The sequence below is a fragment of the Leopardus geoffroyi genome, chromosome A1, assembly GCF_018350155.1.
Source record: "Leopardus geoffroyi isolate Oge1 chromosome A1, O.geoffroyi_Oge1_pat1.0, whole genome shotgun sequence".
NCBI classification, from domain to species: domain Eukaryota; kingdom Metazoa; phylum Chordata; class Mammalia; order Carnivora; family Felidae; genus Leopardus; species Leopardus geoffroyi.
Genome location: NC_059326.1, coordinates 195,914,500 through 196,054,545, shown reverse-complemented (window position 1 = coordinate 196,054,545; position 140,046 = coordinate 195,914,500). Strand labels below are relative to the sequence as shown.

The 140,046-nt window shown below is 39.8% G+C and overlaps 3 protein-coding genes, 1 long non-coding RNA gene, 1 other non-coding gene and 1 pseudogene across 15 annotated transcripts; 2 read left to right on the top strand and 4 right to left on the bottom strand.

The window, feature by feature from the left end:
• Nucleotides 1-20,550: 20,550 nt before the first annotated feature.
• SMIM3 (small integral membrane protein 3) lies at nt 20,551-41,833 on the top strand. 5 transcript variants are annotated; one of them, XM_045437084.1, is made up of 3 exons: nt 21,498-21,597; nt 22,694-22,844; nt 40,489-41,833. In XM_045437084.1, exon 3 carries the CDS (start codon nt 40,500-40,502, stop codon nt 40,680-40,682), a length of 183 nt encoding a protein of 60 aa, XP_045293040.1. In that variant the 5' UTR covers nt 21,498-21,597; nt 22,694-22,844; nt 40,489-40,499; the 3' UTR covers nt 40,683-41,833. The 5 variants fall into 5 exon arrangements, with proteins under 5 accessions (XP_045293041.1, XP_045293036.1, XP_045293022.1 ...); XM_045437085.1 differs by lacking the exons at nt 21,498-21,597; nt 22,694-22,844 and adding an exon at nt 20,551-20,740; XM_045437080.1 differs by lacking the exons at nt 21,498-21,597; nt 22,694-22,844 and adding an exon at nt 21,048-21,153.
• LOC123576017 (translation initiation factor IF-2-like) lies at nt 21,034-22,380 on the bottom strand. The gene is made up of 2 exons (XM_045437055.1): nt 22,272-22,380; nt 21,034-21,948 (listed from the first exon to the last, which is right to left on the bottom strand). The coding sequence occupies exon 2, from the start codon at nt 21,715-21,717 to the stop codon at nt 21,034-21,036; it is 684 nt and encodes a 227-aa protein (XP_045293011.1). The 5' UTR covers nt 21,718-21,948; nt 22,272-22,380.
• Nucleotides 41,834-43,809: 1,976 nt separating the features above from the next.
• LOC123576072 lies at nt 43,810-78,920 on the bottom strand. 2 transcript variants are annotated; one of them, XR_006701155.1, is made up of 7 exons: nt 78,499-78,920; nt 69,745-70,019; nt 61,646-61,740; nt 50,135-50,302; nt 46,470-46,584; nt 45,422-45,659; nt 43,810-43,914 (listed from the first exon to the last, which is right to left on the bottom strand). It is a non-coding gene; the product is annotated as an uncharacterized LOC123576072 (long non-coding RNA). The 2 variants fall into 2 exon arrangements; XR_006701158.1 differs by lacking the exon at nt 45,422-45,659 and having other exon boundaries at nt 43,811-43,914; nt 78,499-78,910.
• LOC123581813 lies at nt 70,615-70,720 on the bottom strand. The gene has a single exon (XR_006704033.1). It is a non-coding gene; the product is annotated as a U6 spliceosomal RNA (small nuclear RNA).
• A 6,962-nt stretch (nt 78,921-85,882) lies between the features above and the next one.
• Nucleotides 85,883-139,776, bottom strand: ZNF300 (zinc finger protein 300). Of its 6 annotated transcripts, none has more exons than XM_045437030.1 (6): nt 96,553-97,665; nt 95,717-95,843; nt 95,013-95,056; nt 89,899-90,025; nt 89,531-89,653; nt 85,883-88,415 (listed from the first exon to the last, which is right to left on the bottom strand). In XM_045437030.1, the coding sequence occupies exons 3-6, from the start codon at nt 95,025-95,027 to the stop codon at nt 86,866-86,868; spliced, it is 1,815 nt and encodes a 604-aa protein (XP_045292986.1). In that variant the 5' UTR covers nt 95,028-95,056; nt 95,717-95,843; nt 96,553-97,665; the 3' UTR covers nt 85,883-86,865. The 6 variants fall into 6 exon arrangements, with proteins under 6 accessions (XP_045292986.1, XP_045292989.1, XP_045292994.1 ...); XM_045437033.1 differs by having other exon boundaries at nt 95,013-95,057; nt 95,718-95,843; nt 96,562-97,663; XM_045437027.1 differs by lacking the exons at nt 85,883-88,415; nt 89,531-89,653; nt 89,899-90,025; ... (1 more) ...; nt 95,717-95,843; nt 96,553-97,665 and adding exons at nt 118,674-120,744; nt 135,959-136,054; nt 136,313-136,439; ... (1 more) ...; nt 138,361-138,488; nt 139,209-139,776.
• Nucleotides 110,891-112,810, top strand: LOC123580159 (annotated as a pseudogene).
• Nucleotides 139,777-140,046: the final 270 nt, after the last annotated feature.

Here is a 140,046-nt window from a genome sequence, read left to right as displayed (position 1 = left end):
GCCATGGACAAGAAATTCTGACTATATTTTGAAGGTAGAGCCTACAGGATTTCCTGATGCCCAACCCAGGGACATCATGCACTCAGACTACCAAATGACTGGTGGGTTGGAGTCACACATCACGGAGGCCCTTGTTGGGCCAGGGGATAATCCATTTCATGGTTTAGCTCAATTCAGCTACTGAGAGTTTATTTCCTTATCAAGACTATCTGTTTCTTCTTTCTGAAGTCAAAATAAAAACATCACAGAAAGGATCGGACACTTTTATGTTCAAAACAAGGGGATGAAACTAACTTGTCCAGTCTCTACTTTGTTCCAAATCACAAAGCATGATGATTACCACAGGAAATTACCAGGAAAGCGTATTTCACAATAGGCCCGGAGAAAGAGCCAGTCTGCTGCTAAACATATTCATCAGATCTTCAGAGCTCCTGCTCGGACTGAGAAGGGGATGCTGGTGTGGGAGAGGGCAGGCCATTTGGAAGGGTGTCAAGGGCTCTTCCAAACAAGCTTTACCCTTTGCCGTGAAGGTAAAACAAATGAATAAAAGTTTAAGCGCGTAGAACATAGACCATGTTAGGTTGCTATGTAAGTATTTGCCATCAGACCACAGAGTTTAGTCTGATTCCTTCATTTACAAGTGGAAAAACAGGTTCAGACAGAGGAAGTGGTTTGTCTGAAGTTAAACTGGATTTCCAGCTTACTGAATGAGCACCAAGTTATTTCTTTTATTATGTTTGGATGACCGGGATTTCTAGTCTTGCCCACACCGCCATCTATCTGCGCCTCTTGGGTGCCTCTTAACAATTCATTTCTTGGGGACCCTTTTAGGTTTTGAGCCATCAGTGTTTCATCTAAGAATTTTCCTGCCCTCCCAGGAAAGTTTTTTTGTTTGGTTTTAGATTCCATCTGTAGGACATTCCAGGACGTATCCGTAAGTGAAGAGATCATATGATAATTGCCTTCCTCTGTCTGACTTATTTCACTTCACACATGCTCATGAGGTCCATCCGTGTTGTCACGAGTGGCAAGATTTCATTCGTTTTTATGGTCGAATAATATCTATCGCATTTATTGCACAATTTCGTCATCTGCTTATCCATCGATGGACACTTCGGTTGTTTCCATACCTTGGCTATTGTATACAATGAACATCATATATAATGAACATGGTGGTGCGTGTATCTTTTTGAGTTAGTGTTTTTGCTTACAAAAAGGGTGAGTGGAGCAGAGCATAATCGCAAGGAATACTGGAACACCCCCAGGGCTAGTAAACATGAGGTGCCATTTATGGCTGAGGCCTGAAGGGACCAGGGGATGGAGTACTTACTGGAACTTGGAATCGGAGGGAGCAATGTGAAGAGGGCCTCCTCACAGGAGCTGGCACCTTTGGGCCCAGGACAGAGCCAGGCTTTCGCATCCCCAGGGTGGAAGGTAGAATGTAAAAAGCCTCCGCTCCTGCTGCCTCTTTCCCCTTAGCTGAATGCAACGGGAAGCTAGACATCCAGGAAATTTCTCTTCATTCGGCTTCCCTCTGAGGCACACTATGCCATGAGGGTTTCAGTGCAATCATTTATGGAGAAGCTCAGGAAATGCTTGTAGAGGAGGGTGGGTGACTGGAGCTCGGTCCCACAGAGAAACTCTGGGGAACAATGGAAACACATGCCTCAAAACGTCTCCACCAAAGGGTCAAGGAGTCGGGGTGTTTATGACTCTAGCGTCTCTGACCAAAGGCTGCTCCTGGGGACGGGTGTGAATTCCTAAGTACTTTTGGATTGCCAGCCTGGCAGACAGAGCTTGTGTGGGAAAAGCCCTCAGCCACCAAGGAGCAGATGCTGGCAGCGGAGAGCCTGTGGAGGGCTGAAGTGGGGGGAGGTCCAAGGGACTCGGCCACGGCACTGACAGTGTCCTGCCGATGTGGGCTACGCTGATGGGGGTTACAGCTTGTACAGACGCACCTCCCATGCACATCGCAGGCTGGATGAGTGTGTGGAGGGTGACTCCAGATGGACAAATAAAACTTGCATGCATATTTAAAATGTGTAGAGGGGCGCCTGGATGGCTCAGTCGGTTGGGTGTCCGACTTTGGCTCAGGTCATGATCCCACAGTCTGTGAGTTCTAGCCCCACGCCGGGCTGTGTGCTGACAGCTCAGAGCCTGGAGCCTGCTTTGGATTCTGTCTCTCTCTCTCTCTCTGCCCCTCCCCTGCTCATGCTCTGTCTCTCTCTGTCTCAAAACAAACAAACAAACAAAAACATTAAAATGTGTAGAGGCGCCTGGCTAGCTCAGTAGGAAGAGCATGTGACTGTTGATCTCAGAGTGAGTTCAAGCCCCATGTTGGGTGTAGAGATTACTTAAATGAATAAATAAACAATTTAAAAAAAAATTTTTTTTTCAATGTTTATTTGTTTTTGGGACAGAGAGAGACAGAGCATGAACGGGGGAGGGTCAGAGAGAGAGAGGGAGACACAGAATCGGAAACAGGCTCCAGGCTCTGAGCCATCATGAGCCATCAGCCCAGAGCCTGACGCGGGGCTCGAACCCACAGACCGTGAGATCGTGACCTGGCTGAAGTCGGACGCTTAACTGACTGCGCCACCCAGGCGCCCCTAAACAATTTTTTTTTAAAAGAAGTAATTCGGGAGGCGGGAGGGCGGCACCTGGGTGGCTCAGACGGTTAAGCCACTGACTCTTGAGTTCGGCTCAGGTCATGATCTCAACGGTTTGTGAGTTTGAGTCCCTCATCGGGCTCTGCACAGATGGCATGGAGCTTGCTTGAGATTCTGTCTCTCCTTCTCTCTGCCCCTCCCCGTCTTGTGCTCTCTCTCTCTCTCTCTCTCTCTCTCTCTCTCAAAATAAATAAATAAACATTGCAAAAAATCAGGCTCTGTGCTGATGTTACAGAGCCGGCTTGAGATCTTCTCTCCTCCCTCTCTCTCAACCCCTCCCCTGATCGCTCTCTCTCACTCCAACTCTCTCAAAATAAATAAATAAACTTTAAAAAAAAAAAAAAAAAAAAGAAGTAGAGGCGCCTGGGTGGCTCAGTCGGTTAAGTGTCCGGCTTTGATTCAGGTCATGATCTTGCGATTCATGAGTTTGAGCCCCACATCAGGCTCTGTGCTGACAGCTGGGAGCCTGAAGCCTGCTTCAGATTCTGTCTCCCTCTCTCTGCCCCTCCCCTGCTCATGCTCATGCTCATGCTCTGTCTCTTGAAAATAATTAAATATTTTTAAAAAAGTAAAAAAAAACAAAAAATAATTCAGGGATAGAGACAAAAAGATGGGGGCTCCTGGGTGGCTCAGTTGGTTAAGTGTCTGACTCTTGATTTTGGCTCAGGTCATGATCTCACAGTTTGTGGGATTGAGCCCCACACTGGGTTCTGTCCAGATGGCTTGCAGCATGCTTGGGATTTTCTCTCTCTTCCTCTCTCTCTGCCCCTTCCCTGGTTGCACTCTCTCCCTTTCTCTCTGGCTCTCAAAAAAAGACAAAAAATAAAGTAAATGAGTAATACTTACCAATACTCTCTAAAATTTAATAGCACTGTGTTTTAGTTTCAAAACACTTTTTCCTTCAACTGTCCCAATTCTTGTCCTTTGCCCCCATCATAATCATACATCTAATAGTCTGTGCTTGTACGCTGTGCATCGCACATTAGTCAGGGCAGGGATTACTCCTTCTCATGGAGCAGAGAACAGGGGCCCAGCGCAGGGAGGACCACACTCAGTGAGTCAGCTGGAGGACATTTAGAAACGGTCCTGTCACTTCCTGGCTGAGTAATCTTAGGCAAGTCAGCTTGTCCTCTTTGGGGCTCTGTTCTCCCATGTGTAAAATGAGGGTTAATAACATCTGCATCACAGAATTTCTGCCAGGATTAAGTGGTTTGATGCATGTAAGATTCTTGCTACAGGGCAAATGCTAAAGAAGTTTTCTTTAAGTAATCTTTTTTGGAAAAAAAAATAAGGGCACGGTTTTATGTATATCATATATTTATATAATTTATAAATTTATATAATTTTATAAATTTATATAATTTATAAATATACATTATATAATATATAATTTATAAATATACATTATATAATATATAATATATTTTTATATATTATTATTTTTATATATTTATAATGTATATGTTATATATCATATATATGATATATATGATAATATATATTTTTATATATGATATATATATTATATATATATATTTTTTTTCCTTAAGGCCACTGTTTACTTCAAAAATTATACTGGCTGGACTGTGATATATGCCAGTAATAGGCACTCTCTTCCCTCTCAGCTACATGATTGTGATAATTGAACACTTTGGAATGAAGCCATGAGAATTAATGCATATAATTACAACCACACTCATGAGACCACGTGACTATCCACTTGAAAGCTATAATGTGGAACCCTTCTGTCTCCATTTCTTTCTTCCTGTCTGCACAGCAGCTTGTTTTTTTTATCTCAAATTCCACATGTTTAGAAAGTCTCATCATTTTACCTTCTTGCCTAATCGCTAATTCAATGAAGTCTTTTGGCTACAATAAAATAGGTTGTAATTAAATCGCGGAATTAAAATAAAAATTCTTGCATCAGGAATTCAAAAGAAATGAATTCAGAATTTCTTTTGAAAGTTAGCAAGCCAGTGGGGCTTCCCCTAAGAGTTAGATGGCATGTTGCCTAAGGATCTACACAGTAGAAATGCTCTTGGAAATTGTTCCAGGGAAATAAGGGAAGGGAGAGAACAGGCATCTCAGGAGTCCTGCTGCCCAGTGCCTGACTCTTTGGGAAGAACTGAGCTGTTGAGGAGTCAGTCTGTAAGGAGGAATTGATGTCTGAGCAGACATTTTGGTATGTGGAACAAGATGGGTTGTGCTGCATGGGTATGCATGTAACTCAAAACTATAGCGGTCTTCAGATCCTGAGTTCTTAGCTTTGAACAGATATTGGTATTGCAAGTGACTTCAAAGAATATCTAATTCACCTCCCTTCTTTCTACTTTGGGGGCCAAAAGACCTCGAGAGGGATGGGGACTCATTGAAGGTCAAGTGGCAAGCTAGTGATAGAGCTAGAACAAGGAGCCACAGTTTAGAACTGTTTAGTGCCATTTTAGTGCCATTTCCATCATGCCCGTGGGTGCAGTCAATCACCCCGGTCTCACCAGCCCTCCGCCAATGGAGTCCTCTGCAACATCACTCTGCTTGCATACCTCCAGTGTTAGGGAGCTCATGACATCCCAAGAAAGCCCATTCTGTTCTATTTTCAGACAGCTCTCAAAACATTCCTTCTTAGAGCAAACTAAGATCTGCCTATCTTCAACTGACCGTCTTTAGTTCTACGTCAGCCCTCTGGTTGGCTCCCAAAGCCCCAACATACCTCCGAGGTTTGCTCAGAGTCTCCATGACCTCCATGATTTCCCCGTCTCTAGACCAAACATTTTGGCCTATTTTAGAATCCAAGAGAGTTTTTATATCCTAGATTGATCAATTACGTAGTTAAGATTTTGTTCGGACACCCATAGCCAGAAGGGAACACAAATGTGATGTTTATGTTTCAAGTTGGCTGGGCCATGGTTTCCAGATACTTGGTCAAACACTTCTTGGTGTTGCTGTGAAGACTTTTTTGTTTTTGTTTTTGCTTTTTTTAGATGAGATTGACATTTTCATAAGTAGAATTTGAGTAAAGCAGATTACCTTGCATAATGGGGGCAGACCTCACCCAGTCAGTTGAAGGCCTTAAGAAAAAGACTGACCAGGGGCGCCTGGGTGGCGCAGTCGGTTAAGCGTCCGACTTCAGCCAGGTCACGATCTCGCGGTCAGTGGGTTCGAGCCCCGCGTCGGGCTCTGGGCTGATGGCTCAGAGCCTGGAGCCGGTTTCCGATTCTGTGTCTCCCTCTCTCTCTGCCCCTCCCCCGTTCATGCTCTGTCTCTCTCTGTCCCAAAAATAAATAAATGTTGAAAAAAAAATTTTTTTAAAAAGAAAAAGACTGACCAGGGGCACCTGGGTGGCTCAGTCAGTTGAGCATCCGACTTCAGCTCAAGTCATGATCTCGCAGTTCGTGGGTTTGATCCCCGAGTCAGGCTCTGTGCTGAGAGCTCAGAGCCTGGAGCCTGATTCAGATTCTGTGTCTCCACCTCTCTCTGCCCCTCCCTTGCTCACTCTCTGTCTTTCTCTCAAAACTAAATAAATATTTAAAAAAATAAAATAAATCAAGCTCTCTTTTTACACACACACACACACACACACACACACACACACACACACACACACACCATCAGATTGGTTCTGTTTCTTTGGAGAACCGTCACTAATACACCCAGTTTTCAAGCCTTTAGGCACAACCTCAGAACCAGAAAGAGAAGTCTTTGTTGATCCCTCGTCTTCCTCTCCATATCCTGTCATTTATTCACTCCACAAAAGAGCATTATTCTGCACGAGGTGCTGGTGATAGAAAAGAAAATGTGGCAACCAATATTGCAACCTCTGAACTGATCAGACCCTACCTCAGATCGCTAGTGCAATGACACAGAATTTAGACTCTGTAGTCAGACAGCTCTGGGCTCATATTCTGCCTTTGACAACGGCCAGCTTGTGACCTTGGAAAACTGCCCAGCCTTCCTGAGCCTCGGCTTAGTTTCCCCATATGTAAAAGGAAGAGTTTTCTGTAAGTGATCTTTAATTTTCCCTTTAATTCTGGAAGTGCAGTGTCTTTATTGAAAATTCAGGAAGATGGGGCGCCTGAGTGGCTCAGTCGGGTAAGTGGCCAACTTCGGCTCGGGTCATGACCTCGTAGTTTGTGAGTGCAAGTGCCGCATTGAGCTCTGTGCAGACAGCTCAGAGCCTGGAGCCTGCTTCGGATTCTGTGTCTTCCCCTCTCTCTGCCCCTTCCCTGCTCATGCTCAGTGTCTCTCTGTCTCTCAATAATAAATAAATGTTAAAAATTTTTTTTAAAAAACTATAAGCAAAAATTCAGGAAGAGAAGAATCGTAAATAGTAACAGTCAACCAGTAAAATGACAAAGAATACTGAAACAAGACTGATAAATAAGATGCAGAATTAGTTAATACTCTATAGGGCAATAGAACATCTACTTCAGGGCCCAGAAAAAAACCCATACATGAATATATGCTCCATACATATTATGGATACAAATAAGTGGTGCTTACCAGTCATAGGCTCTTCCACATTCGTGATTTTGCTCGATCCCACTTCCTCCTCACTAAAATCCCTTGAGGAAGGTATTGCCATTCACATTTGTAGAAGGGAAACCTGAGGCTCGTAGACATTAAATACTTTGCCCAAGGTCACACAGTAAGTGCCAGAGCCAGGATTTAAACTCAATTAAAAAAAATATTTTTTAATATTTATTTACTTTTGAGAGAGAGAGAGAGACAAAGCCCAAGCAGGGAAGGGACAAAGAGAGAGAGAGAGAGAGTGTCACAGAATCCGAAGCAGGCTCCAGGCTCTGAGCTGTCAGCACAGAGCCTGACGCGGGGCTTGAACTCATGAACCATGAGATCATGACCTGATCCGAAGTCAGGCACCTAACCGACCCAGCCACCCAGGCGCCCCCCAATATTTTTTAAAGATTTTACTTTTGTATAATCTCAATAGTCAACATGGGGCTTGAACTCACAAGCCCGAGATCAAGAATTGCATACTCCACTGACTAAGCCAGCCAGGTACCCCTCAAACTCAATTTTTAAAATCTCTAAACTACACGATCACGCATCCTTTTGCTTAGGGATTTGGGCCATTTGGGAAGAGTTTAAGAAGTCTGGGATCTGTTTCCGGCACAGCGTTCTCTCCAAATAGTTTGGCAAAGGGTAATTTTAAAAATATTTAAAATATAATTTTTATGCATGCATGTAATGAGCATGCATCCAAGTTCTCCTTAGGTGTTTAACAAAGGAACCGGCAGGATGCCAAAGAATGCTGCAATACGATTGATAGGTTAAATGCAAAGTTGTTAATGCCCTAGAGGACAATAAAACACAACTTTGGGGCTACCTTTTCTAACAGATAGAAGTCATTTGCATCTCTACTGGACAAACCAAACCAAACCAACAGATTTATACCTTATTTAACTTTCTACAAGTTAGGATCTAACTTTACAGAGTTGCAAAATGTAGACCCTTAAATTAACAGTAAATGGTAAATCAAACAAAGGTACACACCCCCGGAGAGTCAAATGATCTTTAGGCAGACTTGCGAAGCCGTGCCCTTGTATGATGTTAACAAGACATCTACATGAAGACCTCTAGTCCTCCTTTTGGTTCATTTCCCAGTTCTGGATAATTTTTATAACTCCACCTCTATGATCACAAACTTCAAAAAATTATTCATGATCATAAAAATGGCTGATTTCATTATATTTGGGGGCTACTTGACCTGTCCTATTTGCATAGAAGCCTCATCGTTTTGCGTGGTCAGTAAATGTGGAGCATATGGTATTGAACAACTACTACAGCCAGAGCATTGACTTCTGTTTGGACATTTCACAAAGAACTAGGATTGAATTTTCAATACCCACTATCCTTCCAAAGATATTCTTATCTTGATTGAGATATAAATCACATAGCATCCAATTCATTCATTTAAAGTACACGATACGTTGGCTTTTAGTATGTTCACAGAGTGGTGCAACTATCATCACAATCAGTTATAGAAGATTTTCATTACCCCAGATTGCTGAGTAATATTCCACTGTTTGCTCATGAAGTTTTAGTCCTGAAGTTTTCTTCTAAGAGTTTTACAACTTTAACTCTTTCATTTATGCCTTTGATCCATTTTTAGTTTATTTTTGTATATGGTATACTGGATTTCTTTATTCTGTTGCCCTTGGATATCTAATTGTCCCAGCACCAATTCTTGGAGAGACGGTTCTTTCCCCCCACTTAATTGTCTTGGCACTCTTCTCGAAAATCAGTTGACCATAAATGTGAGGGTTTATTTCTGGACTCTCAATTATTTCACAATCAATCTATGTACCTATCACTATTCCAGTACTACACTGTTGATCATTACAGTTCTGTAAGTTTTGAAATTGGAAAGTAGGAATCCTTCAACTTTCTTTTTGTTGGAGTTCTTCTTGTTTAGGAGTGTTTGGGCTACTTGTGATCCTTTGCATTTTCATCATATGAATTTAATTTATAAGCTTGTCCATTTCTGCAAGAAAAAGCAATTGGGATTTTGGTAGAAATTGCATTGAATTTGTGTCTATTGAGATGATTATGTCATTTTTCCTTTATTCTCTTGATATGGTATATTACATTAATTGATTTTTGCATATTAAACCAAACTTGCATTCCTGGGGTAAATCCCACCTGGTCATGGTATACAAATTTTGTTATTTATTTCTGAATTCCATTTGTTGGTATTTTGTTGAGGATTTTTGTGACTATAAGAAACATCGGTCTATAGTTTTCTTGTGGTATCTTTGTCTTGTTTTGGTATCGAGGTAATATCGGCCTCATAGAATGAGTTGGGAAGTATACATTCCTTTTATATTCTTTGGAAGAGTTTGTGAAGAAGTGGTACTTATTCTTTTTTAAATATTTGGTAGAATTCACCAGTGAAACCATCTGGTCCTGGGCTTTTCTTTTTATAGGATTTTGTTTTTGTTTTTGTTTTATTTTTTGATATATATGTATATATTTTGGATTACCAATTCAGTCTCTTTACTTGTCATGGATCTATTCAGATTTTCTCAGATTTTCTGTTTCTCCTCGAGTCAGTTTGAGTAGCATACGTTTTTCTGGGCATTTGTCCATTTTATCTAAGCCGTTTAGTTCATTGGCAAAGAGTTGCTTGTAGTATTTCCTTGTAATTCTTTTTATTTCTGAAAGGTCAGTACTAACGACCCCTCTTTTATTCCTGACTTGAGTCATTTGAAGTTTTGTTTTTCTTTAGTTCAATTAGAAGTCTGTCAATCTTGCTTTTTTCAAAGAAGCAACTTTTGGTTTCCTTGATTTTCTTAATTGTTTTTCTGTCCTCTATGTCATTAATATCCATTCTAATTCTTATCGTTTCCTTCCTTGTCTTGCTTTTGTTTTAGTTTGGTCTTCTTTTTCTGGTGTTGATGAGGTTGTTGATATGAGAACTTTTTTTTTTAATGTAGGCACTTATACCTATACAGTTTCCTCTGTGTGCTGTTTTGTTGCATCCCATAGACTTTTTATGTTGTGTCCTCATTTTCATGCATCTTATTTTCTTTTTTCTTTTTCTTTTATTTTTTTTTTTAATTTTAGAGAGAGAGAGAGCATGAGTAGGGGAAGGACAGAGGGAAAGGGAGAGAGAGAATCCCAAGCAGGCTCCAGGCTCATCCCTCAGTCCAATGTGGGGCTGGATCCCACCCCCCTGGGATCATGACCTGAGCCGAAACCAAGAGTCAGGCACTCAACCGACTGAGCCACCCCGGTGCCCCCGTGATTTCTTCTTTGATACACTGGTTATTTAGTAGTATGATGCTTAATTTCCACATATTTGTTAATATCCCCAATTTCTTTTTGCTATTAATTTCCAACCTCACACCATCCTGATTAGAGAATGTGGTTGGAAAGATTTCAGCCAATTTAAATGTATTGAGACTTATGTTGCAGCCTGAAATCTGGTCTAATATTCTATGTAAGGAGAATGTGTATTCTTCTGTCATTGGGTAGATCTGTCTTTTAAATCTAGCTTGTGTACAATACTGTTCAATTCTTCCATTTCCTTGTTAATCTTCTGTCCAGTTGTTCTATCCAACATTGAAAGTGAGGTATGAGAGTCCCTGAAAATTATTATTACACTGTCTACTTCTCCCCTCAATTCTATCAACCTTCATGGTGTATGTGTGTGTGTTGCTAGGTGCATATATGTTTATAATTTCCTCATGGCTTTATGCTTTTATCATTAGAAAATGTGCCTCCTTATTTCTATGACATTTTGCTTAAGAGTCTATTTTTTCCTGTATCAGTATAGCCACTCCAGCCTTCTTATGGTTGCTGTTTGCTTTGCGTCATACATCTTTTCTATCCTTTGACTTTCAATCTATTCATGTGATGGCATCTAAAGTGTGCCTCTTGTAGATAGCATGTAGTTGGAGCTTGTTTTTGTTTTATCTAGTCTGAAAAATCTCTCCTTTTTGATTGGACTGTTTGATTCATTTACACTTAATATTATCATTAATATAGTTGAATTTACACCTGCCATTTCATTTTTTTATATCATACATTTTTTTTATCTTTGTTCCTCCTTTGCTGCTATCTTTTATATCGAGTGGATATTTTCTAGTGTTAATATTTTAATTATTCAATGATGGATGTCTTTGCTCATCTATTCCAATATCATCCAAAACTAAAAAACCAAAGCTAAAACCAAAGCTAAAAAATCAATCTCTATCAGGCTCTACTTGCAGTCCCTAAAAATAAGAGACTTCATCTTTTTCTCAAGGTCTCGAACATTTCCTAGGGTTGGTGACCTGACAGCAAATGAACTTCCTTACCAGTATAATGTTGGGACACTGTGAACCACAGAATAGGCTCACCAGACCAGTCTCCTGGAAGGTCATTATACGCACAGGAGGTATAACTCTTGTTCCTTATAGCCAATTAGATGAATTTTTTTTTCTCAAATATGAAACCTTTTAGATGGATTTGTTTGTGTAATAGATTTGTCCAATTACATTCTGGTAAAGAGGAGGGCAGTTTCTTTTGATCTTTACAAATAAATTAATTTTTAGGGACTCAGTAAAAGTGCTCACTCTTGAATTCTGAGGGGTCAATGGGAATAAGATATCACTAAAAAAATATTTTCTTTTAGTTTGCATAAGCATAGCTTGCTAAATTGAGCCTTAGAGATAGGTCTAGAAGAAAGTAGAAAAGAAAAAAAAAAAGGGAAAAAGGACTTCCTTATAAGCACATCAAATACAAAGCATTAAAAACAATCCAATACCATTCTAAAACAAACAACCACAATTATATTCCCCTGATGAACTTATTTGGCTCATGTGATTTATTCTTTTCATTTTTTTAAATAATTTATTGTCAAGTTAGCCAACATACAGTATATACGGTGTGCTCTTAGATTCCCATGATTCATCGCTTACATACAACACCTAGTGCTCACCCTACAAGTGCCCTCCTCAGTTCTCATGGCCCATTCCCCCCCACCCACCCATCAACCCTCAGTTTGTTCTCTGTGTTTGAGTCTCTTATGCTTTGTTTCCCTCTCTGTTTGAAACTATTTTTCCCCCTTCCCCTCCCCGATGGTCTTCTGTTAAGTTTCTTAAGTTCCACATGAGTGAAAACATATGGTATCTGCCTTTCTCTGACTGACTTATTTCACTTAGCATAATACCCTCCAGTTCCACCCACGTTGCTGCAAATAGCAGGATTTCATTCATTCTCATTGCCAAGTAGTATTCCATTGTATATATAAACCACATCTTCTTTATCCATTCATCAGTTGATAGACATTTGGGCTTTTTCCATGACTTGGCTATCGTTTAAAGTGCTGCTATAAACATTGGGGTACGTGTGCCCCTATGAATCATCACTCCTATATCCTTTGGATAAATTCCTAGTAGTGCTATCTCTGGGTCGTAGGGTAGTTCTATTTTTAATTTTTTGAGGAACCTCCACACTGTTTTCCAGAGTGGCTGCACCAGTTTGCATTCCCACCACCAGTGCAAGAGAATTCCCATTTCTCCATATCCTCGCCATCATCTGTTGTTTCCGGAGTTGTTAATTTTGGCCACTCTGACTGGTGTGAGGTGGTATCTCAATGTGGTTTTGATTTGTAGTTCCCTGATGATGACTGATATCGAGCATCTTTTCATGTGTCTGTTGGCCATCTGGATGTCTTCTTTGGAAAAGCATCTATTCATGTCTTCTGCCCATTTCTTCACTGGATTATTTGTTTTTTGGGTGTTGAGTTTGGTAAGTTCTTTATAGATTTTGGATACTAACCCTTTACCCATTATGTCATTTGCAAATATCTCCTCCCATTCCATTGGTTGCCTTTTAGTTTTGTTTATTGTTTCCTTTGCAGTGCAGAAGCTTTTTATCTTGATGAGGTCCCAGTAGTTCATTTTTGTTTGTATTTCCCTTGCCTTTGGAGATGTGTAGAGCAAGAAGTTGCTGTGGCTGAGGTCAAAGAGGTTATTGCCTGTTTTCTCCTCCGGGGTTTTGATGGTTTCCTGTCTCACATTCAGGTCTTTCATCCATTTTGAGTTTATTTTTTTGTATGGTGTAAGAAAGTGGCCCAGTTTCATTCTTCCTCATGTTGCTGTCCAGTTCTCCCAGCACCATTTGCTAAAGGGACTGTCTTTTTTCCATTGGATACTCTTTTCTGCTTTGTCAAAGATTAGTTGGCCATACATTTGTGGGTCTAATTCTGGGTTCTCTATTCCATTCGTCTATGTGTCTGTTCTTGTGCCAACACCATACTGTCTTGATGATTACAGCTTTGTAGTAGAGGCTAAAGTCTGGGATTGTGTGCCTCCTGCTTTGGTTTTCTTTTTCAACATTACTTTGGCTATTCAGGGTCTTTTGTGGTTCCAAACAAATTTTAGGATTGTTTGTTCTAGCTTTGAGAAGAATGTCAGTGCAATTTTGATAGGGACTGTATTGAATGTGTAGACTGCTTTGGGTAGTATTGACATTTTAACAATATTTGTTCTTCCAATCCATGAGCATGGAATATTTTTCCATTTCCTTGTGTCTTCTTCAATTTCCTTCATGAGTCTTCTATAGTTTTCAGTATACAGATCTTTTACATCTTTGCTTAGGTTTATTCCTAGGTATTTTGTAGTTCTTGGTGCAATTGTAAATGGGATTAATTTCTTGATTTCTCTTTATGTTGCTTCATTATTGGTGTATAGAAATACAACTGATTTCTGTACATTGATTTTGTATCCTGTGACTTTGATGAATCCATGTATCAGTTCTAGCAGCTTTTTGGTGGAGTCTTTGGATTTTCCATGTAAAGTATCATGTCATCTGCGAAAAGTGAACTTTTGACTTCTTTGCCAATTTGGATGCTTTTTATTTCATTTTGTTGTCTGATTGCTGAGGCTAGGACTTCCAACAGTATGTTAAACAACAGTGGTGAGAGTGGACATCCCTGCATGTTTCTGATCTCAGGGGAAAAGCTCTCATTTTTTCCCCATTGAGGATGATATTAGCTGTGGGCTTTTCATATATGGCCTTTATGATGTTAAGGTATGTTCCTTCTATCCCAACTTGCTTGAGAGTTTTTTTTAAGAAAGGGTGCTATATTTTGTCAAATGCTTTTCCTACATCTATTGACAGGATCATATGGTTCTTATCCTTTCTTCTATTAATGTGATGTATTACATTGATTGGTTTGTAAATATTGAACAAGCCCTGCAGCCCAGGAATGAATCCCACCTGATAGTGGTGAATACTTCTTTTAATATACTGTTGAATTCGATTTGCTAGTATCTTGTTGAGAATTTTGGCATCATGTGATTTTCTTGACTCATAAACTTTGGATCAACAGCGTATTTGCGTGAAGTTGTTTGTTTCTGTACTAAAACGAGTCCTAGCAATCCTGATTCGGTCCTATGGTTCAGTCTATAGATATCTGCTTATGGTTACAATGTCAGTTTATGGTGAGAAGTCTGGCCCTATAAGCCTATTCCAGTTAAGAGTACCTGGTGCAATCTTTCTCGCCACGTCCCTGGGACTGTCCTTTGTTTGAGACACTTTAATGTGTAGCAGAGGACTTCAGGTAAGCATGTAGAGAAAGCAAAAACCACTTGTTGATTAGACTGAAGCCTCTGTTGATTTATTAGGCGAGGCAACTATATCAGAGAAGAGGAGAGTAAAATCCCACCGGGTTATGGTTTTTGCCAGTGTTTCCTCAAAAGTAAGAATGTATGGTGGAAATGGGGACACAGACAAATCTACTTTTAAAAATAAACATGGGGAAGATAGAATGTACTTTTTTCGATTGGATAGTTTATCGCATTTTGTGGGCTTAATACATAATGCAAATCCTATAACAGTAGTAAGACGACTAAGAAATATGCATCATTTTTTTTCAATATATGAAATTTATTGTCAAATTGGTTTCCATACAACACCCAGTTCTCATCCCAAAAGGTGCCCTCCTCAATACCCATCACCCACCTTCCCCTCCCTCCCACCCCCCATCAACCCTCAGTTTGTTCTCAGTTTTTAAGAGTCTCTTATGCTTTGGCTCTCTCCCACTCTAACCTCTTTTTTTTTTTTTTTTTTCTTCCCCTCCCCCTTGGGTTTCTGTTAAGTTTCTCAGGATCCACATAAGAGTGAAAACATATGGTATCTGTCTTTCCCTGTATGGCTTATTTCACTTAACATCACACTCTCCAGTTCCATCCACGTTGCTACAAAGGGCCATAAGAAATATGGAGCATTTTAAACATACATAATTAATTCTACCTACTCTCCCTCCTGATTGTGAGTGAGAGACACATCATGGGTTATAACGTGAGAGATGAAGCCTCTGGCATTTTAGCTATCCAGGAAGCACCAAAGATGGTTTGACATGTGAAAACCCATTGCATTTTTATAAACTACCGAACTGATCTTGGGAAGGTAATGTCAAAAAGAATTTTCAAAAAAGAATCATCCCTAGCTTAAGACGGAAGTATACATGCCTGGAAACAATGAATGATTGTAGCGTGGCTACCTAATTTAAAAAAATTTTTCTTTAATGTCTATTTTTTTTAAGTTTATTTATTTATTTTGAGAGGGAGAGACAGAGCACAAGCAGGGGAGGGGCAGAGAGAGGGAGAGACAGAATGCCAATCACTGATGGTACAGAGCCTGATACGGGGGCTCAAACTCACCAACTGTGAGATCATGACCTGGGCCGAGATCAAGAGTTGGATGCTTAACCAACTGTGCCACTCAGGCACCCCAATGTCTGTTTATTTTTGAGAAAGAGCAGAGCACCAGCAGGAGGCCAGAGAGAGAGAGGGAGACACAGAATCAGAAGCAGGCTCCCAGCTCTGAGCTGTCAGCACAGAGCCCAACGCGGGGCTCAAACCCATGAACTGCGAGATCATGACCGGAGCTGAAATCGAATGCTTAACCCAGGCACCGCTGCTGCCTATTAATCAGAGAAGCAATATGCTAGTACTAAATAAACATAACTGTAGATGGGCGCCTGTGTGGCTCAGTCAGTTAAGCGTTGGGCTCAGGTCATGATCTTGTGGTTTGTGAGTTCAAGCCTTGCGTCAGGCTCCGTGCTGTCAGTGCAGAGCCTGCTTGGGATTCTCTTTCTCTCTCTCTCTTCCCCTCCCCTGCTCATGCTCTCTCTTTCTCTCTCAAAATAAATAAACTTAAAAAAATAAACATAACTGTAGGTATGATTATAAGAAACTTTATTTAAGAAATGAGGAACTTCTGCTATTGTTTTGTTTTTAATATATATGCTGCTGATGTGAGCACTGTTTTGTTTTTAAATAATCAAGGGCATGAGAAAGCTCAAAACACAGCTACAGCAAGTTATTCTGATCAGATATATACTATCTGCTATTTGGGCAGATTATACAGAAATTAAAAATAACTTTCACTACCTCTTGTTAAGAACAAACTGAGGATGTGAGGGTGATCTGGCTGTGACATCCATCACCTCATTGATTGCCAGGGTTGATTTGGTTGATCTGGCTCACTAGGCAGGTGTCCCCTTTCTACCTCACTGCTCCCTGTACGTCCCTTCCCCTCCCAAAGCTGCACGCAGTGGAAGAGGATGACCTTCCCCCATAGAGAAGGACTGTTCCTCTGTCAAGTGCATACAGGTCACTGTGCTTTCCTGCTAGAACCTCCAAACAAGCTCTCAAGGGCCATTTGTAGGAGAACGTAGGGTAGTTGAGCCTGCAAGACTCCAGACACATCCAAATGAGCCACTGCATGTGGCAGTCTGCCTTTCAGAAGAAAAAGAAGAAGAAGAAGAAGAAGAAGAAGAAGAAGAAGAAGAAGAAGAAGAATATTCTAAGACTAGTGCGTCATTTTAACATAGAGAAAAACAAAACCAAATTCTACCCGTGTGTTAATATAACAACTGCCAGAAAGACCTTTTTAAAGTCTTATGACTAAGCCCATTAAAACAGAGCCAATTTTATCAAAATTTTAACATACTTAATTGTTTCCTTTTAGACTCATAATTTGCAGGTATTATAAACCAAGGAGACAAAGTTTCCTGGGGTGTCTGGGTGGCTCAGTCGGTAACCGGACTTTGGCTCAGGTCATGATCTCACGGTTTGTGACATCGAGCCCCATGTCGGGCTCTGTGCTGGTAGTTAAGAGCCTGGAGCCTGCTTTGGATTCTTTGTCTCCCTCTCTCTCTGCCCTTCCCCTGTTCGTGCTCTCGCTCTCTCTCTCTCTCTCTCTCTCACAAAATTTAGTAAACATTTAAAAAAATTTTTTTAAAGGAAACAAAGTTTCCTTTTCATCAAACTTCTACAACTTACACATTCAAAATTTGTCTTTGCTAATCTTTCACATTCTGGCACAGTTTTTTACTTCAAGAGGAAATTGCTCTCTTTTTCCTTTGATAACAAAATTACACTCATAATCTTATTCTATATTCATATTTCTTTACTATTCCAGTTCTTAAGATAGTCTCAATGCCCCATATAAATTACAGTGTTTTCTAGGTTTATACATTTATTTGAATAGAATTGTCATTGTTACAGAGTAGATTTTTCTTCTTGAAAGATGACATGTTCATACATTTGATCATATCTTATTTTGTGTATCTTAAAAAAAGATTTTTCTAGTTTTCATCATATTGAATAAAATGAGATCCTAGCCATTTCTCTTTTTTCCTGCTTTATTGAGATACAATTGACACTGAACATTGTGTAAGTCTAAGGTGCCCAACATGTTGATATGATACATTTAAAAACTGCAAAATGATTACTGCCATCGTATCAGCTACCACTTCCATCTGGTCACATAGTTACCATTTCTTTTCTGTGGTGACAACATTGAGATCTTAGCACATAAATTACATCTTTTAAGTAATGTAAATACCTTCTATTTCCTCAAGTAAATAACTGCAGGCAGGTAACTGAGTATGGTTTGAAATATACGAACATTAAGTAGATCAGCAAAACAAATATTTAAAAACCTATGACCACACACATCCCATTTGCATTTCTTAAAATGGCAAAATTGAACGTATACATTCATGAACCCCAAAGGTTTATCTACTCTCAAACATATAAAAATACAAGGCAAAGGTGAGTGTGTGTGTGTGTGTGTGTGTGTATACCATACTTAGTGATGAATGTTTTTGTGTTCTATCTTCCTTAGAAATTATCCAGACAGTAATTTAATATCACTCTAAATTCTTAAAGTGTAATGAAAACCTTGGAAATTATATTTAAGCTGATATATTATAGAGTAACCTAATCATTGATAATACAAATGTTTCAGGAAATTCAGATTAACTACAGTCTCCATAATAAAACATAAAATGTGCTCCATCACTCTATTACATCAGCTCATTTTATATTCTTCATGGTTTCACGAATTAATATCATTCTGATTATTTATTTGTTTGCTTATTTATGGTGAACATTTCCCCTCTAGATGCCAACAACTATAAAGAGACTTTGTCTTATGGTGCCTGGTACACATATGAGACTTTCCATGAAGAGTTTTGAATAAACACATGAATGAAATCTTTCCTCACAATCATTGTGACAGAAGGAATCGGTCTCATTTCACTGTTTTACAAGTGAGGAAACTGAGGCATTGATGATCATTTAGCTACTAAGTGACAGACTGAGAATTTTGGTTTCCTGATTTCCAAACCAATATACCACATTATTTCCCAAAACTAAATAAATAAATGTACTTGTACAAGTGAAAAACATATGAAAGAAGAAAAGTCTTGTTTAAGTGTGATTCACAGAGGGGGTTTCTGAGAGGCATTGCATCCCAGAGGGAGCCCCCTTCAGGCAGTGTTTTGGTAGAATGTCATTAGGCTACAACCTCTTTTATTCAAATTTCCCCCACTATCAGGAGGATCTCCCAGTAAGTATTGCTTTTTTTTTTTTTTTTGTAAGTTTATTTATTTATTTTGAGAGAGAGCCCACACCAGCAGGGGAGGAGCAGAGAAAGAGGGAGAACCTCAAGCAGGCTCCGCGTGTGAGCGCAGAGCCAGATGCAGGGATCAAACTCATAAAACTGTGAGATCATGACCTGAGCCAAAATCCAGAGTCTGACACTTAATGCACTGAACCACCCAGGCGCTCCCCCCACCCCCCAACCCCCCCCCCCCCCCCGGCCTGCTTTTTGAATTCTTGGTGGTTTTCCCTTTGGAGTACTTATAACTGAGGACCAAAGAAGTGAAATGTGAGTTTTCCCCTGATTTTTGCTGTAACAAAGCCTGCTACTGAAATTGGCTATCTTTTCCCTCCTACTACCCCAACACAGCAGCCCTTATTCTTCTCTTCCAAAGCCCCCTTGGCAAAATCAGCCCAGCTGAGACATCGGAGCTAATGCAGTATGTTTTCCATAGGGCATTCAATTTTCTCTTTCTGCTTGCTTTTTGGGGGCCAGGGAAGACCATTATGAAAGATAATGATAGAGATATTGATAGGGGTGCCTGGATGGCTCAGTCGGCTGAGCATCTGACACTTAAAAAAAATTTTTTTTTTCATGTTTGTTTATTTTTGAGAGAGACAGAGTGTGAGCCAGGGAGGGGCAGAGAGAGGGAGACACAGAATCTGACACAGGGTCCAGGCTCCGAGCTATCAGCACAGAGCCCGATGTGGGGCTCCAATTGACAAACGGTGAGACCATGATCTGAGCTGAAGTTGGACACTTAATGACTGAGCCACCCCGGTGCCCCCAGCAGCCTACTCTTGATTTCAGCTCAGGTCATGCTCCCAGGGTCGTGGGATCAAGCCCTGGGTTGGGCTCCACACCAAGAGCGGAGCCTGCTCAAGATTCTCTCTCTGTGTCTCTCTGTCCGCCTTTCTCCCCTGCTTGTGCACACGCTCTCCCCTCTCTAAAATAAAAAATGAAAAAATAAAAAATAAAAAGAGATACGGATAGAGTACTAACGGGAAAGTCAGACTGAGCCCGGCTAGTGCTCGCTTCAGTCCTGGGCTTCTGCACCCTCCAGACGCCAGTGTTCACACAGGGCACATGAAGTTACCAGTTGTCCACCCAAAAGAGTATTCCCCTACCCCTTCCACTAACCAGAGAACACTTTGTATTAAATTGAGATTGTCCTCCTTTAGCATTTTTGTTTGTTTTCTTTCCACTGAGAATTTTGTATTAAACTATTCAGAATTGTGTGGTACTTGTTTTGTGTTTGTTTGTGTTTGTTTTAAAGATTCCACACTTCTCTTTTGGTTAAAACATGTTGTTGGCTGACAATTCCTGGGGTTTTTGGCACACCATTTCTCATGTCGACCCCCTTCATCCTCATTGTCTCCCCTCTAGACAACTGGCATCTGGTAGTGAGGATTTCCGTGTCATTTCTGCTGACCTCATCCCCGACCTACAGAAGACAGTCGGGCTAAGTTCGGCACCCCCGCACCGTATCAGGTTCAGGCCTGAGGAAGGCAGAAGGGTTCTTACCATACCTATTGGGCAAAGGAAGAGACTGACCCACAACTGAGCTCCAAGACTCCTCGAGGTCACACTGATGGTCAAGGCCTGCGCTCCCGTGTTTCAGAGAGAGACGGAAGAGTGCTCGACTGCTGAATTTAAAGCCGGGTGCCAAGGTGGGACCGGAGTCCCTGTCCCTGGGTGCAGCACAAAGGCGGCGGGAGGTCGGAGAGCTGGCACTGTCCTGTGTGGAAGCTGGGCGGGGAGCTGGCAGGGCGTGGAGTCCTCTCAGAGGCCATGAGCACCTTGGATGGGGCCGTTTCACTGTTGTCACAAAAACGAGCAGGATGCTCAGAGGCGTGTCACAGCAACCAACCAGCTCCACACCGGCGTCTAAGTCCGTCCTCACAGCAGGGCTGGGACGCAGGTGTTATTACCCCTCACTTGGCGAAGCCGCTTGGTACGGATCTTAAACTCCGCGCACCGCAGAGCAGGAGCTCTGAGTCCCCGCTCCTCCGTCCAAACCCATCGGCCAGACTTTCGCGTGTGTAGACTGCGGCGGGAAAGCATTCCGGAGGACGCGTTTCAGGTCGGCGCGACCCTCTCGGTTCACAGCAGGGAGAGCCGGGGCCCCGACGGGCGAGGCGATCGCGCCGGGCTGCGCGCCAGCGAGCGGCGGGGCTGGCGGGGAAGCAGCCTCCCCCGCGCCCCGTTTCTCCTCGGGCTCCGCGGGGGCGGGGCGGCGGCCGGGGGCCAGGGCTTTCCGGGGGCGGTCCCTGGCGGCCGGGCATTCCAGAGCCGCCGCGCGCAGCCCCGGGGCCCAGCCGCGCGTCCCGGCCGCTCCCGCGCGCTCCCGCCGCCGCGGGCTCCGAGGGCCGGGCACGTGCCGCGCCGAGACCCCGGGGCCGGGCCGCCGCCCCTGCGAGCCCGTCCCGGCCGCCCACCCTTCCGCAGACCCGGCGCGATCCGGCTGCGGCGGGGGCGGGAGGGGGGGGCGCGGGCGTGCTCTCCAAGCAGCTCCGCGGATCCCGGGGTGAGTAGGGCCATCGGGTGTCGCGCGTGGGGCTCCCTTGTCGTGTGCTCCCTGCCCCAGCGCCCTCCCAACCGGCCTCCTTTCTTTGTGCCCTCTTTCCCCGCACTCCTCCCCCGTCATCACTTGTGCGTTCCCCTCTACTGCTTCTCTCGGCCCCTGAGTTCCAGCCACCGTGTCAGCGGATCGGGGGCCTCCGGGGGAGCCGCAGCTCGGGTGGGTGAGTCCGGCGGCGCGCCAGGCGGCTTCTCTCAAAGCCCCGCCTAGGAGGCGCCGGGAGATTGGAGTTGGGGGTGCTCCCCTGGTCCGTCACCAGCAATTTCACCATCCTGCCTCGAAGCCTTGCTTCTCCATCTGTGAAATGGAGAAAACATCCTTTGCGTACTGAAATCAAAGGAGAAAGGGGGGTGGGTGGGCAAAGTGTCTGGGAGCGAAGCCTGCCTTCTAAGCTCCCTGCTCCTTCTCCTCCTGCCTCCGTCTTGGGACTTGGTTGTCCGGTTGTCCGCTCTCTTGCACCCCTTCTGTCCCCCCCCCCCCCCCACAAATTCCTTGAGGGTAGAGACTGTCTCTCCATGCCTCATCTCTGAGGCATCCTCAGTACTTGGCCCAGGGCCTGGCAAATAGGCGCTTAATCCTGTTTACTGAGTGGGAGAATGGGAGGTGTAAACCATAGAAACTTGTACAACTGTGGAAGATTGTGATTCTGAGTGACCAGGCTGGACTCCCGTTCCCGCAGCTCCACCGTTTCTTGGCTCCTGGGGCCTCAGGAGTCTCCCATTTCTCTATAGATTCCTCAGAGCTCTAGGCTGTAGTAGGGAAAGCTGCTCAGTCATTCAGGTGTCAGAGATTCCTTGAACATCCGTTATGGTCTGCGGTACCACCGCAGTGGGTAAATGGGAAGGCTTGCAAATGCCCGAATGGGGCGGGAGGGTGGGGGTGGGGGTAGGAAGGACAGTTCTCTGAAGTCAGAAGACGCTCTGCCTTACTTGATGATGCATTCTCCCCATCTGGACCTCACCCTTCCCATCTGTAAAATGAAGAAGTGGGGCATGGAACAGATGGGCGCCTACGGTTGAGCGTGATACGCTCTTGGGGTTAGTTATGCAGGTCACCCGGCAGTCCCGTGAGCACGCGCAGGACGGCCCAGCTGAGATTCGGGACATCACGTACTTCTGCAGTAACAACCGAAAAAGTTGAGGAGAAGCACTTTTCCATGCCAGCAGGGACCTCCTGTTTTCAGCTGCCCTGGGGTATGAGTCGTGCGGCTCTATCAAAGCTTCCCAAGAGTGACTTCTCAGGGCGTCAGAACCGTGGGCTCCAGGGCACGAAAGGTCTGGGGATTCCCCGTCTCTTGCTAGCCTAAGAGTCACTGAGCTGCGGTGACGTGTTTGAGACATAAGCCAAATTAGAGACTTTGGGAGCCTAGTGTGGTTGGGTCACATATCAGGCCCAGGGGTGACAGACCAGGGGGATAGAGAGGCAGTCACAGTCGCAGTTGCTTTCCTAGCTGTATTCTGATCCTTCTATGAAAAAGTGTGCTTCTGTTTCCTCTTTGTGGTTTAAATTTTTTTTTTTTAACGTTTATTTATTTTTGAGACAGAGACAGAGCATGAACGGGGGAGGGGCAGAGAGAGGGAGACACAGAATCGGAAGCAGGCTCCAGGCTCCAAGCCATCAGCCCAGAGCCCGAGGTGGGGCTGGAACTCACTGACCGCGAGGTCGTGACCTGAGTGGAAGTCGGATGCTTAACCGACTGAGCCACCCAGGCGCCCCTCCTCTTTGTGGTTTAAAATGTCCAGGGGCGCCTGGGTGGATCAGCCGGTTAAGTGTCCCACTCGATTTCGGCTCGAGTCATGATCTTCAGGTTTGTGGGACTGACCCCTGCTCTGTCAGTGCAGAGTCTGCTTGGGGTTCTCTCTCTCCTCTGTGTCTCTGCCCCTCCCCCGCTCACTCACACGCTCTCCCCCCCCTCAAAAATAAATAAGCGTTTAAAAAATAGGTACAAATAGGGGCGCCTGGGTGGCACAGTCGGTTAAGCGTCCGACTTCAGCCAGGTCACGATCTCGCGGTCCGTGAGTTCCAGCCCCGCGTCGGGCTCTGGGCTGATGGCTCAGAGCCTGGAGCCTGCTTCCGATCCTGTGTCTCCCTCTCTCTCTGCCCCTCCCCCATTCATGCTCTGTCTCTCTCTGTCCCAAAAATAAATAAACGTTGAAAAAAAAAATTAAAAAAAAAAATAGGTACAAATAAAGGAAATGTCTCCAAGGAGAGAGGATCTTTATCTTGATTGGTTTATCAAAGATAGACACACGTACTTGTGCTCACAGTTTATAGGAGTAAATGTTGGTATTACCACATCCTGCAGACATCCGCCCTGATGGGCCAGGCAAGCCGAAGGATGTAATAATAATCATACTTGACATTTATTGAGTGCTGACTGTGAGCCAGGCGTTATTGTAAGCATTTTATTTGTGTTAATGCATTTAGTCTTTGACCATGATCCTATGAGGTAGGGACCACAATTATATTTACTTTGTAGTTGAGACTGAGGTCCAGAGAGAATAAGCAACTCACCCAGGATCACAGAAGTAAGTGGTGCAGCTGTGGTTTGGACCCAGGCAGTTCGGTTCTGCGGTCTAAGCTTTGAACCTCATTGCAGTGGGGGTGGGGGGTGGGGATTTGCATTCAGATCTTGCTTCTGTCATTTACTTGCAGGGTGACCTCAGGGATGTTAAGGAAGAAGCTGATAGCCACTGCACCAGTCAGTCACCAGGGCCCCTAGTATCCTTCCAACTCATTTGGGAAACACGATGGTGTACGTCTAGGAGAAAAGGCTAAGAGATAGCCAGGAGGCGGAACAGACCAGAACTATAACCGGCTAGCATACTGGACACCAGCAAACCAGATTCAGCAGCTACACTGTGTACTTTACATGGCTTCGTTGTAAATAGATCTAGTTTCCTTATTTTGTTGATTTGGCCTCCGACTGGCAGATTGGGCATGTGAATTGCTGGTGACCGACTACATAGGATTGGAGAACATAAGATGGAAGAGGAAAAAGGAAAGACAGGGAACATGAAACTGGGATCCCCAAATTGGTTTCAAGCAGTGGTGGCACATATCTGGCATACCTGTCACTCCTCCGAATCCCCTGTCCCAGGCAGACATTGATAATCAAGACTTTGCACCAAATCCCTGTAGGGCTAGAGAATCCCCAGCTCAGTGCTCTGGACAGCTTCTACCAATTGATCGTGAAGCTTTCTTCTTGCTCTCCCAGATTTTCCGCTTCATTCCTCTGGGGGAACGGCCAAGGAAGTAACCAATGGCAAAACAAGATACTTTTTTTCTTGGAGATACTTTTTTTTTCTTTTAACTTTTTTAAAGATTCATCTTCCCCACCCTTTGCTCCTTTCTATTTTTCCTATTATGGTCTTCAACCCAAGAGCATCCTGGCTCTGTGGCAGAGCTCTGGAGGAGGTAGGATGTCAGGAGAGCGGAGTGAGACTTTGAGAGCTGGCCAGACCCTTGGCGATTACCTTGACCACCCTTTCCGGTTGACTGACAGGAAAAGGAGGCCCAGCTTGAAGGAGGAACTTAGGACCACACAATGAGTCCGTTTTCTAACACTGTAACAAATAACCACAAATTTAGTGGCTTTAAAAAATCGAATGTATTGTATTACAGTTCTACAGGTCAGAAGCTGGTATGGGTCTTTCTAGAAGAAAATCAAGGCATCATTAGGCTGCGTCTCTTTGTAGAGTATTTAGGGGAGGATCGGTTCCCTGCTTATTTGAGTTGTTGGCAGAATTCAGTTCCTGTGGGTGTAGGACCAAGGTCACTGTTGCCTTGCTGGCTGTCAGCTAGGGGCCATTCCTGCTTCCACAGGCCCCTGCACTCCTTGGCTCATAGCCTGTTTCCACGATCTTCAGAGTAAGCAATGGTGAGTCAAGTGCTTCTCATGCCATATTTCTCTGACCTTTCTACTTTCTTCTTCTCTTTTAAGGACTCAAGTGATTAGACTGGGCCCACCTGGGTGGTCCATGATACTCTGTCCACCTCAAAGCCTTTTAACCATGTCTGCAAAGTCCCTTAGCTTCTGTTTTCGTGACTGCCCTCTGAGTCATGTTTCCTTTTTCATATTCACGGTTCCAGGGACCAGGACATGGGCATCTTCGAGGGGCCATCATTCTGCCTGCTGTACACAGGGAAGCCCATTTTAGGAGAGTGCCTTGTTCCCAGCCACATAGCTTGGCAGGGGATTCAGACCACTCTGGTGCCCTTGCTGCTCTGTCACTACTCCCCCCGCCCCGCCAGCCCACTCCATGGAGAGTTTCCTTTGTCAGCCCGGCACAGAGCAGGCACTTAGTCACTGGCAAATAACCATGATGGATGGTGGAGGCTTAAGCAGGATGCTGTGGATTTGGCCTGGGCTTCTCTGCTGGCTCCCTCTTGGTTTCTAAGACTGTGATTGGCTGGGTCAGTTGGGTACGTGCAGTCTTGAATAGCCCTGGCTGCTTTCTGATCTCTTTGAAATATCCTGGTGTTTTTCCATTTTTCCAGCCCCAGAAGAGCAGATAAAAACTAAGGCAGGGAACAAGTCTTTACACTGTTAAGAATTTTGATGGAGAAAGAAGCCAGCTGGGTTAGAATGAGAACAGAGCACTCCTCAGGGGACCTCGGATCATTGGAGAACGTCTCTGATTTGATTCATTTCACATTTGTGATAGTTATGTGTTCTGCCTGTTCCTTCTTCTGGCCCCTCTCTTTGGAACAAAAGATGGATTGGGTTGGTAAATGCTTGAGGCTATTACAGAAAGGGAGGAGAGCTGTCTCTAAGGGTGAATGTGAGTGAGGCTGGGATGGGCTCACTGGAGTAGGCATGGGAAATGCTTTCCCCTTATCAGCTCTCTGTCCTCTTCTGGGAACAGAGAAAGAAAGGTTCATACTGTGTACAGCCACTCCCCTACCCCCCACACTCACCTCAATGCCCAGCTTTGGAGCGCAGGGAACCTGATCTTGAGTTTGAGCTCCCCAGCGCAAGCAAGTCTGCAGGCGGGAATCCTAGAGAACGTTATTCTGAAAGGTCAGTCCTCCTCTCTCCTCTGTCCGGTATGAACAGGGAAGGCTGGGAAAGAAAGAGGCCTCCATTATCCTAAGTGTACAGAGAGCCCAGAAAATGATCAAGTCGGAGGATGCATTTTATTTTGCATTCCAGAGATGGGATTCTGACTTTTAAGGTCATTGGGGGTGAGAATCCTTTGTGGACAGCTGAGTTCTAACTAAGCTCAAATCTGGAGTTCTCCAGTCTGTCCGTATTCAGTCCTTCACCGATCTTAGATTTACTGGGCACTTACTGTGTGCCAGGGCCGGTGACAGGTACTGACGGTACAGCCATGCACAAGAGACGAGGCTTCTGCTCTCCTTGTGCCCTTATCTGAGTGAGCAAGGATGGCCCATAAAAGCAAACAAGCAGACAAACAAGCTAATTTTCAATTGTGAAAAGTGTACGAAGACAGTAACACAAGGTGTGAGAGAATGACTGCTGGGCAAGGGTGGATCCGGAATGGCTTTTCCAGAGAGGGGACATTTAAGTTGAGATCATGGACACTGCTTTCTCTGTCTGGCCTAAGTGCTCCATTCTTCTTGGACATCACACCAGCTCCTCCTGAGGGGAGGGCCTTAGGAAGGAGTCTCCTAAGCCGAGTGATGCTGGTAAGCCCCACGTCTACTCTCTGGGAACTGTCAGCCTCAGTGTTCACGTACGGCGTGATGCCTGAAGAGATGGCCCCAGAGTCAGTGACTCAGAGCTGGGTCTCGCTGCCGGCTCTCTGGCCTCCGTGCTCAGAGCTCTGACCGTGCTGGCCTAACGCCACACCTGCAGGAAGCCACCTGCCTCTATCTGCTTTCTCTCCCACTTTGGGATAATTAAGCTTGCCTGCCAGCAGGAAGTCATTTCTTTTATTGCCTCCTTCCTCAGTGAACTCCTTGGTGGTAAAACCGGTTGGATAACCGCTGGCAATCCCTCAAAAGTGACCTGCCAGCTGCAGCTCAGATGTGCAGGGCACGCTTTTCCTGTGGAAGATCAAAGCCACGAGAGACAATCAAAAGCCATCTGCATACAAAACTATCACCGTGGTTTCTTAGATCAGCCTCAGAGCAGTCATGGTGCCCAAAGTAATGGTGGGGCCTCCGAACTCTCTTTTTAATTTAGGAGCTAATGCGGTGGCCCTTGCTCGGTTTAACACGTATGAACCCCCTTACTGTTTACCAGGCTTTGTCCGAAATACGTGCGTTATGTGCATTAGCTCATTCAGATCCCATGGCATCCCAGTGAAGTAGCGGCTACCATTATTTACGACTATTTCCATTTTACAAATGAAACGGAAGCTTGTAAAGGTTAAGCCTCTTGCCAAAACCACTAGGACTATGTATGCACTCAACACACCATGGATCTTATCGCTTCCAGGCTTCGTTGATGTATGTGTTCATTTCTCTTTATTTCTTCCTTTTGAACACTACTTCTCTTCAAAGCCCACGTCAAAGTCCCCGTTCTTTGTAAAGTTTTCTCTTTTACTCAGACAAAAACAAAGGAATAAGATGGACATTTTTTTCAGCATCATTCGTTTCAGGACTATATACACATTGTCTCGCTTTATCCTTGTGGAAGCAGGCTGCAATATAGTGCTTCCAATGTCCCTATTTAAGAGAGGAGAAGACCGAAGCTTAGAGGTTTGAAATAACTTGTCCAAAGTCACCCTCTAATAAGTATGGAAAGCAGGATTCAAATCAAGATAGTCTCAACTCTCTACTTGTCTTTCCACTTCCTTCTTCTTCTCCATGAGCATGTGGTTTGTACTTTCAATGTAGCAAGCCCTGCTCTGCCTTGTATGACAATTAGTAATGATAAGTAATGTCTTTTTCCTGCAGAAGACAGTAAACTTCTTATGGGCAAACATCTCCGTCTCTGCACCCACTCCTCGATGCCCAGTGTTAATCACAGAGTCAGCAATGTTTATTGAATTGCTACACCACCAGTTTCAAGGTTGGACTGGAGGAATCCATCAGGTTAATCAACCATGTGACAGGTTAATCAATAATGTGACAGGGCTCCTGGGTGGCTCAGTCAGTTTGGCGTCGGACTTCGGCTCAGGTCATGAACTCGCCGTCTGTGGGTTCGAGCTCTGCGTCGGGCTCTGTGCTGACAGCTCGGAGACTGGAGCCTCCTTTGGATTCTGTGTCTCCCTCTCTCTCTGCCCCTCCCCCACTCATGCTCTGTCTCTATCTCTCTCAAAAATAAACATTAAAAAAAATCAGTGTGTGGGGCGCCTGGGTGGCGCAGTCGGTTAAGCGTCCGACTTCAGCCAGGTCACGATCTCGCGGTCCGGGAGTTCGAGCCCCGCGTCAGGCTCTGGGCTGATGGCTCGGAGCCTGGAGCCTGTTTCCGATTCTGTCTCTCCCTCTCTCTCTGCCCCTCCCCTGTTCATGCTCTGTCTCTCTCTGTCCCAAAAATAAATAAACGTTGAAAAAAAAAAAAAATTAAAAAAAAAAAAAAATCAGTGTGGATTAAGCATCTACCATCTTTGTTGATAAAGTGAAGACACATGCCAAGTCACAGATGCTAACAAATCCTAATTGAAGAGGGGGAGGCTCTTTGCTTAGGTCAGTGAGTCCCTACAGCCAGGAATAATCAGTCACGGAATGAACATTCGTGGAGTGCTTGTTGTGTGTCAGAACACTGCCAAGTACTATGTGTGGTTCTCTCATGGAATTCTAACCCTACAAGGCTGATACTGTTATTTGCCCATTTTTGTTTTGTTTTCAGCTGAGTAAATGGAAGCATTAGGAAGTTCAACTGATCCAGCGTAGGTCAGCTAGAAAGTGGTAGAGCCAACCCAAGCCAACTGGCTCAGAGAGAGCCTGGGCTCTTAACACGACAGCGTGAGTGTAAAGGAAAGAACTCCTGCTGTTTCCAAGTATTCCCTCCATTCTGATGCGCTCCCATTGCCCTACCAGAATCCGGAAGCTTGAGGCCCTGTTGACTTAAGAAATGTGTATTCAGTACCCATACCGCAGGGTAGAGAAGGGAATGGAGGAGAATGAGCTGTGATGGGTGAAATCAGTGCAGGGGCAGAGCTGGGTCCAGACACGTTGTGCAGTCCTTCATCCTGTATGCACGGAGCATTTTCCCACTTTGGTGGGATCTCCCACGACAAGATTCCAGTGCCTCTCCCTCTCTTCCCTGATGCTCTCATGGTGAGGAACACATACGTTACAGTCTTAGCCATTACCTTCTTCACTGGCTTTATTTGCCTCTGGGTCTTGAATCAAAGGGATGGAATGCAAAGGGTGGAACTGCATTCACTGATGATTCTGACCGGACTTGTTTTTGGTTGGGGCGTGTGTGTGTGTGTGTGTGTGTGTGTGTGTGTGTGCGTGCGCATGTGTTTGGCCCTTGAAAACCATCTCACCTGCCTCACCTACTGTGATGTTGCCTAGGGCTCTGGGCCTCAAGGCCCCCAATGGCTTTAACACAGTGAAAAGTTAGAATCAAGAAGCCTGGCTGGCTGTCATTCTTCCTATCAGTTTGTTTCCTACCACCCCTTCTCCAGCCTGACTCCCCACTGTCTCCCAGCCCCCATCTCAAACAGGATAGTGATGGCATTGAAAAGAGCATGCGGGGGCACCTGGCTGGCTCAGTCCGTTGAGCGTCTGGCTCTTAATACGGGATCGAGTCTGGCATTAGACTCCAAACTGAGTGTGGAGCCTGAGATTCTCTCTCTCTCTGTCCCCTCCCCTTCCCCCCAGATTCCACTTTCTCTCTCTCTCAAAAAAAAAAAAAAAAAAAAAAAAAAAAGAGCAGGCAGATCAGGAGGCCTGAGTTCTCCCTTCAGTCCTGCCCTTAACTTGGTAGATGACCTTGGGCAAGTCATTTCCTCCATCTGTAAAATGGAAGGTACACTATGTGGTTCAAGCTGGTTACTGTCTAAATTTTGTGTAGATATCTAGAATACCATTACTTTGTAGAGGTTTTTCCTCCACAGAACAAACCCAGTAGGATATAGAACTGCAGTATTAGATTTCTATTGCTGCCTTAACCAATCACCACAACTTTAGTGGCTTGAAAATACATTCACGATCTCATAGTTTTCATGGGTCAGGAGTCCAAACACAATTTTGCTGGGTCCTTGTAAAACTTCAATCAAGATGTCAGCCAAGTTGCATTTGCTTCTGAAGGATCTATTATGAAAGATTCACCTTGCAAGCTCATTCAGGTTGTTGGCAGATTTGTGTCTTGTAACTCAAGGTTGCACTCAGAGCAGTGAGTGTCTTTGACCTCAGGGAAGCTTCAGCCCTTTTTTAAAAGGACGTTCACCTGATTAAGTCAGGCCCACTCAGGATGATCTTTTTGATTACTTTTAAGTCAGGGGATCTGGAACCTTAACTACATCTGCAAAATCCCTTCACCTTGTTATGTGACCTAACCTGTTCCCAGGGGTAGCACCAGGGACTAGAGATTATGGGGGCCATCTTAGAATTCTTCTTACCACATTTGCTTTATGGAAATATCCTCTTTATGGTTATGACTGAAACATACTAGAGCCAGCTTTCTGTTTTCTAAGTCAGGTCAAGTGACCTAATATATGAAATCAGTTCTAAAAGTTACCTATTCTTACACTAAAACTATGCTACTATGAACTTGTTTTTTAAACACAGTATATTGTGCTTCCCTTTATTCTCATGTAATTATCCTTAAAGTTATTTTCTTCCAATACCACTAAATGAATATATAGTATTACATAATTTGGAATTATATATAAAATATAGTATAATGTATTCCTCTTTTGTATGTATTCAATATTTATTATTATATTATATTAAATATATTAATATATGAAAATTATTCCCAGAGGAAATAATTTAAATGTTAACTTTTTATATTAAAAAAAAATTTTTTTTTAACGTTTATTTATTTTTGAGACAGAGAGAGACAGAGCATGAACAGGGGAGGGGCAGAGAGAGAGGGAGACACAGAATCTGAAACAGGCTCCAGGCTCTGAGCGGTCAGCACAGAGCCCGACGCGGGGCTCGAACTCACGGACCGTGAGATCATGACCTGAGCCGAAGTCAGACGCTTAACCGACCAAGCCACCCAGGCGCCCCTAACTTTTTATATTTAATTAGTTTTGGTACTCTTTATTTGAAACCACATATTATAGAAAACTATTAGTTTAAGAAATCTTCTATATCCTCAGCTGATTTTAAAAAACTCTTTGTTCTGGGGCGCCTGGGTGGCGCAGTCGGTTAAGCGTCCGACTTCAGCCAGGTCACGATCTTGCGGTCCGTGAGTTCGAGCCCCGCGTCAGGCTCTGGGCTGATGGCTCAGAGCCTGGAGCCTGTTTCCGATTCTGTGTCTCCCTCTCTCTCTGCCCCTCCCCCGTTCATACTCTGTCTCTCTCTGTCCCAAAAATAAATAAACGTTGAAAAAAAAAAAACAAAAACAAAACAAAACAAAACAAAAACTCTTTGTTCTACCAGTATTTGAGAGAATTGTGTTGAACTCCCCCTTATAATTGTGGCTTCATCTGTTTGACCTTATAATTCTGAAATTAGGTACATAAAACTTAAAAATCTTTTTAACTTCTGGTGTCTCTAGTTCTACTTTTCGTCTAAAAGTCTACTTCCTCTGACAGTAAGATAGCTCTACTAGCTCACACAATTCATGAGTAGATAGTATTTCTTTTGTACCCTTTAACCTTTCTATATCCCATGTGTCTCTTATGAAGAATATATATTTATATTCATTTTTAATTTTTATGTATACTCCAGTAGTTTTTGTTGGTTTAAGTTTATTTTTTTTTTAAGTTTTTTTTTTTTTTTTAACGTTTATTTATTTTTGGGACAGAGAGAGACAGAGCATGAACGGGCGAGGGGCAGAGAGAGAGGGAGACACAGAATTGGAAACAGCCTCCAGGCTCTGAGCCATCAGCCCAGAGCCTGACGCGGGGCTCGAACTCATGGACCGCGAGATCGTGACCCGGGCTGAAGTCGGACGCTTAACCGAATGAGCCACCCAGGCGCCCCTGTTGGTTTAAGTTTAAATCTACTATCTTTCTGTGTACTTTCTATATGTCCCACGTATTCTGTTTTTTTCCTCCTTCCCTCATTTTCTCTGGAAGTTATACACTCTTGCTGCTTTTAAACATTTATTTATTTTGGAACAGAGAGAGACAGAGCATGAACGGGGGAGGGGCAGAGAGAGAGGGAGACACAGAATCGGAAACAGGCTCCAGGCTCTGAGCCATCAGCCCAGAGCCCGACGCGGGGCTCGAACTCACGGATCGCGAGATCGTGACCTGGCTGAAGTCGGACGCTTAACCGACTGCGCCACCCCGGCGCCCCAACTCTTGCTACTTTTAAATGTCTCTCCAAGGGGCACCTGGGTGGCTCATTCGGTTAAGCTTCTGACTTTGGCTCAGGTCATGATCTCACGGTTTGTGAGTTCAAGCCCCACGTCGGGCTCTGTGCTGACAGCTCAGAGCCTGAAGCCTGTTTTGGATTCTGTGTCTCATTCTCTCTCTGCCTTCCCCCACTTGTGCTCTGTCTCTGTCTCTCAAAAATAAATAAATGTAAATGGCTGTGCTAGGGATTACAATATACATCCTTGACTTAACAAAGTCTAATGTTATCTGGTTCTTTTACCCTTTCCCAGGCTATGCAAGGAAGTCACAATACTTTTATTGTTATATATTTGCTATTGTTATTTTTTAATTAAAAAAATTTTTTTAATGTTTATTTATTTTTGAGAGAGAGGGAGACAGAGTGCAAGCTGGGGGAGGGCAGAAAGCAGGATCCAGGCAGTGAGCTGTCAGCACAGAGCCAGATGCGGGGCTCGAACCCACGAGCTGTGAGATCATGACGTGAGCTGAAGTTGGATGCTTAACTGACTGAGCCACCCAGGAACCCTTACATATTTGCTATTGTTATTGCACATTTCAATTCTGTCTTTTTATTGGGTGAAAATATCTTCTTTCATCTTAATTCTTGTCAGTTATTTTTGCTCGGTGTTTTAAAGATATCGCCCTGCTGTTTTCTAGATTCCATGGTTTCTGTTGAAAAGGTAGATGTCAGTCTGATTGGTTTTCATATGAAGATAATCTGTCTTTTTTCTCTTTACCTGTGGTTTTCAGCAGATTTACTGTAATGTGCTTAACTATGAGTTTCTCTATTTATCCTGCTAGGATTTTGTAAGGCTTCCACAGTTTGTGAATTGCTGTCGTTCATCAGCTTTGGGAAATTCTGTTATTACAGAAGCATTTTGGGTTTTTTTCTTTCTGATCTATTCTCTAGTTCACTAATATTTTTTTCACCTGTGTCTCATCTGCTGTTAAGCCTATTTGTTGAATTTTTATTTCTATTATTGTATTTTTCACTTCTAGTATTTCTGCTCGGCTCTTTAAAAAAAAAAAAATCTGTTCTGGGGCGCCTGGGTGGCGCAGTCGGTTAAGCGTCCGACTTCAGCCAGGTCACGATCTCATGGTCCGTGAGTTCGAGCCCCGCGTCGGGCTCTGGGCTGATGGCTCAGAGCCTGGAGCCTGTTTCCGATTCTGTGTCTCCCTCTCTCTCTGCCCCTACCCCGTTCATGCTCTGTCTCTCTCTGTCCCAAAAATAAATAAACGTTGAAAAAAAAAAAAATTAAAAAAAAAAAAAAATCTGTTGTGTTTTTTCTTATAATTTCCAGATCTCTGTCAAAATTCTCAGTCTCCTTGAACATAGTAAGCAAGGTTATTTAAAGGTGTATCTGACAGACAACTCCACTATCTGTAGCCCTTGTAGATCTTTTTCTATTGTCTGTTGTTTCTGATTGCTCTGTTCTTGTCATCTTGTCTTTTTTCATTCCTGCTTACATTTGGTTATGCATTAGGCATTATATTTAATTAAAAAAAATTTTGAAGCCTATTGTGATGTTATCTCCTCTAGAGAGGATGTAGGTTTGCTTCTGCCCAGCACCTGGAGGTACTTGCAATGTGAAATAACCTTAATTCAATTTCAGGGACTGTGATGATTCAAACCTGGGTTGCAGTCTCTAGAATTGGCATACTTCTGGTTCACTCTTAGCACCAAGAATGCTTTTTGAGGTCCAACCTTTGTTCTCCCTATCTGGGCAATCTTGGATCCCTGAGTCTGTCAGAAACACTGCTTAGTCTCCATCCTCCACTAGGGGAAATGCTGTTTCAAATGCCAGGCTCGCCTCCCTGGATTTCTATCTGTTCCCAAATCTTAGGCTGGTTAATTCCCCATTATTTGTTACTTCTTAGTGCCTTGAGACAGATTTTCTTGGGGGGGGGGGGGTCCAATTTTTCCAGTTGTCCTCAGTTAGAGGTCAAAATGATCTAGTTTGCCATTACTGGAAGTGGAAATCCTGATCTTTTATAGTTTGCATATCTCTAAGTCCAGAATGCCTTTAGCTGAAAGTAATGAGTGTAGACTTAGGAGAGAGCTGTAGATCTGCCATATTCCATGTTCTTATTCCTGGGTCTCTGTGGAGGCTTTGAAAGTGAATACAGGGTCAGGAGGCCTGCGTTTGAATGCCATTTACTTTTCTTTATGAGTCACTAGCCGGTTAACCTCTCTTGGCTTTCATTTCCTCATCTGTAAAATAATACATCCTGCACAGGATTGTTGTGACGGTGAAATAAGTTAATGTGTGGGACAAGTCCCAACACAGTACCTCCTTAGCAGTTCGTATTTGTTAAACAAATGCTGGCTTGTGTGAGCGTGTATTTGAGGAAATAAGAGGAAAGGTACTTAACTTCTCTGTGCTTCTTGGAATTAAATTTGGTCTTCTGAGTAAATAACAGTAATTCCTAAGAGAATATCTTTAAAAAAAAATTTTTTTTTAATGTTTATTTTTGAGAGAGAGACAGAGTATGAGTGGGGGAGGAACAGAGAGAGAGGGAGACACAGAATCCAAAGCAGGCTCTAGGCTCTGAGATGTCAGCACAGAGCCCAATGCGGGGCTTGAACCCACGAACCGTGAGATCATGACCTGAGCCAAAGTCGGATGCTTAACCAACTGAGCCACCCAGGCACCGCTAAGAGAATATCTTGTATATAGCAAGTATGTGATGAATGAATGAGTGAGTGAGTGAATGAATGAATGAACAAACGAACATCCTGGACACAGTTACTTGTCTCGATGGTGCTCAGCCAAAACCAACATTGCCTCGTCAGAGAGGAGAGAGCCGTTTTCTGGGGAGTGAGTCTCATGACTGAAAGGATAGATACGGCGTAGATTAGTCACCTTGAATTTAGTTGTTCTAAAACTATGGACTTGCAGGAAATTTTGATCTATGAAACTCATATACATTTTGTTGGAACTAGAAAATCTGCCCTGTGATGGAATTGGCTGCAACAATGATTCTTTTTTTTTTCTTTTTCCCAAAAGACTTTCAGTTGCCTGTGCAAACTGGCCTCTCACAGGGCTGGTGGGGTAGGGCCCACATGGCATCAGTGGCTGGTGATACCAGTGACTTCCTTGCTTGTCAGCTCAGGGTGGTGTTAACGCAGTTTCTTAGACAAACTATACTGAACATATGTCAAAGTTTATTTATTCCTTTAATGAGATAGATAGCAGATAAGGTATGCCAGTTGGAAATGACAGGAGTGTAGGCTTGACTGCTGTTTTACCTCCCGTGGCCATAAAAACATCACATTTTTATCTGTGATAAGGTTAAATTGGTGACGTGAATGGTTTGGGCCATAGTCTGATATAATCCATTGATAAGAAACAGCAAGTAATATATCTGCAAAGTAAATGATAAGCAGATTGATCTACGGTTATTAATTAGACATACCAAGAAACAGGGTTTTAGGCACTCACAAGAAGCCATGCACCCGGATGCCAGATAGAGGTCAAACAGAAGTCAGCCAGCAGAAGCTTGGAGTCCTGCTTTTTCTCAAGCAAATTCTTCCAGCATGCCATTAAAGATGCTGAACATATGGTTTGTGTAGTTCTTATTTGGGGGACAAAGTTTTTCTTTCGCAGTGGGGAGAGGTAGAAGCAACCCAAACCCCTGTTCTATGGGAAGAAATAGCCCATCGGGGACATGTGTTTGAAGACTGAGAAGGTTGAAACAGGGAAAGAGAGCTCCCTGTGTCCTCTGATGCCTGGCCAAGTTCATGGCCAGACTTAGAGGCCTGGAACAGCAGCTCTGGGAAGGCCCTTGGAGAATATCACAACCTGTGGTTTCCAGATTGTGTTTTGTGGAGCCCAAAGGGTCAAGGGGAAGCTGAACAGCTGTGCTGTAGCAAGTGAACATGCTGTGCTACTTTTTTGGGATACCAAAAAAGTACCTGGGAAAATTAGTTTTATGTGTTATGGTTTAATGTTGCTTTTAGTTTGAGTTGTATGTGTGAAGGGGATGGGCACCCTAATCTCCAGTGCTTAGGGCCTCTAAGGATATTTATCCAGCCTCGCTATCTGGGTGGGACCCCAAAACCCTTGTCTCGTCCCTCCTTGGCATTCTGGAGCAGCTCTGCTTTTGTCTGTTTTTGTGATCAGGGTTTTAAATCATGTCACGTGTGGAAGAGTAATGTGGGTACAGTCTTGAGTACAGGTTACAGAAAACGTTTCCTTTGTTTATCTACTTGTTCTATCCTGTTTTTTTGTGTGTTGTGTCTTGATCAGATTTATATCTTTGAATGATTATTCTGGAAGAGGGTGGGGTTGAAGGTGGGGAAAGACCCGTGGACCTCAGTTTGCCATCTGTGAAATACTGCTGGCTGTAGCTTCCATGATTCGTGGTTGTGAATGAGCCCTGAAGCTTAGATTCCTGTAAACGACAGGTTTTCCTTATGAGAAACAGCCAGGGAGATTATTCCTGGCATTTGGAGTCACAGAAACTGTTTGATGTTAATGGGTTTACCAGAAAGGGCTTTCGTGGGGTTCCTTTGGCTCAGGGCAAGCTAGCTGTTGATGTAATCAGGAGACCACAAAGAATGATTTCTGCCGCCTCCGTCCTTCTTTAACAGTGTGCGTCTCCTGTGATTCATGCTTCTGTGCCTTGGACTTGGGAGAAAGTAACCACGTTTCCAAGGCTGAGGCAGGGCCAGGCTGTGCCTCTTCCTCCTTGGCAAGCCCCAGCCTGATAATCCTGGTGTCCTGGGGAGCCTTGCCAGAGCCTTCTCCTTCATCCTGGACCTTACCCAGGTCTGGTAAGACTGGCTACAGAGCACCTAGGAATCAGTTCCCACATCACAGTGCTGGAGAGCATCATAGCAGCCTTAGAGATCGGTGGGTTCAGGGTTCCCAAACCTGGGTGCATATTGGGGAAAAAAAGCCCCCTCCTGTCCCCTCGAGTCTAATTCAGTAAGTCTATAATGGGACCCAGAAATTATAGTGTTTTTTTATACTGTCCTATGGTGGTTCTCACTTAGCTTGGTATAGGGCATTTGGTAACCACTGATCTAGGCTCATCCTTGAATTTTGTTGGACTTGAAAAATTTTAATACAGAGAACTATAAAGAAAAAAGTCCATTTCCCCCTCAATCCAGCGGACTTCAGAAAATCAAATGTAAGACATGCTCATGTTTACAATATTCAAACAGCATGAAAACATGAAGAATGAAAAGCAAAAGCTTCTCCTACTCCTAGTCCAGCCCCTCTGGTAGTTACTATTAGCACTTTCTTTGGATTCTGCTCATAAATGATTTTGCTTTTATGTATCACCACCTATATATCTACTTAATTCTACAAAATCTGATCCAGGGGAATAATCCTATACACATTATTCTGTACTTTACTTTTTTTTTTTCTACGTAAACTATTCAGAACTCACCATAGATCATCATTCTTTGTAATAATAACTATTAAATAAGTTAATATTTGTAGCACACTTGGAACAATGCTTGGTGAGTAGCAAGGACTACGTATTTGTTAGATGAATGAAAACCACTGCATGGTATTCTAGTATATGGATATATTCTATTTTACTGTTTATGGACACTTGTTGCATTAGTTGCTGTAACAAACAATGCGGAAATGAACATCCTTGTGTGTACATCTTGGGGACTCTGCCTCGGATATGGCAATCAGTACCTTTCCTAGAGGGGCAACAGTGGGCATGAATCCAAAGGCGTTGGAAAGGAAAAGTTACTGATTAGAAGAAAGCAGGAAATTGGACTGGAATTGGAAATTTTGCCTGGGACCTAGAATCATAGAAATAATAGATCTCAGATCTAGAAGGAACCATAGGAGAGTGTTTGTTCCAGCCTGTGCCCTCTGGGCAGGGAATGTGTGATATATGTGGTTCCCAAGTTATACAGTGAGCCCTGGGGAGCCACGGTGAACTCATTGGAAAAGTGTGTGTGGGGAGGGGGGCGACTATGGGATCTTTTAATTAATTTCAGATAGGAATATCGATATTTGACATCTGTCAGACTCTGTGAAAATGACTAGCTCAAGATAGTTTACAGTTTCACGTTAACCTGACTGCATTCCTTTTGGCGATGTTGTATTTCGTGAAGCTGAGTTTTTGGCTGTTGCCACGATACAGCAAGTACTGCACACACATGAATGTGGAATGGGACTGGTCATGGCATTGTCGACTCTGGCTCCAGAGTCTGAAAAGTTGTGCGTCTAACCATTGCCCACCTCCCATGAGTAAGCAGCTGGCTAAGGATGAAATAAAACTATTTTTTCCTTTCCATTTGTGTGTACAATGTGTTTCAAACAGCTACTAATTTGTTAGGATATAAGTGCTTACTGAAGTGTTTGGACCTGACTACTAAACGTACTAAATGCAACTGCTAGGTATTTCTTTTGGCCTGGAGAGCTGTGAAATAATTACGTAAGGGTGCTGTGAATTGAAAAAGTTTGGGAAGAACTGATTTACATCTTATCCATCAGAACTCTTTTAGCTGTGAGAGAAGCCAAACTGACTCCGGCTTAAAGCAGGGAATTATTCGCTTCTGTGTAGGGGTGGGGCTGGGAACAGGGAGAGGGGGGCGTGTCCAGGGTTGCACATGGAGTCAAAGTGTGCTGGGTTCAGGTCCTGAAGGTTCCATTTCTCCTTCCATCTCTAAGACAGGCTCTCTACACGTGGGTGACACAGCCCACCCCATCCTTTCCAGACTCACAACCTTTTGGTTTAGCAATCCCCAGCAGAAAGAATCATCTTTCCCAATAGCTTGCACATGAAAGCCCTGGGAGCTGGGCTGGGCCACTTGTCCACTTGAGGCTATGATTTGTGATGGCCAAACCTAGATCACCTATCTGCCCCTGTGCTCACGTGAGCACCCTAACTAAACCACACTGCATAGGTAGGTTCTCCACAGAAAAGACCAGGTTTTGGTAAGAGGAGAACAGGAGAAGGCATTTTAACAGATGGGACAGACCAGCGGTGTGACAGTTTATTAGTTAAACATGACTCTGGAGGGCACCTTTTGGGATGAGCACTGGGTGTTGTATGGAAACCAATTTGACAATAAATTTCCTATATAAAAAAAAGAAAATCCAAAGAAATAAAATAAAATAAACATGACTCTGGAGTCCCACCCATCTAGCTTCACTTCCTTGGGCAAATTAACCACATTTACATCTGTAAAGGTTTTAGAGTCATCATCTGTAAAGCAGAAATAACTGGTGATCAAGTCCAAGAAATAAAGGATGACTGTAATAGTCCCCATCTCATGGAGCTGGTGGTTGAAGGGAGGACTCAGTGGGTTAATACACATAAAGTGCCCAGTGCTGGGCCTGGCACATAGGAAGCACTTGGTAAATGAGGCCATTATTATTGATCAGATTACCTTAACGAGGACACAGCTGGTAAGTGACCCAAGCTTCTGACTCCTGGAGAGGGTACAAAATAGTGATTTCCTCTTTCCTGTCTGTTGCAGAGTGAAGCAGCATGGATGCCGTCAGCCAGGTCCCCATGGAGGCTGTGCTCCCCAAGCACATCCTGGATATCTGGGTCATTGTCCTCATCATCCTGGCCACCATTGTCATCATGACCTCTTTGTTACTGTGCCCGGCCACTGCGGTCATTATCTATCGCATGCGGACTCATCCTGTCCTCAATGGGGCTGTGTGAGAACCTCCCAAGAGGGGCAGTGAGGGATGTGGATGGTGTCCCCTCCCCCAGCCTCTTCCTTCTCAGAAAAGCGACGGGACGGGCTTTGCTGTGTGGACTCAGGAGCTCGATATGTGAGAGGAGATCCGAGTTCTTGTTTGGATTTTGCCACTGGCCAGCTGTGTGAGTTCAGTCAAGGGACCTAATTCTGTGGGTTCCCGGTTCCTTTTAAATGGGGGTCATGATCCCTGCCCTTCCTACCTCATGGGGTTGTAAGAACCGATGACTTGGTGGAGGTTACAGCTGTTTGCAATAGTGAGCAGCAAAGCCACCGTGGATGTACAGGTGTCACTGCTGAATGCTGAGAAGCTTTGAAGAACCAAACAACCTAATTACTGATGGTGGCCTTCAAGGTGGTGAGGGAGACACTGGGGGCAGAGCAGCCTTTGCCAGTGCCCCTCAGGTCAAACCAAGCAAAGGCACCCTATCCGCATTCCAAGGGGCCAGCAGCGGCACTTTGGTTCACAGCATTTTCTTTGCTGTGCCCCTCTCTCACGTTATGTAATTTGGAGGGAACTGAGCACGGCAGGGGAAGGGAGATGGGTTGAACTTCCCAGGACGTCTGTGCCAGAATGTCGACAGTCAGGAGGACGGCTCTGCCATTTCTTGGCAATGCCAAGGGACCTGGGGTGACAGGCTTCTTTCTGCATTGGAGTCTCAGCGCTGTGATAGTCAAGCACTGCGGGAAAACACAGGGTGGTCGAGTTCCCTGGCCAGCTTTCATGATCTCCAGCCACCACCCCCTTGTGTGCCCACACTTGAGAAATGTCCCCCCACCCCAGCACCTGCTATCATCAGCTCCGTGGTATAAAGTGCATGCCCTTCCCTCCCTCCCACCAGCACTGCAACCAATCTAAGCTACAGATTTTAAGAGATGTTCCCGGGACTTTTGGAACTAACTTAAAACAACGGTGGTTATTTTAGATGCTATGATCTATATTTATATAGATTTCTGGACTGCTCAAGCTCTTTGACCAAAATCAACGATATCTTGGGATTTATTAAATTATGTAATAGCACAGACATCAGAATATTGTGTGGAAGTAATGCCTTTACTTTGGTCTGATTTCGTTGATGTACACAACCAATTTCCAATAAAGTGCTAGAATGAGCATGTCTGCGGTCTTTCTTTAGAGAACGCTTATTAAGCCCAGGAACTCAGGTAAAAGGGCTCCACTGAATTTATGGGCCTTAGAGACAATTTGAATGTAGGAACCGAAAAGGGAAAGAGAAGAATCCATTCGAATCCCAGGATTCTAGCTTCAGCAAGTGGGTAGTTGTACAGTTGACATAGACATCTGGGACGCAGGGGGAAGAACACATTTTTTAAGTGATGGATTTCATATTAGACATGTTGAGTTTGAGTTGCTTGTGCTTCAGTTGGCCACGTTCAGGATGCACCTGGAAACCTGGGTCTGTCCTTTGGGAAAGATTGTATGGCTGGAGTTATCCTTTGGGGGATTATCTGCACGTGGTGGTAGATATACACACAAGTGGACAGGACCACCGAGGCAGAGAACACAGACTGAGGGCAGTGAGGTGCTAAATGCAGAATTTGGCAACCACCACATAGGAGTGGAAGGGGGCTGGGAGGTGAGGGGGAGACAAAGCAAGGGGATTGGAAAGGTCATGTGCCGAGAGGCGATATGAGAGGGATGCAGTTGTGAGGTAAGGAATGAGTGGGAGGTAAGGAAGTGGAAACAGAATAGACAACTCTTTCCAGGAATTCGACTGCAACATAGAGGTAAGAGAGGAGGTTTCGGGGGGGGGGGGGGCGGGGGGATGGTCAAGGGGGATAGATACATAAGATTCTGATTGGTTTGCTCAGCATCTCTCCCAACTTTTGCTTTTCTTTTCTTTTCCCCTAAGATGCCTTCCGGGGTGGCAGAAGCTGGAAAGTGAGAAACGACATTGAACGTGAACACTACATCTCCCTCGTTAAACTGTGGCCAGAGATTCAGAAGTGATTTTGGTTTTGCTAATCAGATGCACACATGTGAGGTTTCTGTTTGGGACCTGGTTAGGTTGGAGAGATCCCGCAGGCTGTGAAGCATCCACCGTCCAACTGTCAGTTGTGCACCTATAGGTGTGCACATGAGATAGAGCCAAGAATTCTGCATTTTTAATGCAGTGCCCCATCCTTTGAGAGATATAGTACTAAAGTATCTGGGAACTTTGTTGCATTGTGACAGCTGTCTAAAACTTAAACCTTCTCCTAACTGCTTGCTGGAGGAAAAACTTGGAACATTTTGTGATTGATAAGCCTAGGATCAGTCTTGTGCAATTCAAACCTACAGGAAGCAGTACACTGGGGATTGCTGGCTGGATGTGGGGCGTAGGCTCTAGCCTTTCTGAGTCTGATTCCTGGTTTGTAAAGTGAAGGGCATCAGAATTAAATTAAAAAAAAAAAAAATCATGCTATGGTTTTAGGATAAAGGAGTGCAAATAAAGACTTTTTAGGCAGTCCACCAGATGGCGATAACAGCTATTTTTATCAAGTGGAGCCCTTAGCTCACAGAAGTTTCCAGCCAATCCTAGTTCCTAGCAGCTCAGCATTATATTTTTACGGTTCTGGTTTCAGTGACTCTGAAGGTAACTTAGGGATCATCCAGTCCAACCTCCCCTATAATGAAGGAATCCCCTCTGTAATAGTAGGGTTGCCACGTGTTGCATCTTCAGTATCCTAGTGTTGACCTCCTGGGACAGGTTCACCCAGGGTCCTGCTCCACACTTACTGAGAATCCCTGGAAAAAGGTCTTGAGTATGTGTTTTGTAAAAACAAGCTCCCTGGGTGATCAGTGAGCAGGTTAAAAGTGGAGAACCACATGTCAGTGGAAAGGAGTCCACTTCTTGCTGAAACCACTCCTTGTCAGCTGTTGAATTAAAATTCTTCCTCCAGTAAGAGGGAAGTCAGGCTTTGGGATGACAGCTCTGCCCTCTTGGGGCCACCCTGAAGAGATCAACTTCCTTTTCCTCAGGACAACTTCTGAGCATTGCAAAGATGGCTGTCATGACTTACCTCAGCCCACCATCTTTCCTGGGTGGGGAAATTCACACTTTGCATTACATGGTGGCCACTGTCCTCCCTCCCTCCTTTTCCAGGAGCAAGGGCCTGAAGAATCTTGGCTTCGCTATGCATTCGTTTTCCGACTGTGGCCAAGTTAACAAACTCTTTGAGTCTCGATTTCCTCATCTGTAAAATACAGGATTGTTGAGTATTAAATGAGGTCACAATTGCAAGGCGACATGGTCAAATACACGAATGCTCAATACGTATGATCTATTACTAGTGAGTCCCAGTTTCTTCATCTGAAAAATGGTGATGACAGCTACTTCTGAGTGTGGGAAGGATTCCATGAGATTAAAAAGTAATGAATTTGGCCAGTGCCTGATTCATGGGAGTCTCTCAATAATGGTAACTATAAGACGGCCAATAATGCAAAAATACCAAAGGCCTAATGGGGCTGGATTCTTAAATTGCCAGCTACCATAGTGAGATGAGAAGACTTCCCCGCTGGCATCCTGTAGGATTGGCACTAAATTCATGGAGGGCCTCAAACAAGTATAAAAGTCCTACCTCTTCTATATTAACCTCCTTCAAAAATGATTTCATAAGTAATTCACCATTTTTTTAATGTTTATTTATATTTGAGAGAGAGAGAGAGAGGACAGAGCAGGAGTGGGGAGGGGCAGAAAGAGAGGGAAACACGGAATCCAAAGCAGGCTCCAGGCTCTGAGCTGTCAGCACAGAGCCCAATGTGGGGCTCAAACTCAGAGTGTGAGATCATGACCTGAGCTGAAGTTGGATACTTAACTGAGCCACCCCGGCACCCCTAATTCACATTTAATGAAACACAAAATTTTCTACTTTTAAGTTTTAATTCTTCACAGAAATCGCTTTCTATACTTTTAAGTAAAAAAAAAAAAAAAAAAAATTGGGGCGCCTGGGTGGCTCAGTCGGTTAAGCGTCTGACTTCAGCTCAGGTCACGATCTCGCGGTCCATGAGTTCGAGCCCCGCGTCGGGCTCTGGGCTGATGGCTCGGAGCCTGGAGCCTGTTTCCGATTCTGTGTCTCCCTCTCTCTCTGCCCCTCCCCCGTTCATGCTCTGTCTCTCTGTTTCAAAAATAAATAAACGTTAAAAAAAATTTTTTTTTTAATTAAAAATCTTTCAATAAGATAAAACTTTCATCAGGTTTTTACATGATTCTTGCTAAAGAGAGAATGGAAAGAGGGTTATGAAATGAAATGATGATGATAAAATTTTGAAACCCTTAATTCCCAAAGTTGAAGTAACTTTTAAACTGTCCAAATCACACAAAGAATTTAATTGAGGTGTACGAGAGGCTCATCAGTTCCCATAGAGATTTACATGCTAGAAAACAGTTTCTGGGGGTGCCCTGAGTGGCTCAGCCGGTTGAGCATCTGACTCTTGATCTTGGCTCGGGTCATGATGTCACAGTTTGTGGCATCAAGCCCTGTGTTGGGCTCTGTGCTGAAGCCCAACGGAGTCTGCTTTAGGATTCTCTCTCTCTCTCCCCCTCTCTCTCTGCCCCTCCCCTGCTCACACTTGCACTCTCTCTCTCTCAAAATAAATAAACTTTAAAGAAAAAGAAAAAAGTTTCTGTGTTAGCAGGTTTCTAATAACATTACTTGTCAAAATCCAGAAAGTTAGCATATATATTTAAATTTGGACAGCTACCATTATACAGTGAATTGTTTGTATGTACAAACTTCCAGTCAAGCAGACTGAATTCCATCTGGCTCCACCAGCATGTTCTGTTTGTTGAAAAGAGCTGTCTCAGTGTCTTGCCACCCTTGTTTGTAAAAGGGGAGATCATACTTATCTCTGTGGTGCCGCTGGGATTAAGCAAGACTCCACGTCTAAAATATTTACAGAGAGCCTGGCTTGCAGGAAGTACTCGATGCTGATATGTTACCTAAAAATGGAGGAGGGTCGTTAGCTTTGTTAAAGAATACAGATACGGGTGGGGCAAGTCTGCTGCATTGGTCTTGCTAGAATGGTTTCACCCAAACACCTCAGAAATGTTCCCAGGGCCCCTGCAGGAGAGCAGAAAGAGTGAAAGAGTGCCTGACAGTTCAGTTCTGGCAGTGTTCACCCAGAGGTAGCGACAGATCCCACAAGTAAAAGGCTCAGTTACCTGTGCTTCTGACCTACAGCTACAAATTGGGAGATTCCAGCAACCCCTCTCCAACTTAGGATGCCATTGTCAAGTCCAGGTTCTTACGGGTACTTCTAACTGGCCATAAATCAGAGGTTCCCACGACCTCCTCCTTGGGTTCCATTAATTTGCTAGAGCAGCTCATGGAACTCAGAAAAACCTGTTTGCTCACTAGATTACTGACTTATTACAATGGATATCAAAGGATAGGAATCAATAGCCAGACAGAGAGAAACATAGAGTAAGGCCCTGAACAAAGGAGCTCCTATCCTTGCAGAGTTTGGGGCCTGGCATCGTGGCACATGGAAACCCTATGGACCCCTTCTTTTTAGGTTTTTATGCAGGCTTCATTACATAGGCATAATTGAATAAATCATTGATCATTGGTGATTGGTTCAACCTCCAACCCTTCTTCCCTCCCTGGCAATCAGGAGGCTGGGGTGGGATTGATGGTTGGTTTCCCTGGCAACCAGCCCCATCCTTACATGTCCTCCAAGTCACCTCACTGACACAAATCCAGCTGTGGCGGAAAAGGGTTTGTTATGAATAATAAGACACCCATTTCACCTCTACGGCTCTGAAGCAATTTCAGGAACTGAGGCCAAGAGACCAAATATGATGACAAAAGATGCTCCCAGTGCTCTTATCACTCAGGAAATTCCAAGGAACCGTGAGCCAGGAACTGTGGACAATGAACACATATATATGAGGAAGGGATTTTGGTCATCTGAATGACCAATTATATTTTTATAAATTTCAATATCACAACAGCTAAACAGTCTAAGGAGGAATTAGAAAATAACACAAAAATCTAATTCAAATAACTATTATCCTCATATTCTTTTTATACATTTTTTTAAAAATTATTTTACTGCAATGATCAAGCCTTTCTTCTCAGATTTGTGTCTTTAGTGATGTTAACAACAACAACAACAATACCCGGGCGCCTGGGTGGCTCAGTTGGTAGAGCGCCTGACTTCAGCTCAGGTCATGATCTTGCAGTCTGTGAGTTCGAGCCCCACGTTGGGCTCTGTGCTGACAGCTCAGAGCCTGGAGCCTATTTCGGATTCTGTGCCTCCCTCTCTCTCTGCCCCTCCCCTGCTCACACTCTGTCTGTCTGTCTGTCTCTCTCTCTCTCTCAAAAATAAACATTAATTGGGGCGCCTGGGTGGCGCAGTCGGTTAAGCGTCCGACTTCAGCCAGGTCACGATCTCGCGGTCCGTGAGTTCGAGCCCCGCGTCGGGCTCTGGGCTGATGGCTCAGAGCCTGGAGCCTGTTTCCGATTCTGTGTCTCCCTCTCTCTCTGCCCCTCCCCCGTTCATGCTCTGTCTCTCTCTGTCCCAAAAATAAATAAACGTTGAAAAAAAAAAAAATTTTATAAAAAAAAAAAAAATAAACATTAATTTTTTTTTAATCCAAATTATAATATGACTACAATAAAAGTTTAGTAATGGTTGGAACTCAGTGTTAATGACATAAAGACACATGACAAATGCAGAGAGAATAAAACATAGTTTTTACCAAAAGATAGTTTTCATAATTTTTCATTTCAACAAAAGATTTCATAACGAGGGATATATTCCTTATGAACTTTTTTTTAATGTTTGTTTATTTTTGAGAGAGAGAGAGAGACAGACAGACAGACAGAGGGTGAGCAGGGGAGGGGCAGAGAGAGAGAAGGAGACACAGAATCTGAAGCAGGCTCCAGGCTCTGAGCTGTCAGCATAGCTGAGATCATGACCTGAGCTGAAGTCAGATGTTTAACTGACCGAGCCACCCAGGTGTCCCAATTCCTTATGAACGTCTGAATTGTTATTAGTGCCTCTACTGGGGTTTTATATACTTCTATTTGCCTTTCCTCAAGATTTGAACCTCAGAAGATATATTGTTGCTATTGTTAAAAAAGTCCAATATGAATGCTCTTGTCTCATTGTACCTGGCAAATGTTTGCATCATGTATAACAAAGAATTGACATTTACTTTTAAAATGAAGATATTTTGTGTTCTAGAAATTGAACAGCAATTGGCCAAAGAATCATTTATGGACTGACTCTCTGGACATGAGGGCAGTAGATCACTCTTTTTTTTTTTTTTTTTTTTTTTCATACTTAGTACTAAATTATTTTAAATGTATGGGAAGCTAAGCTAAATGAACCATAACTTTTCATTTTGTTGCAAGGAGCCTGACACTTACAAGGGACTAATATTCACACTGTAATGAGTTGAACAGTGGTCCCCAAAAGATATGCCCACTTCCTAATTCCCATAACCTGTGAATGTGCCCTTATTTGAGGAAAAGGTGTTTATCGATATCATTAAGTTAAGGATTTTGAGATGAAAAGATCATCTTGGATTATCTGGATGGGCTCTAAATCCAGTGACAAGTGTCCTTATAAAACACACACATAGGAGAGACATACAGGGAGAAAAGGAAGAGGCAAAGTACCGTGGAGACAGAGATTGAAGTGGCCTTCAGCTAAGGAATTCTCAGAGCCACCAGAAGATGGAAAGAGCCATGCAGTGCACTGTCCCCCAGAGCCTTTGGAGGGAACAGGGCTCTGCCAACACCTGGATTTCAGACTTCTGATCTCCCAAACTGTGAGGGAATCATTCTTGTTTTAAGCCATTGAATTTGTGGTTATTTGCTATGGCAGCCTGGGAAACGAATACACTTGGTAAGCTGATGTGGGATGACAGTTTTCCCACAACTGCGTGAATGGACTAAGAATTCTAGAGTTAATATTATCAAATGAGGGGAGATAGCATCATCCACATTAGAAAGGGAGAGAAAAAGGGAAAGGGGGTGGGGGAGAGAAGATGAAGGTTGGTAGCCAGAATGTGAGCTGTGGGGGAGGGACTGAGGCTTTGCCAGGCGGCCAAGAGGAGTATGAACTAAAGAGAAAGAAAAACAATCACATCCTTTTTCTTTTTTTTTTTTCAATTTTAAGGAGTTACTTTGTCTTCTCATGTTCCACTGATATACCTTTGTGTTTGTGTAATTAAATAAATATTTTATCTCAGAAACAGCTTTTCAGAGAAAGTTCTCAGATGAGATACAATCTTTTGATAATATTCCCATTGGAAATAGTTATGTTAGAAAGATGTGAAGAGGAACAGAATATGTGACCCCAAAATATATCACTTTGGCATAAGGATTATTTTGACCTGAAGGCAATCAAAACCCAGCAGATTGGAGAAAAACTTTTTACCTCTCCCTTAACTACCTAAAGGAATTTAGCTAGGGGGCCTGGTCTAGAAACAGAGCTATTACCACAGATTATGTTTATCTGAATGACCTTCCCCTGTGGCAGGGCAAACATCTAATTACCAAACATCTACTATAGTCCTGTGAATTACCCTCCTCCCCTTTGAAGCCCCAGGCCCCTAGCCCAGTCCTTGGCTCAGGATGGCATAGAAGCCTCAACTGCCCGACTTGCCCTTGGATCTGTATTTTCATGGGGCTCCTGTACGTATGAAACTAAAGTTTTGTTTGTTAATCTGTTTTATGCCAGTTTAATTCTCAGACCAGCCAAAAAAACCTAGAAGTGTACAGGGAAAATGTTCCTCCCATGCAGATGGAAAAGTCTAAATGAAAACTAGTATCTTAAGTATGGAGACATGCAGATGTCAGTGAGCACATTGGGAAGATCATGAGATGATAGCAAAGAACAAGGAGTCGCCTAGGAAAAAAGCCTTAGACAAGTTCTAGGAGTCGGGGTTGTGGAATTGTATAAAACTCCTGGACACGGAAGACTCCATTTTGAGATAAAGTTCCATTTTCCTTTCTAAAACAAACGCTAATGAACTCCTTGAACCGGGCAAAAAGACCCTTGAATGGTCTAGAAGCGTCACTTGTTTCACAAGCAATTGTTTGTAAAGTCAGTGGGGCATCCTGATGATCCCACTGCTGGCTGTGGGCTTTCTGAAGACAGAACAGTTAAGAAATGCCTACCAGGCACGGTTTTGTTTGTTAACACCAGTAGAATAATCGATCGTAGCCAAAAGCAACTTAGCTTGTTAGTACCAGCCCACATTTTTTTCTCTTCTTTTACGCAAGTCATGTAATTGCCCCCCTTCCTCTTTTTCAGAAAAACTCTTTGCTTTCACCCCAAAAGTGGGGTACTGTGGCTGCTGGAACCTCTGCTCCCGGAATTGCAAGCCTGAGACCTCAAATAAAGGCCTTTGTTCTTTTTGAGTTTTGAAAATTCTGAAAATGGAAGACGTTTACTTACAGTTCCGCAGCACAGATACCAAACTCGTAGAGGAAATAGGCGATCCATTGTGAAAAAAGGCAGGTTTTTTGGCAAAGGCTATGAATTCCTGTAAATCCAAAGCGATCTCTACACTTTGTGGGAAAGGGTAGAAGGTGGCTCTGCCCTTTGAGATGGTCTGGTTTTATTCTGTTGCAGGATGAATGTGACAAAAACAGATGTTAATAATCAGAGAGAGCTGAGGTATCCAAAGTTACATGTAAAATAGAAGCTTAGAACACCTAAGAAAAGAGACAAGAATTAGGTTAAGTGTTCTTACCACAATAATAATAATAATATTAAAAAAATAAAACTTGAAATGCTGTACTTATTTCGAAAGGGTTTTAATTTCTGATAGTAATTTGCAGAGTACTTGCAAAAATTTTTAATAAAAACTTAACTATAATTCAAATAATAGTTATAATGCATTAGATAGAACATAACTGATATACTAAAGAGAGAGAGAAAGATGAGAATTAAGAAAGTGGCAAACATTGTACAGTCTCCCTGGTCCTCATGCAATTGTTAGAATTTTAAACTTATTTGATTTGAATATTCTATTAAAAAATTCTTCAAGAAGGGGTGCCCGGGTGGCTCAGTCAGTTAAGCATCCGACTTCGGCTCAGGTCATGATCTCACAGTTTGTGGGACCCGCCCCTGCATTAGGCTCTGCCCTGGTGGGGAGCCTGCTTGGGATTCTCTCTCCCTCTCTCTCTCTCTCTCTCTGCCCCTCCCCCATGTGCGAGCATGTTCTCTCTCTCTCTGTCTCTCAAAATAAAATAAAATAAAATAAATTAAAACACAAAACAAAAAACAAAAACAAAACAAAATTTCTTTTAAGGATATCTATTATTCTTCATAATTAGTTGGAAGGCTCAGTTTAAGGTACTGGTCCTCACTGAAATACCTCAAATATAGTTGTTAAAAGTCTCTGCATACAAAGTTTCAGTAAACTTAAAAATAAGTTTTGTAAAATGGTTATTTTACACCTAAGATCTGAGGATGAAATTAAGTCCTTATTTAAAGGAAAGAGAAATATGTTCCAGAAATATTTTGAAACTTCCATTTCAAAATTAATTCAAAAAATAGTATTTCAGGTTGGGAGAAGAATAAAATGATAGGTAGAGGTAACATTCCTGAAATCTGTTGTGGTCTTTGAGCATTCTTTTTACAAGAACTTCAACAAAGAAAACTGGAGAGATTGGGAATTCCTGCCAGGAAAAACAACCATAGGAAAAAATAGAATCTCTAATTTAAAATTCTTCTGGTCCCAATTAATCACATTATAATTGTAGATATCAGTTCTAAGAGTTGGTTATATTTTCTGCCATGCTTTTTTTTCAAGAAAAGAAGTGGAATATAGATTTAACGATTTTGTGTTAAATTCTGTCAAATCACTCCATTCTCTAATTAATAGCTTTGGGGAAGAAGTGATGATTTTTCCAGGACTCTCTTAAGAAAAACAGTGGAGGTGAGTCCTTAGCTTGGTCAGGATGGGGGCGGGAAGGTGGGGCTGGGAGTGAGGCTCAGCCCCGCCCCTTTGGTCTCATCTAATCAGCTCGGAAAGCATTGTGTGGCCCCACCCCTGTTTGAGAAACATTTGGCAGATTTAAGAGAATTATACAGTAAGCTTACTAAAGTAACATTACTTTTAATGAGCTCATTTACATGGATCCTGATATGAAGTATGGTGAGGGGCATAGATTTCTGTCCAGTAAGGGATCTCCTGAACCATAGCCATTATAATGAGTGAGATAATTAGCTCTGTCTTCAATTTAGGCTAATTCTGAAAAGACTCAGAATGTACGAAACAGTTCCATCCATGTTGCTGCAAAACTCCGTATTTCATAGTGTTATGCTAAGTGAAATAAGTCATACAGAGAAAGACAGATACCATATGTTTTCACACTTATGTGGATCCTGAGAAACTTAACAGAAAACCATGGGGGAGGAGAAGGAAAAAAAGAAGTTAGAGAGGGAGGGAGCCAAACCATAAGAGACTTAAAAACTGAGAACAAACTGAGGGTTGATGGGGGGTGGGAGGGAGGGGACAGTGGGTTATGGGCATTGAGGAGGGCACTTGTTGGGATGAGCACTGGGTGTTGTATGGAAACCAATTTGATAAATTTCATATTTAAAAAAAGTAAAAAAAAAGAAAAAAAAAAAAGAATGTACAAAACAGCCAATTTAATGACCAGAGGTCTCCAGCTACTCAGCTACAGGTAACAGAATTTAAAATTCTCTCCCTAATAAAAGAAAAATAAATATTAAATTCTATATTTGAATGAATGAATGAATGAATGAATGAATGAAATACTCCCATGTCTTTTATTCAGAGTTTAGAAGTTTAAGAGGTTTCACATAAATATTTTACTGAAAAAATTTTTTCCTGTTCAGTAAAATCTGCTGTTGTTAGAAAATTATTTTGATCGATTTTTCCCTCATCAAAATATTCTCTAAACATCTACTGCAAGTTTCTTCTTAAATATTTCTGGTAACTCAATGTTTAGGCACCAAAGCAGTTTTCTACCTGACATTGGGGAGTAAAAATTAGGTTGATAAAGTTGAAGTTTAAAAAATAGGGGCGCCTGGGAGGCTCAGTCAGTCAAGCACCCAACTTCTGCTCAGGTCATGATCTTGAGGTTCGAGGGTTCAAGCCCCACGTTGGGCTCTCTGCTGTCAAGCACACAGCCTGCTTCAGAGCCTCCACCCCCGTCACTATCTGCCCCTCCACCCCTCTCTCGAAAATAAAAATACATTAAAAAATAAAATATTAAAATAAGAAGAAAAAAATGAAAACACCTCAAAATATATTTTAAAACTTCTACTTCAAACATACTCAAGAACACAACTTCTTGGTCATCAAATCATGGAAGAAAGTCTCATTTTTTTAAATATGTGAAGGTATTTGAAAAGTCTCTTCACTGCTTCTCAGGGTCCTCAGTACCCGCAAAACCCAATAATTTTGTTTATGTATTTTTACAAAAATAGTCTCTAACTATTAGAGCCATGTGAAAAAAAAATTTTTTTTTCTTCTGATAGAAAACCAGAAAGGTCAGTAATTTCTGTCCCGAGAAATGACTGGAGCAATGTTTCTCCTCACAGGAATCCTCAGAAACCCAACTGAAAACATTCCAGAAATGTGTCAGTCCCAGGAGGGTGGGCCACTGAGGCTGGGAGCACAAGGTGTGGAGCCAAGGCTTTGTGCAAAGGCCTTGAAAGGCACCTAAGAAAATCACAGGAATGCAGCCTTTAACACGACTTCCTTGTAAAGACAAATTTCACCGTCTATGTCAGAAAACAGCGTTTCTTGGGATATTTCCTCTCATGTGTTGAATGAAGAAGTTTCTCTGCCTTCGCTCTCCTGGGTAAGCCACCGGGTGTCTCCTGACAAAATTAACTGTGTACTTAATCTGTCAAGAGAAGGTTGAGGAAAGTGATAAAAACGATTTTTGTAATGTTCCTTACCAAAATTCTTTCAAGAAAAAAATGGTTGTGATCAAGATGTTTTTGTGGAATGTCACCGGTCCACTGGGACCGGCAAGAGCAGGAGGCTATAGGATACCAGAGTGCTGCCTTATTTTCTGACTTTCCTCCCCCGACCCTGCAGGCGCTCCCCATGTTCTACTCTGTCCATTGCAGTGAAAAAAAAAGTGGGAGATCCTTTAGCGCCTCTGTTAGTAACAATTCCAATTTATTGATGGACACTGTGACTTTGATATAATTCTTCTCTTTGATTTACCTCCAAAATCGTTGCATGTCTTTAGGTGTCTGCAGGGACACGTATACATTTGTTGGGCAAATGGGTCACATTAGTATAAAATAAACATAGGAGGCCTTTAATATATTACCTCAGGCCAGATCATTTTTAGTTTAATTTTCTAATTATCCTGAAATGTTTCTCCTTTTACTCCTTTAAGCCTTACTTGGGGGCGGTGGGGGGGGGGGGTGGGCACCTGGGTGGCTCGGTTAAGCGTCGGACTTCAGCTCAGGGCTTTATCTTGCAGCCTACGAGTTCGAGCCCCACGTTAGGCTCTGTGCTGACAGGTCGGAGCCTGGAGCCCGCTTTGGATTCTGTGTGTCCCTCTCTCTCTGCCCCTCCCCTGCTCTCTCTCTCTTTCAAAAATAAAATTAAACAAATTTTTAACTTACTTGGTTCTTAGAGTTCTTTTCTTCTTTTGTCTCCCTCTGTTTCTTTTTTTTTTTTTTTTTTTAATTGATGATAACAATGTCTCTCCTCTTCAAGAGAAGATGTTTATTTTAAACTTTTGGAAAGTTTTTTTTTTTTTTTTTTAATTTTTTTTTTTCTTCTCAACGTTTATTTATTTTTGGGACAGAGAGAGCATGAACGGGGGAGGGGCAGAGAGAGAGGGAGACACAGAATCAGAAACAGGCTCCAGGCTCTGAGCCATCAGCCCAGAGCCTGACGCGGGGCTCGAACTCACGGACCGCGAGATCGTGACCTGGCTGAAGTCGGACGCTTAACCGACTGCGCCACCCAGGCGCCCCTAAACTTTTGGAAAGTTTTAATGTAATTCTTGTAAAACGTTTTAATTTATCAAAGGCCGTTGCCACTAAATGATGAGCAGAACTGGCTTAGTTTGAAAGTGTCAGGCATACTTTTGAGGGTTGACTGCCCAGGAGTTCCGACCCTTCACTCAAGCATTAAAAGGAAATCATTGTTCTGGATCCTGCTAATGATTAGAGCCTGTTAACCAAGCCACCCCTATGTTTCATGGCACAAATGGTCCACACCCCCGGCCTCACAAAGAGCAGTTTCTAATTCTTTAGTCATCATGAGCAAAGCAGGCTGGCCAGAGACACACTAAACTATTTTTCTAAAATAACCTCTCATGTTCTTCACTGAGGGGAGAGAAATTTTGCCTGGTGATGGGAAGAGATTTAAAGCACTCCTGCGTTATGATTCATCGTAACAGTAAACCCAGTCATTCGAAACCTAGAAGGTATACATTTTTAAAACGATCCCTGTTATGATCTTCTAAGAAAATTTTGAGCTTTTAAAATGTATTGTGTCTGTTTCGTTTGATATCATCCCTTTACTATGTGACCGGTCTGACATACCTTTTCCTTCCTTCAGAGTGGATTCAGTGTTTTCCTCCTTCATTTGTTAACTTTCCATTTGCTTATTTATTTAGAGACAATGTCAAACATGCAGAAAGTTGCAAGAATAGTAAAAGAGCATATTTTTTCCTGAAATTTTTTGAGTTAAATTGCCGATATGACTCCCTCACTACCTGAGTACTTAGTGTGTACTTTCTACAAACCAGAACATTCTCCTCCGTAACCATGATGTCACTATCCAGGTAAGTAAATTGACACTGCTGCGTGACTGTCATCTAACTCTCCAACTCTTCCAAGTGTCACCCATTTTCCTAATATTGTCCTTCACAGCAAAATGACCCGGCTTAGTGTCCCATGCTTCATTTCATTGTCTTATCTCTTTAGTTTTTTTCACTGTGGAGCACTTCCTGAGTCTTGACTTTCATGACCTTAGCGTTTTGAAGATTGTAGGCCAGTTATTTGGTAGACTAGCCCTCATTGTGAGTTGTTAGTCTGATGTTTTCTTATGCTTAGGTTTAGGTTTGCACCTTTGACACGAATATCACAGAAGTGATGCTGTATTCTCATGGCATTCTATCAGATGGTTCACAATTTCAATGTGTCCCATTAGTTGGCAGTGTTAGTTTTGGTCACTTATTCCTGTCTGTCAGGCTTCTCCACTGTAAAGTTACACTTTGTAATTTTGTATTCCCACTGTAATTAGTAAGTATTTTTGTAAGGAAGTATTTTGAGACTATGTAAATATCCTGTTTCTCATCAAGCTTTTAATATCTCCATTCATTTATTTATTTCAGTCTGGACTCATGGATTCCTACTTTTATTCAGTGGTCACAACCTGTTACTATCACCTTTTGTTTTGATGCTCAAATGGTTCCAGATTTGGCCAGTCAAAAGAGTCCTTTTGACATGTCTGCATACTTCATTGTGCATTTCTTTACTTCCTGGCACAAGATGTCCCAGGCTCATCTTATACTTTCCTTGCCTTAGACTTGGTGTCAGCCATTTCTCCAAGGAACCTTGGTTCCTTTTAGGGGAGTATGATCTTTTCTTTAGAAAAGATCTTGGAGCTACATGTGCTGAATGTTATTGGAGTTTTGCTGCTTCCTGTCTTCAGTGGACAGAGCTAGTGAATATATTATAATTGTATTATAATATATGTATTACATATACACATGTATTTACATCTATATTTCTGTATCTATTTATGTTGAAAACTATGGGTTCATGCTAATATCCCCAATTCCAGTCTAATACCATAGGGTTCCTTCAAGTTTTCTCCTTTTCCATATTTGAAACTGTCTTCTCAAGAATGAGAAACTTTATGGGGCGCCTGGGTGGCTCAGTCGGTTAAGCGTCCGACTTCGGCTCAGGTCACGATCTCACAGTCCGTGAGTTCGAGCCCCGCATAAGGCTCTGGGCTGATGGCTCAGAGCCTGGAGCCTGCTTCCAGTTCTGTGTCTCCCTCTCTCTGACCCTCCCCCGTTCGTGCTGTCTCTCTCTGTCTCAAAAATAAATAAACTTTAAAAAAAAAAAATTAAAAAAAAAAAGAATGAGAAACTTTAATGTATTTATTTGATCAACTCTTCTGGATGTCACCTATGTCTTGTTCCAATTGAATCCCACATTCCCTATGTGATGCCCTCCTCGCTGGCTTGGGCTCCAACACTCCTAACTATTCCATTGTGCTTAGCTTGGTTGGGCCTTCACACCCTGCTCTGGGCCACCACAGGAGTCCGCTTAACCCCACTGTGGTCATCCATCTTGCTTTAGCTTCACCTAATGGTTTTTGTATTGATCTGATCAAGGAAACAAGAAAAGAAGAGTACCACTTTATTTTGAAGCATTTGCTAAATACTATTTACCAAGCTCTATATTATTTCATTTTAGTGACATTATGACCCTGAGAAGTAGATATAATTACTTTCTACACATCGGCACTGTGAAGATGAAAGAAATTATGTCATTTGCCAGCATCCATAGCCAATAAGTGGCAGATATGAGGCTGGTCCTATCTCTCTGACTATAACCAATATTCAAATTGGAAGCTGTGGTATATGTTATATATTTCATATCTTTTCAAATGTGTAGAAAAAAATGGTTCATTTTTAAGGTCAATAATCATTATAGAATTTCTAGTATATAAATCTTTTGGGGATATGAATTCTCAAATGTCTCAATTATAAGCTGAGAAGAGCTCTCTCCATGTAGTATTAATTTGCTAATTAGGCACTTTGAAAAGATTGTACATAAAGAAAATGTTCCCTCATTAATGATGGCATTAAGGATTTCAAAAGGTATTTTATAATTTATACTATTTCATTTCACAATCTTACTTCTCTGCTCTGCTTTGTGGCATATTTTAGTGGTTAAGCTTTTATGTACTGAATCATTCAAAATGCCTCTCCATAATTTAGGAAAAAAAAAGATATGAGAGAATATTTCTCAGGCTGTTTGTCTCCTGTTAAATAATGGTGAACAATTGTAGGAACTTTTCTGAAATAAAAACATGGATTATTTGGAAGAGGCTGGATTTTCAAGCTCCGTTAAAAATCCATTATGAGGGGCGCCTGGGTGGCGCAGTCGGTTAAGCGTCCGACTTCAGCCAGGTCACGATCTCGCCGTCCGTGAGTTCGAGCCCCGCGTCGGGCTCTGGGCTGATGGCTCAGAGCCTGGAGCCTGTTTCCGATTCTGTGTCTCCCTCTCTCTCTGCCCCTCCCCCGTTCATGCTCTGTCTCTCTCTGTTCCAAAAATAAATAAACGTTGAAAAAAAAATTAAAAAAAAAAATCCATTATGAGTTCATGGTCAATTTTACAGAAATTTGGCAAGTTTCCTGCCTAATCTAAATATTCTAAATTTCAAGGGAAAAACCTACTCTTTCCCTCTACCCCTGGGTTTTCACACATTTTCTCAAAGACGCATGGAGGCCTTTGACATTCCTGTGCTATTGTCTAGCTTATGTAATGCCTACTGTATGCTGGGCACTGTGTTAGGTAATTTACTCACATTATATCATTTAATCCTCTGCATCTGTTAGATGAATATCTTCTACAGATGAGAAAGTTCAAGTGTAATAATAAGCGTGTATCAAGAGGCACCTGGCTGGCTCAGTCAGTAGAGCATAAGACTCTTGATCTCAGGATCCCGAGTTGAAGCCCCATGTTGGTTAAATAAAAAAAAAAAAAAAAGGATAGCAGCACTCTCAACAATAGCCAAATTATGGAAAGAGCCTAAATGTCCATCAACTGATGAATGGATAAAGAAATTGTGGTTTATATACACAATGGAGTACTACGTGGCAATAAGAAAGAATGAAATATGGCTCTCTGTAGCAATGTGGATGGAACTGGAGAGTGTTACGCTAAGTGAAATAAGCCATACAGAGAAAGACAGATACCATATGTTTTCACTCTTATGTGGATCCTGAGAAATTTAACAGAAACCCATGGGGGAGGGGAAGGGGAAAAAAAAAAAAAAGAGGTTAGAGAGGGAAAGAGCCAAAGCATAAAAGACTGATAAAGCATAAAAACTGAGAACAGGGGTGCCTGGGTGGCTCAGTCGGTTGAGCGTCCGACTTCAGCTCAGGTCACGATCTCGCGGTCTGTGGGTTTGAGCCCTGCGTCAAGCTCTGTGCTGACAGCTCAGAGCCTGGAGCCTGCTTCCGATTCTGTGTCTCCCTTTCTCTCTGCCCCTCCCCCGTTCATGCTCTGTCTCTCTCTGTCTCAAAAATAAATAAACGTTAAAAAAAATTTTTTTTAAATAAAAAAAAACAAAACTGAGAACAAACTGAGGGTTGATGGGGGCTGGGAGGGAGGGGAGGGTGGGTGATGGGTATTGAGAAGGGCACCTTTTGGGATGAGCACTGGGTGTTGTATGGAAACCAATTTGACAATAAATTTCATATATTGAAAAAATAAATTAAAAAAAAAAAAGGATGTATCGAGCATTTCTTATACGTGAAGTGTCGTACTATTGCTTTGTGCAAACTATCTCATTGAATTCTCACAACTATTTGTATATGAATCTCTATAATTATTCCAACCCATGCTTCTGGACATCACCAATCCCTCCTTACCGTGGCATCCCACACTGTCTATGCAAATGCCCCCCTCACTGGCTTGGGGTACAGTATATCTAGACAAGCCACGAGACAAGGCTGACCAGAGTGGAAAGGAGGAGGAGTCTGATTAATTTCTCAGAATGGGAATGGTGACAGTGATTCCTAAGTACTGACAAAACCTCATCAATACCCTGTTGTCTCTCTGTCATTACCTTTATCCTGGCACAGGGCCTGACCCATGTCATTTGTGTTTCTCCAGTTGTGATCAACAGATCAGTTTCTGGGCAGTGGCAGACCAGTGCCGGGAGACATTCTCCTCTGAAGAATTGTCCATAGGAAGGTGACTACCTATTTAACTCACTCCTCTCCCTCCTGCTCTGGCTGCAAAGGGCAGGACAGAATTGGAAACTTCCCTGATGCTCCCTCCACTCTTCTCCCCAGTTCCTCTCAGAGAGAGTGGGATGGGTAAGCCCCTCTGTTTCTAGCAACCAAACGCTGGATTCGACAGAGATGGAGACCTGGTGATTGGGAGCTTTTCTTGTATGTGTCATTGAGAGAAGTTTCACTGAATGAAAATTGTTTAGGCAACATCCCTACCAGGCCTGTAATGTTTATAAGTAAGTAAATGTCTCTGGCATTTTGTTTGAATGGGCTGGTTGTCTTCATCGTGCTCATAGAAAACCCAGAATAAACATGCTGCTCCCTACCTTGTTATCTTGAAGTGTCCTTAAACTTCCGTGCATCAAATTGAACCCCCAAACTGAAGATGCAAACCATCCCATTCCCCTTGCTCCTTTCCCAGGGCCTTCCCCTTGCAGCTTGGTACCCTCCCAGGAGGCCTGGAGCAGGGCGATATCATGAGAGCATTTGTGAGTACCTGAGCCCAGCACTGGAACGGCCCTGAAGTGTCTGGGCCTCAGTTTGGAATAGAAGCTGCTGGAGGTTGTCTGTTCTATGCACCTAAGTCCAAGCCACTCCTCATTCTTCCTGGGATGTGGAGGTGGGATGACTCACTTCCCTTTTTGAATTTCTTGCTGGGTGTGTTCAGCCACTTCGGTCCAGACAGGTTGCCAGGAGTGGCTGGTTGTTGAGTTATCTGAGTCTGTGAGCCAAGTTCAGCAACCTGAATGCCTCATTTTTCAGAGCCTAGGAACATCTCTCAGCAGAGGATCAATGTTATCCTTGTTTGGGGGCAGAATAAGCTCAGTGATTTCTGTATGATGACCTGGGAAAAGTGGTCTTCTTCACAAATTCCCCGAATGTACGGAGATACTGTTACTGAAATTTCTGAATATATTGTAAATTTGTCAGTTTCTTCTTGCAGATCCATCAGGTTTTTTTTTGTTTTTTTGGTTTTTTTGCTTCCAGTATTTTTTTTTTAATTTTTTTTTTTTCAAACGTTTATTTATTTTTGGGACAGAGAGAGACAGAGCATGAACGGGGGAGGGGCAGAGAGAGAGGGAGACACAGAATCGGAAACAGGCTCCAGGCTCAGAGCCATCAGCCCAGAGCCTGACGTGGGGCTCGAACTCACGGACCGCGAGATTGTGACCTGGCTGAAGTCGGACGCTTAACCGACTGCGCCACCCAGGCGCCCCAACTTCCAGTATTTTTAAGCTCTGTTATTTGGTGCACAAATAATTAGGATTGCTTTATCTTCTTGATATCTTCTTGACCCTTTATCATTATTAAGTGGCCCTCTTTCCCTGATAATATTCTACACTCTGGTGTCTAATTTGGTTGATATTATTATAACCACTTCCACTTTCTTTCGGTTAGTATTAGCATGGTATATTATTTGCCATCTTTTTACTTTTCAGCAATGTTTATTTATATTTATTGGGTGTCTTATAGACAGCATATAGTTGTGTCTTGTTTGTTTGTTTTTTATCCAATCTGGCAATCTCTGACATTTAATTGGGTCTTTTGGGCCATTTATGTTTGTTGCTGTTACTGATGTTTGTGTTTAACACCTTTCTTCCTCTTTTCTATTTGCTTATCTGTTGTTTGCATTCTTTTTCCTCTGATTATACTTTATGTTTAATTAACTATGCTTGTAATTTTGTTTTAGATCCTGATGGATTCTTAGCCAAACATTTACAATACACATCTTTAACATACTACAGTTATTATTATATTACAGTCATGGCAGTTTAAGAACTATATACAAATACACTTCCATGTATAAAAATACTCCATCCATGCCTTGGTGCTGGTCTTGTCACCCGTTTTACTTTGACATAGGTTATAAAACCCACAAATATGTCCTTATTTTCACTTTAAGTTGTCAATTATCTCCTGCAGATATTTAAATATTAAGGGATAAAAGTCTTACATTTGTCTCTGTATTTACCATTTTCCAGATGTCCATCTGCTATAGTTTCCTCATGGTTATGGGACCTCTTTTAACATTTGCAGTGCAGCTCCATGGGTAATGAACTCCTTCCCCTTTTGTAGGCGAAAGTAATTAGAGAGTAAGGTGAATATGTATTTCACTTTTGCTTTTGAAATTTCTTTCTGATGAGTAAATTGTAGATTGGCACTTAAAAAAATTGTTTTAATGCTTTAAAGAAGTTGTCTTCTGTTGTGTTTTTTCCCTCTGACAAGTCTGTTGTAATTCTTATGACAGAATAAGAATAATGTATCCTTTTTCTTTCTGCTTATGATATTTTCCCTTTATCACTGGATTTAAGCAATTTGATAATGGTGGGACTTTGTATAGTTTTCTTCACGATTCTTATGCCTTGGGTTCACTGAGCTGCTTTAGATCTGTGAGTGTTACACCATTCACTAAATTGTGAAATTATCAGCTAGAATTTTTTCACAAAAAAATTTAGCACTATCTCAAAACCACGCACAGTAGTTAATCTACAATAAAGTCAAAGATGGATAGGCAATACTCGTGAGTACAATGCATTTAATTTGTGTACTTAAGACATATCACTCAGACTGATGCAACAATGGGTGATTTGTTACTATGAACTGTAAATTGTGATTACGAACATCAGGGCTCAGGGGTGAAACAGTGGCAGTGGCTAAAGAAGGAAGGTAATCTATACTGTATTCATTTTACATTAAAAATAATGGTTTTTTTCATACCTATTTTTGAGGGCTGCTATATCAGTTTAGAGTTTTCCTCCAACTTTCTGAAACCATTACAGAAAACAGAGTTTTTGTGTCATGAAAGGGGTGTCTAGGAAACATAACTTTCATTTCTTAAACCAGCTTAGTTCAAGACAAAGTCAGATGGTTTATGACCCTAGTGCCAACATGGTAGAAACTCATGGTACTGAAATGTCTGTAATTTTCCTTTAGTTAAAAAAAAAAAACAAAAAACAACACATTACACAGATTGATGAAGAATAAGATAACGGAATTACTGATTTTCAAACCAGGTCAACTGTGATGAAAACAGTGTTAGTAAAGACCAGGGAACTTCAGAAGATATACAGAAGGAAGATATAGGAAAAATTTTGGCACACAAGTATGAATAATCACTATATATGTGTCACTATAATTAGCAAAGAAAATGAAGCATATTCTGTGAATTCCAGGAAGGGGTCCCAGTAAGTTCCATGGGGAAATTTATTTTGACCACATCTTCAGTTATGAGACTGTGAATACAGGTCAAAATGGTGACACTGTTCATGAGGAACAGATGATTTTGTCATAAACTGTATGTGATGAGTATCTAACTGAGTATGAAGTTGGCTTTTTCATATTGACCCAGGCTGTGATACCAGAGCTGGCTATAGATGAGAGCAGGTGAGAGGAGGAAAGACAAGGAAGGCTCTAGGGAGGGACAATTGTTTACTTGTTTAAAAACTGTTCAGTATTATTTACATGAGATAGACTATGAAAAATAATCTAAAATATGGAGAAGTGTAGAGAAAAAAATGGAAGCCAAGACAGTTTCTAAGTATTGATTCTGAAATCACTGATAGCAAAAAAGTTTGGAAAATTTTGCAGATGTGTTGGACAAAAGGAGAGAATTAGAGAGGGTGGGGAAAATGATGCTCTAACCCAACTGGAGCTATCTGAACACAGCTTTGGGGTCAGGCAAACCCACTCCATGGAAGATGTTCATGTCCTCCAAAATTGAAAAAAAAGGAACATGAGAAACTTCCCAGAAATTGAACTTTAGAAAGATGCAACAGAAACTATGCCTTGAGTAAAAGGATCAATCCTAGAACAAATATTACATCATTTAAAGAGTTTTGAGCCTTGGGTGCCTGGGTGGTTCAGTTAAGTGTCCGACTCTTGGTTTCAGCTCAGGTCATGAACTCGCTCTTTGTGGGATTGAGCCCTGCATCAGGCTCATGCTGACAGCACGGAGCCTGCTTGGGATTCTCTCTCTCCCTCTCTTTCTCTGCTCCCCCCAACTCATGTTCTCTCTCTCTCTCTCTCAAGATAAATAAATAAACTTACAAAAAAAGTTTTGAGCCTTTCACTTTGTGATAGAACTTTTTCTCCCTGTAAAAATAGATGTGATCAAGAAACTGGGGCGCCTGGGTGGCTCAGTTGGTTGAGCATCTGACTCCGGCTCAGATCATGATCTCGCAGTCTGTGAGCTCAAGCCCCGCATTGGGCTCTGGGCTGACAGCTCAGAGCCTGGAGCCTGTTTCATATTCTGGGTCTCCCTCTCTCTCTGCCCTCTCCCGCTCATGCTGTCTCTCTCTGTCTCTCAAAAATAAATAAACACTAAAAAAAAATTAAAGAAAAAAGAAACTGTATCACCATTTACCCCTTCACTATAATAAAACATGCAATAAGTTTTGCTTAATATGAGTTATTTAGCTACATTTGATAAATTAAGTATAGGCATACTTCATTTTATTGTGCCTCACAGATACTGAGTTTCTTACAAATTGAAAGTTCGTGGCAACCCTGTTTACCAGCACCATTTATCACAGCATCTGCTCACTTCATATCTCTGTGTCACGTCTTGGTAATTCCTGCAATATTTTAAAACTTTTCATTATTTTTACACTTGTTATAGTAATCTGTGATCAGTGATCTTTGATGCTACTATTGCCCTTGTTTGGGGGAGCCACAAACCACGCCCATGTAAGAGCATAAAGTTAATCAATAAATGCTATGTATGTTCTGATTGCTCCAGCCACTGGCTGTTCCCCTGTCTCTCTCCCTCTCCTGGGGCCTCCCTATTCCCTGAGACACAACAATATTGAAATTAAGCCAATTAATAAGCCTAAAATGGCTTCTAAGCATTCAAGTGAAAGGAAGAGTCCCATCCCACATCTCTCCCTTTAAATCAAAAGCTAGCAATGGTTAAGCTTGGGAAGACTTGTTGAAAGCTGAGATAGGCCAAAAGGTAAGCCTCTTGCATCAAACAGTCAAGTTGTGAATGCAAAGGGAAGGTTCTTAAAGGAAACTAAAATTGTTCCTCCCGTGAACACATGAATGATAAGAAAGTGAAAGAGCTTTATTGCTGAGATGGAGAAAGTTTGAGTGGTCTGAACAAAAGGTCAAACCAGCCATTCCCTTAAGCCAAAGCCTAATCCAGAGTCACCGAGGCCCTAACTCTCTTCAATTCCATGAAGGCTGAAAGAGATGAGGATGCTGCAGAAGAAAAGTTTAAAGCTAGCAGAGGTTAACTCATGAGGTTTCGGGAAAGAAGACGTTTCCGTAACATCAAAGTGCAAGGTGAAGCAGCAAGAGCTGATGTAGAAGCTACAGCAAGCCATCCAGAAAGTCTAGCTAAGGTAGTTAGTGAAGGTGGCTACACTAAACAACAGATTTTCAATGTGGATGAAACCACCTTTTCTTGGAAAAAGATGCTAAGACTTTCATAGCTAGAGAGAAGTCAATGCCTGGCCTCAAAGCTTCAAAGGACAGACTGACTTTCTTGTTAGAGGTAATGCAACTAGTGACTTTAAGTTGAAGCCAATGCTCATTTACCATTTTGAAAATCCTACGGCCCTTAAAAATTATGCCAATATACTCCTGCCTCTGCTCTATAAATAGAACAACAAATCCTGAATGAAAGTACGTCTGTTTGCAACATGGTTTACTGAATATTTTAAGCCCACTGTTGAGGCCTCCTGTTCAGAAAAAAGACTCCTTTCAAAATGTTACTGTTCAGTGATGATACGCCCATCACCTGAGAACTCGGATGGAGTACAACAAATTTAATGTTTTCATCAATGAGTGTCATCCATTCTGTATCTCATGGATTAAGAAGTCATTTCAACTTGGGGCGCCTGGGTGGCTCAGTCAGTTAAGTGTCTGACTTCAGCTTAGGTCATGATCTCATGGCTTGTGTGTTGGAGCCCCGCCTCAGGCTCTGTGCTGACAGCTCAGAGCCTGGAGCCTGCTTCAGATTCTGTGTCCCTCTCTGGCTCTGCCCCTCCCCCACTCATGCGCTTGCGTTCTCTCTCTCTCTCTCTCTCTCTCTCAAGAATAAATAAAACATTTGAAAAATTAAAAAAAAGAAGTCATTTCAACTTTCAAGTCTTATTATTTAAGAAATACATTCCATAAGGCTATAGCTGCAATAGAGAGTGATTCCTCTAATGGGTCTGGGCAAAGTCAATGGAAAACCTTCTGGAAAAGATTCACCATTCTACAAAAATGAACTACTGGGACCTCATCAAAATAAAAACTTCCACACAGCAAAGGAAACAATCAGCAAAACTAAAAGGCAACAGACAGAATGGGAGAAGACATTTGCAAATGACATATCAGATAAAGGGTTAGCATCCAAAATCTATAAAGAACTTCTCAAACTCAACACCCAAAAAACAAATAATCCAGTGAAGAAATGGGCAAAAGACATGAATAGACACTTCTCCAAGGAAGACATCCAGATGGTCAACCGACATATGAAAAAATGCTCAACATCACTCATCATCAGGAAAATACAAATCAAAACCACAATGAGATACCACCTCACACCTCTCAGAATGGCTAACATTAACAACTGAGGCAACAACAGATGTTGGCAAGGATGTGGAGAAAGAGGATCTGTTTTGCATTGTTGGTGGGAATGCAAGCTGGTGCAGCCACTCTGGAAAACAGTATGGAGGTTCCTCAAAAAACTAAAAAGAGAACTACCCTACGACCCAGCAATTGCACTACTAGGCATTTATTCATGGGATACAGGTGTGCTGTTTCGAAGGGACACGTGCACCCCCATGTTTATAGCAACACTATCAATAATAGTCAAAGTATGGAAAGAGCCCAAATGTCCATCGATGGATGAATGGATAAAGAAGATGTGGTATACACACACACACACACACACACACACACACACACACACACACACAATGCAGTATTACTCGGCAATCAAAAAGAATGAAATCTTGCCATTTGCAACTACATGGCTGGACCTGGAGGGTATGATGCTAAGTGAAATTAGTCAGTCAGAGAGAGACCAAAATCATATGACTTCACTCATATGAGGACTTTAAGAGACAAAACAGATGAACATAAGGGAAGGGAAACAAAAATAATATAAAAACAGGGAGGGGGACAAAACAGAAGAGACTCATAAATATGGAGAACAAACAGAGGATTACTGGACGGATTGTGGGAGAGAGGATGGGCTAAGTAGGTATTAAGGAATCTACTCCTGAAATCATTGTTTCACTATATGCTAACTAATTTGGATGTAAATTTTAAAAAATAAAAAATAAAATTAAAAAAAAAAAGATTCACCATTCTAGATCCCATTAAGAACGTTGTGATTCATGGGAAGAGGTCAAAATATCAATGTGAAAAGGACTTTAGAAGTTGATTCTAGCCCTTGTGGATGACTTTGAGGGGTTCAAGCCTTCAGTGGAGGAAGTCACTGCAGGTGTGGTGGAGATAGCAAGAGAACTAGAATTAGAACTGGAGCCTGAAGATGTGACTGAATTGCTGCAGTTGAATGGATGAGAAGAAGAAGCAGCTTAAGGATGAGCAAAGAAAGTGGTTTCTTGGAATGTAATGTACTCCTGGTGAAATGCTGTGAAGATTGTTGAAATGACAACAAAAGATTTAGAATATTACATAAACTTAAGTTGATAAGGCAGCAGCAGGGTTTGAAACAGTTGATTCCAATTTTTAAAAAAAACTTGTGGGTAAAATGATATTAAGCAACATTGCATACTACAAAGAAACTGTTCATGAAAGAATCAATCAATGTGACAAACTTCATTTTTGTCTTATTTTAAGAAATTGCCACCACCACTCCAACCTTCAGTAACCACCACCCTGATCAGTCAGCAGCTATCAACAGTGAGGCAAGACCCTACACCAGCAAGATTATAACTCACTGAATGCTCAGATGATGGTTAGCATTTTTTAGCAATAAAGTATTTTAAAATTAAGGTATATACATTTTTTAGACATAATGTTATGATTTAGTTACACTACAGTATAAACTAAGTTTTACATGCACTGGAAAACCAAAAAACTCATTTGACTTGCTTTATTGCAATATTTTCTTTATTGTTGTGGTTTGGAACTGAACCTGCAATACCTCTAAGGTATGCTTGTAACTCCACTTTTTATTTTCTATAGGATTTAAGAGACAAATGGATAAAACATAATAAATCTATGTTAATAGGTTCACAATATATAAAGTTTAATTTATAGCATCGATAACAAAGGAGAGGTAGAGCTGTAAGGAAATAGAGTTTTTGTATATGACTGAAAGTAAATTGGTATCAATTCAAAATAGATTGTTATAACTTTAGGATGTTATATGTAATCCCCAGGGTAACCACAAAAAAGTACCTATAAAATATACACCAAAGGAAATGAGAAGGGAATAAAAACATGTAAATATAAAAAAATTAACTAAACATAAAGAAAAATAGTAATGAAACAAGGAACAAAAAACTGTAAGACATAGAAAAAACAAATGACAAGATGGCAGAAGTATGTGCTATCTTACCAGCAATTACTTTAAATGTAAATGAATTAAACTCCCCAATCAAAAGGTAGAGATTGACAAAATGGATTAAAAAATGATACAAGTATATGCAGTCCACAAGACACAAGAATGTGTAAGTGAAAGGATGGGAAAAAGATACCTATGCAAATAGTAACTAAAAGAGAGTGGGGTGGCTATCCTAATATCAGATAAAATAGACTTTAAGTCAAAAACTGTCATTAGAGACAAAGAAAGGGGCACCTGGGTGGCTCAGTCAGTTGAGCATCCGACTGGCTCATGCCATTATCTCACAGTTCATGAGTTCTGTGCTGTCAGCACAGAGCCCGCTTCAGATCCTCTGTCCCCCTCTCTCTCTGCCCCTCCTCTGCTTGCTCCCATATGCTCTCTCTCAAAAGTAAGTAAACATATTTTTAAAAAAAGAGTGTCAAAGGACATTATATATTGATAAAAGGATCAATTTACCAAGAAGATATGATAATTACACACATATATGCACCAAACATACCTCCAAATTATATGAAGCAAACATTGTTAGAATCAGAGACAGAAATAGATCTGCAACAATAGTAGGGAACTTCAATACCTCAATAATGTATAAAACAACCGGACAGAATATCAATGGGAAATAGAGGACTTGAACACCACCAAAGCATCAAATACATCTAACAGACACATCAAACATTCCAACAACAGAAAATACTTTTCTTTTTTTTTTTTTTTAATTTTTTTTTTCAACGTTTATTTATTTTTGGGACAGAGAGAGACAGAGCATGAACGGGGGAGGGGCAGAGAGAGAGGGAGACATAGAATCGGAAGCAGGCTCCAGGCTCTGAGCCATCAGCCCAGAGCCTGACGCGGGGCTCGAACTCACGGACCGCGAGATCGTGACCTGGCTGAAGTCGGACGCTTAACCGACTGCGCCACCCAGGTGCCCCCAAGAAAATACTCTTCTTAAGTGCACATGGGTTGTTTTTCAGGACAGACCATATGTTTGACCACAAAACAATAGTTAAGAAGTATTAAAAAACTAAAATTGCACAAAGTGTCTTTCTAATTACAATGAAACGAAACAAAAAACTAATAGCAGAAGGCAAACCAAAACTGCACAAGTATGTAGAAATTAAACACCCCACTTTAAGCAACTAATGGGTCAAAGAAGAAATTGCAAAGGATATTAGGAAATATTTTGAGACAAATGAAAACAAAACACACGTTAAAACTTATAGAATACAATAAAAGACAATACTAAAAAGACAATTTATAGCTGTAAATGCTTATGTTAAAAAAGAAAGATTTCAATTCAGCAACCTAAATTTACACTTTAAAGGGCTAGAAAAAGAACAATGTAAACTCAAAGCTAGCAGAAAGAATAAAATGATAAAGATCAAAGAAGAGAATGATGTAGTTATTTTGGTAAGGGTTCATTTGGTTCTAAAAAGTACAGTATAGGAACTCAGTTATCATTTTCCTTTCTGTTAGAAACTCAACAATATGCATTCAATTTTAAAGCACTTCTCCAGGCAATGAGATATAATTATAGACAAACTAACCTGAAACAGAAATAGTTGTCCACTTTTTCTGGTTGAACCTGGAGTTGAGAATGGAACAGAGCACAATTTTTGAGTTCAATTACCAGGACTGAAGTTTCACTAGAGAATAGGCCTTTCCCATTTGCTCCATCATTTTCAGAGGGTGGCTTTAAATTATGTCGTTGGAGGTTTCCAGCTTGCCTCAGGCTCTGGGTACCACTCTGCAGCTTTACACACCAGATGGACCGAATTGGCATCGCTGTTCTTGGTGAGAACATGTGAGGAACTTTCCATTCCTGTGAAATGAGAAGGGAACAAGCAGTTCAATTAAGAAATCAAATGTTTTGATTCTAGTTTGAGTATTTTGAATATGATGCACCAAACAGAAGGACTGCCTAACTCCTAACTCCTATATAACTTAGGAAGAAAACAATGATTTTATGAATAATTTTATCAAAATTAATGATTACCCCAAGGAATCAAAATTAGTAGAGGGGCACCTGGATGGTTCAGTTGGTTGAGTGTCTGACTTCAGCTCAGGTCATGGTCTCACAGTTCCTGAGTTCAAGCCCCACATTGGGCTCGCTGCTATCAGCATAGAGCCCACCTTGGATCCTCTGTTCCCCTCTCTCTCTGTCCCTCCCCCTGCTCATTCTCTCTCTCTCAAAAATGAATAAACGTTTATTTTTTTAAAGTAGTAGAAAAAGACAAGAACAAGAAAATTTAAAGACCCGAGATAATTGAAATTTTGGAGAAAATAAGACAATAATGAGAAACTGAGCATAAGAATTCATAGCAATTTCAGAAGCACACCAAAAGCCAGTTGAATGGCACAGCTCTGATCAAAAGTCCTTACACTACCCACAGAAGTCAAATTGTCAAAGTAGATCCCTAGAAATTATACACTTTACTTAATAGCGTGTCAGCCTTGCCCGGGGTCATGCTAATCTTCTCTGCATTATTCCAGTTTTAGTACATATGCTGCCGAAGTGAGCACTGCTGTGTACTTAATAGCAAATTTTACTAATAATTAGTGAAGGATACAAGCAAAAAGCAGGCACAAAGATAGCGATATCTATCTCTGGAGGAGTCCAAACTATCATCTGTGCCTCCAAAAAATAGATTTTTGCACTGGGATATATTTTGTTTTCAGAATAAGAGATGAATATTCACTGTGTGTGTTGTACAGTTTGCCTGAGGAAGCTGTTTAAGTTCAGAGCCTCTTAGTTTTTACATTCCATCAGTTACACAGGGAACCTATGTGACTAACTTCTGTTCTCTGAGTTATGACCCCTAATCCATAAATTCCAGGTTAGTTTATAATAAGCAATGCAAAAAGGCTGCTAAAAACATTCTTAGATGAGAACTTCTTTGGTTATCTTCTTACTTGTAAATTCCATCAGAGTGTTTACATGGAGGAGAGAGTTACAGAGCTATTTTTAATTCTTTATTTTTTATTTACTTATTTATTTTTTTGCAGGGACCTGCATGAATTGCAGTAATGACAGTGGCAGGGAGAGTGAATTCACTGAGAGTGAATTAGAATATGTCAGAACATCCAGAGCTCCCCAGACACCATACTGTGGAATGTGGCTTCTCTTAAGGTACTTGGGGAAAGACAATGACACATTTCTGAGCATGCATGAAAGGAACACTGGGCTCCAGTGAGAATGTTTCTGACCCTCACCTCTCTTAATCATCCTCTGGGCTCATAGTTCTTCATAATCTAGAACTTCTTTTAATATATCTTCCAGCTGTCATCTCTGTCTACACTGAGGATCAGTGGGGCATGCAATGCAAAGCAGGGAGCAAAGAAAGCTAAAGGCAGCAGGCATGACAGATGGGATGAATATACTTAGAGTAAATTATAAATACAAATGATATATTGATCAGTTTGCATCTGATAAAATTGAAGCATGTTTCAATATATGCAGTACATTGGACTTGAGTGAGGCAGAAAATTATAAACAATGGGGGTAAATTAGAGGAAGCATTCAGAGACACACAGATGTTCCAATGGCTCTTGATATTCACATTTCCAAACTTGGATTTTATATACTATCTTCTCAAAAGAACAAAACAATAAGCTCAATCACATACAAAAATATCATATATCATAAAGTTGATGCTTCATATCAGCCTAGGAAAGATGAAATGTTCAATAATTAGACTTGAGACTTGAGACTACTGGATAGCCCTAGGGAGGAACATTTCACTCATATTGCATAGTTTACTGTAGAATAACTTCAAATAGATAAACGATTTAAGAGTTAAGGTTAGGGGCGCCTGGGTGGTGCAGTCGGTTAAGCGTCCGACTTCAGCCAGGTCACGATCTCGCGGTCCGGGAGTTCGAGCCCTGCGTCAGGCTCTGGGCTGATGGCTCAGAGCCTGGAGCCTGTTTCCGATTCTGTGTCTCCCTCTCTCTCTGCCCCTCCCCCGTTCATGCTCTGTCTCTCTCTGTCCCAAAAATAAATAAACGTTGAAAAAAAAAAGAGTTAAGGTTAAAATGTACTAAAGAAAACTAAAAGTTAAAAATAAAAGTTTTTTTTGAGAGAGAGAGAACATGCAAGCGGGGGAGAGGCAGAGGGAGAGAGAGAGAGAATCACAGAGCCCCCACATGGGGCTCGATCTCACGAACCATGAGATCATGACCTGAGCCTCAGACACTTAGCCAACTGAGCCACCCAAGTGCCCCAAGAGTTATTTAAAAATCTTTGTGTGAGAAATGTATTTAAAAGTCTGATTAAAAATGCACCCACAAAGAATACAACCAGTTATCAAAAATTTACAATTATCAATGTTAAAAAAACATAAAAAATAAAAATTGTAACTTATAGCTCTTACATATTGATGAAAAGATCAACATTATATATGGAACTATTACTTTCCCTCCAAAACTTGTTTCACCAATAGTTATCCCAGAATCTATGAATGGCAATACCATAACTCCAGTTAGATTGGGCCGAAAATCATCAAGTAATTATGAGCCTTCTATTTCTCTTCTGTTCATTTAAGGAAATTCTATTTACTCAACACTCAAGTCTGAATAGCATATGTACATACTATTCTCAGTGTCTGCATGGTGTTCTAACTGAGCCTGGGAAAGAGAGAGTCAAAACTCTTGATACTTGTTGAATCCAGTATAATAGGAAAGAGTATCAACTTGATATTTCTAGAAAATGTTTCCACATTACCATATGTCAAGCTTCTTTTCCAGTAGCTAGAACTTAGGAAACATTTTCTGGTTTTGAATCCATGTTTACACAGCTCTAAACATTTAACTGGACTGGAATGAACCTAGTAATTATAACGAACACTAAACCTTGAGAATTATATGTCTAAATGATACTCTCAACTTCACAATAACTAGAAAACAAAAATTACCCCATATTATGACTAATTTGGTTCTTGTCTATGAACTAGATATTTTATTATGGAGCCCATGATAGTAGGCTAAATTTTCCATGGAGATCTAACTTAGGCATCAAATATCCTGTGATATTGTTCGGGTTTTGAATTTAAAAATCTAAGGGGATTCAGTTAACTAACTTGAATCCAAAAATAAAAAATTCTGGGGTGCCTGGGTGGTTCAGTGGGTTGAACATCCAACTTCGGCTCAGGTCATGATCTCATGGTTCATGAGCTTAAACCCCACATCTGGTTCTCTGCTGTCAGCATGGAGCCTGCTTAGGATCCTCTGTCCCCCTCTCTCTCTGCTCCTCTTCCACTCCCACTCTCTCTCTCTCTCAAAAATAAACAAACATTAAAAAAATAAAAAATAAATCTAAGGGTATTCAGCATTAGAAAGAAAAATATTTGGGATAAGGAGAATAATACAATTAGAATAAATCATTCATATCTATATATGCTACATATAATTACAGTGGGTTTGTAAACACTTTAGAGAAATGCATTAAAATTTTTATCCTATATAAATATTTTAAAAATAATATGAAGCAACACATTCAGAAAATTAATTCAAATGTACAGGAGTTGTCAAATAGGTCATTTATATGGTTAAATTTTTTCTGCCAGTCTTTAATCTTAAATCACATGATTTAAGTGGATTTTGAGAGCTGTGATGTTTGTGATGTTTTTCAAAACATTCAGCACAGTTTCTTAATTATGGCAATAGCAACTTGAGAACTTATCTGGACTTTTCTCTACAGACTCTGTCACTTAAATCAGATGCCAAATAAATATGGCTTCTAATGTCACGAGAGCCACCATGCTAAGGCTAGAGACAGCAGGTCTGATTCATGGACCTTTCTGGTCAATAAGGGGTTTGGGTGCCATGAACACAAAGAAGTCATCATACATGAAGTATGAAGTAACCTGTCATACTTATTGGGTGATTTAGTTATCACCCAGTTGCTGCTAGCTTATCATAGAATCTACCTCATTTCTCTTGATTTCAACTAATGCTCACTAACTCTTACATTACCGCTCTAAGCTTCCAGGCCAACTTTTCCTCCAACAACCAGCTTTTTAGCTATAGACAAGCCTAAGGCATATGTTCTCTGCCCCTACAAAATATATATTAAATAACACCTACTAAACTGAAAGGCTGCAGCTACCTAAGTCTCTATTTTCCCATGAACAGAATCAAGAAATTTTTATTTATTTGGCAAATATTTATGGGATACCTACTCTGTGACAGGCATTGTTCTTTTTTTTTAATTTTTTTAAAGTTTTATTTATTTTTAAGACAGAGAGAGACAGAGCATGAGTGGGGATGGGGCAGAGAGAGAGGGAGACACAGAATCCGAAGCAGGCTCCAGGCTCTGAGCTGTCAACACAGAGCCCGACGCGGGGCTCGAACTCACAAACTGTGAGATCATGACATGGGCCAAAGTCGGACGCTCAACCGACTGAGCCACCCGGGCGCCCCTGACAGGCATTGTTCTAAGCTTTTGGGACATTTCCAGGAACAGCAATGAGGCCAGAGCACCTTTATCAAACGGCATCGTCTCTGGCCTCCAAACTACTGCGGCTGGAGCCCCGCCCATGACTTCTCTTCCGGTGGCAGTATTTGTGAATTGTCCCGAGAGAAGCCACCTTCATTTTCAATCTGCTCAGCTTGGGAGGTAGATTCTCATCTGTGTCAGACCCATTGTCAGATTCCCTTTCCTCAAAGGCCTGGCTGAAGACAGAGCACTCTTCCTCCATGTTAGGTGGTAGTAGTCACCTGTGGCTTCCAGCATAAAACCACTTGTGTTGAGGACAAGGGTTTCTTGTCCTCCTCCTCCTCATCTTCCTCTTCTTCCACCCTGAACAGACACTTCTGCCCACGGGTCGTGGGTTTCAAGCTTATCGGTCTCAGCATGGAGACAGCACTTGTCCAGTCCAGACAACTCGGGGAGGTCTGAAATTCTGAAGACAGGATAGAACCATAGACCCCGCCCCTTTTGTTTTGGGTATGTTTTGTAATCCTATGTGATCCCAGAAACCCTTGATACAAGCCAATGGAAAGGGGAGCCTAAGATTATATACCTAAGTGGAAATGCTAAAAAGGAGGAAATATGGAAGTAGCCAACAAATACAGATATTAAAGCAGGTTATTCCAAATCATCTCATTGCTTTATAACCATAATAATATGAAGATCCTTTTCCAAAAGACCTGAACCTCAGAACACTACCAACTACTGTTAAAAAATACAAAGTAGATGGGGTGCTTGGGTGGCGCAGTCGGTTAAGCATCTGGCTCTTGATCTCAGCTCAGGTCATGATGTCACAGTTTGTGAGTTTGAACCCCTCATTGGGTTCTGCGCTGATGGTATGGAGCCTGCTTGGGATTCTCTCTCTCTTTCTCGCTGCACTTCTCCCTCTTGTGCTCTTTCTCTCTTAAAATAAATACATAAATAAACATTAAAAAATATATAAAGTAGGTTGCACCTTCATATTCTGTTCTCTCACTGAAATACTTTTCATTTATAATGCTACAAATTTTGTGTTTTTTTCATCTACAATGTGATTTTTTGGTGTCTTGTTTCATTGTATATAAGTAACACACAGTGAAGTGCAAACAATTTAAGTGAATTGTTTGATGAGTTTTAAGAAATGCATACCCAAATACAGAAAATTTTCATCAATTCCTTTATGTCTCTTCCAGTTAACCCACTCACTGAGACAACTACTGCTCTGACTTTTTTAAAACTTTAATTCCAGTATAGGTAACATACAGTGTTATGTTAGTTTTGGGTGTACAAATCTGATTTCTTATACCAGAGATTAATTTAGCCTATTTCAGGACATCATATAAATGGAGTCATATATATCTTACTTTAAGCTGGTATCACACTCTCTTGATACTGTAGCTTTAACAGAAAGTATTGAAATTGAGTAGGAAGCTCTCCAAATTTATGTTTCCTTTTCAAGAATGTTTTGACTTGTTTACATTTTTTATATTTCCATATGAATTTTAGAATCAGCTTGCCAAATTCTAGAAAAATGAACAAACAAAAATTGCCTGCTGAGATTTAGATAGGGATTATGTCAAATGTATAGACCAGTTTGGGGAAACTTGGGATCTTGAGTCTTCTGCCCAACCAACCAGATACAGTTTTCCATTTATTTGGGTTCTTTTTACTTCTCTCAGCAATGTTCTATAGTGTTCAGTGTATAGGTTTTGCATATATTTTATTAGGTATATTTATATTGCATATTTTAATGCTATTACTGGTGCTGGTTTTGTTTTGTTTTGTTTTGTTTTGTTTTTTAAGTAAGCTTCATGCCCAATACAGAGCTCAACGCAGAGGTTGAACTCACGACCCTGAGATCAAGACCTGAGCTGAGATCAAGAGTTGGACGCTTAGCCAACTGAGCCACCCAGATGACCCTAGCACTGTTTTTAAATTTGGTTTCTGTTTGTTGTTACTATGTAGATATACATTGATTTTTGTATTTTGATCTTTCAAGGGAATTGTCCCTTTCATCCAAGCTATCAGGTTTACTGGCATTAAGATGTTCATAATATTTTCTTATTATTTGGATGTCTGCAGAATCTGTAGTTATGTCACTTCTCTCACTTCTGATTCCAATCGTTTTCTCTCTTTTATCCTGATGAGACTGTGACTCACATCAATCTTCTCAAAAAGCCAACTTTTGCTTTCTTTTACAGTTGATCCTCCAACAACACAGGTTTGAATTGCATGGGTCTCCTTATACACATATTTTTTCCAATAAATGCAGTACAGCACTAAGATGTTATTTTCTCTTCTTTAGGATATTCTTAATATTATCTTTTCCCTAGCTTATTTTATTGTAAGAATACAGTATATAACACATACAACACACAAAATATGTGTTAATCAACTGTTTATATGTTATCAGTAAATCTTTCAGAGAACAGTAGGTATACTAGTAAAGTTTTGGGGGAATCAAAAGTTATATGCAGATTTTCAAATTGCATGGGGGACTGGCACCCCTAACCCCCACATCGTTCAAGGGTCAACTATATTTGCTCTATTTTTTTCCCATTTGATTTGTTCTCTGAACTTCATTATTTCCTTTCTTCTCTTTACCATGAGTTTCATTCTTTCCTTTTACTAGCTTCTTAAGGTGGAAAGTGAGAGGCCATAGCCTTTCATCTTTTCCAATAAAGGTATTTAGTGCTTTACATTTCCCTTCAAGTACTGCTTTAAGAGGCATCCCACAACTTTAGATATGTTATGTTTTCATTTTCATTCAGTTCACAATACTTTATTTCCCTTTTAATTTTTTCTTTGACCAGTGGATTATTCAGAAAGATGTATTTAGTTTCCAAATATTGGGAGATACTTTTGTTACTGATTCCTAACTTAATGCTGTTGTGCTCAGAAAATACACTTTACCTTTTAAATTTATTGAGACTTGTTTTATGACCCCTTAATATGATCTACCTTAGTAAGTGTTCTGCATGCACTTAAAAGCAATGTGTATTCTGTTGTTGTTAGATGGAATGTTCTTACAAATGCTAATTAGGTCAAGTTGGTTGGTAGTGAGGATGTTCAAATCTATCTCTATCCTTGCTGATTGCTTATCTCCATGTTCAATTAATTATTAAGAGGGGGGACTGAAATTTCCAACTACAGTTATGAACTTGTCTAGTTTTCCATATAGTTCTATCAGTTTTTGCTTCATGTATTTTGAAATTCAGCTATTTGGTGTGTAAACTTTTAGGATTACATCCTCTTAATAAACTGACCCCTTTATCATTATGAAATGTTTTTCTTTATCCCTTGTAATTATTCTTAGTTCTGAAATATATTTTGTCTAATATTAATATAGTTCCTTCTATAATTTTAATTTGAGTTAGCCTGGTGTATCTTTTTTCATTCTTTTAACCTATTTGTGTCTTTATATTTAAAGTGTGCTTCTTACAGGCAGCATAAATTTGGGCTGTGCCTTTTTATCCAATATGACAACCTACTCTTTTAATTGGTGTTTAGATCATTTATATTTAATGTGAAAATATATATTTGTTAGATCAAGTGTATCATCTCAATTTTGATTTCTATTTGTCCTATCTTTTGCTATCTTTTCCCTTTTTCTGCCTTCTGTTGGATTAATTGTATATTTGTTATTCTTTTTTATCCTTTTTTTGGATTATTAGCTATAAATGTTTAGTTATTTTAGTTTATTTAGCATTTCTACCATATACTTCCAGCTTGTCCCAATCTACCTGCAAGGAATGTACCACTTCATGTATATAGTATGAGACTCTTACAATATGTTCATGATCATGTTTTGCCATTACGTGACCATAATGCCCCTCTAATGGCTGGTTTGGCCTACCTTTCATAGGTATACTTATGGATGCTGTGACCTTCTTCAGACAGCCATATCCAGAAGCTCACCAAGGGTTTCCTTAGATAAGGAATCCTAAAGCAATATGAGACATCTGATCAGGCTTTCTCTTGATCATCTCAACAAAATCCAGAGCCAGTGTCTGCTGGTAATTTTTTGGCACCACCTGCAACAAAAAGAGAGTATCATTAATCATGACATACCTCCCAAGGTACTATATTTCTAGATGGTCCAATCTTAGAAGGACAAAGCTTAGGGGGGTTCACTGAATATGTAGCATCAGTGGTCTCTCCAATGTTCTTTATGCACCGGTTTTCTTAGCTTATTTAAAAATCCAGCCTGATTTTCATGTTTATGTGTTTCCAGAACAATTTTTTAAATGTGTGTTTGTTTCTTTATTTTGAGGGAGCATGAGTGGGGGAGAGGCAGAGAGAGAGGGAGAGAGAGAATCCTAAGCAGGCTTCACACTGTCAGCACAGAGCCAGATGCAGGACTCAATCCCACAAACCATGAGATCATGACCTGAGAGGAAACCAAGAGTCGGATGCTTAACTGACTAAGCCACCCAGGTGCCCCCATGTTTATGTGTTTCCAACCAATTCTCACTGCCAGGATGTAGGATTGGTCCTTTTTGAACACCAAAGCTTTAGGATTAAGATAAAATTTTGAATAGAGATGTAAAAAGTTTTTTTAAGTACAGATCTTTTTTGGTGAAAATGAAGGTTGCTGAATAGAAAGCAACTATATGCTGCCTTTGTGCAGGCATCACAAAGCATGAACTAGCTCAAAGCACAGTTTAGAAGGGAGAGCAAAGCCGGAGGGGCAGCACAACACAGTGGTTATAAGTGTGGACTCTGAAATCAGAATACCTGGGTTTGAATTATGACTTCTGAAAAATGAAAACTAAGTAGCTCTTTTGTTTGTCAGATATTTTGATTTTTCTGTTAGGTATAAAGGAAAGGCGTTAAAAACAGTTTTCTGTTTTGTTTTGATGATACAAAACTGTGTGCTCTCAAAACAGCTTTCCTGCTTTAAAATATTGCTACAGCCTTTGTGTGAAGATGCTATCTTGTTTAATCTGGTGAAAAGATTCCAAGGGGTTGTGGTCACATGGCATGCATTGTATGGTAAAGAGGTAAGTCAGGATGGGTGTGTAGTCTATTACCATCAGAGTTATGAAGCTCCTGGTGGTGTGAAAGTATAGTCGTTCAGGAGACTGGAGAAGTTTCCAGATAACCATCTCAAGGATTACTTGAGATCTCTCACAAATCCAGATTTGCACGAGTAAGTGCTAGGCAGTAACTGAATGCATTCCTAGAGAATTCTGTGATCTTTCAGTCTCACCAACTCAGAAATACATTATTTCCCCGTGGCAGGAATTTTTCAAAACCTCTAATCCACTTAAAGCATAAACCATTAGAATGTATAATCCTCAGTTCATATCACAATATGATGTACCACAGGAGGTCCTCATTAAGATGACTGAATGGGTTCTTCTGGAGCTATTACAGATAAGGACGCAAACATCAAGTCTTTCATTGGCACGAAAGGAAGATGAAATTCCTAGTTGTAATGATATGAATAGAAATGATGTTGACATGGCTATGCCTGGTGGGTAAGCACGATATAGAGCTGGTAATGAGAAAACAAAAAAGACATCTAGAATATGAAATTAAGAATCAACGTGGGGAAGTATGTCAATGATTCATCTGCAAAGATGACTTAAAAAGAGAATTTTATGGGCAGTAAGAAGGGAGAATTTGAGCTTTCATAGACCATCTAATACATGACTATGCTTCCTTAGATACTTATCAGTTTGCAATTTTAGCTTGTTAATGTAATTATTTTTAACTTGGTTGAATTTTTATAGCCATTGAACTGGAAAAATATTATGAAGAAGGTTATCAACATAAGAATATTTTGTTCATCTGAAGTTTTGTTCATTTATTGTTATAGTAATATTAGTGTTGAATATTTGATATTTGTTTAAGCATACTATAAGAGAAAATAATTACATAATTCTGCTAATGTGTTTAGGAATCGTTATTTTCAGTGTAAGATGAAAGAAATACTAGTAAAATATCAGGGTTTTATGAAAAATATGAATGTAACGGTATAAACTCATAATTTAAAACAGTATGTTCTGATTTGTTGCCATGTCCACTGAAGGTGGTCAAGACTCAATGACATCCCATTGGATATGAGTACCTGTGGCAGACAGACTGGGGTTTTCAAATACCATTGCCCACTAAAAGAAACCAGTGCTGTTTGGAGGAATGACTGACAGCAGGTCTGGCAGAGGCAATATGCAGGATGAATCTGAAGTATTGTAACTATGGCAATTTCTTAACAGTGCATTTCAAATAACATAAGTTATCATTATAATGAACTCTAATTTATCAATTCTTAATTTCATGCTGTGGGGTTTTTTTATTTCTTGCTTGAAAAACCGTTGAATAACGAAAGTCAGTTATCTTCTGTTTGCTCCTAGAACTTTATAGTTTCTACTTTTACATGTATATGCATGACCTATTTCAAGTTGATTTTTGTAAATGGTGTGTAACTATGGATCAAAATTCTTTTTGGTTGTTTTTGCAAATGGATTTCTAATTGTTCCAACATTATTTGTTGAAAAGACTACCTTTTGCCCATTGAGTTACTTTGATGACCTTGTTAAAAATCTGTTGTCCATATATGTATGGTTTGGTTTCTAGACTCTATCCTGTTCCATTGCCTGTCTGTTCTTACACCAATACCACAGACTTGATTGTTCTAACTTTACAAACCTTGAAATCAGGTAATATGACTCTTCTTACCGCACCCCCCCCCCCCCCCACCGACCAAAAGGTATTTTGTTTATGCTAGGTCTTTTGCATTTCCATATAGAAATTTTTTTTTTCAACGTTTATTTATTTTTGGGACAGAGAGAGACAGAGCATGAACGGGGGGAGGGGCAGAGAGAGAGGGAGACACAGAATCGGAAACAGGCTCCAGGCTCCGAGCCATCAGCCCAGAGCCCGACGCGGGGCTCGAATTCACAGACCGCGAGATCGTGACCTGGCTGAAGTCAGACGGTTAACTGACTGCGCCACCCAGGCGCCCCCCATATAGAAATTTTTAAGTTTATTTATTTATTTTGAGAGAGACAGAGAGAGCACAAGTGGGGAAGGGGCAGAGAGAGAGAATCCCAAGCAAGCTCCGCACTGCCAGCTCAGAGCCCAATGTGGGGCTTGAACCAACAAAGCCATGAGATCATGACCTGAGCTGAAACCAAGAGTCGGACACTTAAGCAACTGAGCCATCCACATGCACCTCCATATAAATTTTTGGATCAGCTTGTCAATTTTTACAAAAATGCCTGCTGGAATATTTTTGTGGGTGATTCAACATACACATCAATTTAAGGGGAACTGATATCTTAACACTGACTCTTTCCATCTGTAAGCACACTATCTCTCCATTTATTTTTTTCAAGAGTCACTTTTTTTTTTTAACTTTTTATTTAAATTCCAGTTAGTTAACATATAGTTCAATATTAGTTTCAGGTGTACAATATAGTGATTTGACACTTCCATACAACACCTGGTGCTCAGTTCAAGTGCATTCCTTAATCCCCATCACCTATTTAATGTTTATTTATTTTTGAGAGACAGAGCAAGAAAGCACAAGCAGGGGAGGGGCAGAGAGAGAGGGAGACACAGAATCTGAAGCAGGCTCCAGGCTCTGAGCTGTCAGCCCAGAGACAAATGTGGGGCTTGAACTCACAAACAGTAAGATCACGACCTGAGCCGAAGTCAAGTCGGAGGCTTAACCAACTGAGCCACCCAGGTGCCTCTCCCCATCACCTATGTAACCCATCCCCCCATTCACCTCCCCTTTGGTAATCACCAGTTTGTTCTCTATAGTTATGAGTCTGTTCCTTAGTTTGCCTTTTTCCCCCTTTGCTCATTTGTTTCTTAAAATTCCACACAAGAGCCACTTATTAAGTCTATTAGTTTTGTGGTTGTTGTAGTTTTTGAAATATCCTATGTGGAAGACCAGGTTGTCTGCAATAGAGACAATTTTATTTCTTCCTTCCCCAAAGGTATGCTGCACCACCACAACCACCTTCCCTTTCTTGCTTTCCTTACTGCACTAAGATCACCAGCACAATGTTCACTAGGGAGAGCAAAGCAAACATCTTTGACCATTTGCCAAATGAAAAAAATGCTTGGGGGCAAGCATTTAGTCTTTCACAATTAAATATGATGACTAGATTTTTTTTTTTATAGATGCTCTTTAACACTATGAAGTAGCTATCCTTTGTTTCTAGTTCACTGAGTTTTTGCTCTAAAAAGATGTGGAATTTTTGTCAATCTTCTGCATCATTGAATGATCACATGGTTATTTATTTATTTTTTTTAGGCTGCTGATATGATGATGACACCAATTGATTTCATATATTGGACCAACCTTGCATTTTTAAGTTAAACACTACTTGGCCGTGATGTACTTTCCTTTTAAACTATTGCTAAATCTGATTTGCAAATATTCTGTTAAGGATGGCTATGGTCTATGTTCAGGAAAAACATTGACCACCAAATGTTTTTTTCTTATAATGTCTCTGTCTGGCTTTAGCATCATGGTTAGTGCTAGTCTCATAAAATATGTTAGAAATCCTTGCTCCTCTCTTTTCTGGAATATATGTATGAATCGGCATTTTTTATTTAGTTGTATTCAAATCTTTTTAAGATCCTTTAATTATCTGTAGATTCTGAAGTGATGCTGTTTCCTTTCTTTGCTTGCTATGGATATTTATACCTCCTTTTTCTTTGTATTGCCATGGTATTAATGATCTTTTTAGTCAACATTTTGTTGTTTCTACTTCTTTTTTTCCATTTTTAATCTTATTTTTATCACTTCCTTTTTTACTTTCTTGTAGTTCACCATACTTTTTTATTCTAACCTATTGAGTTGGATGCTTAGATATTTTCAGGCTTTCTTCTTGTCTGATCTGTACTTACTGCAATACATTTCCCTCTATTACAGGTTTAGGTGGAACTGATTTTGTGAATAGTATGCAGTAATTATGTTTTCATTTTCTGTTTTACCCATATGGATAACTGAGCCAGAAGCATTTATTGAAGTACAACATTTCTCCTACTGTTCTACATTGCCATATTTGTCGTAATTCAAATACCTATAGGTAATTATGTTTCTGGATTTTCTTTTTAAAAAAATTTTTTTTCAACGTTTATTTATTTTTGGGACAGAGAGAGACAGAGCATGAACGGGGGAGGGGCAGAGAGAGAGGGAGACACAGAATCGGAAACAGGCTCCAGGCTCTGAGCCATCAGCCCAAGCCTGACGCGGGGCTCGAACTCCCGGACCGCGAGATCGTGACCTGGCTGAAGTCGGACGCTTAACCGACTGTGCCACCCAGGCGCCCCATGTTTCTAGATTTTCTTACCATTGGTCTATTTGGCCGCCCATGTGCAATACGTTGTCTTAATTATCACTTTATGGAAAATCTTAGTCTGGTAAGTTCTCCAAATTTGCTCTTCAAAAGTATCTTGGCTAGTCTTACCTTTTAGCATTTCCATATGTAATTTTATAATTAAATTGTAAAAATTTCAAAAAAAGAAAGCTTATTGGGGTTTTGATATAAAATGCATTGAATACCGTGGGAAATTGATCTTTATTCAGGGACACTCAGGGATATAATCATATGTCCTAGATTCGGTGCCATGGGCAAACATGGTAAGAGGTACTGTCAAAACTTATCAAGAATGGACTATCAGAATAAGCCTGATACAGAATTAAGCAAAACAGGGCATCAGAGCAAGCTCAATTAACTACTGATAAGAATGGAGTCCTTGCCACTTACTAACAGTGGGATGATTCCTAATAACTGTAGCTTTCATTCCACATAATAGAGCTAAATCCACACAGAAATTTGTAGCCAGTTGCTGGTTACCTGCATGCTATCTGGTATTTTGTTGTTGCTCAATAATAAAATAAGCTAACTCTATATTTACGAATGGGCTTATTCCTTTGGATTTCAATTTTTCTCATCTCCCCAACAATATACAAATCACTTTGGGGGAAAATGGGCATCTTTAATATTGAGTCTTTCAACCAAAAAACTTGGTAAGTCTCTCAGTTTATTTAATTAAGCCTTGTTTAATTTATTCAGTAATGTTTTATAATTTTCTATATAGAAGTTCTATACTCCATGATTAGACTTACTTTAGGGGGTTCATATTTTTTATGCTAATGTAAACGGCATTTTTAAATTTTCACTCTGCTGATATGTAGAATTAGTTTACTTTTTAATATTAAAACTATATAAAGCAACTAAACTCATTTATTTCTAATATTTAATCAGTTATTTTTGTTCTCCTTATACACCACTGCATCATCTATGTCCTTATTACTTTTTCCTTTTTAATCCAATGCCCATTTTCCTATTCTTGCGTCATTGCACTGATCAGCTCCCCTAATAAAATGCTTAAAAAAATAAAAAAAGTATGGTGAAGTATTAAGTCAGTAGGTGCTAAGTCTAAATTTGGATGTTTATAGAAGCCCATTAACAGATCAACAGGCTGCTTGGAGGTTTGTGACAGCAGAAAATCAAATGGGAGGCTTGTAAAGTAGGAATTATGTATCTTTGTTATATCTACATAAGTTCTGTATCTGTCACTATATAGAACACACTCTTTATTAAATTTCTATGTATTCCCGATATGTTCCTTTTTTTTCTTATCCTTTTTAAAATTTTATTTATTTATTTATTTATTTGTCCTTCTCACGCCTTTGTAAGACATCAGTTGGGATGTCTTCCACGAGAAAACATCAGAGCAGCTCAACCCAAAACATGTACTCCTAAGCATTCTTTCCCTGGTATGAATTGTCAATTACATCTGATGACAGTGTTCTCAGCTCACTGCTCATAATGAGACCAAGAATTTGCGTGCACGGACTAGGAATTTCCCACATCCATGTTAGGCATCCCCTGAAGAGGTTCTCACCCAGGGGGTTCCCATCTTTTCACAACAGACAGTTCAGCCATTGAGGAAGAGGATCTGGTGGGCAGGAAATGTGAAAGAATCAAGTGGAAACTATATAAAGAACTATGTGAACATAAGTATACAGACATTCTCCTTCGTGCCAGGAATGCTCTTCTGCAGAAACCTCTAGCAAGGGTCCTCATCTAAAGCTGCTCATGCAGGAATAGACAACCAAAGCAAAGAGAGGAGATATTTTAGAAATATTAAGTTCTTAAGCCTGTGAAGAGTTTTTCTCTACAAGTGTTCTTTGTTCCCAGAGAAAACAGTTGGGGCTGCAGGGCAGGAATCAGAAAATAACTGAAGAGACATTAGACGTGATCTTTATGTGTAACCACCAGTTTATAAATGTATGTAAAAAACAACAAATGCATAATAAAATGTCACTTGAACATACCAAGAATCAAGGCCACTAGGGTCAAAAACAGTAAAATGAACAGTCCTGGGAATGGGTTATCAAAAGCAGAGTGTCTGAAATACAAGTTTAGATGTAGCTTTTACATATTAGTCTTAGCATCCAACTGCATGGAAATGAAAGACAAAAAGAATAATAAATGAAAATGTACTCTTCACTATACTTTTTTTTTTTTGTACTGATAGGAAATATTCAGATGGGTGAAGCAGGCTTGCTTGAAGTTACACAATCTGCGAGTAGCTGAGCCAGTATTAGAACACAAGACCATCTGGTTCAGTACCAAAGCATTTCCACAACACCAAACTCCCAGTGAGGGAGAATAAATGGGTGATCTGGTCAAGTAGCACCAATTTCAAGATCCAGGATCCTTCCAGAGAGACAGGTCAACTTATATGATTGAGACAGGAAAACGTATAAACATCATCTGATCCACCTATCTTTCCATCTTTGTACAAGGATTTTACATGAATCTTTAGGGGTCATGCTAAGCCCCTCCTTATAATGTAGTTTCTAGGAATTTATTTATTTATTTATTTATTTATTTATTTATTTATTTATTTAACTCAAGCTTTCTTCATGTCCTTTACAGGGAATTACTGTATGGCCAAAATGATGCCAAGCTAATATTAGCTATTTCACAATGTCTGGTTATTATTAACGTGGTATAATATAGAATATGTAACTTGACAACATTCTATATACATAACTTTAAAAGTTTTACACACCATGTTGAAAATGTTCTTCATTTATGATTATTTTCCATCATCTTTGCTGAGTTGGGTATCACCACACTACAGACATCTATAAAGATGTCTCATAAATATCAAATCAATCAGGTTCCTAGTATTTATTAAGGCTTGAGCTAATACTGAAGGCTTTTCTGTGTTCACTTCATTATGATTTTACTACTGTATGAATTCTCTGATGTACAGTGAGTTGTGATTTCTGGATGAAGGCTTTCCCACAGATAGCACATTGATAGGGTCTTTCCCCAGTATGAATTCTCTGATGTAAAACAAGGTCTGACTTCTGGGAAAACGCCTTTCCACATTCAGCACATATGTAAGGTTTTTCTCCCGTATGAATTCGCTGATGCCCTGGGAGGTGAGACTTCTGAGAGAAGGCTTTCCCGCATTCACTGCATATATAAGGTTTTTCTCCTGTGTGAATTCTCTGATGTCCAATGAGATGTGATTTCTGACAGAAGGCTTTTCCACATTCACTGCATTTATAGGGCTTTTCTCCAGTATGTGTTCTCTGATGTATGATGAGCTGTGACTTCCGGGAGAAGGTCTTCCCACATTCAGTACATTCATAAGGTTTCTCCCCAGTATGAATTAACTGATGTGTAATGAGTTCCGTCTTCCTGCTGAAGGCTTCCTCACATTGAGCACATTTGTAGGGTTTCTCCCCAGTGTGAATTCTTTTATGTATAATGAGGTGGGACTTCTCACAGAAGGCTTTCCCACATTCAGTACATTCATATGGTTTCTCTCCAGTATGAGCTCTATGATGTATGATCAGCTGTGACTTCTGGGAGAAGGCCTTCCCACACTCTCTACATTCATAAGGTTTCTCTCCAGTGTGAATTCTTTGATGTATAATGAGGGGTGATTTCTGGGAGAAGGCTTTCCCACACTCACTACATTCATATGGCTTTTCCCCAGTGTGAACTCTCTGATGTATAATGAGGGAAGATTTCTGAGAGAAGGCTTTTCCACATTCAGAACATTCATAAGGTTTCTCCCCAGTATGAGTTCTCTGATGTACGATGAGATGAAACTTCTCACTGAAGGCTTTCCCACATGCACCACAATCATATGGTTTCTTTCCAGTGTGAATTCGTTGATGTACAATAAGCTGTGACTTCTTGGCAAAGGCTTTTCCACATGTAACACACACACAGGTTTTCTCCTTAGTTTCAACATTCTGATATTGCATAAGGGATTGTTTACTACTAAAAATGTTCCCACACTGATTGTTATTACAGGGCATTACTCCATTGTGAATTTTCTCAAGATTAGAATCAGATGCACCATAGCTAGATGATTTTCCACATCCCAAACTCTCATCAGGGTTTTTTCTTGAATTACTGTTATTACAACTACGTAGATCAGCATTATATTTCAAGTTCTTTTTAAATACATCATAGCTATGGGACCTTTGTCTTAAAGTATCTGGCTCTATGCACTCTTGAAATATTTTTCCAAAGGCATTATATTTATGGCCTGACTCCACAGTCACTGTTTTGTTGCTGATGACTGTTACTTGCCTGAAAAGCTTGTCTTGGTTTTCCTGACATCTCTGTAGCTGGCCATCATCTTGACAGACTTTTAAAATGGAGTACAATGAACCATCCTTTGTGACTCCTTTCAGGATATTATTACGGAAGGAAACAGACCCCAAAATACATGATTTGGGGTTGTCAAGGTTACTTTTCCTGTCTAAAAGAAAGAAAGATAAAATAAAACAATTATAAAGAACAATAAACAAACAAACAAAAGAACAATAAAAATAATGCAGAAGAACAGAACAAATGATTAATCCAATGTAGTTGATGAACTCAGAACACAGGGACAGAGACAGGCCATCTCCTAACACAGGTCAGCATAAAGTATGATCAGATGAATGGATGGAAAAGGATATTAAAGAGAAAAATTAGACCTGAAGGAAATAGAAATGTATCTGGGTTATTATCACTCTAATCGTGGATTATTCTTCTAGAATTTTCCCATTTCTCCTGCTTTCTGAATGGAAATCCTTTTCACTTTCTGAATTTATTTATCTTATAAACCATTTGCTACATATATACTTAACTATTATCCTGTGACCATTATCCAAAGAAAAAAGGTCCCTTCTGTACTCAAAATATTTTAACTCTCTTCAGTCTACTTTCCTAATTAAAAACGAACACAAACAACAGAAAAATCCAAGACCCTGCTATGGATTCAGTATCAGATTCACACCAAGAATCCAAGCTTATATCCCACTACTTCCCATAACACCTTCTATATATACCAACAGAAACTAGCAAAGTTCTCCCAGAAAAGCCTTCATTCTCTACCTTCAAAGTTTTATTCATACACCCTCTCCCCACCACAATCTGCCTTCACCTTCCTCCTTCAGCATCACCAACACTTAGTATGTTTCAAAGCAGCTACAGCTGCACGCTCCGAAAAACACCTTCTCAAATTCTGCTGCATATTTAGACTTGCATTTTCTCCGAACTTTTAAAATGGTAACTGTATTTGACAGATAATTTTGTACACCATGTGCCTGGAGGTCTTATCATGTAAAGTATATCCTATGTTCTTGGGAGGAATTTGCCTTTCTATTGCCTTTTCATAAAAGGTGTTAAAGATATACATATATGCAGAAAGGAAGAAGATCAATAAGAAATAGCTCCTCCTTATAAAGGTTCAGAATTATTTAATTATTTGTCAAATGCCTACTAAATTCTCAGCACAGGAACAAACAATAAGAAATCTCGATAAGGACAAAACATCAGCCTCAGGCATCAATCAATTAAGAAAACAAAACAATCTGAGATTTCACTTCCCTTGTCTCCCATCTGCCTGATTTTCATCTGTATAGATCCAATTTGATACGTCTCTCTTGATGATCCATGGATCTTCTCCTTGTTCCAACTTAGAGATGACATCTGGTTTGGAAACTGGATATCCTATTAAGTGGAAATCACAGAGGAATTGGGATTGGGGGCACTGAAGGAAAAAAGAGAAGGTGTTGTTTCAGAAGGGCTACAATGAATCAGTCCAGTTGACCCTCAGCAAACACCATGACCTCTGTTTGGGAAGGTCTGAAGATCGTTAAGTCATTATATATCTCAGGAACCACCTAAGCACAGCACCTGATAAGGAAAGGCCCTTGGTTGGACAAGTCTGAGTGATGCAGGGAAGCCATCCTTACCCAATGAGATCACGTGGCTGAAGTTCTCCAGCATCACATCTCTATATAGGGTCCTCTGAGCAGGGTCCAGTTGCTGCCACTCCTCTTGGGTGAAATCCACAGCCACATCCTTGAATGATACCAACCCCTGTAACAGTATATTCCTGTTCAGTCTGAAGTGACCATTCTCATCATTCCTACTATAGTATATAAAACTACAACTACACCTAGTTTTGTATCATAGTATTTGGGAGAAACAGAACAAAATCTTGTCTTTACAAGAAGAGACAGATTAGGAAAACAGAAGAGGTAAATCAAAATGCTTACCTAATACAAATGGTAATTTAATAAATCATAAGGGCAGCATTCAAATAACTGAGAGGAAAACAGATTATTCAAAGAATAATACTGAAACAACCGGAGAGTCAACAGGAAAGGAAGAATGTTGAATCCATATGTTAAAGGTGGAATTAATTGTATGCTCTTAAAATTCATATGTTGTATGCTAACTGCTAGTTTCTCAGAATGTGACTTTATTTGAAAACAGGGTCACTGCAGATTTAATTAGTTCTATGAGGTCATTAGGATGGACCCTAATCCAATATGACTAATATCCGTATGAAAAGGAGAAATTTGAACACAGAGACAGACACACACAGAAGAAAGATGATATGAAGAGACATGGGGAGAAGATGGTCACCTATAAGCCAAGGAGAGGGGCCTGGAAGATTGTTCTCTTATAGCCTTCAGAAGGAATCAACCCTGCTGACACGTTGAGTTTTGGCTTCTAGCCTCCAGAACTTTGAGACAATAAATTTCTGTTGTTTAATCTACCTAGTCTGTGGTCTGTTGTTAAGGTAGCCCTGGAAAACTAATACACCATATTTTATGTCTTGAGAAATGCAAAATATACATTCTAGATGAAGCAAAAAATTAAATTCTAAAAATATAGCCAAGAGCATAAAAGTAACAAAACACGGGAAGATTTTTATTAATAATTACAGAGCAGAGAAAGCTTTTGTTTTTTGGGTTTTTTTAATGTTCCTTTTTTATTTATTTTGAGAGAGTGAGAGAGACACAGAGAGAGGGAGAGAGCAGGGGAGGTGCAGAGAGAGGGGAAGAGAGAGAATCTCAAGCAGGTTCCATGCTGTCAGCACAAAGCCTGATGTGGGGCTGGAACCCACAACTGTGAGATCATGACCTGGGCCAAAACCAGGAGTTGGGCACTTAACCGACTGAGCCACCCAGGCGCCGCTAGCAGAAAAAGTCTTTTAAAATAAGAGATTAAAAAGAGAAAAAACACATATAGAGAATCACAGAATGTCAGTGTTCTTGAAGATCATAATGTAATACCCTCAATTTATAGGAAAATAAAAATAGCTTCACCTCAATTAATGGTTCTCTGATATATATATAGATATATATAGATAGATAGATAGATAGATAGATATAGATAGATATAGATATATATATATATCTATATATATATATGCAATAACTAGTAACATAATGAAGTATACCAATTACAGTAGCAATACTGAAAAGAGACATAATGAGAAATGTACAGGAAACACTCATAAAAAAATAAGATTATTGATGTGACATTAACACAAAAAAAACTTGGGTAAGTGTAGAGCCGTAAGGTATTTCTGGAGGGGAAAGGGACTATTTTAATTAGGTCACCATCATGTTCACAGTTGTCATCTACTAGAATCTGAGTGATGTTTTTCAACTTTTCCTCCTAAATATTTCATTATTATCAAATATTGCTTTCAGAGCAAAAACAGATTAAACACGGTTTCCACTATCAACACCCCCTGCTTAAAAGTATCCACTGGTTCTATCCTTTCGTATACAATCAGTCTCAATCATCTCAGTCCCACGCCAAGTCCCATATTCACACCATCAAGCTGCCAAACATTTAATTTGTCCTTAAAACAACCTTATTAACTTTCTCATTTTACACATGAGAAAACCTAGAATTACCGTAGTTCAGTAATCACTTGCCAGAGGTCAGGCACTGAAGATATGATTAACTCTCAGCTTTAAAAAGCAGGTATTCTCATTCAATAGCTCCACACTGCCTCCTTGATATTGTAAACAAGGTCTTCTGTATTTTATTGTTTTAATAACACCCTTAGTCAAACTTCCAATGAAACACCCTAGATTTTCGTTTTCCTCAAATTCTCAGCCTTCCTAAAACCACTCTGCCCTCTCTACTTTTGTAAATGTTGTTTCCCATCCTTATCCTACTTCTCTCATGATCTAAAGCTCAATAATTTTTTAAGCCTATTTTCTAACTCCTTATACAGCTGGTTGCTCCCCCCTCTCTGTTTTAACAGTTCCTTGCTCCCATATCTATCATAAAATTTTTATTTGTCAATGCTGCTTTGCATGTCTGTTTACCTAATTTTTCTCTGCATTCCTCCCAGAAAGAAAAAAAACCATACTGAAATCTTCTTGAGATACTCCACAGCCAGTCAATGCATGTGACACACATTAGGTACTCAAGAAATGTTCACTAAAAAAAGGAATGAATGAAGATTACAGAAAATAAAATAAAGTTCACATTTAACTAAGAATAGTTCTGTGGATTAATCAGTTACATTCTTTTGATCTAAAGAACAGTGACATGAGAAAGAAAATAAATGTGGAATGTAGAGAAAATCCATTCTGACAGGAAGTTTAAGAGATGTAATTTTAACATTCTGATTTTGCTTTATGAATTATACTCAAATGCTTCATTATACTAAGTATGCATAAATTTTGTTAATTTTGAGAAAAATATAATGTATAATCAGTGGGAAATTGTACTCTTATCATCTACAAACAAACGTTTATGGCTTGGGTGACTGGGAGAATGGAAGAGAGAAGGTGTTAGAAGAAGAAAGGAAGAATAGATATGTGTGCAAATAATGACTTCACTTCTGGACAGTATGGAAAAAATATAAATCCCTCTTCCTAAAGGAACAGGCATACAATCAGTTAATAAGCCCCAGTAGTTGGATTTATTAAGCTAATAAAAATCCATTTTCATTCTCTAAAGCTACTCCAACAAATATAAGACTAACTAGATATGTAATTTTAAACCTTCCAGTTGCCACATTCAAAAAATTATTTTCAAATATATATAAGTATCTCAATATATCCAAAATATAATTTCAAAGTATAACTGGCCTTTAAAAATTATTAGTGTGCTTTTTGGAATTGTGTCTTCTAAACTCAGTATGTATTTTACACTTAAGGCACACCTCAATTCAGGCTAACCAATTTCAAGTGCTCAGTAATCACATGTGGCTGGTCGCTCTGCACTCAACAGCACAACTCTAAAGCTACTGACATTCAAGAAAAAAAACAAAACAACCTTATCTTTTTGCAATAGAACCCACCTGTTAAGCTTTACTGTAAAATACACATGAGCACTCCTAATGCAAAAGTTGATTACTATATTTGATAATAATAATGATGACAATATAATAACAATACCAACAATTAACACTTAATTTAGAACAAACCATCCCAGGTACAATTCCAGGCATGGTTTTTATTAATTCTTACAACAACCCTATGAGGTTTCTAATCTCCATTTTACAGATAAGAAAACAGTCACTGTTCGACCAGGCTGGAAAGAAATATCATGCATCCGCTAAGATAATAAAGAATTCTAGGGGCACCTGGTTGGCTCAATCGGTTGAGTGTCCAACTTTGGCTCAGGTTAAGATCTCATGGTTCATAAGTTCAAGCCCCACATCAGACTCGATGCTGTCAGTGCAGAGCCCGCTTTGGATCCTCTGTCTCCCTCTCTCTGCCCCTCCCCTGCTGTGCTCTTTCAAAAATAAATAATCATTAAAAAAAAAAAAAAAGAATTCTAGGTACTGGCATAAGAAGATATTCAAAATGTATACAGAAATCTTTACCTGGAACAATTAAAAAGCAAGTTTTGCAGCACAGAATCTTTACTGTGTAACATTATTTCTCCAAAAGAAAAACACAAGAAAGTAAGAGACACTCTTATACATTTGTACTTTCACATGTACACACTTAATCATAGTTATATTGAAAAGGTTTAGAAGATTACAAACAAATGGTTAACACTGATAGTCTTAGAAGGAGGAGAGTTAAAAGGTTTAAATGTTTATCATTGATATAGTTTGAAATTTATATATCATGTACATAGCCAATGTTGGCAGGGAGAAAAATCACTACACACTATTAAAAATGGAAGTGCAGAGAAGGAACTGGCCTCGAGTTGGAAAGTGATCCTACACAATCTGAAACCACAGCAAAGGGTATGGAGTATCAGGGACCCATGCTCTACAAAGCTTTGCCGGAGAATTATAATGTAAGAACTGCCCTTTGGGAGAAAAATAGATTTTGGAAGACCACTCAAAATGCACCCATCCTGTGTTATCTAGATTTTAGCAGTAGGTAAAACTGGACAATAGGAAGCCTCTATAATCAATCAGGTCCTCTAAACCAGAAATCTAACAAACTTTTCAGTAAAGCATATATTTTCAGCATTGCAGGTCATACGGTCTCTGTTGTACTTACCCAATGCTGCCATTGTAGCAGGAAAACAGCTACAGACAATACGTGAACAATAAAACTGTCCATAAAAATAGAGAACTGAATTTGGCCTATGGGCAATAGTTTGGTGAGCCTAGCTCTGAAGGATAAAGTTCACGGAGTCTGGCTATGACACTATAACTTCCCTCTAAAAGAGATCATTTCGTGATACAGCTACCAGAAATCTACTGTTGCATTTACCACAGGAGTGTTGCTAAGAATACTGTGTACTCCATCATCTAGACAAAGACCCAGAATGGAAATTTGTTTTAGTCTTACATGGTAAGAAAGAATTTCTTCCCATTGGAAATTGATCTGTTTTCTCTTTAGAGGACTGTAAATCAATTAAGTGGTGATGTCTTCAAGAAAGATCAGAAAAACTGGTACATTCGTTTTTAAAAATGTTTTCAGGCCAGGTTTATCTACATGTTCCCTAGAAACTCTTTCTAGGTCTTAACTTTCATTTTGGCTACCTTCTCCCTAATCCAAATTTTAGCTATCTGCACTATTCCATTTGGTTGGACAGAAAATGAAGGAAATTCTTAAAATTAAATACAAAAGCAACTCACGTGGGACTTCATCATTCTCTGCTCTCTTCTACAAGTGCAGATGTCTGAAAAAGCAAAACTGGTGCTCAGATGGGCATTTTCACAGACCAGACCGTCTGCTGCTTCCACATTCACCAATCTAGAAACAACCACTAGAATCAGCTGTATGATGACACCAGTGGGGATAAGGCTATTTGGTCCTTGAGAGGGTCAGGAAGCACTAGGTGAAGGAAGTCCTCTTGTGACCACACTATGAAGATACAGAACTTGGTCAGGGTGGTTTAATTGTAAAGATGTGAAGGTATATTTCACAGTGACTTACTAACAGCTTATTGTTTCCCTATGAATCAGTAATTCTATTTGTAGAATATTCTCATAAGGCAATAAACATAAATGGATATGTATAAAGTAAACTGTAGATGGACTGCTCCAGCAACAAGAATGGCCATGACCAAATGGAAAACTGAGAAATGAATTCCCTTATTCCCCAGAAAGAACCAGCAGCTGAATTCCAATAATCTCCCAACAGGTCTTCTATATTTTCCCCCAACTCAGCAAACTCTCTTGCCAATCAATATTCATGGACCAAAATGTTAATTTTAAGATGTTTTCTGTTTAAACTATTATTACAGATTTTCAACAGTGCAGTCATCTACATATAAAAATGGTGATAGGTTGGAAACACTCATACAAGAGAATATACTACAATGCAGGAAGGCATATTACCCGTCAATTTTTCTCAGTCCCAGAAGGAGTCATTCAGACAAGACTAAACTGGTTCAGAGCAACTGAATGCTCCCAAGACAGGGAGGCTGTTTTACATGGGGCATTCCAGGCGTTGTCAAAACTGATCTGGAAGGAAACAATCAAGAGAAATAGTTATACTCATCTCTGGGTACCCAGCAGGTGCTCAGTAAGTGTTTCTTGAATAAAACAACATGATTTAAATTCTTAGAAAAAGGTAGGCTGAAAATCATACTTTTGATAACAACCCATCCTTTTAAATTTGTTTGGTCTTGTTTTAAAATGACCATTTTGGGGGGAGACGAGGACCAGGCTAAGGGCGCAATGGTGGACCGCGAAGGGGTCTGACCTTTAAGAACTCAATGGTTGCCTAAAACCTGTGGAAACTTTAAAGTATGTAAAAGCCTTTCCCGAAAAGTAGGGCTGATCATCCCTGATCCCATTATTGCTCCCTCCAAATTTCTGAATCCTTGGGTCTAGCAATGACACACCCACAGAACTCCCCCATGACCACTACATCACTGACCACCACATGGATGGTCATTTAGTCCGCAGCCTCCTCACCAATCACTGATTCTCCAGAGTCCCATCAATCACTGACCCCAGCCAGTCCTCCTACACGCCATTTCGGATCCCACAGACAACTCCATCACTGACACATTATTCCCCAATTACTAATCTCATACCTCACTCCAACCCTGACTCCCAAATAAACCCAACATGAATCCCACACACCTCCCCACCCGTGACTTCATAAATCTCCAATCACTGACCCTCACAGACCCCTCCCCTCCCATTATCAATCCAACAGACTCACCGCACATACCCGCCTTCTGTCTTGCGGCTCCGTTATCAGGTCTCGAAACGCCCATCACGGCTTTAACCGGGACGGCTGTCACAGCCATACTGCTGAACTCTCCCGCTTCCTGTCTGGGTGAGCACAGCGCGGGGCTCCCGAGCCTGCGCCGAGCCGTACTGGGAGGTTTTGCCCACTCCGCATCCTCGGCGGCTTTGTTCAGGAGGCAGTATGGCCGCCCCCAGGTGCTATGTCGGAACTGGAGCCGCCATCTTGAGAATTTAGTCAGTTCCGTACACGCGGAGGAATTCGGTTCCTTCCGAGCAGGAGTTTGGGATGTGCCACCGCCCCCTGCCCCAGGGAAGGGGGCAAGATGACGGAGAGGAGGTTTTTACGAACCAGCTAGGTGCGAGGTTTTGCAGAGAGCTTTTACAGGTTTGGGGAAGAAATTTGAGTGATACGAGCCCTACTAGAAGACTGCATTTGGTGAAAGAGGAAGAATTTCGAATGTTAAAATACTCTCATGGACGGCACTCCTTAAATATGTTTGTAATGGTACAGCCTACACCGGGAGGTTCGCCTAGCTTGGAGGGGTGAGGCGTAGAACGGCACAGTTCCTTCGCGGAGATCCCACTGTGGGCGCGAAGTGGTGGAAGAGTTCACTGGTGGGCGGAGGAGGGGATCCACAGTAGAAATGAACTTTATACTAAAAACTGTTATAAGGGATTCTCTAGGGGAAATTAGTACTACTAATTGCTGTAAGTTGCTGAGGCGGCCTGAAGGGAAAAGGAACATTCAGAGGCAGGGAGGAGGAGGAGACGGAGACACAAAGCGTGGACGTGGAGAAGCCGGCGAGAAGAGAGGCAGCAATCCTGCTTCTAAGGAGAGGGCTGTGTAGACAGCGGTGGGAGCCGGAAGGACCGAAAGCAGGACGCGTAGGAACAGAAGTGGGAAGCTAGGGGACACAACACGGGAGACGCGGGGGGAGATCGAGACCGAGAAAGGGGAGACTGAAAAACAAAAATGGAGAGGAAGCGGGGAGGAGGTTAGATTTCAGGAAAACATTACTTGAAAAAATAATGAACCACAAAGCACTTACCATAACCTTTAGGTACTTCAGGCTTTTATATTAAAAAAAAAAAAAAAAAAAAGTGCTAACTAATGTTTCCTGTGCTTAAATAGATATGCTTTTGAATCATCAGTTTTTGAAAGAGCCATGAAATTTTTGGCTTACGTAATTAAATGAATAGCAGTTTTACATTGAGCAGTTTTATCATGTCAAGTAAAAACAAATCGATCTAGATGAGAGATTTTATTCAGAAAGATGGTTGCAATAGGGAGAACACTTCATTCTCAGAAATCTGCAAGCATCTCAAAATCAAACCTTACCTTTCCCCACCCCCGCCCCCCCCCCCTTTTTTTTTATAGAGGGTTAAGAAGGGTTAGCAGTAACCTTCAACAGGTAGGAGTGCAAGTGGCAAAAACAGGACATTTAAAAATGTTTCTGGAGTTCTCAGATTCCATGAAAAAGCTGTTAAGGGAGGATGTTATGCATATACATATTGCTTTGCTTTACGTGGTTAAACTTGGGGACCAGCCAAGTTTAGGGGCCTGTGGAAAAGAGAGGGGCCTAACTATTGATCAAGGAAGAGAGTAAAATAGCAATTGCACTACTAGGTATTTATCCAAGGGACACAGGTGTGCTGTTTCGAAGCGACACATGCACCCCCATGTTTATAGCAGCACTCTCAACAATAGCCAAAGTATGGACAGAGCCCAAATGTCCACTGATGGATGAATGGATAAAGATGTGGTATATATATACAATGGAGTATCACTCGGCAATCAAAAAGAATGAAATCTTGCCATTTGCGGCTTTGTGGATGGAACTAGAGGGTATTATGCTAAGTGAAATTAGAGAGAGACAAATACCATATGACTTCACTCATATGAGGAATTTAAAATACAAAGCAGATGAACATAAGGGAAGGGAAGCAAAAATAATATAAAAATAGGGAGGAAGGCAAAACATAAGATTCTTAAATATGGAGAACAAACGGGGTTGCTGGAGGGATTGTGGGAAGGGGGGTGGGCTAAATGGGTAAGGGGCATTAAGGAATCTACTCCTGAAGTCATTGTTGCAGTATATGCTAACCTGGCTATAAATTTAAAAAGTAATTACTTAGGGGCACCTGGGTGGCTCAGTCGGTTAAGCGGCCGACTTCGGCTCAGGTCATGATCTCGTGGTCTGTGAGTTCAAGCCCCGCGTCGGGCTCTATGCTGACAGCTCAGAGCCTGGAGCCTGTTTCAGATTCTGTGTCTCCCTCTCTCTGACCCTACCCCGTTCATGCTGTCTCTGTCTCAAAAATAAATAAACGTTAAAAAAAATTTTTTTTAAGTAATTATTTAAAAAAGGGTAAAAAGTGGGCAGTTGCGATCAATTTGAACTCCCACAGTTACATCAATATTTATTGCATGCCTTGTGCTTAAGGCAGTGTAGCCACTGTGTTAGGCACTAGGGGTATAATAATGATTAATTTAGAATCCTCAAGGAGTGGGGCACCTGGGCGGCTCAGTTAGTTAAGCCTGTGACTTCAGCTCAGGTCATGTTCTCCTTGTTCGTGAATTTGAGCCTCACATCAGGCTCTGCACTGACAGTGAGGAAACTGCCTGGGATTCTCTCTCTCCATCCCTGTCTCTGCCCCTGCCCCACTTGTGCTCACACACATGCTCTCTCTCTCAAAATAAATAAAATTAAAAAAAAAAAAAAAGACTCCTCAAGGAGTGATGCCAGTGGATGCTGTAAATATGGGAAGGGGCCTAACCATGAGAACCTTGTAGTAATTTTAAAAAGTTTAGCTCTTGGGGCGCCTGGGTGGCGCAGTCGGTTAAGCGTCCGACTTCAGCCAGGTCACGATCTCGCGGTCCGTGAGTTCGAGCCCCGCGTCAGGCTCTGGGCTGATGGCTCAGAGCCTGGAGCCTGTTTCCGATTCTGTGTCTCCCTCTCTCTCTGCCCCTCCCCCATTCATGCTCTGTCTCTCTCTGTCCCAAAAATAAATAAACGTTAAAAAAAAAAAAAAGTTAAAAAGTTTAGCTCTTGAGCCAAAGCGTGATGCAAAGCTGTCCCTAATGTAGTATCTCATTAAAAAAGAAGCTGAAGGAGGAGGCCTCCCTTGTAATGAAAGAAATAAGAATTAAAGCTGCAGTAAGATCCTATTTCTCATCTATTAGCCTGTTAAAAAGTATTCTACTTTTGGAAATATATGGTGCTGATAAGGCCAAGGGAATAAGGAATTCTCATATAGTACTGGTGGGACAGAAAAATGATACAGTCCCTATATAGGTGGTTTAGCAATAGCTAGCCAAAATACATGTATTAGTGACTTCCAGCAGTTGGGCTGTGAGGACAAAGGCGTGCTGGGAATGGTGACCCAAGAAGTTGGCGTGGCAGCTTGAATTCATTAGAAGAGTCAGTTGCACCAACAAATGGAAATCTAGGAAGAAGCATATCCATTGTTTGACTACATAATTGTCACTGATTTTGAGTCAGCATGTAGGAATGATGGGAAACGCCACCAGAGCCAAGAAATTAATGAACTTCCAACACTTTGCTGAACACATTAACTGGAAAAATTGAATCCGACTTCCACTTCCATGCCTATGTCCAGCCTCAGGAACATCCAATTCTTTCTGAATTTTGCATGGAACTGACAGGCATAAAATGGGCTCAAGTTGATGAAGGAGTCCCTCTGAGGCTTTGCTTAAGTCAGTTCTGTAAATGGATTCAGAAACAAGAAAATTATCATTTTTGTTCCCTTATGTTCATCTGTTTCATTTCTTAAATTCCACATGACTGAAATTAGATGGTATTTGTCTTTCTCTGAGTGACTTACTTCACTTAGCATTATATACTCCAGCTCCATCCATATTGTTGCAAATGGCAAGATTTTATCTTTTTACATTTTTTAAAATGTATTTTTGAGAGAGAGAGAGACAGAGAAAGAGAAACAGAGTGCAAGCAGGGGAGGGGCAGAAAGAGAGAGAGACACAGAATCAGAAGCAGGCTCCAGGCTCTGAGCTGTCAACACAGAGCCTGACGTGGGGCTCAAACTCACAAACCGCGAGATCATGACCTGAGCCAAAGTCGGACGCTTAACCAACTGAGCCACCCAGGTGCCCCAAGATTTTATTCTTTTTATGGCCGAGTAATAGTCCATTATACACATCTTCTTTATCCATTCATCAGTCAGTGGACGTTTGGGCTCTATCCATAGTTTGGTTATTATTCATAATGCTGCTATAAACATTAGGGTGCATGTGTCCCTTTGAATTAGTATTTTTGTATTCTTTGGGTAAATACCTAGTAGTGCAATTGCTGGATCATAGAGTAGTTCTATTTTTAACTTTTTGAGGAACCTCCATACTGTCTTCCAGAGTGGCTGCACCTTGGCATTTCAACCAATAGCATTAGAGGGTTCCCCTTTCTCCACATCCTTGCCAACACCTGTGTTAATTTTAGCCTTTCTGACAGGTGTGAGGTGATAGCTCACTGTAGTTTTAATTTGTATTTCCCTCATGATAAGTGATGTTGAGCATCTTTACATGTGTCTGTTAGCCATCTGTATGTCTTCTTTGGAAGGATGCCTATTCACACCTTCTGCCCATTTCTTAACTGGTTTATTAACTACAGAGAGCTAACTGAGGGTTATTGGAGGAGAGGTTGGCAGGGGGATGAATTAAATTGGTGATGGGTATTAAACAGGGTACTTGTGATGAGCACTGAGTGTTATAGGTATGTGATGAATCACTAAATTCTACTCCTGAAACTAATATTATATTATATGTTAACTAACTGGAATTTAAAGAACTTGAAACTATTAAAAAAATAAAAAACAAAAATAAAAATAAATACATGTATTAGTTATCTGTTGCTGTGTAATGAATTACCTGAAACTTAGTGTGAAATTATAAACATTTACTGTGACATATTTCGGTGCGTCAGCCTGGGAACAGCTTAGCTGAGTGGTTCAGGTTTCGTCTCATGGGGTTGCAGTCAAGCTGCTGGCCAGGGCTGCAGTTATTTCAAGGCTCAAGTAGAGGAGAATATTCTTTCAAATTCAACCGAGTGGCTGATGACAAGTCTCAGAATATCAGTTTCCAGGTTTAGTTCCTCACTATGTGGGCCTTTCTTTAGGCTACTCCTGACATGGCCGTGGTCTTCCCTCTCCTCAAGCCTGCCTCATAATGTGATAGCTGGCTTCTACCAAGACTGAGCAAGTCAAGGGAGAGAGAGAGGGTGAGCAAAGGCACACAAAACTGAAACCACACTCTTTTTAGAACCTAAATTGAAAGTGGTATCTTATTACTTCTTCTGTATTCTGTTTGCTAAAAGTGATTCACTAAGGCCTGCCTGCCCACAGTTAAATGGGAATTGAGCTCCATTTCTTAAGGGGAGGATTGTCAAAGGGTATATGGACATATCTCTAAAATCACAACGCTACATAACTTTCACACTTCAATTCAAAAAATCCACTTCCAAGATATATTTCAAAGATACATTGGCCAAAAAAAAAAAGACAAATAAATATGGTCAAAAGATTATTTATTACAATAATGTTTTTAGTATCAAAAGATAGCAGTTAACTGGACATCTACTAATAGAAGTCTGGTTGTATAAATTATGGTATCAACATAAAACAGTATTATTCACCAGTAAGAGAGACAGAAAAATCTCTATGTACTAATATTGAGTGAAATTCAGGATATAATGTTACAAGAAAAAAATGAAAAATTTATTACCATTTAGTTTTATAAAATGTGAAAATGAATGAATATATATGCAGTCAATTGTCATTATTCATGTTTATGTCCTATATAAGGTTGTTGCAAACAGAATTAGTGAATAAAAAAAAAAAACATTGCTCCTAGGGGAAATATATAAATATATATACTTACACACACACATATATATTGGATATAATCTTAAACTGCAACTTCGTGAAGTTTACAACTTTGTGTAATTAAGATTATAATCTTATAATCAATTAATCCTGGTAAATTATACTTTATTTTACAAAAGAGAAAATTAGGTTCAGAAGCATTAAGTGACTTGCCTGAGGTGACTCCATTAACAGGTGCCAGAGTTGGATTCAGACTCCACCAGAGCAGCCCTAGAGCTGGAGGTTGTTACACTTCAGTACACTGCCCCTGCTATTTCCATCCTCTTGAAAGCTGGAACAAGAGGAAGAGTATCCCTTCAGTTCAGTCTCACATGGAAATGTGTGCATGAGGTAATGCAAATTTTTCACTCTGTACATGTCTGCTAATGACTGCAAAAGGACCACATTGATTTGGAGTTTATAAATCAATTTCAACAATTAGGTATATTTGCAGATATGGAATCTGTGAATAATGAAGATCAACTGTATGTATGTTTACCTGAAAAAAAGCAGGCAATGAAAGAATAAACCATCAAAATATTATCTATAAAGGATGTTGTTAGGGGCGCCTGGGTGGTTCAGTCAGTGGAGCATCCAACTCTTGATTTCAGCTCAGGTCATGATCTCACGGTTGTGAGATTGAGCTCCACATCTGGCTCTGTGCTGTGTGTGGAGCCTGCTTTAAGATTCTCTCTCTCCCTGTCCCTCTGCCCCTCCCCTGCTCTCTCTTGGGGGGGTGGGGGTGGGAAGTGTTGTTAGTTATCTACTGAAATGTAGCAACTTACCCCAAAATGTAGTGGCTTAAAACAACACACATTTATTGTCTCTGTGTGTCAGGAATCCGGACAAGGATTATTTGGGTCCTCTGCTTCAAGGACTCCCAAAAATCTATAATCAAGGTATTGGCTGAGGCTGGGATCTCATCTGAAGGTTCAAATGAGGAAATATGATTGTTGGCAGAATTCACTGTCTCAAGAATTGTCGAACGAAGGGCATTCACATCCTTACTGGCTGTTGAAAGAAAGCTACCCATAGTACCTTGCCATGTAGGACTCTCCAACTTGTGACTTGTATATTTAATGAGGCAGGAGAAAGAGTCTGTAAGCAAGACAGAAGTCAGTCTTTTATAACCTAATCACAGAAGTAGCACTCATTCAATGTTGCTATATTCCATTGATTCAAAGCTACTTACTCATATGGAGGGTATTACAACAAAGGATACCTGAAGGTGGGAATCGTTGCCCATTTTAGACACTTCCTACCACAGGAAAGAAGAAAATAAGGTAGAGGGTACAGAGACAGTACCTAATCTTCTCTGAATGTACATGTTCTGTTGACTTAACTTTAGAACCTCAAATTTTTACATAATTATGAGGGGTGCCTGAGTGGCTCAGTTGACTAAGCATTGGACTTCAGCTCAGGTCATAATCTCATGGATCTGGGTTCAAAGCCCACATCGGGCTCTCTGCTGTCAGTGCAGAGCCTGCTTCGGATCCTCTGTCCCCCTCTCTCTCTGCCCCTCCCTGCCTTGTCCTCTTGCTCCCTCTCTAAATAAACATTTTTTAAAAACTTACATAATTATGAAACAAAATTAAATTTTCTAAAACAATCCCAAATTTCTACCTCTGGCCAAAGTGATGTAACAAGGAATGGATTACACTTTCACCTGAAACAATGGAAAAACCAGACAAATGTATGAAAACAATGGTTTTCAAGTGATCCTCAAAGATGGGAAACAAATGAGGTAACCCCTTTGATTGCTCAGTTTACAGCCTTAAGAAAATTTACAGGACACAGCATAGGGAAGGGGAGCCTAGGCAACAACCAGCAGACTCTCAGGGTTGAGGAGAAAGAACTAAGAGTACAGACAGACCAAGGAAGCTAGATTCACAGAGCAGAGAACCAAAGAGCAGAAAGTTGCACCAAAAGGAGAGCTCCAGAGCTTGCAGAGGGTCTATGTAAGTACTCATCAGAATATTGGTCAGTGTATGCATATAAGTAATCTATCAAAGTTTGGAAAAATAAACGCTTGAAATGAAGGAGAAAACAGTAACTGGGTGTCAAAAAAGCCAAGATTAATGCTCTTTCTACCAGCCAGACTGGCAAACTTCACTCTTCATGAGGCATTGGGAAGAGTACTCAAAAGGTTCTGCCCCAATAGTGAAAGTAATTAGCTCTACACTAAAATCTTGCTCTGGTGCCGCCTAATAATCAGACTTGAAAGGATCAAGCTGTTTCCAAGTAACAACTGAACTGCAGAGAAAGGTTTACAAAACACTGGAATACAAAAATATCCAGCACCCAACAAGGTAAGATTCACAATGTCTTGCATCAAATCAGTAATTATCAGACATGTATAGAAACTGGAAAATGATACTCATAACAAGAAAAAGCAAAGAAAAAGGGATCAGAATCAAAAAAGATACTGGAAATTACAGATCTGGATGTTAACAAGTTATAGTTCTTGCAGTCATTAGAAGGATAATGCTAAAATGTTATGAACAACTCTAGCCTCATAAATCCGACAAGGTAGAAGAAATAGACCATTTTCACAAACACCAAAACTCAACCAAGATGAAATAGATAATCTACATAGTCCAAATTAAAACTGACTCTTAAGTAAAGACCTCACAAAAAGAAAAGACAATTTCACTGGAGAAATCACCTAAATTTAAAGAAATAACACAGATTTTATACAATCTCTTCCAGAAAACAGAAGAGGAGAGACTACATGCCAGATCATTTTATCAGGGAATTACCAAAATTGGTAATTCATACCATTTTGGTATGAATTACCAAAATCATACCAAGAAAGAAAACTACAGACCAATGTCTATCATGAACTTAGCCATAAAAATCCTTAACAAAATATTAGCAAACAAAATCCAACAATCTATTAATAGAATCACATACTATGATAAAGTGAAATGTATTCCAGGTATGCAAAGCTGGCTTAAATATGAAAATTAACCAATGTAACCCATTTATCAAAAAGATACAAAGAAAAAATGTGATTATATCAATCAACACAGAAAAATCATTTGACAAAAGTCCAACACCATTCATGACAAACATTTTCAGCAAACTAGTAATAGAGGGGAATTTATTCACCTTGATAAAGAGTATATACAAAAAAGGAAAACAGACCAAACATAATATTTAATGGTGAAAGACTGCACATTTCCTCCTTTAGATAAGGAAGGAGGCAATAGTGTTTGCTCTCACTACTTAATTCAACACAGTACTGCAAATCCTACCCAACAAAATAACACAAGAAGACAAAATTAGAAGCATAGAGGTCAGAAAGGAAAGAAATAAAACTGATATGAATTACTGCCTTCATAGAAAATCCAAAGGAATTTACCAAAATTAAGCCTAAAACTTAGTGAGGTCAGCAAAGTTAAAGGATACAAGATCATCAGTGCATAAAAATCAATCACATTTCTATATGCTAATAATAAGCATATGGAAATAAGAACATAACACTATTTGAATCAGTTCAAAGGAATCAAAACACTTGGACTTATACTTACCACATAAAGGATCTTTACGAAGAAAATTACAAAAGGTTGTTGAAAGAAATCAAACAAATGAAGAGATATATCATGTCTATTGATTTGAAGATCATAACTTGTAAAGATGTTAGTTCTCCTCCAAATTGATCTATAGATTTAATGCAATTTCTATTAAAATCACAGAAAGCTGTTGTTGTTTACAAACTTAGACAAGGTTGTTCTAAAATCTGAATGGAAAAGGACATGCCCTAGAATACTAAAGCAATCTTGGTAATAAAGAATAAAGTGATGGCACAAAAACAGACACTCAGATCAATGGAACAGAATAGAGAACCCAGGAATGGACCTACAAACGTATGGTCAACTAATCTTTGACAAAGCAGGAAAGAATATCCAATGGAATAAAGACAGTCTCTTCAGCAAGTGGTGCTGGGAAAACTGGACAATGACATGCAGAAGAATGAACCTGGACCACTTTCTTACACCATACACAAAAATAAACTCAAAATGGATGAAGGACCTAAACATAAGACAGGAAGTCATCCAAATCCTTGAGGAGAAAGAAGGCAAAAACCTCTTTGACCTTGGCCACAGCAACTTCTTACTCAACATGTCTTCAGAGGCAAAGGAAACAAAATAAAAAGCTTCTGCACAGTGAAGGAAACAGTCAGCAAAACTAAAAGGCAACTGATGGAATGGGAAAAGATGTTTGCAAGCGACATATCAGATAAAGGGTTAGTATCCAAAATCTAGAAAGAACCTATCAAACTCAACACCCAAAAAACAAATAATCCAGTGAAGAAATGGGCAAAAGACATGAATAGATGCTTCTCCAAAGAAGACATCCAGATGGCCAACCGACACATGAAAAACCGCTCACCACCACTCATCATCAGAGAAATACAAATCAAAACCGCAATGAGATACCACCTCACACCTGTCAGAATGGCTAACGTTAACAACTCAGGCAACAAGATTTTGGCGAGGATGCGGAGAAAGAGGCTCTCTTTTGCACTGCTGGTTGGAATGCACACTGGTGCAGCCACCCTGGAAAACAGTATGGAGGTTCCTCAAAAAATTAAAAATAGAACTACCCTACACCTAGTAATTGCACTACTAGGTATTTATCCAAGGGACACAGGCATGCTGTTTCAAAGGGGCACATGCACTCCAATGTTTATAGCAGTACTATCGACAATAGCCAAAGTATGGAAAGAGCCCAACTGTCCACCGATGGATGAATGGCTAGAGAAGAAATGGTATATACATGCAATGGAGTATTACTCAGCCATCAAAAAGAATGAAATCTTGCCATTTGCAACTACATGGATGGAACTAGAGGGTATGATGCTAAGTGAAATTAGTCAGAGAAAGTCAAATACCATATGACTTCACTCATATGAGGACTTTAAGAGACAAAACAGATGAACATAAAGGAAGGGAAGCAAAAATAATATACAAACAGGGAGGGGGACAAAATAGAAGAGACTCATAAGTATGGAGAACAAACAGAGGGTTACTGGAGGGGTTGTGGGAGGGGGGATGGGCTAAATGGGTAAGGGGCATGAAGGAATCTACTCCTGAAATCATTGTTGCACTATATGCTAAGTTAGATGTAAATTACAAAAAAAAAAGTTAAAAAAGAATAAAGTGAAGGTGGGGCACTTCAGTGGCTCAGTCAGTTAAGCATCTGACTCTTGGTTTTGGGTCATGTCATGATCTCACGGTTCATGGGTTCAAGCACCACATCAGGTTCTACACTGACAGTGTGGAGCCTGCTTGGAATTCTCTCTCTTCACCTCTCTCTGCTCCTCCCCTGATCTCTTTCTCTTAAAATAAATAAATAAACATTAAAAAACTTTTTTTAAAAAAAGAACAAAGTGAAAGAAATCAATCCCATAACTTCCATTCATCATTGTACTGGAAGTTCTAAATCAGTGTAAGCAAAAAGAAATAACAGATGCCCAGTTTGGAAAGGGAAAGATAAAGCAATCTTTATTTATAGATATATGATTTTCTATATAGAAAACTTGATGTATTCTGCCAACAACAACAACAAAAGGGCTATTCTTAGAACTAATCAGTAAGTTTAGGAAGGAAAGTTGCAGTATACTAGATCAATAAACGGTTTATTTCCATATACTATCAACAAATGATCAGGCTAAAATTTAAAATATCTACAGAATTTCTTTTAAATGTGAAAGACTTGTGGTAAGTCTGACAGAAAATGGAAACATTTATACATTGAAAACTAGAAAACAATGCAAATAGAATTGAGACTTAAATAAAAGGACTATGTTCTGTTCATGTGTCAGAAGCCTCATTATTGTAAATCCCAAACTGATTTAGAGGTTCAGTGCAATCAATTTAAATTGCAGCAAACTTTTGAGATGAAATTGACAAGATTCTTTTTTTTTTTTAAGTTTCATTTTATTTTTGCAAGAGATAGAGACAGCACAAGTGGGGGAGGGGCTGAGAGAGAGGGAGACAAAGAATCCCAAGCAGGTTCCACGCTGTCAGCACGGAGCCAGATGAAGGGCTCCATCTCATAAAACCATGAGATCATGACATGGGCTGAAACCAAGAGTCAGATGCTTAACTGAGCCACCCAGGTGACCCGAAATTAACAAGATTCTTAAAATTCACATGGAAATGAAAAGGTCTTAAGAATAGCCAAAAATCTTTGCCAAAAAAAAATTTGTTTGAGGTCTAATACTACCTGATCTCAAGATTTATTATACACACAGCTACAATATCAAGACAATGTGGTATTGGTGTAAAGATAGAAAAATGGGTAAATGAAATAATAGATCAAAAATAGATACAACTGATATAATAACAACAAATTTTCAACAAAAGCATTTCAGTGGGGGAAAGAACAGTGTTTTTAACAAATAACTGGATATCTATATTTTAAATTGAACCTTAATCCATTCTTCATAACATATAAAAAAATTAACTCAAAATGGACCATAACCCTAAATATAAAATCTAAAACTGTAAAACTCCTAGAAGAAAATGAAAGAGAAAACCTTTGGGACCTAGAATTAGGCAAAGAGTTCTTAGATAAGGACAATGAAAGCATGAACCACAAAAGAATAAATGAGAAATTGGACTCTGGTCTTCAAAAGACCCCACTAAGGGAATGGAAAGAGAAGCCACAGACTAGTGAAAGATATTTTCACATCATATATCTGTTAAACAACCAGCAGCCAAAATGTATAAAGAGTTCTAAAACCAAAATGTTAAAAACTGAGCAAAATATTTAAACAGACACTTCCCTGGTTATATTAATGGCAAAAAAGAACATACAAAGATGCCCAACATCATTAGCTATCAAGGAAATGTTAATTAAAACCACAATAGGATACCACTTACGCACCTACTAAAATGACTAAAATTTAAAAACTAGTATTACCAAATGTTGGTGAGGACATAGAGAAATGAACTTTTACACACTGCTTGTAGGAATGTAAAATGGTGTAACTACTTTGGAAAATAGGTGATTTCTTTTAAACATAAACCTATACGATCCAGCCATTCCATTTATAATTATCCAAGAGACTAAATATTAGGTATGTGTGCATACACCATACAATATCCAGGACGCGTGCATAGTTATACAGGAATGCTCACAGCAGCTTTGTTTGTAACAAAAACTGGAAGTAACTCAAATATCTATCATAGGAAAATGAATATTCATACAATGGAATACAAATTAGCAAGAAAAAGGAAAGACCTCTTGATACACAACAAATTGGATTAAAATTCAAAACAATATGCTGAAAGGAACCAGGAAAAACAAATTTTCACTTTATTATTCCATTTATTTCAAACTGTAGGACATGCAAATGAATGTATAGTGGCAGAAAGCAGATCATTGGTTGCCTGGGTACAGGGTGGAGAGCAAGTGAATAAAGAGTCATTACCAAGGGGTAAGAAGAAGCTCTCAAGGATGGACATGTTCCTTGTCTTCATTGTGGTGACAGTTTCATTGGTATATACGTAAGACCAAAGTTACCATATTATACACTTTAACTATGTGTAGTTTATGGTATGTATTAAATTTAAATAAATTTTCTTAAAAAAAAAAAAAAACCTCTTCACCATGTTTAAAATGCCCTACATTTATCTGCTTTTTTTTTTTTTTTTTTTTTTTTTTTACATCAAATACCCCTTCTAATTCATTCCACTTTAGACATTCTGTTCTTCCCCACCTTTCACCTCAAGGCTTTTGAGAAAGCTCTTCTTACTAGTATACAGATTTATCACTACTCTCACCAATGGCCACAGCAAATAAGATTTAGATTATCTTCCCCAAATAAAAATACCTTTCTCTTCTGGTCTTTCTTTTTTTTTTTTTTTTTTTCAATTTTTTTGTTTTTTAACGTTTATTTATTTTTGAGACAGAAAGAGACAGAGCATGAACGGGGGAGGGGCAGAGAGAGAGGGAGACACAGAATCGGAAGTGTGCTCCAGGCTCTGAACCATCAGCCCAGAGCCCGATGCGGGACTCGAACCCACGGACTGTGAGATCGTGACCTGAGCTGAAGTCGGACGCTCAACCGACTGAGCCACCCAGGCGCCCCACTTCTGGTCTTTCTTAGTCCCAGTTTACCCACACCTTATAAACTTCCTAATGTAATGAAATTTTGGAATATTATTCCACACAGGTTGTTAAACCAGTAAAACTGTTCATTCACCCTGTCATTGAGTCCTTCAACTAATATTTAGTGAATGTTATGCACTATGTACTCTTCTAGAGCTTGAGCCGTATCATTATAATAATGCAACTAAATATTCCTGCTCCAGTCGTACTTAAATGCTAGCAAAGTGGACTGAGAGTAAATAAACAAATTATAACATGACAAAAATGCCATTAAAAAAGTGAAATAAAGCAAAGCGATGAGCAGTAACACTTGGGGGAGTGTTGTATTACATACAGAGGTCTGCTAGTCTTAGAGAAGTCTCACCTAATCAGTCATCTATGAACACAGAGTCAGAATATACTGCAATTCTACAGTGATAAAATTATATAATAGTTACCGGTGTCTGCTCCTCAAGGCTACCAGAAGAAAGAAAATAACAAAAATTGGAGCAGATATAAACAACGTAGACAATAAAAACCAGTGAAAATCCATGAAACCAAGAGTCGGTTCTTTCAAAAGCACAAAAAAATTGACAATTTTTTAGCTAGACTGACTTAGGAAAAAAAAGAAAAGATTCAAATAAAATCAGAAACAAAACAGAAGGCATTGTAATTGATTTTACAGAAATAAAAAAGATTTTGGGTACTCTGAACAACTGTACACCAAGAAACTGGATAATCTAAATGAAATAGACAAATTCCTACAAACCCAAAATGTACCACAACGGACTGATAAAAGAAGTAGAAAATCTGAATAAGCCTAAAACTAGTAAGGAGATTAAATAAGTAATAAAAACCTCCAAAAATATAATCCTGACAACAACTGCTGCCTGGCAGTGTCTCCTCGACACCAGAGGTGAGGAGAGATGCAGACCATACCTCAATCCTCTTAGAGATGAAGAATTTGAATCCCAAAGAAAAGCAAGATCTAGAAAGCAAACAGTCTAGAAAATCACTGCAGGGAGTGACACTGAAGAGGCTGAAAAACAATAGGTTGTTGCACCAGAACCAGAGAACAAGAATGAAGGAAATCAGGATAAAGAAGGATAAAGAAGAAAGGGAGCCAGAAACATCTACAGAAGATGAATATAAACAAAAGTACTTCAGAACATATAAGACTTATCAGTGTTACAGACCAGAATCAACTTCAAGTTCAGCCACTCTTCTTCACTGTCTACCATGAACAGTTCACTCTATGCTTCAAGTCAACTAAACAGGACAAATACTCCTGTAGGTATAACGTCTGTTTACTCCAGAGTATTAACAAAGGAAAATGAAAGACAGGGAGAAAAAAAAAAAGGAATGAAGATGAATCACTACCTAAATCAATCATAGAATGATGGCAACAAGGAGAAATAAGATCTACACAAGTTTAATATTGGAAATAAGCTATCATGAAAATGAATAAGAACAACAATCATATAGAAGAGGGATCTAATAAGAAAGAAAACTTAGATTCCATTTCTACATAAAAAGCCAGTCCCACATCAATTAGTGATCAGTGCGATGCCTTACTGGGATGCTTTGGATCACTTTTTTAAAAGAAAGAAAACTTTACAATAGCAGGCTAGAAAATGAGGATTCCTAACTTTAAGAACTTTTATGAACAAATTCCAGCTGAAAAGAAAAAGCTGAAAACATAGCTACATGATGCAAGTATGGAACTGACAGATCTTAAAATGCAGTTGGAAAAAGGCATCTAGAGATTAGAAAGATTTACTGTGAAGTCTCTACTGGAAATGGAAAAAAAGGAACAAAAAGCTTTAGAAAGAATACCAGAAGTAGTAGAGCTTAAATGCTACCAGACCTAAAAGCAGACAAATAGAAACTAAAGGATGAAAATAGGGCACTGGTCACAGTGATAGGCAAACTTTCCCAATTAAAAAGAGAAACAGCAAGTAATGGAATTACATATTATAACCTAGTGGACCATAATCAACAGTCACTTGAAATTCTTGGAGACTATCATTTTCAGAGATTCTGCCACATGCCCACTTAGTATTTTTGTTTGCTTTTCTTTTCTTGTTTTGAGACCATTGTTTCACAGTAATGCAGCTGCTGAGAAGTTTGTTTTAATGACTGAGAAAACTTGGTTTACAGGTCTAGGATGTAAAGAAAGTGCTCAAGGCCAGATCTTCCTCAGATATTTAACCAGTAAGCCTTAGTTGTACGTAAACACATTCACATTAACAAAAACTTTGAGCTCTCACAGAAGACAATTATTCAACATTTTTGATGAGCTACAGTTTTGAATTTTTCAATATTTAGTTTTTTTAAATTTTATACCTAGGTTTGGTTTTGTATTTTTCCTTTGTAACTCTCCATGTGCTAGACTTTTCCATATTTTCACAGCTTTTGTCATTTACAGAAAGAACACTTGCTCTTCTGAGATCATTGTTATGTATTAGGTGAATACTCTGTTGTCTCTCATTTAAATTGCTTGGTGGAACATTTGCTTACACTGTGCAATATGCATTTTCTTATGTGAATGCTTTAAATTCAGTTGAGATTAGGCTCTTAAGCCCTATTTGCTGCCTTCATTGGTCACTTTACTTTATTATTGTAGTACAGGATGTTAGATTCTGTAATCTTATCATTTATCTTAGTAGGTACCGAGTGATGTTGTTCATATAAATAAGTGTGTTGCTTTGATTTTTAGACCACCACATGCCATGCTCGACTATTTTATTATTTCAAGTATGTGTTAATGCAAAGTAGACCACACCCATAATAGTGTTAAAAACAAAATTTGCTAACAAGGTAAATAAAGACTTTAAAAGGCATACAATAACAGTGCCTGGGTAGCTTAGTCGGTTAAGTATCCAACTCTTGATTTCAGTCAGCTCAGGTCATGATCTCACAGTTTGTGGGTTTGAGTCCTGCATTGGGCTCATGCTGACAGCATGATGAGCCCAAGAGCCTGCTTGGGATTCTTTCTCTCCCTCTCTCTCTCTGCCCCTCCCCTGCTCACTCTCTCTCAAATAAATAAACATAAAAAAAATTTTTTTTAAAGGCATACAATAGGTGGAGCCCTATGTTTACATTTTTCTACTTAAAGTGCTTTTACTTTTATTTTGTTTTCATTTCAGTGTTCAACCCCAAAGTTGTTTAAGATACCTCTTCACACTGCACATACCTAAATTAAGCTATGTCGAAAACTATTGGGTAGCCAAAGTAATGCTATGAAATTATTTGCAGAATTAACCTGTGATATTCTTTTTGAATTAGTGTTTCTGTTTTTCTTTGAGTAAATACCCAGTAATAGAATTACTAGATCACTGGGGTGTCTGGGTGGCTCAGGTGGTTGTGTGTCTGACTTGATCTGGGCTTAGGTCATGACCTCACAGCTCATGGGATCGAGTGCCATTTCAAGCGGTGCTATCAGCAGAGAGACTGCCTGGGATTCTCTCTTTCTCCCTCACTCATGCTCACTCTTTCTCCAAATAAATAAATATTTTTAAAAAAGAATTACTAGATCATGTGGCATTGCTATCTTTAATTTTTTGAGGAAATTCCATAGTGCTTTCCACAGTGGTTGCACAGTTGACATTCCCACCAACAGGGCTTGAAGATTCCCTTTTCACCACATCTTCACCAACACTTGTAACTTTTTTCTTTTCTTTTTTTTTGTCTTTTTAATACTAGCCAGATTAAAAAAAAAAAAAAAAAAAGACCCAACTACCTGCTGCCTAGAAGAGACTCACTTCAGCTTTAAGGACATGGATAGGATCAAACAGGATGGAAAAAGTTATTCCAAGTAAATGGAAACCAAAAGTGATCAAAAGTAGGTATACTTGTATCAGGCAAAATACAGTTTTAAGTTAAAAATTGTAGGGGCGCCTGGGTGGCTCAGTCGGTTGAGCGTCCGACTTCGGCTCAGGTCATGGTCTCACGGTCTGTGAGTTTGAGCCCCACGTCAGGCTCTGTGCTGACAGCTCAGAGCCTGGAGCCTGTTTCGGATTCTGTGTCTCCCTCTCTCTCTGCCCCTCCCCCACTCATGCTCTGTCTCTCTCTCTCTGTCAAAAAATAAACATTAAAAAAAAATTGTAACAGAGACAAAAAGATCATGTATTGATAAAGGGACCAAGTAATGAAGAATATATAACAATTATAAATATATATACACCTAACACCAGAGCACCTAAATATATTAATCAAACACTAACAGTTCTGAAGTGAGTACACAAAATATAATCATAACAGGAGACTCTGGTACCCCATTTTCAATAATGGATTGATCACAGGGAACCTGGCTGGCTCAGTCAGAAGAGCATGTGACTCTTGATCTAGGGATTCTGAGTTCAAGCCCTGTGATGGGTGTGGAGATTGCTTAAATAAATAAATAAATAAATAAATAATTGATCAGGCAGACAAAATCAATAAGGAAACACTGAACTATACTTCAGATCCATTGGACCTAACTGACATACACAAAACATTGCATCCAACAGCAGCAGAATACACACTCTTCTCAAGGGCACACAAACATTCTCCAAGATAGATAATATGGTAGGTCACAAACAAATGTTAGCATATTTAAGAAGACTGCAATTATACCAAGTATGTTCTCTGACCACAATGGTATGAAACTAGAAAGTAACAAGGAAAACTGGAAACTCACAAATAAGTGGGAATTACATAACACATACCAGAAATCAATGAATCAAGGAAGAAACCAAAAGAAATCAAAAGGTAATTTTAAAAAGCCCTTGAAACAAATGAAAATGGAAACACAATATACCAAAGCCTCTTGGTTGTAGTAAAAGTAGTTTAGGTAGTTCATAGAGATAAATGCCAACCTTAAGAAACAAAGATCCCATGGGCACCTGGGTGGCTCAGTCAGTTAAACGTCTGACTCTAGGTTTCAGCTTGGGTCATGGCATTATGGTTTGTGAATTCAAGCCCTGCATTGGGCTCTGCGCTGACATTGCAGAGCCTGCTTGGGATTCTCTCTCTCCCCCTCTCTCTCTGCCCCTTCCCTGCTCTCTTCCTCTCTCAAAATAAATGAATAAGCTTAAACACACACACACACACACACACACACACACACAGATCCCAAATAAACAATTAGCTTTACACCTCAAAGACATGGAAAAGAAGAACAAATTAAGACAAAAGTTAGCAGAAGGAAGGAAATAATGAAAATAAGAGCAGAAACAGAGACTACAGAAACAATAGAAAAGATCAATGAAGCTAAAAGCTGGTTTTTTTGAAAAGATAAGCAAAATTAACACACCATTAGTTAGACACACACTATTGAATAAAACTGGTGAAAATGGACATTGTCTTTTTTCCAAAGAAAAAAAGGAGCAAAGACTCAAATAAATTTAGAAATGAAAGAGACATTACAACTGATATTAGAGAAATACAACATACCATAATATCACTTAGAACAATTATGCCAACAAATTGGATAACGAAGAAGAAATAAATTGCTAGAAACATAGAATATATGAGACTGAATCATTCATAGAAAATCTTAACAGACCAATAATGAGTAGGAGACTGAATCAGTAATCAAAAACACCTCAACAAAGAAAATCCCAGGACCAGATGGTGTCACTGGTGAATTCTACCAAACATTTAAAGAATTAACAATCCTTCCTAAACTCTTACAAAAAACTGAAGAAGGGAGTACTCACAAACTCATTTTACAAGGCTATTACTCTGACACCAAAGCCAGGTAAGGGCACTACAAGAAAAGTACAGCTCAATATTCTTGATAAATATAAATGTAAAATCTTCAACAAAATAAGAACAAACAGAATTCAGTACATTAAAAGGGTCATACATCATGATTAACTGTGATTTATACCTGGGATGCAAAGATGTTTCAATGTATACAAATTAATAAATGTGATTCATCACATTATTGGAATAAAGGATAAAAAATCATCTCAATGCATGCAGAAAAATCATTTGACAAAAATTTAATATTCTTTCACGATAAAAAATTCTCAGCCAATTAGTCAAAGAATGAACTCCACATAAGGAAGGCAACATATGGCATGCTCACAGCTAACTTCATAATCAATGGTGCAGCAAGCTTTTCCCCTAAGATCAGGAATAATACAAGGATGCTCATTCTTGCCACCTCTTTTCAACACAGTATTGAAAATACACATATTTCTAGACATGTTGTATTTTTCATGCCCCTGTAATTGATACCTTTAAATTTTCATTTTATATCTGTTGCATAAACTTTATTTTTAAAAATATTCTATACAGAAACCTTGCTACTTTCCATTTCTAATAATTAACGTATACATTTTCATCACCTATGCATACAATTTTGTCAACAAATGTGTTTTGTTGCTTTCCAATCATTATACCAATTTTTTTTTTGCCGGATTTCCCTGACTAGGTCTTTCAATACAATACTGAATAAAACTGGTGAAAATGGACATTGTCTTTTTTCTAGACTTTAGACGGAAAATTTTCTATACACCAGTAAATATCAAATTTTCCTATATTTTATAGCCATATATGATATATATTATGTCATGATCAGATTAATGAGGTTCCTTAGAAAGTAAAAGGCAAGGGGCGCCTGGGTGGCACAGTCGGTTAAGCGTCCGACTTCAGCCAGGTCACGATCTCGCGGTCTGTGAGTTCGAGCCCTGCGTCGGGCTCTGGGCTAATGGCTCAGAGCCTGGAGCAGGTTTCCGATTCTGTGTCTCCCTCTCTCTCTGCCCCTCCCCCGTTCATGCTCTGTCTCTCTCTGTCCCAAAAATAAATAAACGTTGAAAAAAAAAAAAAAAAGTAAAAAAAAAAAAAAAAGTAAAAGGCAAAATGGAAGGCCCATGAGGAGAGAGAAACTTGGGTCTTTATTTTCCTTACATAATTTCCCTGTCACTATATTATCATTTCCTTCTCACAAAACTTCTGTATGTTCTGGAGACCCTGACTTTCCCATGCCTCCCCATAAGGGCCAGGTGGGGCCAACTTCCATCAAGACCTCTCAAAGTAGATCACTCCATGCTACATGCCGAAGGTTTTATTTCCCAGATCCAAATGGCCAATTATATGCAGCATCAAACACATGTTCACAATGACACAAAGAATTTTCTCACACGTTTGCACATCTTTTTGGGATATGCAATGTTCTCTGCAGAGGTTCCCATGCAAAGTCTTACTTCTCAGAGTAAACACTGGGGCCCTGCAGAGAAAGGTCAGCTAAGCAGGACATAGGGAGGAATCAAGTAGGAATTTTATTGCAGAAATCGTATTTAGCCACACAGGTCACAACATCCCTGCCACACAGGACTTGTCCCCACCAGGATGCTCTCCTAAAGATTCTTATGGGAGCAGAACTGGCCCCACAACAAAGAATAAAGAAACATTTTAGAGATAGCAGGTGGGATTTTTATGTTCAGATTCATACTTACCCATGTAAGCTATCCCAGGCACATCTTCCACATTCCCTATGGGTTTTTCTCTGAGGACCACTCAATTCTCAGGAAAAAGAACTGGTGCTTCAGGGAGAGGGTAAAACAGGATCTGTGGTGGTATCACACAGGGTCTTTATGTACAAACACCATAATTTATATGCACTTGAAAAATAAAATAAGTAAAAGTGAGGTCTCCATAATAGTATGCGTTAGGCCACCAGACACAAGAGCAGTGAAATGGACAAAGAAGAGAATAGGAAATCAGGGAAATCAGACACACAGTGTCTGGAATGCAAATCAAGTTTAAATGGGGACACATGGTTATCAGCAACCTCCTGCAAAAGAACAGAGAGGAAAGATAAAGGGGACAAATATGAGCTAAAAACATGTTCTCTGCCAGAATTTCATATATAGATGAGGGAACAGATACCATGGATGAAAAAAGGTTTCCCTGAAGTCACACAATCTGTGGGTAACGGAAATAAGCATTAAAACCTATGACCATCTATGTCTTTCCATCACACCAAAGTCCTAGTGGAGAGGAGTAAAACAGAGAAACAACAAGTGTCAATTCCAAGATCCTAGGACTATCCACTGACACAGACCAACTTATATTCTTTAAATGAAAAACAAAACAAAACACAACAAAAAAACCAAAACCACATTTATTGGACCTTATCAATCCATCTTTCCATCTATCTACAAGAATATATATATATTTTTATGTGTACCTTTACAGGAACAATCAAATCCTTCCCTCAAGCACAGTTTCTAGGTTGTGGCATCTTTTGACTCAAGTTTTCTTCATGTGCTCTATGGGGATTTATTTCACAGCCATAATTATGCTAAGCTAACATTAATAATATTACTACTGGTCCAATTCTTATTATGTAACATAATCACAAATATGTAACTTCAAAATAGACTATATAACTTGTAATTAATTCAGTTCACAATCTCAAAAGTCTTATTTATGTGCCATAGTGAAAATACCCATTATTTATATAACTGAGATGTTTGTATTATCTTTGATAAAAAAATAAACATATTAGAAACTTTATTTCATTTCTTAAATTTTACCAGTAAAGATGCCCCCAAACTCATGAAATCTGTAAGTTTGTGGTATTTATTAAGGCTTAAGCAGATACTGAAGACTTTCCTGTGCTTAGTCCATTCTTACGATTTTGCCACTGTATGAATTCTTTGATGTACAGTGAGTTGTGACTTCTGGATGAAGGCTTTCCCACACATAGCACACTGATAGGGTTTCTCCCCAGTATGAATTCTCCGATGTACAACAAGGTCTGACTTCTGGGAAAATGCCTTTCCACATTCAGCACATATGTAAGGTTTTTCTCCTGTATGAATTCGCTGATGCCCTGGGAGGTGAGACTTCTGAGAGAAGGCCTTCCCGCATTCACTGCACACATAAGGTTTTTCTCCTGTGTGAATTCTCTGATGTCCAATGAGATGTGACTGCTGACAGAAAGCTTTTCCACATTCACTGCATTTATATGGTTTTTCTCCAGTATGTGTTCTCTGATGTATGATGAGCTGTGACTTCCGGGAGAAGGTCTTCCCACATTCAGTACATTCATATGGTTTCTCCCCAGTATGAATTATCTGATGTATAATGAGTTCTGACTTTCTGCTGAAGGCTTCCTCACACTGAGTGCATCTATAGGGTTTCTCCCCAGTGTGAATTCTTTTATGTATAATGAGGTGGGACTTCTCACAGAAGGCTTTCCCACATTCAGTACATTCATATGGTTTCTCTCCAGTATGAGCTCTATGATGTATAATCAGCTGTGACTTCTGGGAGAACGCCTTCCCACACTGATTACATTCATAAGGTTTTTCACCAGTATGTATTCTCTGATGTATAATGAGAGGTGATTTCTGGGAGAAGGCTTTCCCACAGTCACTACATTCATATGGTTTTTCCCCAGAATGAACTCTCTGATGTATAACGAGGGACGATTTCTGAGAGAAAGCTTTTCCACATTCAGAACACTCGTAAGGTTTTTCCCCAGTATGAGTTCTCTGATGTACAATGAGATGTGACTTTTCACTGAAGGCTTTCCCACATGCACCACAATCATACGGTTTCTCTCCAGTATGAATTCTTTGATGTATAATGAGTTGTGACTTTTTTAGAAAAGATTTTCCACATTCAATGCATATACAGGTCTTCTCTCCAGTTTCAACATTCACATATTGAAAAAGAGACTGTTTATTGCTGATAATCTTTCCACATTGACTATCTTCACAGTGTTTCACTCCATTATGAATTTTTTCATGCTTAGAATAGGAAGAAATAGGTGTACTCCTACATCTAAAATTCTCAACAGTGTTTTTTCTTGCATAACCCCTATTACAACTGAATAAGTTTATATTAGGTATCAAGCTCTTTTCAAATGAGTCACATTTATATAATCTTTGTCCTGAAGCATCTAGGTCTATGCAGTCATGAAATATTTTTCCTGATGACTTATATGTATAACCTGATTCTTCAACAACTGTTTTGTTTTTGATGACCATGAATTGCCTGAGAAGTCTGTCTTTATTTTCCTGATGTCTCTCCATCTGGTCATCACCCTGCCAGACCTTAAAAATGGAGTATAGTGAAGGATCCCTTGTTACACTTTCCAATACCTCCTTATGGAAGGAAACATCTCCAGGTATATCCAATTGAGGGTTGTCAAGTCTAGTCTCCCTCTCTGAAAGAATAAAGAAATAAAATCAAATAGATATAAAGATTTAGTAGAGGACAAAAGGGGTAAAAACAAATGAATGATACAGGACAGTCCAAGAGACAGAGAGCTGGGAAGGCAACAGGCCATTTAAAACATATAAGTTTATCACACGAGAAATTAAAGATGGACTTGACTTCCAATAGTGGTGGCATGAGGTAGTTGAGGAATTCTTCCCAAAAAACAAGTACAAAAACAAATAAAATGATTTTTAAAAAAACAACTAATTCATGGTACAGAAAAACTACCAAAGGCAGGTCATAAGCTGAAAAGTGCTTATTCACCAAAAACTTCTTTCTTAGATAAGAATGGGGAGCTTGTGGAATTTTTTCTCAGATTTTCCCATCTCCCCCATCCCTAGTTTATGGGGCATTAAAAGATAACAAAAATCCCCATGATATATGCCTTAATGCTGTTAGTAGAGCAGCCAGAAATTTAACAGGGGAATTTGGAAGTAAGAGTCAGAGAAAGGTTGAGATAATAAACTTTCTCTGTACCCCCACCCAACCACTAAAATATTTGTGCAAAGAGACCCTAGAGAGCCCAGCGGTGGTTGAAAAGTTGGAGAGACTTGCAAATTTGCTATACTTTTAAAGTGGTCTGACACATCCACAACTCAGGCAGCCAAGAGTGATGGCTTTTGATGTCTAATACAACCTCTGTCCATAACACAAGCTCACTTCTCCTTTATGCAGATGAAGGGGAGTCTCTTAGAGAGCCAGGCTTAAACAAAAACTAAGCAAAGACATCAGCAATGACAGTCTATGGGAGAGACCAATGTCACAGTTTAAGACCAAGCAAGTTAAATGCCTCTAAAACAAAACAGAAACCCTTAGAAGGACCAGAAGAATCCAGACTACAACATATTATCGACAATACAGAATGTTCAACTAAAAATTGCTAGACATATAAAGAAACAGAAAACTGTGACCTAAACTAAGGAACAAAATTAGTCAATAGAAAGTGACTTTCTATAGGTATTGTATTTCATAAACAAAGATCCCAAAGAAGCTATTTTAAACACATTAAACACGTTAAGGGAGAGGCGCCTAGGTGGCTCAGTCGGTTAAGTATCCAACTCTTGATTTTGGCTCAGGTCATGATCTCACGGTTTGTGAAACCAAGCCCGGCACTGGGCTCCATGCTGACAGTGTGGAGTATGCTTGGGATTCTCTCACTTTCTGCTCTTCTCCCACTTATGTGCACTCTTTTTCCTTCTCAAAATAAATCAATAAACTTAAAAAAAAAAAGTTAAGGGAAAAAAGGCTAGGGAATGGGTGAATATGCAATTTTAAAAGAGAAAAAAAGTATATAAAGATATTAGTTTGACTATAAAAAGGCAGAAAGAGGAAATTTTGAGTATTAGAACTTTTTTATATCATGACTGTGTAGTTAAATTACTCTATGCCTAACATTTACTCTGTGTAGGTTAAAACATAAAAGAACCAAATGAAAATTCTAAAGCTGAAATTAAATTTCCACCAGCTGGGTCATTAGATTTGAGAAGCAGAAGGCAAAATCCGAATCCATAAACTTGAAGATATCACTAAAAATTAACTAATTCTAAGAACAAAAAGAAAAAAATATATAAAAACAAACAAAACTTCAGAAATCTATGGTGTAATATTAGGCATTCCAGTATATGCGGGATTGTAGTAGTAGGAAGAGGGAAGAGAAAGAGGCAAAAAAAAAATTAGAAAAATGCTTTTAAAATCATCTAATTTGATGAGAAACATTAATTTACATATCCAAGTAATTCCATAAACCACAGGCAGAATACCTAGACAACTAGTCACGTCAAAATTAAGTTGTTGAAAACTGAAGACAAAAAGAAAAATCTTGAAAGCAGCAAGAAAGAAAAAGTGAATGACAAATTCAAAAATACTAAAAACAAGCAACCTGTCAATCAGGAATTCTGTATCTAGGGAAACTTTCCTTTAAACATGGCAAAATAAAGGCATCTGCAGATAAACAAAAACATTTGTTAGCAGAACCGAATGACAGAATATACTAAAGAAATTATCTCTGACAAAATAACACCAAATGATAACTCAAATCCACAGGCCCCTAGAAATTTTTTTACGTATGTCAGTAAATATAAGGAATTTAAATATGTCTGCCTTTTCTCTTTTGATTTTCTTTAAAATGCTTTTGTTTTATTTTTTATTTTTTTAAATTTACATCCAAATTAGTTAGCATATAGTGGAACAATGATTTCAGGAGTAGATTCCTTAGTGCCCCTTACCCATTTAGCCCATCCCCCCTCCCACAACCTCTCCCATAACCCTGTTTGTTCTCCATATTTATGAGTCTCTTCTGTTTTGTCCCCCTCCCTGTTTTTATTTTATTTTTGTTTCCCTTCCCTTATGTTCATCTGTTTTGTCTCTTAAAGTCCTCATATGAGTGAAGTCATATGATTTTGGTCTTTCTCTGACTAATTTCACTTAGCATAATACCCTCCAGTTCCATCCACGTAGTTACAAATGGCAAGATTTCATTCTTTTTGATTGTTGAGTAATATTCCATTGTGTGTGTGTATATGTATATATGGGGGTGCATGTGTCCCTTCGAAACAGCACCCCTGTATCCCGTGGATAAATGCCTAGTAGTGTAATTGCTGGGTCGTAGGGTAGTTCTATTTTTAGTTTTTTGAGGAACCTACATACTGTTTTCCAGAGTGGCTGCACCAGCTTGCATTGCCATTTAAAAAGCTTTTAAAAGCAAAAATAATAACATATTGTCCCATTTATGACAAACATAAGTGTAACATACATGATTAAAAGAACAAAGCAGCACCAAATGATCAGGGAGAATAGAGAATGGAGCTATGTTAGTGCAAAATTTCTATGTTTTGCCAGAAAAATATAGCAGCATTAACATGTAGTAGGTTATAAGAAGTTAAATATCATATTGTAACCCCTATAGCAATATTACATGTATGTAGAGACTGAACTATGAATAAAAATTCTACAGGGAAATTAAAATGGTATACTATAAAACATTCTTTTAACACAAAAGAAGACAGGAAAATAAAAAGGACCAAAAGAGAGATTAAACAAACAGAAAACAAATAGCAAAATGGCAAACATAAATCAAAACAAATCAATAATTACATTAACTAGAAATGGAATAATATTCCAGTCAGAAACTGTCAGTCTGGATAAAACAGTTAAGATTCAACTATACACTGTCCATAATAAGTTCACTTTATTATTTTTTACATATTTATTTATTTTGAGAGAGAGTGCAAGTGCACGGGGGAGGAGCAGAGAGAGAAGGAGACAGAATCCCAAGCAGGATCCACACTGTCAGTTCAGAGCGCAAAGCAGGGCTCAATCTTACAAACTGTGAGATCATGACTTGAGCTGAAATCAACAGTCAGATGCTTAACCAACTAAGCCACCCAGGTGCCCCAAGAAATTCACTTTAAATTCAAAGACAAATAGGCTGAAAACAAAAGAATGGGGAGAAAAACATCATGCAAACTATAAGCATAAGAGAAGTGAAGTAGCTATATTAGTATTAGACAATATAGACTTCAAGATAATAAATATTATTAGAAACAAAGAAGTATATTTCCAAATTGTAAAAGGAGATTTGCAAGAAGATATAACCATTATAAACATATTTGTACCTAACCATAGATGCCCATAACACACATATTAAAACTAACAAAAATGAAAGGAAAAAAAGACAAATTAATGTCTACAGATTTCAACATCCCTCTCACAAGATGTATAAAAGAACAAACACACACACACACACACACACACACACACACAAACACACACACACACAATAAGCATCAATGAACCTGACATCTATAAATACCCCATCCAACAACAAAATACACATTCATTTCAAGAATATGTGAATCAAACATCAGAATAGACTATATACTGGGCTGCAAAACAAACTGTAATAATTTTATGAGGACAGAAATCATACAGCGTATATTCTCCAACCATAATAAAATCAGAAATAAATATCAAAAAGGTATCTCAAAAATTCCCCCAATGTTTGGAAAATAACATACTTGTAAATAACCTATGTGTCAAAAAGTCCAATAAGGAATTAAGAAATAACTTGGGAATGCAAGCTGGTGCAGCCACTCTGGAAAACAGTATGGAGGTTCTTCAAAAAACTAAAAATAGAACTACCCTACAACCCAGCAATTACACTACTAGGTATTTATCCAAGGGATACAAGTGTGCTGTTTTGAAGGGACACATGCACCCCCATGTTTATAGCAGCACTCTCAACAATAGCCAAAGTATGGAAAGAACCCAAATGTCCATCGATGGATGAATGGATAAAGATGTGGTGTGTGTATATATATATATATATATATATATATATATATATATATATACACACAATGGAGTATTACTTGGCAATCAAAAAGAACGAAATCTTGCCATTTGCAACTACGTGGATGGAACTGGAGGGTATTATGCTAAGTGAAATTAGTTAGTCAGAGAAAGACCAAAATCATATGACTTCACTCATATGAGGACTTTAAGAGACAAAACAGATGAACATAAGGGAAGGGAAACAAAAATAATATAAAAACAGGGAAGGGGACAAAACAGAAGAGACTCATAAATACGGAGAACAAACTGAGGGTTACTGGAGGGGTTGGAGGGGGGATGGGCTAAATGGGTAAGGGGCACTAAGGAATCTACTCCTGAAATCACTGTTGCACTATATGCTAACTAATTTGGATGTAAATTATTAAAAAAAAAAAAAAAAGAAAGAAAGAAAAATTAGAAAATAACTTGAAACAGGGCGCCTGGATGGCTCAGTTGGTTAAGTGTCTGACTTCGGCTCAGGTCATGATCTCGCAGTTCGTGAGTTCAAGCCCCGCGTCGGGCTCTGCTCACAGCTCAGAGCCTGGAGCCTGCTTCAGATTCTGTGTCTTCCTCTCTTTCTGCCCCTCCCCTACTCATGCTCTGTCTCTGTCTCTCAAAAATGAATAAACGTTAAAAAAAGTAAAAAAAAAAAAAGAACTTGAATGAAAATGAAAACAGTATGTCAAAATTTGTGAAACACAGTTAAAGCAGTACCTAGAGGACAAGTTATATGCAGGTGATGTTCATTTTGCATGATTCCGACATGCATGAATTTCAGTACAGTTTAGTTAAGTAATACCAGTCTGGCATCAAACCGTTAACGTTTTAATTACCACAGTATAGTACCTGCAGCTAATAGCATAAAGTACAAACTTCGCTGCCAGCCTTGAGTCCACAAATCAATATGTAAATAACAGATACACATCATACTCAGTACTCAATCATTTCACTTATTTCAAAGTCTGTTGTCAGTTATTAATTCTCCATCTGTTATCCGATACATATACAGAACGCAAAGTGTATAGATGTGTTTCCTCTTTGTCTCCCAGTGAAAACCCACACAGCATTTTACAAAAATGGTAACTGAAACAGGGAACTGGCCTACAAAGATGAAAATGCAACAGAGAAACAACACTAACAATACTGGATGTGGTTAGAAGATAGATGATGGTGGAATGTTGGGATTGCCACTATTCATAAGTCTTTAGGTATGTAGACAGAAGGATTTAGTGAAGGTAAAAGTTAATTGACATAAATTCTTAGGTTGTGATGAAAAGAATAAATATATTACAGAGAAAGTGACCTGGAAAAAAATCTTCACAGTATCTTCAACATAACTCACAACACTGAAAATGTTGGCAGCTGATCCAACCTTGGAAAAGAGTTTGAGAATTCAGTAAGATATAGAAAACAGGTTCATTTCCTATCATAAGTTATACAAGGATAAGAAGGTAGACACTGCTCAAACTACTCTGTACAGGGCTGTTAAAAAAAAATAAAAGACATTTTCAATGCTGTCAATGTTTTAAATTGCAAGGTAGTAAATATTTGTTTTACTATCTCTATACAGTCATAACCAACATTGAGATCATTTTTAATGTTTTCATAAAAAGTTTTAACAAATTACAAAACAATTTAAATTTTTTTCCACTGATTATGAAGACTAGTTTGCAAAGTTTTGGCCTGTATGGTTAATTTTTATGGTCCTTTGCTACCACACAGGTGAGAACTACCTGTATTTAAATGCTCATATTAGAAAACAAAACAGATCTCAAATAAATAATCTAAGCTTCCCCCTTAAGAAGCTAGAAAAAGAGCAAATTAAACCCAAAATAGGTAGAAGACAGGAAAAATAAAGATCAGAGTGGAAGTCAAGGAAATAGAAAATGGACAAACAACAGAAAAAGAAATGAAACAAGAAACTGATTATTTGAAAAAATTAATAAAACTAGTATGCTTTAGTTAGCAAAGAGAAAAAAAAAAAAGGGAAATGGCAATGGCAAAGTAGCAATGAAAAACAGAACATCTCTAGACCAGATCCTACAGACATAAAAGAACAATAGGGGATTATCATGAAAAATATGATACCAATGAATTTGACAATTGGGATGAAAGACAAAAATTCCTTCAAAGACATGAATTACCAGACCCACTCAAGAAAAAATAGATAACTCGAATACATTCACATCAAGGAAAGAAATCTGGTAAATAAAAATCTTCCCACAAAGAAAAGTCCAGACCCAGACCGGTAAATTCTATCACTGTAATATACCATAACCACGAGTATAACAGCTTCTCCAGGTCTGTGAGTTCTTCTAGCAAATCATCAAACTGCAGGGTGGTCTTCCAGATCCCTAACACAAGCAGCAAACCGAATCCAGCAATACATAAAAAGATTTATACACCATCAGCAAGTGGAAATTGTCCAGGAATGTAGGTTGGTTTACTATCCAACAATCAATTAATTAAAATTCAGTAATATATCATAATAAAAAGATCTCAGTAAATGCAAAAAAAATTATATTTGTCAAAATCCAACACATTTTTCATTACAAAAAAACACCAAAAAATTAGGAAAAGAAAAGAAATCCCTCAACCTGATAAAGGGCATGACAACCTATAGCTAATATACTTAACACTGAAAGATTGGATATCCTCCCCACAAAACATCAGGAATAAGACAAGAATGTCCACTCCCTATTCTATTCAAAATTGTACTGGAGGTTCTAACCAGGATACTTAGGCAAGAAGAAGAAATAAAAGGCATCCAATGTGTGAAGGAATATAAAACTATCTCTTTTTGTAGGTGACAAATCATTTATACAGAAAATCCTAAGAGATCAACTAAAGAACAATTAGAACTAATAATAACTGGGGCGACTGAGTGGCTCAGTCAGTTAAGCAAGTGACTCTTGATTTCAGCTCAGATCATGATCTCATAGTTTGTGAGATCCAGCCCTTGCATCGGGCTCCACGCTGACAGCATTGAGCCAGCTTGGGATTCTCTCTCCCTCTTTCTCTGCCCCTCCCCTGTTCACTCACACTCAAAATAAAGAAATAAAAACTTACAAAAATAAAAATAAAAATAAAAAAGACCTGGGGTGCCTGGCTGGCTCAGTCAGTTAAGCATCTGACTTCAGCTCAAGTCATGATCTTGTTATGGTTCATGGGCTTGAGCCCCACATCAGGCTCTGCACTGACAGTGTGGAGCCTGCCTGGGATTCTCTCTCTGCCCCTCCCACTTGCTCTCTCTCTCTCTCTCTCAAAATAAATAAATAAGCTTTAAAAAAAAAAAAAAGAAATAATAGGGATGCTTGGGTGCCTCAGTCAGTTGAGCATCTGACTTTGGCTCAGGTCATGATCTCACGGCTCATGAGTTCGAACCCCACATTGGAGTCTGTGCTGACAGCTCAGAGCCTGGAGCCTGCTTCAGATTCTGAGTCTCTCTCTGCTCCTCCCCTGTTCACACACTGTCTCTGTCTGTCTGTGTGTGTCTCTCTCTCAAATATAAATAAAATAAAATAATTTAAAGAAAAAGAAATAATGAGTTTATTAGTAAGTTCTCAGAATACTAGACCAATATATAAAAATAAATTACATTTCCATACACTTGCAATGGACAATCCAAAAATGAAATTAACAATAAAATTCCATTTATAATAGCATCAAATAAAATAAAAGACTAAGAAACAAATTTAACAAGTATGAAATTTATACTCTGAAAACTATTGTTGAAAAAAATTAATGATCTAAGTGAAAGGAAAAAATTATATGCTCCCACTGATTAGAAGATTTAATATTGTTAAGACAGCAATACTACTCAAATTGATCTAAAAATTCAACAAATCCCTATCAGAATCTAAGAATACTTATTTGTAGAAATGGATACTCTTGGGGCGCCTGGGTGGCGCAGTCGGTTAAGCGTCCGACTTCAGCCAGGTCACGATCTCGCGGTCCGTGAGTTCAAGCCCCGCGTCGGGCTCTGGGCTGATGGCTCAGAGCCTGGAGCCTGTTTCCGATTCTGTGTCTCCCTCTCTCTCTGCCCCTCCCCCGTTCATGCTCTGTCTCTCTCTGTCCCAAAAATAAATAAACGTTGGAAAAAAAAAAATTTAAGAAATGGATACTCTTTATTCCAAAATTCACATGAACCCTGAACAGCCAATGTTTCCAGTCTTGGAAAAGGAGAATGACATTTCCCAATTTCAAAACTTACTACAAGCAACGATAGTCAAGAGACTGGCACAGAGATAGATGCACAGATAGGCAGAATAGTATAGTCAGAAATAAACTTTTATTTATGGCTAATTGATTTTTGGCAAGAGTGCCAAGACCATTCAATGGGAAAAGAAAAATCACTTCAATAAATGGTGCTGGAACAAATTCATTCTATGAGGCCAGCATTACCCTGATTCCCAAACCAGGTAAAGACACCACACACACACAAAAAGAGACCTAAAGGCCAGTATCTCTGATGAATATAGATGCAAAAATCCTCAACAAAATAGTAGCAGATTGAATTCAACAATACATTAAAACAATCGTTCACCACAATCAAGTGGGATTTATTCCCAGGATGTAAGAGTGGTTCAATATTTGCAAAAAAATCAACTGATGTGTCCCATCAAGGATAAAACCATATGATCATTTCAATAGATGCAGAAAAAGCATTTGACAAAGTATAAAATTTATTCATAATAAAAACCCTCAACAAAGTAGGTTTAGAGAGAACATACCTCAGCATAATAAAGGCATCATATATAAAAAGCCCACAGCTAACATCATACTCAATGGGGAAAAACTGAGAGCTTTTCCTGTAAGGTCGGGAACAAGAGAAGAATGTCCACTCTCACCACTTTTATTCAACAGAGTACTGGAAGTCCTAGCCCTAGTAATCAGACAACAAGAAATAAAAGACATCCAAACTGGTAAGGAAGAAGTAAAACTTTCACTATTTGCAGGTGACATGATATACTATATACTGAAAACCCGAAAGACTCCACCAAAAAACTGCTGGAATTCATATATGAATTCAGTAAGGTCACAGGATACAACATTTATGTACATTTCTATACATTAATAATAAAGCAAAAAGAAATTAAGGAAACAATCTCATTTACAATAATACAAATACCTAGGAATAAACTTAACCAAAGAGGAGAAAAACCCATATTCTGAAAACTAGAAAACAATGATGAAAGAAATTGAAGACACAAACAAATAGACATTTCATGTTCATTGATTGGAAGAACAAATATTGTTATTTGTAAATTGTTATATAGTAAAATGTCGATACTACCCAAAGCAATCTACACAAGTATTGCAATCCCTATCAAAATACCAACAGCATTTTTCACAGAACTAGAACAAACAATCCTAAAATTTGTAGGGAACCACAAAAGACCCTGAACACCAAAGCAACCTTGAAAAAGAAAAACAGGGGGCACCCGGGTGGCTCAGTCGGTTAAGTGTCCAACTTCGGCTCAGGTCATGATCTCCCAGTTTGTGGGTTCGAGCCCCATGTCAGGCTCTTGACAGCTGGGAGCCTGGAGCCTGCTTCAGATTCTGTGTCTCCCTCTCTGTCTGCCCCTCCCCCACTCCTTCTCTCTCTCTCTCTCTCTCTCTCTCTCTCTCTCTCTCTCAAAAATAAATAAACATTAAAAAGATTTAAAAAGAAAGAAAAGAAAAGAAAAACTGGAGGGACCAAAATTCCAGACTTCAAGTTATATTACAAAACTGTAGTAATCAAAACAGGATGGTACTGACACAAAAACATAGATCAGTAGAACAGAATACAGAGCCCAGATATAAACCCACAATTCTATGATCAATTAATCTTCAAGAATATACAATGGGAAAAAGACAGTCTCTTCAACAAATGGTGTTGGGAAAACTGGACAGCTACATGCAAAAAAATGAAAACGGATCACTTTCTGAAACTGTACACAAAAATAAACTCAAAATGGATTAAGGATCTAAATGTGAGACGTGAAACCATAAAAATCCTAGAAGCGAGCACAGGCAGTAATTTCTCTGACATTGGCCATAACAATATGTTTTTAGATATGTCCTCTGCAGCAAGGGAAACAAAAGCAAAAATAAACTATTGGAACTACATCAAAATAAAAAGTCTGCACAGCAAAAGTAACAACCAACAAAACTAAAAGACAACCTATGGAATGGGAGAAGATGTTTGCAAATAACTTATCTAACAAAAGGTTAGTATCCAAAATATACAAAGAACTTACACAACTCAACACCTAAAAAATAAATAATCCAATTAAAAACTGGCAGAAGACATTTGCAACTACGTGGATGGAACTGGAGGGTATTATGCTGAGCGAAATTAGTCAGACAAGGACAAATATCATGTAACCTCACTCATGTGGAATTTAAGATACAAAATGGATGAACATAAGGGAAGGGAAGTTAAAATAACAGAAAAACGTGGAGGGGGACAAAACCTAAGAGACTCTTAAATACAGGGAACAAACTGAGGGTTGCTGGAGGGGCTGTGGATGGGGGGGATGGGCTAAATGGGTAAGGGGCCTTAAGGAAGACACTTGTTGGGCTGAGTACTGGGTGTTATACATAGGGGATGAATCACTGGAATCTACTCCTGAAAACATTATTGCACTATATGCTAACTAACTTGGATGTATATTATAAATAAACAAATAAATATGGGGTGCCTGGGTGGCTCAGTTCATTAAGCATCCGACTTCGGCTCAGGTCATGATCTCACAGTCCGTGAGTTCAAGCCCCGCATCAGGCTCTGTGCGGACAGCTCTGAGCCTGAAGCCTGCTTTGGATTCTGTGTCTCCCTCTCTCTACCCCTCCCCTGCTCATGCTCTGTCTCTCTCTGTCTCAAAAAAAATTTTTTTTAATTAAAAAATAAATAAATAACAATGGGCAGAAGACATGAACAGACATTTCTCCAAAGATGACATCCAGATGGCCAACAGACACATAAAAAATAAAAAAATGCTCAAAATCACTCATCAGGGAAATGCAAATCAAAACCACAATGAGATATTATTACCTCACACCTGTCAGAATGTCTAAAATCAAAAGCTCTACGTTAACTAAAATTTAAATTAAAAAAAAAAGTAGGGGATGGGCTCAAGAAACAACAAATGTTGTTGAGGATGTCAAGAAAAAGAACAACTGTGCATTGCTGGTGGGAATGCAAACTGGTACACCACTGTGGGAGACAGTATGGACGTTCCTCAAAAAATTAAAAACAGAACTACCCTATGATCCAGTAATCACACTACTGGGAATTTACCCAAATACAAAAACACCAATTCAAAGGAATACATGCACCCCTATGTTTACTGCAGCATAATTTACAATAGCCAAATTATGGAAGCAGCCTAAGTGTCCATCAACAGATGAACAGATAAAGAAGATGTGGTATATATACACAATAGAATATCGAGCCATAAGAAAGAATGAAATCTTGCCATCTGCAGCAACATGTATGGATCTAGAGTAAAATGCTGAACGAAATAAGCCAGTCAGAGAAACGCAAATACCATTTGATTTCACTCATGTGGAATTTAAGAAACAAATGAACAAAGGAAAAAACAAAAAAAAGGGGCGCCTGGGTGGCGCAGTCGGTTAAGCGTCCGACTTCAGCCAGGTCACGATCTCGCGGTCCATGAGTTCGAGCCCCGCGTCAGGCTCTGGGCTGATGGCTCAGAGCCTGGAGCCTGTTTCCGATTCTGTGTCTCCCTCTCTCTCTGCCCCTCCCCCGTTCATGCTCTGTCTCTCTCTGTCCCAAAAATAAATAAAAATGTTGGGAAAAAAAAAAAAAAAAAGACAAAACAAAACCAGACTGAACTACAGAGAACAAAGTGATGATTATCAGAGGGGAGGTGTGGGGGGATGGGTGAAGTAGTTAAAGGGGATTAAGAGTACACTTATCTTGATGAGAACTGAATAATATATGGGATTTTTGAATCACTATAAGGTATACCTGAAACTAATACAACACTGTATTTAAGTTTACTAGTATTAAAAAAATAAAAATGAAAAAAACCACACGTCATCATCAAAAGATAAATAAATAAATAGATAGATAGATAAATAAAATAAAATGGCGCTGGAACACCTGGATTGCCACATGCAAAAGAATGAAGTTGGAACCTTACTTCATATCATGTACAAAAATTAATTCAAAATGTATCAAAGACCTAAATGTAAGAACATTAACAGTATAAAACTTTTAGGAAAAAAACATAGGGGTAAACTTCATGACCTTGGATTTGGCAATGGATTCTTGGATATGACAGCAACAAAAGAACAAGAGAAAAACTGAGCTTCATCAAAATTAAAAAATCATGTGTTTCAAAGGATACTATCAAGAGAGTGAAAACATTGGGGCACCTGGGTGGCTCAACTGGTTAAACATCTGACTCTTGATTTCAGCTCAGGTCATGATCTCATGATTCACGAGACTGAGATCAAGCCCCACATCGAGTTCAATGTTGGCAGCTTGGAGCCTGCTTGGAATTCATTCTCTTCCTCTCTCTCCGTCCCTCCCCCTCTCGTGTTCTCTCCCTCTCAAAAAGTAAATAAATAGCTTTAAAAAAAAAGAGTAAAAAGGCAACCCATAGGATGGAAGTATTTGCAAATCATGTATCCGGTTAAGAGACTGAAATCAAATAAGAACTCCAGGAGCTTCCAGGTTGGGGAACACATGGGAGGCGCTAGGAGAATGGTGGTGCACCTGGAGAGGAAACGGGAGCTCTGCGCCCCTTCCACATACCTTCCTCGAGGTATCCCCTCCATCTGGGTGTTCCTGGGTTACATACCCTTTTATAGTAAACTGACAATCTAGGTAAAGCTCAGAAGAGCCTTGTGAGTTCCCAGATTCCTCTTCCCCTATATCAGTGACAAGTTGGACGGCAGATGGTGTTAACTTCACTCAATTGGATTCCTGAGGGACCAGTGGAGCATGCCCCCCTGCCAAACTGTGTTGGATTTGCATCACATAAAGGAAGCAAACACTGTTGTGTTAAGGCACTGGCATGTGGAGGTTAATCTGTAATACAGTATATCTAGCCTGTCCTAATTAATACTAAAATCAGTACCAGTGAACAACAAAAAAGAATCTATACAAAACACTTTATCTACATAAAGAACTTTACATAAAAATTCCATATATGTTCTATATAAGAATTTTATCTATACAAAGAATTCTTACAACTCATTAATAAAAAGACAAATAGTTCAAAATAGAAAAAGGATCCCAACACACTATTTTCCAAAGAAGATACATAATGATAAATAAGCAAATGAAAATATGCTCAGCATCATTAGTCATCAGGGACTATTTTAGTTAAACACAAAGTTGATATATGACCCAGCACTTCCATTCCTAGGTACATACTGAAGAAAAAATAAAACCTATGTCTACACAAAAACTTATGCATGAATGTCTACAGTAGCATTATTCATGTTGCCAGAAGGTGGAAACAAGCCAAATATCCAATGACTGATGAATGGATAACCAAATGTAGTACATCCATACAATGGAATATTACTCAGCCAAAAAAGGAATGAAGACTGATACATGCTATAATGTGGATGAACCTCAAAAACAGTATGCTAACTGAAAGAAGCCAGTCACAAAAGACCACATATTACATTATTTCATTTAAATGAAATATCAAGGGGCACCTGGGTGGCTCAGTTGGTTAAGTGTCCAATTCTTGGTTTTGGCTCAGGTCACAATCTCACAGTTTCGTGGGTTTGAGTCTCATGTCAGGCTCTGCACTGGTGGCACAGAGTCTGCTTAGGATTCTCCTCTCTCCCTCACTCTCTGCCTCTAACCTCCTCACACTGTTTCTGTCTCTCTCAAAATAAATAAATAAAACTTAAAAAAAGACATTTAATAAATGAAATATCAAGAGTAGGCAAATTAACAAAGACAGAAAGTAGATTAGTGGTTGCTTAGGGCTGGGAGATGGGAAACAGGGGTGTGATAGCTAAAGAGTACAGGATCTCTTTTGTAGGTGATAAAAATGTTTTAAAATTGGCTGTGGCAATTGTTGCACATTATCTGTGAATACACTAAAAACCACTGAATTGTTGTTAACTTTGGGTCAACTGTAAGGCATGTAAGTTATATCTTAAAGTTGTGTAAATAAAAATAGTAACAGAAAATTTCAGAGTACAGCTAATGAAACTTTGTCTGTATTCACACTGTGCATCCACACTTATATTACGTTAGTCTCCAATAAATATCTTTTACTGAAGTCAAGTAAGCCTAGAAAATTTCTTCCAGAAAGCCATAAGGATTCCTAACTCCAAGAATTTACACACATCCATTCCTAGAGCTTGCCTTCGCCATCCTCCTGCCTAACCCACACTTCAAATATACTTCAGAGGGGCTGGTTCATGCTGGGAAAACATGCCTTCTTAAGTTATGCCACATCTCTTTAGACTATGATTTTCATTTAACTCCTAAAACATTAACTAGATTGGTCATGCAATTTTATACAGCCATGAACTTTGATTCTTATCTTTCCATGTAAAACCTATGTTCCTGAAAAGCATCTGATTTCTAGTGCCTTTGAATTTCTTCTCGAAAGGCACTAAAGACATGATTGTTGAGTGAATCAGTAAGAAACTTTTTTTCTCTTTGTGGCTCACTGTTACTTAACGAGTTGTGGAATACTTACTACACGTTCAGCACAGGAGCAAGAGGGAATAGGAACTGCCAACTAGGTGGAAGCATAAGTCTCAGCCACCAGCCAATTAAAAACAAAAAACAAAGAAACTGAGATTTCACTTCCCTTGACTCCCACCTGCTAGATTTTTACCTGGATAGATCCAATCTGATACATCTCTCTTTATTATCCATGGCTCTTTTCCTTGTTCCAACTTGGAGATGACATCTGGTTTGGAAACTGGATGCCCTATTATAGAGAAATCAGAGAGGAATTGGGTTGACTGCAGTGAAGAAAAAAAAGGGTGCTATTTTAGGAGTCCCACAATGAAGCTGTCCAGCTGTCCAGCTACCCCCAGCAGAGTAATAACCCGCTGGAGAGGAGATTGGGGAATAGAGAGCACAAAATCAGTCATTACATATGTCAGGAACCAACCCAATTTGATCAAATGAGAAGAGATAAGCACCGGATTAGATGTGCTGAGATATGCGGGGAAGCCATCCTTACCCAATGAGATCACGTGGCTGAAGTTCTCCAGCATCACATCTCTATACAGGGTCCTCTGAGCAGGGTCCAGTTGCTGCCACTCCTCCTTAGTGAAAGCTACAGCCACATCCTCAAATGACAACGGACCCTATAATAGCATGCTCCTGTTCAATCTGAAGTGATCATTCCCATTTTTACCACAGCATGCAAAACTATGTGCCCAGTTCTATGTCATGCCTATTCAGAAAAATTTTGTCTTTAGCGAAAAGAGTCAAACATATCAGAAGAACAGAAGAGCAAAAGAGACTTACTCACAAATGGGAATTCAATAAAGGCAGCATATTAAATAAGTAACTTGTTCAATAAATGGTACTGGAAAAAGTGGATAGTCATTCAGTTAAATAAGAAAGTTGAGACTTTATGTTTTAAAAACAAGAAACAGTTTCCAGATGGGGGAAAAAAAAATCTAAGCATTGCAAATTATTAATACTGGCTATCCCAGGAGAAAGGGAATTTTAAAATCCTTTTCACTTTATCTTATTTATTTATTTATTTATTTATTTATTTATTTATTTCTTAAATGTTTTTACCAAGTAGGGATAATTCAGGCTAGGACAAAAAAAAAGTTTTATAAATTGAAAAAAATAGGGCAAGAACTGGCATTCAGTTGGGGAGTAGCTTCACAAACCCTGAGACCACAGCAAAGGCTATAGAAAATCAGAGACCCCTGTGCTCCAAATGTTTACCACAGAATTTTAAGTACAGAACTGCCTATTTGAGAGAAATAATCATATTAGAGACAAATAGATACTCATCATTCCATCTTATCTAGGTTTTATCTCTGGATAAACTGTTACCTTAGTTCTCCCAAAGAATAATGCTTATGGAGTTCAGCTTTAACATTATAACTGTCTTCTAAAAAAATATTTAAAGACACAACCACAAAAAATCTACTGATACATTTATGCAGAAGTATAGGTCAGGACATCATCTATAGGAGACCCCCACCCCCCAAAGAAATTTCTTTTTTTCCTGATTTGTGGAGAATGCCAAATCACATATATGATGTTCTCTACCTTTCCACTGTGGCTGCTAGAAAAGATCAAACAAATGTGCACTTTAATTTACACATTTATGTAAAATAGACATAATGTAAATATAATAAGTGTATTATATTTATATAGAACTTATACATAACAAATATATATGTGAACTCTAATAGTGGTTTTATGTGGTTCTACTTATTACATAGCAACTCATTCCAAGTCTTTGTTCTCTCTACATTTTCCCTAATTCTAATCTCTAGCTTTCTACACTTTTTCATTTGATTTTATGGAAACCAAGTACAAAATAAGCAAGCAACTCACGTGAGACTTGGTCATTTTCTGCTTCTCTTCCAAAAGAGCAGAGGTCTGAAGAATCAGGACTGAGAGACAGACTAAGTCTCCAGGGGCCATTTACCATCTAGAAACGACCACCAACAGAAGTCAGATGAAAAACAGGTCGCCCCATAGAAGGTCATTTGATCCTTATAGAAGGATCTGTATGCACCATGTGAAAACAGTCCTCTTGTGATTATAATATGATCACATAGAAAATGTACATGGTGATTTTTAATTGGATAAACGAAGCTATTTCTGTTGATACACAAACACCTTAATGTTCCCCTTTGAATCAGCAATTCTATTTGCAATTCTATCTGTAAGACTCTATCATAAGACAATAATCATGTCTACACATATATGTAAGATTTAACTGCAGATGGAGCAGTTCCCTGACAATAAGAATAAGAATGACCAAGTAGAAAACTAAGGAATGCACCCATATTCCCTAGACGTAAGCAGCCAGCAAAATCCTAAGAGCTCTTTTATATTTTCCCCTAACCCAGCAAATCATCTTGCCAAGTCAATATTCAAAGATTAAAACTGTTGATTTTGCTGATTTTAACATGTTTTTTGCTTAAGATTTTATTGCTGATTTCCAATAGTGCAGTTATCTATATAAGAAAATCGTGACAGGTTGGAACCATTGATAAACAGGAATACAGTACAGTGCAGAAAGATACTTACCTGGTGAATTCTTCTCAGTCCCAGGATGGATCATCCAGAGAAGGCTGTACTCATTCACAGGAAGTGAGTGCTCCCATGATAGGTAGACTGTTTCATATGGGGTTATCCCAGGCTTTGTCAAAATGAACCTAGAAGGAAACAATTAAATAGTCAGGCTCCTCTCTGGACACTGAGCTCTGAAACAAGTAAATAACAGGTGTTTAATAAATGTTTGCTGAACAGAATGTAGAACAAATACATTCTGTTCTTCAATAAATAGGAAGAAACACGGCTGAAATCACACCTCATGTAAGAAAAAGAAAAAGCAGCTCTCACATTTCAGAGCTGGTCTGGCACTCAAACTCTCCTATTTAATATAATTACACAGAGTATCAACGTCAGACAAGGCCACTCAGTGACCAAGATGGAATAAAACAAAAAGAAGCCCTCTCTGAAGTCATGTGTGAACACAGACAAAACATCCACATTGTCCAATCCACAAAACACCCTCTCTCCTGGTTAACATGAGTGACTGCTACTTCCTCACCTATTACAGCTTTAACTTCAGGTTAGTCTTTCCTCTCTCCAGATGTACTGAAATTCCCAAACAATGAATTACCCCACTTCCTTACAACATCCAATTCAGAGCAAGGTCCGAACTCCCTTAGGCCCTCCTTGAAATCACCTAACACAAATCCTGTAAGTTCTTTCTAACACGCTCTTTCTGAGAAGCCCCCACTTTCCCCATGGTGTAACTAGATGCTAGAGCAATAAACCCAATCTGTTCAACTACAGGGTGTTCCTGGAGGTCTTTGGCTAGAGAGAATCGACAATAATAATGTTATTTCTTTAGATTTGTTTGGTCTTACATTCAAAGGATGTTTTCTTCTGTGAGCTTTTGAGCGATGGAGGGAGATGGTGATTTGAGAAAACATCCGAGGAGGGGCTTCAAGGTGGGGGCCACCTCGGACTTTACATAAATTGTAAAGTTTTCTCACTAAACCAGGACTGACCTTTATCAGCCACTGGCTGAATTAATGACTCCTACAAATCACTGAATCAGCAGGGGCAGAAATCACAAATCCCAAAGAGCACTTCCAACAAACCCCCAACCCAAGACTAGCCATATAGGTTCACAAATCACTGGTCATATGGATACTCCAACAGCGCACAGACCTGCCATCCCTGACCCACAGATCAGACAGCTCTCCTTATTACTGACCTCTACATGTACCCAACACTCATCCCACAGACTTCCCATCAGACTCCATAGACCTCCAATTGCTGACCGCCCCTCCAATAACAACCCCAAACTTCCTCATGACTCAATCCATAAATCCCACTTCTACTCCCAGCTCGATTATCAGGTCCGGAAACGTCCGTCACAGTTTAACCCGGGACAGCTGTCATGGATTAACGTGATTAACACCCGCTTCCTGCCTGGGTGACCACAGCGCAGGGCTCTCAAGCATGCGCCGAGCTATTCTGCGCGGTTTTGCCCACTGTGCATTCTCTGCGGCTTTGTTCAGGAGGCAAGATGTCCGCCCCCACGCGCGGTGTCTCACTGCGGAAGCCGCCATCTTGAGAACCCGGACAATTCCGTACACGAGGAGGAACTTGGTTTATCCCCAGCCTGAGTTTGGACCGTGTCTTTGCGGCGGCGAGGGGAACGGGTAAAATGACCGAAAGGAAGATTATATAAACCCG

Coding starts and splice junctions, on each gene's coding strand:
- LOC123576017 (XM_045437055.1), bottom strand. CDS start 21,717: ATGACGGGGGAGGAGTGCGGGGAAAGAGGGCACAAAGAAAGGAGGCCG.
- SMIM3 (XM_045437085.1), top strand. CDS start 40,500: ATGGATGCCGTCAGCCAGGTCCCCATGGAGGCTGTGCTCCCCAAGCAC.
- ZNF300 (XM_045437027.1), bottom strand. CDS start 137,748: ATGGCCCCTGGAGACTTAGTCTGTCTCTCAGTCCTGATTCTTCAGACC. Junction 136,055..136,312: donor CAGCCACGTGATCTCATTGG/GTAAGGATGGCT, acceptor TCTCTATAATAG/GGCATCCAGTTTCCAAACCA. Junction 120,745..135,958: donor ATCAGATTGGATCTATCCAG/GTAAAAATCTAG, acceptor TTATTCTTTCAG/AGAGGGAGACTAGACTTGAC.